General features: G+C 38.1%; 1 protein-coding gene across 2 annotated transcripts; it reads left to right on the top strand.

The window, feature by feature from the left end:
- Positions 1–26,377: 26,377 nt before the first annotated feature.
- CUL3 (cullin 3) lies at positions 26,378–136,521 on the top strand. Of its 2 annotated transcripts, none has more exons than XM_079783206.1 (16): positions 26,378–26,863; positions 48,161–48,358; positions 71,056–71,169; positions 101,217–101,377; positions 103,208–103,322; positions 104,514–104,742; positions 108,786–108,931; positions 109,642–109,818; positions 111,026–111,196; positions 111,717–111,824; positions 113,837–113,961; positions 115,049–115,145; positions 116,603–116,737; positions 119,046–119,232; positions 130,517–130,662; positions 132,954–136,514. In XM_079783206.1, exons 1-16 carry the CDS (start codon positions 26,798–26,800, stop codon positions 133,083–133,085), a joined length of 2,307 nt encoding a protein of 768 aa, XP_079639332.1. In that variant the 5' UTR covers positions 26,378–26,797; the 3' UTR covers positions 133,086–136,514. The 2 variants fall into 2 exon arrangements, with proteins under 2 accessions (XP_079639332.1, XP_079639333.1); XM_079783207.1 differs by lacking the exon at positions 26,378–26,863 and adding an exon at positions 49,557–49,683 and having other exon boundaries at positions 48,237–48,358; positions 132,954–136,521.
- Positions 136,522–144,179: the final 7,658 nt, after the last annotated feature.

Below are 144,179 nucleotides of genomic sequence, written 5' to 3'. Positions count from 1 at the left end.
CGCTGATAACTGTTAGAGGAGAAACAGGTAAGTGCTAGAGAAGCCTGTCCCTGGTCTGGATTGTCAAAGGCCTTGCAATTCTAAGATTTGGTGATTCCATTCCCTGAAAGAGAAAGGCAATATAGATTTACTGGACAGTGAATAAAAACTCACTTATCTTGCTCTAGTCACACAAATGCTTAATCCAATTTCCAGCCCATAGAACTTGATAAACATTAGTTTTTATTATGGTTGTTGTTTATAGTTGTAGTGGAACAGCTCTTGGCTGCCTGGCTTGATTTTTTAAATTAAATGTTTTCTAGTGATCTACTAACTTTATTTTTATAAGTGGAGATATCAGATAGTCTATCTTTTCTACTAGCTTGCCAAGTAAAGCCATGTTTCAGTTGCTTTATATATGATTGTTCCATTTCATGGTTTGACTTCTCTCTATAGACACTAACCTGTTACTAGACTCTGGAGCCTGGGAGCCAAAACGTATTTTCTAGAAAAACAGGACAGCTTTTTTCCACGATGTGTCCAGAGAGGTGACAGACACCTTTGAGAGTTTAAATGCCTTAGTCTACTGCTTAATATCCTTGACAATCTCAGTCTACTGCTTAACACCCTTGACAACCTGATATAATCTACTCACACATTAAAGCTATCGTAGATAATGTTTTCAGAGATGTGTCTTACCAAACTCCCTGAGAACTGGCACGGTGCACCTCACCCCACTAGGGCTGCTAAAGGGATGGGTGGGGGTGACTTGTTTTTATCATGTATTCCCATTCCAGTTCTAAGCGGAATGGATCATGTCAGGTGCATAGTTGAGCAAAAGTGGAACAATGAGATTTTTTCCCCTTGGAAATCTGGAATTAACACACTGAGTCAACATTGAAAGCTGTGTAAAAGCTCATCATAGGGTTTATTCTTGAGCTAGTACCATGTCAACCAAAAGCCATATTTGCATAAGATAACGTTCTAAAGCATCAGAGACCAAGAATAAGCAAAGAAAGTCGTTTTGTTTTAAACAGAAGAGAGCACGCTTGCAAAATTATGCAGAGAAGAATTATACAGCCACTGAAAGAAAAAGCAACTGTGGTCCTTGGCAGCTCCCCAGTTTGCAGCTCCATTCCCAGCTGTAACTCATGTATATGAGAGCTCTATATCCTAAAAATAAGCCTCCTTTTCAATTGGAATTAATTTGAGTGGGTTTCTGTCCCGTACAACCATTGAGTTTGTCTTTTTTTTTTTTTTTTAAATACCCCCTTTGAGATGACAACTCTTCCATGATACTTTTCTGACTCATCCCAGCTGGAACAATTCTTGCCTTGCAATGCTACCTTGTCAAGAACTGTCTATTCTCACTGCTTTCTAGTCACTGTACCCCTCCTAGAGGCTTAACCCCACCCCCTGAGCCCTAGGATAGATTGTGCTTTATCATTTGAGAAAATGGAGAAGCCTTAGTTTAATCACCTAGTGCTGCTTTGATAGGAGTTAAAACAGACTGTAGCTTGTTTCTGTGACCAAACTAGTGTTGATAATTTGGTAAATGAGGTCTTCCTAAATGGATTTTACCTTGCCCTGACCAGTTGTTTTCTGAAAGTCCAATTCTAAGACAGGGACTCTGCCAGACCTCCCTAACCTTAGGAACCTTTTGGTATTAGATCAGTGGTTCTCACTTGGGGATGATTTTGCCCCGGGGCACATTTGTCAAGGTCTGTTATCACAACCAAACAGGGGGAGTGGTGCTGCTAGCATTACTGGGTAGAGAACAGAGATGCTGCTCGAAAATGGGAATCATGCTGAAGTTGAGAAACCATGCTTTAAAGTACCAGGTGAGTGACATCAAACCAGTTAGTTAACAACTCTGTGCCTCAGAATTTCCCTCCACAAAAATACAGATATGTTTCATGTAGGGTCATCACAGTACTTAATGCAGTGCCTTGAGAGCCTTTAGTACTTTGTCATACTCATGTTCATACAATGAAAAAAATTTATTAAATAATTGTGCCATTATCTAACTACTAGAAGCCCGGTGCACGAAATTCGTGCACGGCGAGGGGTTGTCCCTCAGCCCAGCCTGTACCCTCTCCAATCTGGGACTCCTGGAGGGATGTCCGACTGCCCGTTTAGGCCCAATCCTGGTGGGATCAGGCCTAAACGGGCAGTCGGACATCCCTCTCACAATCCAGGACTGCTGGCTCCCAACTGCTTGCCTGCCTGCCTTCCTGATTGCCCCTAACCGCTTTTGCCTGCCAGCCTGATCACCCCCTAACCACTCCGCTGCCAGCCTGGTTGATGCTTAACTGCTCCCCTGCCAGCCTGTTTGCCCCCAACTTCCCTCCTCTGCCAGCCTGGTCACCCCTAACCGCCCTCTCCTGCAGGGTTGATCACCTCCAACTGCCCTCCCTTGCAAGCCTGGTCCCTCTCAACTGCCCTCCCTTGCAGGCCTGGTCCCTCACAACTGCCCTCCCTTGCAGGCCGGGTGCCTCCCAACTGCCCTCTCCTGCTGGCCATCTTGTGGTGGCCATCTTGTGTCCACATGGGGGCAGGATCTTTGACCACATGGGGGCAGCTATATTGTGTGTTGCAGTGATGATCAATCTGTATATTACTCTTTTATTAGATAGGATAGAGGCCTGGTGCACAGATGGGGGCCAGCTGGTTTGCCCTGAAGGGTGTCACAGATAAGGGTGGGGGTTCCCTTGGGGTGTGGGGCGGCCTGAGTGAGGGGCCTGTGGTGGTTTGCAGGCTGGCCACGCCCCCTGGCAACCCAAGGGGAGGCCCTGGTATCTGGAATTTATTTTCCTTCTACAATTGAAACTTTGTAGCCTGGGGCGGCAGCCATTTCTGGGGCGGCAGCCATTTCTGGGGCAGTTAATTCACCTTCTACAATTGAAACTTTGTAGCCTTAAGCGGGTGAGCCCGGCCAGGGTGTGCGGAAAGCTTTGCTTCCCCTGTTGCCGCCGGCAACCCTGGCCTGCTCTCTCAAGCTCCATTCTGCCGCCATTTGTTTGAATTTGTTTACCTTCTATAATTGAAACTTTGTAGCTTGAGTGGAGGCTTAGGCCTGCAACGGCTATGGAAAGCTTGGCTTCCTCTGTTACCTGGGAAACCTTGCTCTCTGTGGCTGTAGCCATCTTGGATTGGGGTTAATTTGCATACTCACCCTGATTGGCTGGTGGGCATGGCTTGGCTGGTGGGCGTGGCTTATGTAGCAGAGTGATGGTTAATTTGCATATTACCATTTTATTAGAGAGGATTTCTCCTTTATTATATGTGTACTTCAAAGCTGGAAAAATTCTTGGCAGTAATGAATTCCGTATTTGCTCATCAAATCTCTCATGATTCTAAAGGCTTTGGTCATATTCTTCTATTGATTTTTAAAAATAAGATGTTTCAATAAAAATTTTTATGGTGATAAAATACAAATAATGTGTAACATTTACCATATCAACCATATTTAAGTGTACAGTTTGGTGGTATTAAGTGCATTCATATTATTGTGCAGCTATCACCACCATCCATTTTCAAAACTCTTTTCATCTTGAAAAGTTAAAACTCTGTACCCATGAAATAATAACTCCCTATTTCCTATTTCCTCTCACCCCTGGCAATCACCATTTTACTACCTGTCTCTATAAATTTGTCTCCTCTAAGTACTCATGTAAGTGGAACCATGGAGTATTTGTCTTTTTGTGTCTGGCTTGTTACGGGATACCTAGTACTAGAGGCCTGGTGCACAAAATTCGTGCACGGGTAGGGTCCCTAGACCTGGCCAGTGATCAGGGCCGATCGAGGCCTTCTTTCTCTGGGCTGCCGGCTGCTGGCTGGGGCCTTCCTTCATTCCGTGCCACCTCCTGGTGGTCAGCGCACATCATAGCAAGTGGTCGAACTCCCAGTCAGTCGAACTCCTGAGAGGACAATTTGCATATTAGCCTTTTATTATATAGGATAATATCCTCAAGGTTCACCCCTGTTGTAGCATATATCAGAATGCCCTACATGGTGTGTTTTTTTAATCCTCATCTTTTCATATGCTTATTGGTCAATTTGCATATCTTCTTCAGATAAATGACTATCCAAGTCCTTTGCCTATTTTTGAATTGGGTTTTGGGGGTTTTGCTGTTGAGTTTTAGGAATTTTTATTGATTTTTAGAGAGAGAGAAAGGGAGGGGGAAAGAGTGAGGGGGAGAAACATTAGTGTGAGAGAGAAACATCAACTGGTTGCCTCCAACTGGGGATCAAACCCACAACTTAGGTATGTGTCCTGACTGGCAATCAAGCCTGCAACCTTTTGGTATATGGGACAATGCTCCAACCAACTGATCCACCAGGCCCGGGCAGAATGACCTACTTTTTAAAGGCTGAATGATAAACTGTGTATATTCCATTTTGTTTACCCATTCAGCTGTTAGTAAACACTTGGGTTGCTTCCACATTTTAGCTATTGTGATAATACTGCTGAGAACATGGTTGTACAAATATCTCTTCAAGCTCCTATATCAATTCTTTTGGGTATATACCCAGAAGTGGAATTGCAAGATAATGCAGAAATTCTATTTTTAATTTTTTAAGGAATTGCCATATTGTTGTCCATAGCGCTACACCAGTACACCAGTACAGCAATTTATATTCCCACCATCAGTGCCCAAGGTCCCAATCTCTCCATGTCCTCACCAACATGAGTGGTTCTTTTTTATAGTAGCAGTTGTAATGGGTGTGAGATGGTGTCTCACTTTAGTTTTGATTTGCATGTACCTGATGATTAGGGATGTTGAGCATCTTTTCATGTGCTTATTGGTCACTTGCATATCATCTTTGGAGAAATGACTATACAACCCATTTTTTAATTGGGTTGTGTGGTTTTTTTGTTGTTGTGTTTTAGGAGTGCTCTATATATTTTGTATATTATTACCTTATCAGGTATATGGTTTGCAATTATTTTCTCCCATTCTATTGATTGCCTTTTTACTGTTAAGAGTGTCTTTTGATGCACAAAAGTTTTTATTTTCATGATGTCTAATTTGCCTATTTTTTTATTGCCTGGTATCATATCCAAAAAATAATTGTCAAATCCAATGTTGTGAAGCTTTAGTCCTATGTTTTCTTCTAACAGTTTTTCATTTTCCATATTTTCCTCTTGATTTGTTCTTAGAAGTTTATTTTCCCATATAAAGTTTGCAGCCTAAACCTGTCCTGGATAATATACACACAGATGTATCACTCATCTGCAAAACCCAAAAGTAATTAGCTATCGTGCCTGTGCTTGTGTGTGTGTGCATGTGTGTGTGTGTGTGTGTGTGTACACCCAGGTGCTCACATGTATGTGTCAGATTATCACTTGATGAAAGAAATTGAAAATCTATATAATAGCAATAGATGAAAATATTGGATATTAAATAGGGTAGACTTATGGCTAAACAAATACATGCAAAATGTATAGCTGTTCAAACAAAAGCAGGGTTTTATTATTATAATTTTTTGCTTCTGTAACATCAAAACAAATATTTCCAATTGATAACAGGCTCTCCTTGAAGTGAAGATTCAAAGACCCATGCTGCTTCCTTCTTGCGCCATGTTTAACAGGCTGTTCACTTGCACTGCATCAAGCTGATGTAAAGGGACAGAGAGTGGACAAACCACACCGGCTTCTTAACCATCTTGGTTTAGAAGTGACACACGTAATGTCTACTTCAAGGCCTTTGGCAATACTTATTCACCTGGCCTTCCCCAGATGCAATGTAGCTGGGAAGAGAAGTCCCTGACAGCAAAGCTGCTTTCCAGTGACTGCTCCATCCCTGCACTGTTCAGTATGGTAGCTACTAGTCACCGAGCCATTGGAATGTGATTCATTCAAATTAGATTGTGCCATAAGAGGAAAATGTCCACCAGACTTCAATGATTTAACATGAAAATAACAATGTAAGTATATCATTAATAATCTTTATATTGATTGAAATGGCAATATTGTGGGTATATTGGGTTAAATAAAATATATTATTAAAGTTGATTTTGCCTGTTTCTTTATACCGTGGCTACTAAAAAAAAAATCAAATTATATATGTGGCTTGCATTCTTTTTTTATTTTTATGGCACTGCTATGAAAATCAGCCTTCTATGTACACAGATTATCTCACAGAGTCAAGATAAGGAATACATCTGGGCTACCCATGGAATCAGAAGAAGGAATCAGAAGCTCTCTGGAATCAAGATGTGTATTCTCACTTTTGCTTCCTCTTTCACTCTCTCTGGAGCTACATGATCACTGGTCTCTGTTTCTATACCTACTGGTTTTATTCTTCTTTCTCTCTCTGTCTCTGTATATATCTTTCTCCATCTTGTTCATCCCTGCTCCACTCAGCTGTGGTCAGAAAGGTAGGCTCAAAAGCCTTGCTGCCCACTCACTAGAAGCAGTGGGAACAGCTTCTTAAGAAGAGGACACAGGAAGGTCAAACAAATTGACTGACGTGTTAGCTCAGCATATAAAATGTGTAAATGTTATATGGGCTTGGCAGCTGTCAACATTCCCCAATTTTTACACTTAATAGACTATATTTGCTTTGAGGCCTTTTGTAAGAACTCTGTGTTGAATAGGTGACAAATTTAATCTGAGGGTATTACTATTTAACTCATGTCATCACTAAAGAAAACATGTAACTAATCTTTCTTGCTGAGGCTTGTACAAGTGCCCAGAAACAGTCAACTCCACTGGCATGACTTGAATTTCCAACAGTGCATCCTGGGCTCAATGCTTATTTATAAAACACCAGATTGAGGCCAAAGGACTGGGCTAATCAAATCATATGCAGAAATAATATGAGGTTGCAGAGCTAAAAAATGGGAGCTATACCCCCCAAATATAACTTTTCTCTAGGGCTGGAACTTTTAAATTTTAGTGTCATTCTCTGGAGTTTAAGAAATGTCTTAAACTTCTGTTAGTGTGTGTGTGTGTGTGTGTGTGTGTGTGTGTGTGTGTGTATACTACATATTATATATATATATATATATATATATATATATATATATATATATATATACCATCTATATATAAAAGGTTAATATGCAAAGTGTCCCTGAGGGAGCTCCACCAGGAGACTGGGAGGTCTATCTCTCGCTATGATGTGCGCTGACCACCAGGGGGTACAGAATGAAGGAAGGCCCTGGCCAGCAGCCAGCAGCTGGGGAAGGGAGGCCCTGGGGAAGGGAGGCCCCCGCCAGCAGCTGGAAGGCCCCAATCAGCCCTAATCACCAGCCAGGCCTAGGGACCCTACCTATGCATGAATTTTGTGCACCGGGCCTCTAGTATATTATAAATGGAATATATACATATACTCCACATAGTATATGTATATACTATATATACACTATACATTATATATATACTATATGTTATATGTAATATATATTTTGATGAATTCGCATAAAATCTATGTATATAAAAGCCAAGCAACTGGAACTACCAGAACGACTGGAACAACCAGACACTATGACGCACACTGTGGCCGGCCAACCATCCCGATGGGGGCAGGCCCGGCCGGCCAACCTCCTACAGCCCCTCCCCCGGCTGGCCAGCCTCAATCGGGGCAGGCTGGCTGGACCCCCTCCTGTGCACGAATTCATACACCAGGCCTCTAGTAAGAATATAAATATGTAAATATTTTGATAACTTTTATATTGATTATATATTTAAATTGCAATAATGTGGATAAGTTTGGGCATATATCATATGTATGTATATGTATATATACTAGTATATATATATATATATATATATATATATATATATATCCTAGAGAGATTACCAGATGCTTTTATATTTTCTTAGGAAGCATTTACTAGTATATGTCAGATATGATCCTAAATTCATCATCACCATTAACAAAATTTAATCAGGAGTAGATTTTTCAGATTATCTTTCACCTGACCAAAAATAAATAAATAAATAAAGGAAATGGAGCCCATAAGGAATATAATACAGGGCAATAACTTCTATTGAAAGATAAAATTTGGTTAGCTTCAATTATGTCCAGGGAAGATGAACTGCAGTGGGCTCTTCAGAGGAGCACTGCACAGCCAGGTGTGGTTGAGGACCCTGGGCATCAGAGGGGGAAGAGGAGATAAAAGATGGTGCAAGAAGAGGGGCATTAGTGTCACCCAATACACATTTGCCTGCTTTATCTTTCTGATGGAACTTGAGCTTTGATAATAATACTCTTTTTGCTAATCCAATTTCACAGCCCTGCTTTGAAGCTATGGACTTCAAAATTAGCAGAAGTCTCCCAAGTCTCTGAGGTTCTTTTGGACTCATCTCAGTAGTGGATGACCTTCCAGAAATGAGCTAACATTTCCTATGTCATTTTTAGGAAGCTGAGCAAGGCTGGTTGTAAGCTGAGCTGTTGAGGATGCATTCTTTACCTTCCTCGCTCCTGCAAAGTCTGCTCAGATCCAGTGGGCATGTAGGTCTGCCAGGTGTTGGCCTCCACTCTGTCAGCATGCTGAGCTAGGCCTACCATCTCCCACTGAAATGATGACCTACCTCAGGAGAAGCCTAGCCATTTCCTGAGGGTAATTCTTTTACCTTTTCACTGAGTAGAAACGGGGTGATCATGCTTCTGACAGCTGTAATCTCCTCTCAGCTTGGAATCTAGACAAATCCCAGTGGGGACATTTGCCAGGGAGTGGGATGAAGTAATGCAAACATCTTAAGTATCTTCCACAACTTGTGGGTGGCTTTGAGGTCTATGCATACATCTTGATGAATCAATGGCCTTGTTATTTCTATAACAAATAATACATTCTTAGCTCATGCTCTTTCTAGTACATGTTCCTGAAATTAAGCATACATCTTACACATGTTCACCACATTTCACTAGAACTAGATTTTTAGCTCTATGAAGACAGGAACCACTTCTTCCTTATTGTTTTGTTTTACTTTGTATCCTTGGAGCTAAAAAGTTATTGAATGAATGGACAAATGAGCAATTAATTTATTTACTCTCTCGGTGTTACATTGTCTATGTTGAATGTCCATCTTTGCTGTAGTCATTCTTTTATGGAAGAATAAGATGCATTTGGCTCAATGAGACCCAGATTCCATGTTTTCATTCTGAAATTCTACTTGAACATATTCTCCATTTTTTCTTAGAAAGCTTACAATAAATATTTCAAGTGGTGCAAAAACAAATCCTTAGCTTTCATTAGAAACTCTGGTTCTGCATTATAATCATAGATTTATAACGTTTAACTCAGATGTTTTTTAAAATAACATTAAAATATGTTCAATATTATTAATGAAAGTCAAATAGTTTGAAGTCAATGAGAAAGATGGTTATTAATAGATAAAAGATGTCCTGCTTTATTCGATAGGAGACAGCTATAGCAAGGAACCACTTACTAAAAATGATTTGCTAATACGCAATTGGGCAAGAACATCAGAAATCTTAGTTGTGGTGCACAAATAACCTTTCTCTCTAAAGCACCAACTCCTTTCCTACTTGCTATGTGAAAATAAATAATAATGGAGATCACATAGAAATAAAATAGTATCAGCACCAAAGTCTATGATGAGAAAAACCACTCTCACCTACATTACTTCATTTTATTCTAGAGCAATCTTCTCAAAAATAGAACCTACATTATAACCTGTTTTATTAATAAAAGAGTAACTTAAGACCCAGATGGTTAAAGTGTAGTTGAGGGAGAGTATCTCAGATAAAACCAGAGGGGTGGGGCTCACTAATTATGATGGACTGCTTACTTTAACTGTGAAATCTGGAAACAGAATTTCGTATAGTAAGTCTTAGGCTATAGACTTGCAATTGTAGCTAAAACTGTATTTTATGTCTGATTCCTACACATCCCTCAGATTTCAATTTAACTGTCTCTTCCTCTAGGAAGCCCTCTCTCTATTCACTAGGCCTGGTCAGGTCTCCCTAGTATATGCTCTCACAGCACCTGGTAGCTGTCAGACATGGCACTTGTCACAGTTGCCTCTTGCAAGCTTTTTGGGGAGTGGCATTATTTAATTACTATCTTGTCTGCTTGGTCAAAAAGCATGCTGATAGCATGGTATTCCTGGAGCTTAGCACACAGTAAGCATTCAAAAAATACCATAGCATTAATGAGCAGAACACACAAATGTTGAATTTTTTTAAATGGAATTTAAAATCTAAGAAGGTATTCAAAAAAAGGTAAATATAGCAATTATTTTCCTTTTTTACAGAGGATTTGGATTGATGTTTAGATTTCATAGAAACTTAGAAAAAATGTTTAAATTAAAATAAATGTAGCAGAGATGGACTTCAATTGGTTATTACCAAATCATATTATTTTTATAATTACATATAAGCACTAAAGACTATTTAAAATACTTTTTTAGCATCCATAAACCAGTAATACTATTTGGACTTACTTTTTGAAAACTTGGTTTATTTTATGCTTTCTTTATAAAAGCATGTTAAGTGCTGAATTTCATTAATTTTTTTCTTCCTAGTAGCATGAGTATCCTATTTTAAGATAAAAACATTTGATTCACTTTATTTATAGCAATATATTTTATTAAATTGAAGCTGAGAAAGAAAGAAAATGGTAAGGAAATATGAAGAAATAAAAATAATGTCATAGTACATATGGATTAAATTTATAGGAAACTTGATCCTACTTTTTACTTTAGAAAGTTTTATAGGGCAATAAGACATACAAAAAAGTATTTTTTTTTACATTGACTAATAGAAGGAAAGAAAGTTTAGAGATTTTTTTCAACTCTCCTTGATCCACAATAAAATTAAATACCACTTAATAGAATCTAAATGTAAGATATGTAAATGTGAAAAAAGTAGCTAAGTGTAAATTTGTCATATTAACACTGTCAAAGTTTTAATATGGAATATTTTGGTTACTTTTCTTTCATTAAAATATTTATTAAAAATTATAATTTTCTTATGTTTTTTCATATTCACATTTATACACATGTATGTTGCATTAAGATATCTTAAGATTTAAACAAATAAAAGATGAACTAAATAAACAATTACAAAAATGAAAAAAAGATTTGGGGAGAAAATTCTTGAGACAATTTCATTAATATGAAGACTCAGGAAATATGCAAAAGTGAACAAAATCTTTAAATAAGAGATTCAGAGCAAGCCAAGAGGACTGTCTGGGGAGAATAAAAAGGAATGAAGGACAGGGAAGGTACTACAGTAGGAAATAGGCAAATCCATAGACCTCTAAAAGTTTCCATAAATATGAGTCTCTTCCCTGGTAAGCTGTAATTTTCTACTAATGTTACTTAGCTTAATAGTAGAATTTTACCTTAGTCAAGGTTTAAGCAGGCTTACTGAAATTCTTGAGTGTTTGTTTTGGTGAATTCCATAGTTACTATGATGCTGATTCACAGGAGTCTGACATAAATGATACATAATGCTAGAAAATTAAGTTTAAAATACACTTTTATATTCTCATTCCCATAATAGAATAGAAAATTGAGTCTAATGCTGCTGTGTTACTGACACTTCAATAAGATTTAATTAGTTTCTCTGACAAAGCAGTAAATCTTTAAATTAAAGAGTTCAGAAGTGCTTAGCCCCATAAATCCTCTAAGGAAATTTATATAGGAATAATAAGGTTTAAACACATCTTTCTTGGTGCTTCCCATGAGACAGCCAATGTTGGCCCTTGATAAATGGCAAGCATGAATATACCATTTCAGGCATTTAGTAAAATAAAATTTCATAGTGTCAAGGAATTAGAAGTCAACCACTAGAATACCAAAAAAATTATAAAGACAAAATATCAACCAATCAGTAAATGTTATGTTCTTCTATAACAAAAGCCAACATTTACTAAGTGCTTAGGAAATGCGACAGTTTCTTTTAAGTGCTTCATGTAGATTGAATTTTTCTTTAATCCTTCTATCAACCCCATGTGGTTGATGCTATATTATTCCCATTTTACAGATGAGGGAACAAGGGGCATAAATAGGTTGATTGACTTCCTAAGTATATACAGCTAGAGGATGTCTATAGCAAAGGCTGTGGGTGTGCCAACTTTATTTCCTTGGTCCTTATCAATGTAGTGCACACCTCATTTCCAACTGCCAGGGCCCACTGCCAGCCAAGTTTGTGCTATATTCAGGACAGGCCAGAGCTAGAACCTTGACCACCTCCCAGGATCCCTCAATCAGGGATGAATGGAATTTGATGTGAAATACCCCAGGTACCTTATTCCTTAGATAGGATAACTCAGAGTTACATGTTCTATATGGGCTACTAAGAGTTCCTAAGCTAGGACTAAACTTTTATTACTCACAGTCATAACTTACTTGAAAATTCATCATTTATTGGTTGCCTTTCCTTCCCTTTCTCATTTCCTCAATTCTTATCAGTGATTTCTGGAATCACCTCCCAAATAAACTGTTTTCACTCATATCCTTATCACAGAGTCTGTGTCTAGGGGAACCTAAACTAAAAAGAGCCCTACACAGGATTAGAACCCAGACAGTTTCATTACAGAGTCTATATGTTTACTGGTAATTACTACAATGTACTGCCCATTCTCTCCAAAAGCTGACATGTATTTTGTAAAAATTGTCTCAAGACATGATAGAAGGAAGTATCTTTATATCCATTTTACACCCAACTTCTTCTCAAGAACTGTGAAAGAGGTCTGAGATTTTACTCTCCTTGCCAGCAAGCAAGTTAGTCTGCCACAGTTTGATGTAAGTGGATAGAAGATGAGATTTCTGGGTCAGAGACAAGAGACTATTACACACAGCAATAGAAGTAGCTAAATAATCATCATTTGCACCAGTTTTCCAATGCCCATTTCCTACAGGGCAACACTGATGAGCCCATACAGATAACTGCATACACAGTGGACTGTGTTATGGGAGAGCAACCCTGAGGTTAGGGAATCCAAAGCTTTTATACTGGACAGTAAGCATGCCTGATCTTTGTGCCAGAGAGAGACACTATCTCTGTATTTCATATATGTTATCTATACAAAAAATTTTAAATAGTCTGTAATAAAAGTAATCAGCGCCTCACTTGAAAGGTGTGTAGATATGCAAGAAACCCATGGAGAATTGTTTTTTGTGTTCTGAAATCAAGAAAGATGTTCATAGTCTCATTACACAATGGAAACATGGTTATGCCTTACATAAAATAGTAAAAACAAATGACAAAATTTTAAAGACTGTTTTATTGTATTGTTCTTAGTTTTTGTCTTTTTTGTTTTCGGAGCGTCAATACATTTTCCTTTGATGCCCACAGTAGTCCTGTCAGGGAAGTATATCATAGCTGATGGAAAAATAACTCAGAAAATAAGTGGGTGGAGCCAAAAGTTAAACCCAGGACTTCCAACTCCAAAGCTGCAAAACATTTGACTAAATAGCCTTAGAGTAGATGACAACTGCATAAAACTTAAAATTGAAAAGAGTTAGTGGATCTCTTCATTTCTTCAATGTTGCCGCATTCCCATGTTAGAATAAGACATGAGTTGGGGTAAAAGGAGAGATACAGTGGAAGAAAAGACACAAATATGTCCCTTTTAACTTTTTAATGCTCAACTTCCTTTTGTTCATGCTTTTTAAAAGTGGTTAGCACTGTGTAAATCAATCATTGTTAAAATAAATTTAAAAAGTCTCAGGAAAGTCATGGGTTTGTAATTGAGCTGTGAAAAAGAATTCCAGAATTATCAGAATTATAGCATTTTCACTCAAGTAAATGCAATAATATTTATTTCAGAATTTCATGCATTTTTCCCCACCAGGGAAATGTGCACATTTCCAGTGCATTCAAAAGCTCAACCTAATGTTACATGTTTGGACATACTGTTTATATCATCAGGGTACCATCATTTATGACATATATTACACCTGAAAAAAGCTAAATAGATCAAGTATAAATATCAAATTACTGCTAAAGTGCATTATATAAATTTGTTACATAAAGGAATCCTATACTGAATCCATTTTGTGAAAAAAAAAAAAAACCCACTGCACTTAGAGAGACATCATGATTAGTAGTAAAAGCCTTGGACAAATAGTAGGAATTCTGGGATTCTAGTACTACTGATCCTTCTGTCATTTGTAATAAGGGGTGGGGAAATTGAACAAGATAATCGTAAATATCTGTAATTCAGCGTTCCCTTTCTTAGAGCACAGTGATTAAGTACGCTGGTTGTAGGTTCAGACAGAGGTGGTTTGACTCTCAGCTGTGCCACTTAGTGCAGCCTCCCCCTCCCACAAGTTATGTAACCTTCTTATACATTTTCCTAGCCTATAAAATTAGGATAGTAATACACACTTCAACTAATACTTGTGAGTATTAAATTAGATGATGTTTATTAAGTACTTTGTACAGTCCCTGGCACATGCTCAGCATTCAATAAATTTTAATCAATATCATCGTTAATTCTACATTTTCATGTATCAAGTTCACTTACTGTAAGACTTGCTATAATACTTGCACATCCCAGACTCTCCTTTTAAAGGAAGTCTCACTATCAGTAATTTAATCCATGCATTCATGGTTTGTCTAACATTTTATTGAAAAATTTCAAACCTATTATTAAGTTGAAAGAACTATGCAGTGAATATCTATAGACTCACCACCTAGATCCTATAACTAACATTTCACTAGATTTGTGTTAGCACATATCTGTCTACTCGTTTCTATATCCATCCAACAAGCTTTCCTTATCAATGTTTGAAACTCAGTGGAAGACAGCAGTACTCTTTGCTCCTAAACATATCAGCCTGCATATATTAAATAGATCCCAGAATTTTTTTGTGGGCCTTTTTTTTCCCATTTGAACTAAAACTTAACATACAACACAATTATGATTTATTTTTATATTTGGGGGTGATTTAAATATTCCAAATTGACTCTTGTGTGGTGATTTGAATATTAAAAATCAAATCACCAATTATATTTGCTATAACCTCATAATGCATTGACGTGCCTTTAAAATCCTGGTGTCAAAGGGCAATCCTAGTTTATAGGTCAGCTAAAACATATCAAGTTTTTGATTGGTGGTTGTTTTTATTTGGGCACATGTAATTCAATCCTGGTGTCATACATACAAATCCATTTGTATATCCAAACCCACAAAATAATAAACTGTAATGAAAAGACGTCCCATCACACACAAAAATTGTAATTAGGCGTGGTGATAGATGAAGTGAGCAAAGCTGAATTGTGGAACAGGCATGTAGTAAATGTTAAATCCAGGGTAACCGTTCTTTCCTTTGCAAAACTGTACCCAAGTAAGAATAATCAGAAGCTGTACTTTAGATGTTTTCTTCCTTTTAAGAAGTAAGTGAATGTACAAAAAAGGTAATAAATTAAGAGTAGATCTGACCTTAAATACTAACTTCTATTCTGAAGGGAATTTTCCTTGTTACACCAGCTCTTTTAGTCTTCGGGGGTCTCCTTTCCTCCTGAACAGTCAAGACTGGAGCTAAATGTCTGTAATTCAAGAGCTTGAAAGTTTCCGTAATGATGGACAAACATTTTTGCATCAATCAATCATGAACATTTCTGAGCTAAGCATCCCAATACAAGTGTTCACATACCCACTCACTCCATTAATGAGGGTCTATAATGAACCCAAGGTCATACTTCATTCTGGGGAGACATCTTGGTTAATTTCCATTGTAACTTGGAGAGGAGCCAGGAAGTGAAGAAGCGAACCCCAGACGCCCTCCCTCACCCCCCTTCCCCCTCAGCAGCTAGGCCAGGAGAGGAGGAGCTCCCAGAGGGCCACATCAGCCTAGCCTGTGAATCTCAAGTTCATGGCTTCTTCCCCACATACTGGCTCAAGCAGGACATGTTTGAATCTCTTGGTCACATTATTTTCTATGTGATTTACATAGCTATGTTTATCTTGTTGGAAACCAGGCAACATGATAAAGAAGTTGCTCTTCTCTTTTGGAAGATCCTGCCCACCTAGGATTTGCTTGTTTCCTGGTACACTATGATGTAATAATGACCATCAAGGTGTTGGTGGCTTAATGTATTCTTCTTTTCACAGCATTTAACTTCAGAAAATATTTTAGACAGAGCCTGATGCTTTATCCAATAGTGGAACTGCTGGCTTGGGGTCTCAAGAGTGGAATACGAGGGGGTTCAGAAAGACAATGCAGGACCTCTCACACCATGGTCCATATCTAACTATCTTGACCACCTAAGCAAATAGCTAGTTTGGTCCCTCTGTGTTTTGGGGCATTTGGCTTGCTTTGTTTTGTTTTTAGAGTGGAGAGTTTGGAGAGTAAAAGGGGCCTCTTAATCACCTGTCAAACTGTTCTACGTGGGCAACCAACCACCTTGTTCTCATTTGCCTGTGGCTACTCATGTCTATAGATCAACATCAAAGCAGGGTGCAGAGAATAAGGTTTCTCCAGTGCCTCTGAAAGATGTGTGCAGGTGTCTGTGTAAATGTTCAAGCCCATGGTACCTTTTGGAAACAAGCTGTACCTTTCTGTGCGTCCCTGGATTTGATGTGCTTCTATTTGATCTCCTGTTCTGTGTTCTAGAGCTATCCTTTCAATGTAGTTGGTGCCTGAGATCATGCCCCGTTCATTAACCAAACACCCTATTATTACACGACACACACACACACACACACATGCACATGCACACACACATACAGATGCACATTTCCCTTCATTCTCCCTCAAACTCTTTAATCCCCATATAAAATCTCTTCAGAGACAAATGTGCTCTGTACTAGTAGGTGGTGGTAGTTGACTCCCAAGATCTATTCTACCCGGATTAGTACAAACAATGCCCACTCCCCCTTGCCACTGAGTGAGTCAATAGAGACATATAATCTAGTCTTGGCCAATGAGCCATGAGAGAGTCTCCTGGGGCTGTTTCAGGGGATAGATAGTTTCCTAGCTCATAACACAGATCCACAAGAAAGAAACAATCTGTATCTCTTATTCCTCTTGTCTAGACTTTATTGTGTCTGTAAGTGATGCCTAGAATGACTGTAGCCACCTTTCCACCAGCCAAGGCCATGGCCAAAAGAGTTGCCACAAAGCTGGGCCAGAGTCCTGATATTCCACACTGGAACCCATACTAACCCTGGACTTCTTGTTATGTGAGATAATATATTTGATTATTGATCATCCCAGTTTGAGTTGGGTTTGCTGTTACTTGCAGCAAAAAGTAATTCAGATGGTTCAGATGCATTATATTTACAAAAACCTTAATTGTTAAGTCATTCAATTTCACATATTTCTTTTTTTAAATATATTTTTATTGATTCAGAGAGGAAGGGAGAGGGAGAGATAGAAACATCAATGAGGAGAGAGAATCATTGATTGGCTGCCTCCTGCATGCCCCCTAGTAGGGATCGAGCCCATAACCAGGCATATACCCTTGACCAGAATTGAACCTGGGACCCTTCACTCTGCAGGCCTATGCTTTATCCACTGAGCCAAACCAGCTAGAGCTAATTTCACATATTTCTTGAGTTGCTCATATACTTGACTGCCTTGATACAACCATATGAAAATTGCTAATATCCTTTGAGTTCAAATTACATGCAAGTATTGATATAGAGGAGAGTCTGCTGCCTTGTTTTAAAAAGTGATGTTGCTTATATTCAATTAATTTGTAATTCTTCCCTATCCCTACCCATGGTCACTTGTTATCATGTATCACTGGTTAATGTTAGGTGGCCATGTAAATTCACCAAAAACTAATGGTGAATGAGTTGATCAAAGCAGACCCATATGGTTCATTTCTTTTGCTTCTAAAAGTCTGAACAAAATTATGGAGAGAATTGCCTTCCTATCAGTAGATATAAAAAATACTTCAGGTTATATAGCATCATACACTTAATCAAAATTTTAAGGATACATTTAATTTTCCATGCAATTAACACTGACAGTAAGACTCCTCATTTTTATGTTATTGTAATGATGTTAGGTCCAGCTTTACTGACCTCTTGTGCCAGACAAAAGTCACATGGCGATGGGAAAGGAATGCAGGAGCACAAATGAGGAATTGGATCGCATGTAATTTCCATAGCCCAAGTTTATAAATTGTGTGTTCTGGAAAGAAAAAATACAGTATAAAAAAATCAAGAGAAGTAACTGTTGGAATACAGTGCTTTGTGTGTTTATACTTTTAAATATTTTTATTGATTTCAGAGAGAAAGAGAGAGGAAGAGAAAGATAGAAACATCAATGATGAAAGAGAATCATTGATTGGCTGCCTCCTGCATGCCCCACACTGGGGAATCAGAGCTGCAACCCAGGCATATGCCTTGACCAGGAATCGAACCGTGACCTCATGGTTCATAGGTTCACGCTCAACCACTGAGCCATGCCGGCCAAGCTTTGTGTTTATTTTTAAAAGTCCATTGTTTAGCCTTAAAATAAGCATAATAGATTTAAGATGTTAATCCTAGAATTCTGGTGAAAGTGAATCTTAATCAACATAAGGAGAGGGTGTCCTAATGATTTAAACCTTGGGGAAGATTTTGACCTGGTTTGAAAGACCAAGCAGAGTTCCCATCATTGTTACTTTTTGTCAGTTGTTTTTAGCAGCCTTGTTGCTCCTGGGTCTCCTTGGGAGGACAGGTCATTTGGGATCTTCCCCTATTGATAAGAGACAGCTAGTGAACAGGTCCAGAGAAGCAAAAGTTGCAAGGAAGATAAATGCTGTTTGGTAGGTGATATGATTGAGAGGATGGAAGTATAGATATCAGATATAGATGACAGGGAGGCCACCATACAAAGGGTGATGGGACCGTGCATTGAGAAATAGATTGAGCAAATATAATGATGTGGGGCTGCATGAAAGTAAAAGATGGTATTAGAAATTAACCATAAAATAGTTGTTAATATTCCTAAAGTTTAAACTACTTGCCAGGTGTGCTACATAGCTTACCTACATTGTTTCATTTAATTCTCACACTGGCCTTGTGAGGTTGGCATTATTATTAACCTAATTTTATCCATGAGAATAAGTGAGGCTCACTTGACACATTACAGATCTTAGATAGGATCCAGGTTGTCTCATTCCAAAGTTAGCACTTTTAATTACATGCTATATTGTTTCATAGTTTAAAATATTAGTTTACTGGCAAAGCACAGCTAGTCTATGATGGTTTTAATGCAAAATAAAATGAAATAAAAGCCAAAGGGCCCTGCATAACTACCCAGAGGAATCCAGCCCCATAGCTTCACAGCTTTGAGGGCAGTTGGCATTTTTGATCAAGGAAACAGGTGCTCCATCCTTCAGGTATTGACAGCAGTTGTCATACATGCCTTGGGTATCAGCCTCCATTTACCTCCAAAGCACGGCACCTTCCTACAGTGCAAAGATTCTATAACAATATGAGGGGGCTTTTAAAAAATATTGTATATCTTGCCTTTATCAGTCAAAAGTCTTGTTTGCAAGCACGCTACATGGATATTCCTTGTTTGCCTTTCTAGATCTATTTTCCACCTTTCACTCTGTTCTGGGTCTTGGAAGGCTGACCTTGATGAGCTCCATCAATGGGCTCCTTTGCCTCCTGGTTTCCAGTTAGCTGGAAACTGTCCACCAACTGTCCCTGTGTCCATTGGGAGGCACCAACCAGAACAGAACTCAGGGTAGGAGGAGAGTGAGGCCAAGGTAAATTGGCCCCTGGCTGCCTCCATACTTAGCCAGTAGCTTGGGTCCTCGCCTAAAAACGCAGCTTGTCAGATAGCACTCTCCCATAGCTTCAGAAAGAATTCTCTATCCAGGTTCTGGTGGCCACTTCTCTTCGCCCGTCTAGTTTAGAAGTGCTGCAAGGCTCCCTGCTGTAGGTAGTCCTGAGATCCTTCCTTATTCCTGATCACACTCCCTAACTCTGCCCACTCTTCTGTAAATAGTCCCTGCACTAAAGTCGACTCCAATTCCCAGTTTGACTGAGCCATCTGTTTCCTGTCAGGACCCTGACTGACATATGGCGGAAACAAACTTTGACTATTTTAAGCAAAAATGGAATTTGGTGGGGAGGCATGTTTGGAGTCACAGAAATGAGGGGAGGTGGGAGGACCAGGATTGGAGAACAAGCAGGAATCAAAGGACCACTGGAAAGCTGAAGAGCAGGAATGACAGCTACAGTCATTCCGTGGGAAGAGCCTAGGCCACCCACAGCCATTGCCTGCATGCTCACCAACTGTCCCTGTGTCCTTCAGTCACCCATTCGAGAGTTTCTAGGAGAGGATCTAATTGTCTGGTTCTACATTACACATCCCCAGGCTGATCTGTAGAGTGGAGGGGAAGGATCAGGCTCTTTTGGCTATTGCGATAGGAAGTAGACACCACTGTCCACCAACACCAACCAATGGGAAAATTCTTTAAAATAAGAAATCAGGCTGTTAATAGGAGCAACCCCCTTCAAGGACAAATATTGCTATAATAATTAATGAAAGAATGTGAAGCTGCCTTCACAATCAAAGCAGCTAAAGCAACTTTTCTCAAAAGATGAAGGTTCATATAGAGAGAGGCACTTCTCAACAAGGATTTCAGTAACAGAGATGTATCACGTTTAAAGGTCTCAGAGATGAAAATTCTTTAAAAGGTTTTTTAACTGGGTTAGATAGAGAGTTGTTGGTTTCATCCTAAACAAGGTGTCCATGTTGTCCCTTTCTTAAATCAGCACATCTAATGGGTCTTCTGCACAATAACCAGCCACTCAAGATCTAGCAGATTTACAAACCAGTAACTACAAATAAACTTATCTCTAGGAAATAATTTATTATATTAATTTGGGGTTAGAAATTGCCCCCCCCCCCCAGGTAATTTTTTTGTTAGCCTCTTAAAGGTTATTTTGAATCTCTACCAGGAATCCTTTGCTTAATCAGATTTTTATTTTTGCTAGTTCAAGATATACTAATAATACAGTTTTACAGTGAACTGAAGACAAATAGCTTATTGAAGAAGTTTAAAGATAATGCTATTTTGTTACATTTGTTGACTCTTGTATTTATAATGTACACAATTGCTAAATCTATCATAAAATTTAGGCTATTTACTTTTATAGGACTTTGGAACCATGCTTTATCTCAACTCCAAAATTAACTTTCTTTTAAAGACAGAGCTGATGACTTATGTCAGCATACACTTTCCTCATCATGAATGAAAGCAATACATATTCATAATTGTTCCCTGGAGATTTCTTGATAGTTACTGTTATCAATAAAAGGAAATTCTTTTTCTTCAAAATAAAATTACATGGATGCAAAGCCTATAGTTTTCAATTGAGAAGTTATGTTCTGTTAAATTAGGTTAGTTGGTTATATATATATTTTATTTCTAAAATATCAATTTATTGGAAAAATGGGGAATAAACAGATCACTGTCCAGGCCAACAAAATAGTTTCCAGAGCTGACAGTGAGATGATTTTATTTAGCATGACAACATGATGAAAAATTGAGATGGGTTTTTATAACACACATTTAAAGATTTTTCTTTAATTCAAGATGTAACTTGTCTCATATGTTCTTATATCTTATATGCTTCTTGTCTTTATGATGTATGTAAGGAAAATAGTAAGTAGAAAAGGGGCATGGAGAAGACCTACTAGTTTTCATATATGGAACTGTCTGTGGTTATGTTTCACGGGATACTCCTCTAATACGTCATCTTACAAAGTGCATACAAATGCTACTGCTCTAAATATGTACAAACCTAATGGCTTACAATACTTTTTAGTTGCCTGGTGGAGACAAGTGAATGCAGAAAATCTAGCCCTTACTTTCACGGAAGTGATAATATTATAAATCTTTCCCTTCCAATTTGAAAAACATACATCTTTCCCTACCAGTCTTTGTCTATTCAAAACCTTTGAAGAGGTCTTTGTAAGTGAATTGGTAGGCTGTCAGTTGTTTTAATAACCAATATCAGCACAATCAAATCAGCAAGCAGGTTTGATACAGTCATTAAAGTGGCTTGGTATCCTGGATACCTAGAAACTCATGGCCAAGAAGAGGCTATCCCTTTCACTGGCTTCTCACAGTGCGTAATGTCAAGTTCTACACTGAGATGTACAACAGGGGCTGGCCCACTCAGGCTCCCAGCTTTGAATCTACAGTTCCATATGAATAAGTGGAAATAGGGCCACTGTTCTCCTGTGCCAGGACACTGTCTGCGCAAGTAGGAATACCAACCGGCAGGCATACAATATCTAGTGAGTTCTAATTCCAGCCCCGCTTTCTCTGCTAGATCAGGTGGCAGTTGGCAGAAAAACCAATATCCTGAAAGTTAATTTGCTAGTTGCAAGTCAGGGATATCATTGGGCATAGGAGAATAGTCTGCTGCGGCTTCAGAGTGTTTCACACACATTTTGAGGATGCTGGTTTCCTAGGAAGAAAAAAAAAATGTCTGATTTCTGGATTGCAGTGTATAGGCAGTTGTTGTCAAATCCAACTTGGGACTATGGTTTCCAAATTTCAAGGGGTGAAAAAGAACTTTATGTTCTGTGATGGAAGGCCTCATCTGTCTCATTCACCTTAGTGCTAATATATAGCAGCTATTAAATAAATACTTCTTGAATAAACGAAGAAATAAATGAACAAATAAATGAGCAGTAGATTTCTTAATGGCAATGGCAGATGAATTCATTTTAGTTTTTTGGGGTCTTTGTAGTTAAAAGACTACCGAAAGACATAGTTGATAGTGATTCTTTTAAATGCAGTCAAATTGTGCTTAAACAAAACCAACATATGAAAATCTGTGTGCACAAAACAAATAAATTAAAAGGTGATGATATGCATCACAATTACAAGGAAATATGCCTTAATGTAGAGGTTTACTAAATGTTGGCCCATGATGGTTTCTCAGATTCAAAGTGAAATGAGAAATATCAGCTTTGTACTATTCTTCATAAGGTAAATTTAAGAAACTGTACTTTATTCAAAAATTGACCTCCTCCAATTTATGTGGTTAAAATACTATATATATATATATATATATATACACATATATATATATATATACATATATATATATGTGTGTGTGTGTGTGTGTGAATATGTATGTATATATATATATAATAAAAGCCTAAGCGACCCTACGGTGGAACAACCAGAATGACTGGCTGCTATGATGCTCACTGACCACCAGGGGGCAGACGCTCAAACAGGAGCTGTTCCCTGGTGGTCAGTGCGTTCACACAGGGGGAATGCTGCTCAGCCAGAAGCTGGGCTCACGGCTGGCGAGTGCAGTGGCTGTGGCAGGAGCCTCTCCCGCCTCCGCGGCAGCGCTAAGGAGTAGCGAGCCAAGTGGTAAGGAGCAGAGAGCAGGCAGGCGGTAAGCAGCGAGGGTCCTGGACTGTGAGAGGGACGTCCGGCTGCTGGCTTAGGCCTGTTCCCTGCGGGGAGTGGGCCTAAGTCAGTAGGCGGACATCCCCTGAGGGGTCCCGGACTGTGAGAGGGCGCCGGCCGGGCTTAGGGACCTCCCCCAATTCCAGTGCACAAATTCTGTGCACTGGGCCTCTAGTATATATAATAAAAGCATAATATGCAAATCGACTGACCAACCGAACAGCAGAACGACCATCCGGACAACCTTCCAGATGACCATGCTATGACACGCACTGGCACCAGGCCAACCAAGGCAGGTGCAATGCAATTGGTTGGGAGGCCCCATGATTGCCCCAAAGAGGGAGACCCAGGCCACCCTCTGCCCGGCCATCAATTGCAGAGCCCTGGCTGGGTGGGCGGGGCCTCCCTCTGCAGGGCAATCGATCTGGAGGCCCCGTGATCAATCGCCCCACAGAAGGAGGCCCAGGCCAGCCAAGTGATCATACCCCATGCCTGTCGCCCACAGAGAGAGGGTACAGGTGATGGGGGTGGGGGCCCAGCGCCTCACAGATGGCAAGCAGTGGCAGCGGCAGGGGTGGGGACAGCTGCCAGCAGCTTGGGGAAGGAAAGCCCCAATAGGCCCTGATCACTGGCCAGGCCTAGGGACCTATCAGAGAGGTCCCGGATTGCGAGAGGGCTCAGGCTGGGCTGAGGGACATCCTGCCTCCCACTGCACAAATTTGGTGCACCAGGCCTCTAGTATACACACACACACACACACACACACACACAAACTATGGACCTATTTTATGCTAGTTATTACTTTTTAATGCCCTTACTTGCCAAAATAAAGTTGGAGAAACCTATATTGGTTCCCCAGGTTTTTAAAAATACTTTATTGTTTTGTGAAATCCAAGTGTTAAAGACTGGCACAGTTTAAAATAAAATTCATTTTATAAAAGCATACAAGTATTTTTTTTTAGAAACTTACATATTGAATAAAGGAAGACAGTATAATCTTGGCTTTAATTATCTATGATAATAATAGCCAACAGGTGAGCCCAGCCTGTGTCGCTCATTTGATTGAGCATCATCCCAGGCACCAGAAGGTTGTGGGTTCGATTCCTGGTCAGGGCACGTTGCCCGGGTTATGGGCTCAATCCCCAGTAAGGGGCATGCAGGACGTAGTCAATTGATGTATCTCTCTCTCCCCCTCTCCCTTCCTCTCTCTGAAATCAATAAAAACATATTTAAAAAAAATAGCCGACAGGTGTTGAGTGGCTATTCTGTGTTCAGCACTGCTCTCAGGCTTTTTGAAATGTATGAAATCATTTAAATTTCATAGTAGTCCAAGAAGAAAGCTTTATTATCCCCATTTTACAGATGAAGCACTCCAGGCACAATCAAGTCCTTGCCCCAAAAGACACATAATAAACCCATGGCTCCACAACATATATTCTTATATTAAAGAAACTGGGCCATTTGACAGTACAACCAATAAAAAACATCGGTTGATATAGTCTAATGATCATACAAATGGACGTTCAATCACCATACAGATTATAAACTCCTAACCAAGACTCATATCTTATATTTAAATCAGAGCCCCTCCCAATCTTACCTTATCAATCCAGTTCGTGATGACCTATTTTTAGCTTCAGTGTTTACACAGGCATTGCTTCAAGTAACATCCTCATTTCTTAAGCTCATGTTTGGATTAGCTAATAACGAAAAACAAAACAAGAAAATACATTTTCAAATGGGGCATTTCAACCAAGGGATGAAAGCATACGTTCAAATTTAGTCATCAAGATTAAGTTAATTTAGGGCAAATTCAACTTTATAGTAAACAAATAGAAAAGTACATTTCAGTTTACCCATTTAAAAAATATATATATATGTATATACACATACCCCAGCTTCGAAATGCTAATTTTAAGTATTAAAAGTCCAGCTTCCAAATATTGATACCCATTCCAATGGTAGGCTCTTACTTAAAATGAACAGAACTTTAGTGGGAACTCACATTCGTTTGCAGCATCAGAAATCCAAATATAACATCATTTGGGAGAAGAGGCAAATTAGATAGTAAAATTCAAGACTGCTGAATCAAACTAGACCTTTTGACTACAATTGCCAAAGAAGGGGGGGGGGGGGGGATCCAAATTTGCAGCAAATTGAATCAAAGACAATAATTTGTCTTTTCAAAACTTACAATATTCTTGGTAGTGGTAAAAATGATTGTTAGGTTAAATATAGGTTTCTGTCCTACCGTCTATTCAACACCATTTACCAAAATATTGCACTACATTAAAGGAGTTGTCATTTTATGGTAAGGTAAATAAATTTTAAGACTAAGAAGTCATGGTTCCCTCAGAGAATAGCAGGGATTCAGGAGGCCCTGGAGCTTCTGCAGTTTAAGGAAATTTTGTGGATTAATATCTCCACCCCTCAATCCTCGAGTTGGGGTGTGCACAGATAATTTGAATATTTTGTTAAGCATACTGGACCCTAACTTCTGACCCTTCAGGTGACTCCTGCACAAACTCTTCTTTCAACTTTCTCGCTTCTGCTCAAGAACCCATCCCTAGTCCACATGCCCTAGAAAAACATAGGAACCAGTTCTAGGATGTAGCTATCCACCTTGCACCCACGCTCCTCCCAGAGACTATCCTCCCGCCCTAACCCCGGCCACAGCCCCCGCCCTAAGCCAGCCCAGCAGAAGCCAGCCCAGCAGGACCCAGCCCACTACAGTCAACTGAGGCTCTCCAAACTTCCTCCGCCCACTAGGTCCACGTGACCTCCACCCTCCACCAATCAGCAACTGCCTCCGCCCAGAACCCGGTCTCCGACGCTCCCCTATCGAAAAGACAACTTACTCCTCTCGCACTCAGCCCCGCCCCTTTCCCACCTCCCCGCCCCGCTGGCCCCTCCCACTTCCCCAACCCCCGGCTCCCCTCCTCCCGTGGCCCCCCGCCCCCGGGCTTCGCCCCTCCTCGCCCGGGATCGCGCGCTAGCCCTCTTCTCGCGAGATCTGAGCGTCCCCCCGCGGCGGCCGTCCGCCTCCTTCTGTCCTCCCACCTCCCTCCCCCCAATCTCTCCACTCTCCGGCTCTCCTCCCTCCCTCCTCCCCCCTCCACCCTCTGGGCCGGATCTCGTCTCGCTGAGGCGGAGGAGGAGAAGGAGGAGGACGTTCGGCTTGCGCAGTGAGATGTTTGTCCGTCGCCGCCGCCGCCGCCATCGCGGAGGAGCGCGATAAAGGGAGCTGAGCCGGGCGTGAGGGGGACCCCGCGGAGCAGCCGCGTCAGCGCAGCCCCCCAGCTGAGCCCCAGCCGCCGGAGCCCGAGTCGCCGCCGCCCCCGCCGCGGCCGCCCAGGGGCCGGCCAGCTCCCCAGCCCAACCGGGGGCCGCGCCGCCGCCCCCAGCGTCGCCCCTCGTCTGCCCGCCCGCCTTAAATGTGACACCGGCGCCTCGGAGTGCGACCCACAGCCGCCGCCGGGGAGGGGACGAGCACCATGTCGAATCTGAGCAAAGGCACGGGCAGCCGGAAGGACACCAAGATGCGGATCCGGGCCTTTCCGGTGAGTCTCTACTGGGCACCCGGGACCCCTGGGCCGGGGGCCCGGCCGAGAGTCGCACGCGAGGCCCGGGCTGAACTCCCCCAACAGGCCGCAGGCCCGGCCTCCCCTCCCCCACGCCGCCGGCCGCGGGGCGCGAGCCTTCCCGGCAACGGGGCTGCGCGGGGCCCCGGCACTGGCACTGCCGCCCTCCCGGGCCGTTCCCCGCGCCCGGCGCCCGATCCGGCGACGCGCCCCCACCCGTAGCGGCGCCTCCAGCCGCCCCGCGGGCGTCGGCTGTGGCCGGGGGGCCCCTTTGCCGGTCCCAGCACCTCCCCACATTATTGGGGTGTAGGCCCAACAGCTAGCACTCCTCTCCCGGCTCGGTTCCCGGGACCCACAGACCCACGGGGATGGGGACTGTCGAAGTCCTCCTTGTATGGGGCCTGTGTATAACTTTTCACGTGGGGTTTCGCTGTGGTTTCACAAAACAACCCAGGCAAACCTTTAGGATGATGGGGGGGACTGTCCTCTTTCTCTCCCCCTCCCCAGGAAGCGTTATGCCATCAACCTATCCTCAACGCAATGACAGTGGTTCCACGTAATGCTCGACAGAAACATACTAGTAATATCAGATGTATTTATAGCATCTTTCATCCACAGGCTTTCAAAGCACTTGACAAACTCTCTTGTGCAGAAATCCCCCCCCCCCGCCCCCGCCAATAGGAGGGTCAGGAGAAGCAAGCGGGAACAAATTGGGCAGTTGGTTCTCTGTTTCTCAGACCTGGAAGCCCAAAAGAATGAATAATCACCACCCTGGGTTGCTTTACTCTATAGGTGTTAGTGACTGCAAATGTGTTCTGTTGAGAAACTTTTTAGTATGACTTTGAGTCGCACGCTTGCGGAGTCGAGTATATAGTGTTTAACTTATATGATACAGGTAGTCAGTGGCAAAGCCTTTAAACTACCGGTGTTAAGAGAAACTGGACATACTTGCTCGCGTCGCTACAGTAACACCTATATGTCAAGAAAGACTAGTAATTGAGCAGGAGCCTTAAAAATAGTGAAACTACAGAAAGATCTTGCTTTTCCTTTCATGGAATCATAGACACAATCCTGTGAGGAGGAAAGGGGAGGAGGTGTGTACTCACTTTTTAAAGCATGATTTTTGTCAAGTGTAGGTTGCAGTGAGGAAAGACTTTATTAATAATATAGTTGTCGGATTTAAGTAAGAAATTCACTCAAGGAACTTGACCTTTCTGAATTCTTAAAGTTTGAAACAATATGCCTGATGCAGACTATGAAATTGTAAACGGGAATGTCGATGTGTGGAGACTTCCTGCTTTATGTAAACAAGGTGGGATATACTCAGAATTAAATGTTTTGAAGGGATTTTGTAATTTTGAAGTTTTTTTCTAAGTAAATATGAGAAACTACAAAGTAAGAAATGCTGACAAAAGAGCACTAATTTAGTCCACTAGCATGTTTTCCCATGTAAGGGAATAGTGTTATGAATTTGCGAGTAATGTTAGTTTTCCTACTGAATCAGTTCTAATCTTTTTAGCAGAATTTAGAATTATTTAGTTTTTTAAATAAGTTTATGCAACAAGTTTTCTAGGAAAAGTTTGCTATTCTTGGAGTGTGAGTTCTTTTTCAGATTATTACTAAAATGTGGAATAGCTCACATTTGACATCTACTTATGCTAATGTTCTGGTTAGCTGGTTCTACCTTTATCTAGGTATTTTCAACTCAGTATCTTAGCTGGTTCCTACCTGTTCTCCCATTCCTTCGTTCATTCAACAAGTACTGAGTACCATGTGCCAGGCACTGTTTTAGGGAATTTTTAAGTAGCATATGGTTATGAGCTAATTTGGACCCTTTCTGTCTCGATTTTTTGCCCTCTAAGTTTTTCTAAAAGCCTTTAATAAAGTTTGTGACTAGTGTTTGATATTCAGTAGTTAATATCTGCTAATTTTTAGAAGTATAGACTTTATTATTTCATAATTAGTAACATCATCGTAGTTGCCAGTGAAAAGAACAATTATTGTTTTTTGATATATAAATTTTTAAGTCATAGTTCCTTGAGCCTTTAATAAGGATAGAGATATGCCTCAGTGGTATGGTATTTCACATTGGTAAATGAGTATTTATAGACCTTCAAAATTTTTCTTTTATTTCAGGTTAGTGATCTTTTGCTTAACTGTAGTCTGCATAAATTGGTAGTCAGAAGTAGAAAATACATAGTGTTCCATAAAGAAAAAATATTGTTTATGTGTGTACATATGTACATACAAATACTGTATTTTACCATTTGGATATATAGTTACTATAATTTAAGGGAAATTATAGTTTAACCAAAGGTCTGAAGTGCTCATTTCAGATTCCGTTTTATAAAATTGATGTGCAAAATGTATAAAAATGTTTGGGGATTGTTTTGTTTGTATTGCAGAATAGAGTGGTAAGTGAACTTATATTTTATAGTCATGTAAGCCTATTCCAGACACAATCCCATCAGTAGAATCAGGCATTTTTAGTGTTTTGAGTGCATGTTTTAAGTGTATTTTCATCATTCTTCACAAGAATAGAAGTTACACCATACCAGTTTTATGCACAATTTACATTTTAAGTAGACCTTTTCATAAGATTTCAAGAGAAATTGGTTCGTTTTAAGATGGAAAACAATAAATAAGTAACTTTCTGTCTTTATACATTGTTGATGGAGGAAAAGTTTATCCCAGTTTTTGAGCTTTGCTGCAGTGTACAAAGTACATATATCATTTAACATCTTTCTGGTTTTGGGGTACCCAAAGTAACAGCAAGGGCCACAAAACTATTTTAAGGAAGGAGGCTATAAGTTGCCAAACTCCTGAAAACAAAGTGGATTTGGACCAGAGAATGCTCCCCAAGGAGTTTCTACTCTTCTTCCCTTGATGTTGCCATGTGTCTCAACCCTGAGCTTTTGTTCCACTATGTAGGATTAGTTACTGTCAGATGAACCTTTTGTCCTTATCTCTGAAAAGCCATTCCTCACCATCTGTACTGTCCAGGGTTTTGTCCACATGAGCTTGGAAAGATTGATTGGATTGAAGGGGATACATTTGAATGGAAGTGCTAGCCTCTCTTCTGATTTGCCTTAATTGGCTTAGCCTTCAGAGTAAAGACACATTTTGAAAGTGATTGCCTTTAGAATATGATCTGGAAATGGGTTCAGTTACTCGTTTATAGAAGCATGCTAATCATGATAAAGAATCTCTGACTGTGATGTCCACTCCATAATTCTAGATGAGATTACCAGAGCTCTACCTGTGTGGCGGACAGGGAATGATGTGGAGGTTACCAGTAGATGGAACCCATAAAGTGGCTTACATTAGTAAGCGATTAAATTTTAAGATTATTTTTTACGTATATAAGGTCACAAGAACTTAACGACTAATGGGTACCATTAATGTTTTTGTTTTTCCAGCTACATATTTGCCAGATTTGGGGAAACAGCTTTGATCTTGATAATAGGTTTCTCTTCCTTAGGGAGAGTAATTGTTGCTTAAAACTACCAGGACATACATACAGGAAAGCTGAATAATACAGGGTAGGGAATTAATTGTAAGTTTGTTTTTCATTCTGTAGCATTTTCTTATAGAGAAATCCTGGAATAAGTTGTAGGATATTTATTGAAGTGTTGCTTATACTTAGACTCATTCTTCCTTTTTAGTAGTTTTAGGACAGCCCACTGTGTTGTAGCTGTTAGAAGTTGAAAAATAAAAGCATAAAATAGGTACTTATAACATGTTCATTTTGCATTATCTTCCTAGATGGCAGTTCAGAGGAACCTGGAAAATCATTAGTATCAATATTACATTTGAAACTATTTTTGATAGTAGAGAATATAATGTGAGAATTTGGTCTTTTAAATAACGCATAAGTCACAAAGTTGATTCATTCAAACAAAATAGAAAGCTTTATTTGTTTGCACATCATTTATTCATTAAATTAAAAAACAGAATTTCTCTAATTTAGGAAGATTATATAATTAGGACTAGAAAAAAGTAGTATGCCTTTCCTTTGTATTATAAATTGGGAGACCTTAGAGGTAATTTTTGCTGTTATTTTCATTCAAGGTCATCTTGATATTTACAATTTTGTTAGATTTTTATAAAGGTTTCTGGACAATTTATAGTTTTAAATATTGCAGTTTTTGAGAATAATTCTTGTTTATCCATTGTAAAGTCAACAGAAAAGTAAAGGTGTTACTAGTAAGAACAAGTCACTGGGATGAAATATGAGTTACAGTTAGTGTCTATCAGTATATTGTGAAAACTGTTCAATCATAATCTGTCAAAGTAAAGAATTCCTATTGGTAGCTTTTCTAATTATAAATGTGATGTATATTCATAATATATCACTTGGAAATAAACAGGACAATGACATTTTGATGTGTTTTCTTTTAATCTGGCATACACGTGTGAGCACACAGTAAACGTGAGGTACAATATAATTGTATATACTGCCTTTAAAAAATTATTATCTTACTGTACATATAGTTTCATGTAAAATATATTGAACACATAATTTTTGATGACTGTGTAATACTCTATAGTACCTTCATTTGCTTAATCATTTCTTTTGCCAAGTATTTTGATTAATTCTAGTGAACCCACATTTTCTCTATTATAAATAATGCAGCTGTGACAGCACATAAATATTTGAGCTCATTTATAATTATTGAAGTACTGGGCTAACCATAATTGATATCTATTACCAAATTGACAGAAAGGTAGTAATAATGGCTAATACTTTTTGAATGTTACCATGTGCCATGCACTGTTCTCTGTGCTTTGCATATATAAACTCACTTAAAATGCACAACTCTATAGAATACTACTATTCTCATTTGTTATATATATGAGGGCTTAAGAGGTTAAGTAATTTGCTTAAAGTCCCTATACTTGTAAGTGGCAGGACTGGGGATTCTAACCCAGCCGTTTTGGCTCTAAAGTGAGGCTCTTAAGAATTAATTATACCTCTCAAGGTTGTGTCATTTTAACTTCTGTGTATTAGTGTCTTAGTCAACATATACCTTTAATGCCATAGGTAAAAAAAAAAAAAATAGTACTTTAATTTGCATTTCGTCGACTACTTGTAAGAATAAAACTGGATAGTTTGTAGGGAATTTTCACTTAGTTTTACATTAGAGTAGTCAACATACTGTATGTATTAGGAATATCCCTAAAAAGTAAAGAGACTGAGCATATGAGTAAGGGCTCTGGGCTGCCAGGGTTTGAATGTCAGCTTCACTTCTTCCTAGCTGTGTTATTTTTAACAAGTTATTTAATCACTTCTAGCCTTCTGTAACATGCAAATACTAGTAGTACCTACCTTACAGGGTTGTTGTGAGGTAAAGAAAATAAAGCATTAGAACAGCACCTATTGCTATATCAACATGTAGCTATGATTATGCCACTATGTAAATACTAAAATTGATACTATGTTTGCAAGTTGTTATATGGGGATACTAGACACTTATTTTAGTGATGCTGTCATTTTTTGGTACAGTTTTTAGAACTTACATTTTGAAAAACCTACAGAGTCGATTTGTGAACGACACTAAGAAAATTAGTCTCAAAGGATATAGGTTTGGTACCACTGGGACACTTCAAAAGAATGCTACTGGCCCTTGAGGGATAGATTCAAAAGAGAAGTTCTAATAATGAATCTCACATAATTATTGGAGTTGGAGGAAGTATGTAACTTTATTAAAGGAGTAAACACTCATTTAGTATGTATATCCTAATATGTACATTAGCTTTTTATCTAAAAATACACTTTTTCTTATTTCCTTCCCATTTTTCTTCCCTTTCTCTTCCACCCTTTTTTGGTTTCACTTATGAACTAGGTTGTGGTCCCTGCCCAAAGCTTATACCAGACACCCTTTTGAACCACAGAGCACTTAGCATAGTGTTAGAAACACTGTAGGTGGTTATTGAATGATTGATTAAATGAGAAACTAGTCATTTAAGCCAAACTATAGTAATTGATTAATTTAGTAAGTCAATGGAAGTAGTACTCTGAAATGTTTGAACTCCGCAGCTATAAGTGAAGTCTTAAGATATAAGTAGGTCATTAATGATCCTATGGCACTTTCCTCAGACAGGTAGTCAGCCTAATCTCCTGAAATGATAATGACTTGAAAGTAAAAGTAGTATGATGCATTGGCAGTAACCTTGGATTAAGTGTCAGAAGACTCTCTGGTCCAGTTTTTTCTGTTTACTAGCTGTGCTTTACATTTTGCTCCCTCCACCTTGACTCCTTCCTCCCAATCTGTTCACCTGTACATTCTGATCCACTACTTCACTCCTCCATATCCTCAGCCCGTTCTTAGAATTCTTAGCCTTTTCATCTAAGATCTGGCTTTGCCCTGAGGATACGGGCTTACCTTCTTTAATTGAGGTGTCTTTTTTTTATATAATCTTTGAATCACTGGGTCCAGGTGCCATTTATTGCCACTTCCATCATCCTCTTTTGTGGCGCAGGCCCTTGTTAACTATTCTATTGAGTGCTTCTTATGACTATGTCCTGACTTCTTATCTGTGCTCACCCAGTCATTGGAAGACTTTAATACCTTCTTCACAGACATGTTCTAGTTTAAATCTTAACTTGATCCATTGCATGTGGGCATAGTCATTCATTTATAAAATACATTTATTGTGTGTTCCCACTAGGAGTCAGGCACTAGAAATAAAATAATAATCAAACAGACCTGGCCTCTTCTGTATTTGTGATCTGCACCCTGTCTTGTTGCTTGTCATTCTGCTACTTTAGAAATCTTAAACTCCAATGTTGCATACTATCCTAGCTCCTCCATTTATTAGATGTAGAACTTGAGCAAATCACCAAACCTCTGCCAGTTTCCTCTTTTGTTAAAAGGCAAAACAATAGTACCTACCTTGCAAGATTGTAAGAATAGAGTGAATTCATGTAAAACTCTTACAGTAGTGCCTGGCACATAGTAAGCATTATTAAAAAATGCATGCTATGATTATTATTCAATTATTCTATATGCTTATTTCCTTCTCACATTACTGTCCTCTTGGATCTCAGGAAGATTCCTTTCATTCTCCCAAGCTGTGGTGATTGATACCTGTTACTAGTTGCCCTTTCTGTTCTGCTACTCCTCAGAGCAAGGCCAGAAATATCATCAAAAAGCATCTTGGATCATTCCACCTATCTGCCTTTAATGCTTTTAGTTTTTAGGCTATTTTGCACTCCTGGGAGAAATTGCAAGACCCATTGGTTCAATTCCCGGTCAGGCCATATGCCCAGGTTGCGGGCTCAATCCCCAGTAGGGGATGTGCAGGGGGGTAGCCGAACAATGATTCTCTGTCATCATTGATCTTTCTCTCTCTCTCTCTCTCTCTCTCTCTCTCCCTCTCCCTTCTTCTCTGAAATCAATAGAAAGATATATTTTTTAAAATTCTCTTATCTCTCTTCTTCAAAAAATTTAACTACTGCTTTACTGAGAAAACTAATGTTAACTTGTGTTAAGTTTTTCAACTTTCTTCCCTTTCATTTATGTTCTTTAACCTGTATCTTGACTCATTCTCAACTCCTCTCAGGTCTCAAAGAATGAAGATGTTTCTTTTCTTTTCTTCCCAATCCTGGTGACTACCATACTACCTTCATAGCCATGAGCTTTCAAATAGTCTGTATGTCGTTTATTAGAACACAGTTTTCTTTGTCAGTGCAGCAGAATGGTATCCCAGCAGTGCCGATTTGTTTTCTCATTTTTAAGATGTGTTCTGTAGCAATCTTTCTCACAGATTAATTGTGAGGATTAAAAAAAATGATGTCAGAAAGTGCTGTCTAATGATGGCATCACTGAGACATTTAAAAGAATTTTTCTAATCGTAAAGTCAGAATTTTCAACTAAAAATAATGTGTTTCATGTGGGACAGTTATTTTAAAACTCTTATGTGGTCTCTAGGACCCAGGGAGAGTGAAGTAAGTATCTTCAAAAATCTCCCTCTCTGGTAATTTAGAGCATTTCCTATGTTGCCATAAGTATAAATTGTTTATTGCTTTAAAATAACCAGTCCTTAATCCAGACTTCTTTAAATTGAGGAGAGTCCTACTTGACTAAATTGACAAAGTTAATAGGAAATTGAGAACAGAGCTTCTAATCCCTAATCCAGAGCTTTTACTATTAGAAAGCATTACTTCTTTTTCTAAAGTTAGTTTTAAAGTTGAAAATGTAATTGAGTAAAATTTATTAATTTGACTTCCATTCATTTAGTACTTGGAATCATTGAGAAAGGAATGGACCCAAATTTGCTCTTTAAATAAAGTTGTACTGCTAAGCAAAAGAATAAAGACATCAAAGGGATATCTTTACCTATTTTAAGAAAATACAATAAATATTCTTTAGAGATACAGTACTTCTCTCTAAAAGCAAGCCATCCTTGCTAAGAGGAATACTTTACCATACCGATTGTAAGTCATTCTTATCTAAAGCGGCCCTTCACTGAACAACACCTAGCCTCTTCTATTTGCCCTGTCCTCTTGAAAGTAATCATGAAAAATTCTTTTTCCTTTCCAATTTATTAATAGTATGAGAAGTTTCTTTATAAGATTAGTAACTACAGTTTGTTGAATGTCTATCTTGTATTAGGCTCTGTTTTAAGTACTTGGAAATATAATTACCTTAAATCCTCACAACAATCTTTAGATGTTGTTACTCTTGTTTTAAATTTATCTGGGGCTCAGAGACACAGTGAAATACATTTACATCTATGAAAGGGCAGAGCTGGGATTCAGATCCCAGGCTTGTCTGACTCAAAAATTTATGTTCTTTGCACTATACCATACTACCTAATTATATTCTGTTAAGAATTTGCTAGATTCTGAAAAAAAAAATTTTCTTAATAGGCATGTATTAGAAAAATAATCCTAAAGTTTTCATTTAAATTACTATCCAGGGGCAGATTTGGGGTGTCCTGCAGCTTATACAATGCACTATTTGTTATGAAATCAAAATTAAGTTCTAGCCATTGGAAGTTTTGTGTGTTTTTATTTTGTTTGTTTGTTTGTTTTGTTTTGTTTTTGCAAGTCTAGGCCTCACTAGATTCAAGGTAAATGAGAGTAAATGTTATAAAAACTGAATCAATAAAAGTGTTTATTTAGTAAAATTTGAGTACATAAATTGCTTAAATGGGCCCTAGTGTGTATTGACTTTAGTCAAAGTCATAACCTATCAGAAAGACACATTAGTTGTCATATTTATTAGTTAACACTTTTCTTTTTGGCTGATGGCACACATTTCTTAACTTCCTTTTTTCAGTTAATAGGAATTTATCTTGGTAAGTGTATGTTTAGAAAAAAAGTGATTTCTTAACATTATTAATGTGTAAATATTTTAATATAATCTTTAATTTTTGTCTTTGAGAATATATTAAAGTTGAGTAAGCAGTAAAATGAATTTTGGAGCACACAGATCAGCTATTTTAAAATATTTCACTTTTCCTCATAGTATGTGCAAATGAGACAAAAGAGATATATTTTTGGATGAACCCTAATCACTAGTCAAATAAAGTGACATATTTGCTGTTATTTATATTCATATTTTAGTTTTTAAAAGCTATAAGGCACTTTAGAGAGAATCTGTTCTAATCTCATTTATTAGATGAGGAAATAGAGGACCAGAGAGAACGTTAACTTAAGAAAGAACCATGACTTAGAAGCCTGATTTCCAGTTGAGAGCTTTTATTTTCTAGACCAAACTAAAATAAGTATTTGGCTGTAGTGACTTATTGTTAACACTAGAGGCCTGGTGCACGAGATTCGTGCACTGGGGGTGGGGGGAGTCCTTCAGCCCGTCCTGCGCCCTCTCGCATTCTGGGACCCCTTGGGGAATGTCTGCCTGCCGGCTTGGGCCTGATCACCCCAGGGATCGGGCCTAAGCCGGCTGTCAGACATCCCTCTCACAGTCTGGGGCTCTTGCATTCCGGGACCCTTGGCTTTTTACTGGCCACCTGCAGCGGAGGCATTAGAGGCTCCTGCCACCGCCGCTGCACTTGCCAGCCATGAGCCCAGTTTCTGGCTGAGCAGCTCTCCCCCTGTGGGAATGCACTGACCACCAGGGGGCAACTCTTGCATTGAGTGTCTGCCCCCTGGTGGTCAGTGCAAGTCATAACGACCGGTTGTCCCACTGTTTGGTTGATTTGCATATTAGGGTTTTATTATATAGGATTAGCATATTCAATTATAAAATGATTTCTTAATATTGAGCACCCAGGTGATTTGAGTTGAGTAAAGGAAACTTACACTTAGGCCAGCACACTTGGATTTCTTCATTGTTCTAACTAGCTGTGTGATCTTGGATAAGCCTCTTAGCCACAGTTCCCGCAATTGTAAAATGAAGATATTTTAACTTGGGGTTTAGGCTCATTCCAATTCTAAAAATTTTAGCAAAGGCATTGTATATATACACTAGAGGCCCAGTGCACAAATTCATGCACAGTTGGGGTCCAGCTAGGCCTGTTGGGAGGAGGAGACGGCGGGAGGTTGGCAGGGCTGGCTGGGGGAGGTCCACGGGCAATTGGCCATGGGGAGGGGCGGTGGGCCAGCCGGCCCCGCCCCAAATGGGATGGGGGGTGCCGATCGGGGGCCAACCGTCTGGGGGAGCGGCCATGGGTGGTTGGCCAGCTGGCCCTGCCCCTGATTGGGGTTGGGGAGGCCGATCTGGGGAGGGGCCGGCCGGGGAGAGTGGCTGCAGGAGGTTGGCCGCTGGTCCCACCCCCTGATCAGCCTGTTCGCTGGCCACAGTGGGCGTCATAGTGACCAGTCGTTAGGGTCGTTATGGCGTTACGGTCTCTGGCTTTTTATATATATAGAAGATAAATCTATGAAGTGATGCTGGTATGGTCCATGGCCTAAAACACTTTCTGTGATGTTGCAAAATTCACCTACCTTTTCAGCCTTAGAATTTCCTTTAAAATAAGCATGGTGTGTTTCAGTGATGATGGTTAAATCTTAATATGAAGCAGTGGGAAAGTGAGCTATGTTCTACATCTTTCTGTGTGAACTGGTAGTTTTAGAGAAATTTTGAGCAGATTTGATAGCAGATTTTAGTGATAATAATTTTATATGATAGGCTTTTTGCTGTGATACCACATTTAGTTACAAGTTTAGGTTCATTCAATTAAAAGACAAAACTAACTGTGGCACTTTATACTATTTCACAGGTTTTTATCTCTCTCTATGGGTTGTATGTAGCTGATTCCAGTGTATACTAATTTGTTATTGCCTTACATTTTATAGAGCTTTTACACATTATCATAGTTTTAGAAAAACTGATTTACCCATTTAAAAAAAAAAAGCAACTTAGTGGCCCTTTCAGGGTCCCTCAGTTGGTTACAATGTCTTCCCAATTAGCCAAGGTTTCGGGTTCGATCTCCAGTTCAGGGCACATACAAGAAACAACCATTGAATTCCTAAATAAGGGTAGCAACAAATCAGTATTTCTCTTTCTATCTTCCTTCCTCTCTCTAAAATCAAACAATAAATTTAAAAAAACAACAACCACCACTTAGTGACTAAAGCTAAAGAGAAGCCAATATTGTCACTTCTGGTTAAAAATCAATAATTTTATATTATAGATAGAAATGTGGAACTCAGACATGCATTTAGATATAAAGTATTTTTCCCTGTAACATTACTACTGCTTCTTTCAAATTTTATCCCAAATATGAGTCCTGTTTTCCTATTATTTCTGTTTTCCAGATCAATGTTTAAAGAGCAATTTTATACACAGGATCCTTAGTAGTGTTTGGTATTTAATATATATGGGAAAATGCAGCAAATGTTTTTATCATTTTAAAGTGTTGATCTTACAGATGTAACTTTTATTGTCTTAATAGAGAGGATCTCTAAAATGTTTGAAGAGTCTTAATCAAGGTGAATATGGTTTATTCTCTGGGTAAATGTATTTCAGGGTGCCAAGTAACAACTCTAACACCAGTATAGGATAGTGACAAACTGCTTGCCTCCTTGAAAATACTTAGGAGTGCATCTTACTTATTGTGGTCATCATGAGACTTAAATGTTACACATACATTTCTTCATAAATGCAAAAGTCATTCACAGAGAGACATTTGAACTCTTAAATCAGGTCTGATTTAAATGGATTTTAATAGGTTAATCTGGAAACTTGATTTGTGTCTTTGGAAAAGAATGTACAAAATTTTCAAATTGATTTTTGAACAGCTTACTCTTGTGAGGTCTGAAATACAGATTGTAATTGAACTTTCTGTTGGTGATTTAGCTTTTTCATCACATTACTATTCTATAATTTAATGATATTGGAGGCCAACTGAGTGTAGATGAGACTTAGTTTATGATTTCACAGAATTGTCCCAGGCTACTGTGCTTTACCAATTGACAATATTTTTCTCTGTTTCCTTGATATCAGTTATTACTTTTGGCAGCCCAGTTCCACTCGCCTCAGGTCTCCACTAGAATCAAAGAGAAACCAGTCAATCAAACATCAGTAGTCTTAACTACAGTTTTAAGTCATTAAGACTATATGTGTCTCTCCTGCATAGTAAAGAAACATATTTATCGAGCAAGTGTTGTGTGCCAAATGCTTTCACAAACTTACTTAATTGCCACACAATACAGTGTCTTCTCCCATTTCCTCCTCCCCAAGAAGATGAGGAAAATGCAGTTTGGAAAGTTAAATAACTTGTCCAAAGTATGAATGTTTCCCACTGGGCTGTTTTTCCTCAAAGCTTGGGTCTTTGGCTATATTTTTGCTGTTTGAGTTTGCTTAAAGATTAACTGATGGATAAATAGGATTATTGCAGATGTCATAAATCATTATATAGATCTTTGTCATCAAATATTATTAATCATCATTAACAATAACTGGACTGCATTTAAATCATTTTTGACTGTTATTAGGCATTGTGCTGTGTGTTATAAAGGATACAATAAAATAAAGGAAGAGAGACTATATTACTCTGAGATGCTTAAAATCGGGGAGGGAGCTTCCTTTCATAATTGATGGCTTAGTTGTGTCTGACTAGAACACTGCCATTCCTCAGATATTTTTACCAAAGCATCTTTTTTGAGGCTGAAGCTTAAAATTAAGATCAAGCATTTTTCCTTGTTTATTTTTTTTCTAGCTGTGTCATTCTGAATTGCTTGGAATTTCAAATTCTCACCCTTTTCCCCCACCCACCCTGTTCTAAATTTCTTGTAGAAAATTATTCATAGGGGACTAAAGACTTCTTGTCCTTTGTATATAGTGAATGTGAAGAATATAGTTCTCTTCATTTTAGTTCTAATTGGCTCATACTATAGTTCTCTCCAACTCTTAGTAGTTACCTGACTGTCAAGATGTGTAAGTATATAATAGACTTACATCCTTTCAAATTCAGACCTTTACAAAGTTATGTTTTTGTATCATTTGAAGTAATGTAGATGAAAAGTCAGATGTTTGTGAAAGAAAATTAAGACTGTTAGCATTATTTTTGTTATTGGTACTTTCTAATGAGGGAATTTCAATCTTGGATTGGGGAAAGGTAAGGGGAAGAAGGTCACCTTTAAAAATTAAAGTCTTGATTTGATTTTTAAAAGTTTTACTAAACCTTAAGAATTTAAGAATACGTAATTATATCTTCCCTTTAAAAAAGAGCTTTTGCTTTTTTTCCTGCTAAATGAATTTATTTTGCTGGCTGATCACTTTGTACTTGAGCTTCTTGCGGGTAGATATCATATACACTTAACAATTAGCAAATATTTTTGTGTATATGTCTGTGGATGCATTTTATTTTATCATTTGTTTTGCTGAAGTATTGTTACCAAGTCCCTCTTGAGTATATTTGCAGTTATTGTAACCTAAGTAAATCAGTTTCATCAAATGGAATTAAAATCGTACTCACATAAATATGTAAGATAAGGATGTTAAAACTTTTTTTTTAATGTACATAAAACTAGAGCCTTTAAATTTTGAGACAGGTAATGTTGCTTGCTGTATCAGGATGGGTGAGGGAGAAATTAAAAGTTCATTATTAGCGTAATTATTTTGCTACTATTGTTGACATGTTCACTTGACTCCAAGACCAAAGCATGTGTATGTAGGAATTTGCACTTGAAGCTAGTTTTCTTTAGTGTATTGTTTATGGACTTGTTTAATTTTAGGAGAGATTGTAGCTTATGAATCTTCAACCTTAATGGCTTTTTCCATTCAGTAGTTTCCTCCCAGTTAACACTTATTAATAAAATTCATGATTAAGTAGCCATCTGAAGTATTTAGTAAGGTGAATGAAAAATCTGAAAATATTAATATCTGAAATTGGAGTTTGTTGCTGCACGTTATTTTACTTAATTTCTATTTGAAAAAGACATTAGGTTGTTTAAACATTACTTTCATTGCTGTAGATAAGCACATTAAAATATTCTTCCATGTTATTGTGCTTAGTAATTCAAATATTCATGTTTTAAAAATTGCATTGGTGTAACACAAGGTAAAATAAAACTCATTCACCAAACACTTGTTTATAGCCTTCTAAGTTGCATTGAAGAAAAACATACAATCCCTTAAGTATCTCATAGTCTAGTAAAAAAAAAAAAAAAGGTATACAACATACTATGAAGCATTATGATAATGTAATGATAGATATAACCCAAATATTATGAAACAGCTGAGAAGGAGTCATGAGTTTTGCTTGAAGTCAGAAGGATCCCTGGAGAATATGACACCTGAGTTGTATTCAGGGGCTATGTGAAGAATCAAATAAAGAAGAGGCAGAAGAAGACATGGGAAAGTGAATGGAGAGGAGTGACAGTGGTCCGGATTTGCTATTGGTTTAATTTTGTTAGGGAATAAATGTAAAATAGGTAGTGGTGAGTGAAAAATGAAGTTAAAGTAGGCATAGACTTTGGCTACATTTTCACTGGTTGAGGTTGCTTACACTATATCTCAAAGAGTTGTTATGTTCCCTTTTAAAATACACCCCCACGGGCCTGTCATTAATGAGAGCTGGATTTTGAATAGGGCATGATGCTCATATGCCTATTTTGATAGTGATTTTGAGGATATTAGCGTTCATGATGGTTAGAAAGCTCTTGCAGTGATCTAGATGAAAGTTTTAAGGCAATAATATTCAGGATGAAAGAATGGGGGCATATTTGTCCTAATGTTAGCAGCACTTGGTGAATGGATGCGAAGGTTTTGAGAGAGAGGAAAAAAGATAACGGTATGCTTCTATCTTGTTGTAACTAGGTGATTATATTGCCACTACTGAATCCGAGAATACAAGAGGAAGATTTGGGTGGGCGTGGTGAGTGAGTTTACCAGGGGTTTTGTCTGGAGCATTTGATTGGAGACATCCAGCAAATAGTTGATTTTTTTTAAAATATATTTTATTGATTTTTTTACAGAGAGGAAGAGAGAGGGATAGAGAGTTAGAAACATCGATGAGAGAGAAACATCGATCAGCTGCCTCTTGCACACCCCCTACTGGGGATGTGCCCGCAACCAAGGTACATGCCCTTGACCGGAATCTAACCTGGGACCCTTGAGTCCGCAGGCCGACTCTCTATCCACTGAGCCAAACCGGTTTCGGCAAGCAGATAGTTGAATAAAATAGAATAAAATAGGCTTCAGGGATAATATCTGGGCTCCAAAATAGATTTGGGAGCAATTAACATATAACTTCTTGGAGATATGGGCCAAACTTCTTGGGAAGTCTGAGTTAGGGATCCATTACCCAGAAAAGTGTACACACATTATATATTTGCAAATTTTTGTATACAGTTCTAGGAGTCTCCAGAATCCCTTGCCAATTTAGTCTTGTGCATTTTAGAACCCTAGATGTGTGGGTAGTAGTTGTAACCATGAATGAAAATCCTTAGGGACCCAGTGTAGAGCGAAAAGAGCCCAGGACAGAACTTTCTCGGATTAAATGATTTAATCCTTACCCAAGGATATGTTTTTATTGATTTTTTTATTGGGGAGGAGAGAGGGGGACAGAGATAGAGAAAAAGAGAGAAATGGAACAAGAAACACAGAGAAACATCGATTGGTTGCCTCCAGCACTCGCCCTAATTGAACCTGCAACCTTTCGGTGTATGGGATGACACTCCAACCATCTGAGCCACCTGGCCAGGGCAGCATAGTTGTACTCTTAAGGTACTTTTGTTTTAGCTCATGTCTGTTTATTTGCTAAGTTTAAAAAGCTATACATTTTTTTCTGACATTTGATGCCCATATATGAGAATTCAAGAGATTCTATCATTGGGTACTTGTTAGTCAACATAAGAATTATACTGTGTCCTGGGCTGGGCTAACTTCTGACATTCTTATTAGGACTGTTAATTTGCTCAAGGTCACATGGCTTGTGAATTTAAAACAGCCATGACACAAATCCAGGCCATTCAGACAGCAAAACCTATGTTCTCTACTAGTATACCATTCTGTGGTTACCAGGATAATCAGTGACTGACACTGTGACACTACTTTACCATGTTAGCACAGTGAAATGTGAGGTGAGCCAAATAGTATGAACTAGATTTGGGGATGTATGAGTTTTAATCCTAGCTCTGTGATTTGGATAAATTATTTAATCTCTTTTCCTTTGTTTGAAAATTTTTATACCTGAGCAATCACCAGAAGAAACGTCATTGTCCTGTTGTTCCATCTGTGCTCTATAAGGCATGAATACTAAGGGAAATACTACTACAGTCTTGGATTATAAAACAGCTTTTACTGTAAGAGTACTTGTACAATATTTGAAGCCTCTTGGTTTATATTTTTAAAATTCTTTAGTCTCTAATAGAATATTTAGTAATTCATGCTGGGTAGAGACATTTTTTGTACATTTTCTAGCTTTTATGGAATCTTATTTTCTAGAGCTTAAAAAGATCATTTGAAGTTTTGCTCAACTATTGGCAGTATAGTTATCTCTGGAGTTTATAGTTGATACACAGCTCTTTCTTTGAAATCATTCTAAATATTCCTTCTACTTCAAGTGTTTATTACTTAATATTAAGGGATGGTGTCTTAGTCTGCTTTATTGTAATGTCTGCATATGCTATCAGCAAACAAAACCACATCCCACATACTGTAGTCCTCTTTTATGGGATGAATTCTAATATCTCAAGTGGATGCCTGAAATTGCAGTAGTACCAACAATAATAAATTAGAACAGTTATAACAGTATAATGTAATAAAAGTTATGTGAATGTGGTCATTTGTTTGAGGGGTTTTCTTGCTAAAGTCTTCATACAGACTCAATGCTTTCTTGATGCTATCATTTGGGACACGTTTTTTGTTCATGTCTTCTATCCACAGGTGTAATGCCTGTTTGTCTTCGCTAAGCACTTATGCATTGTGGCTGTAACTACTGTGGTTTGAAGTATGATAGCTAAACTAGCACATATTTCTTTTTCCTTCCTCACAATGTCATGGATAGAAGAGTCATTTTTGCTGTCTATCTTCACAACCTCCCAGCATGTGAAATTTTTTTTTATTAAGTTGAGAACTTTAACCTTTTCACTTAAAGGAAGCACTTTTTGCTTCTCTTTTGCATACCCAATTGCCACCATCACTACTCTTGCTCTTTGGGGCCACTATTAAATAAAATAATAGTTACATGAACCACAGCACTGTGAAACAGTGATGGTTGATCTGATAACCAAGATAGCTGCCAAGTGGACAAAGGGATGATTCCTGTCCTGGGCTGCACACAACAGGATGGTGCCAGATTTCATCATGCTATTCAGATGGCTTGTAATTTTAAAATCATGAATTATTTATTTTTGGAGTTTATCATTTAGTATTTTCAGACCATGGTTGACCGTGGGTAACTGAAACCACAGAATGCAAAATTGTGGATAAGGGAGACTACTGTACACGGACTATTAAAGTTGTTATTATCACATGGGCTTGTATCTTTTATTTGTGAAAAGTTAAATAGCTACATCTTATTTATATTTTATATGGATGGCATCCTATGTATCAGGATATCTAATAAAAAAATAGTAGTTTAGGTGTAGGGGTAAATTCAATTAAAGCCATTTCAGAAAAGTCCAATAGACCTGGGATTTGAATATTTAAATAAAGGAAAGGCATTGTTCTCTTAAAGGGTTCCTTTTTAAGCTCTCCAAAAAAGTTTAGAATAATAAGACTCAGTTTGAATCATCTGCTTAAGAATCCTCTTCATTGATAGTTGAGCTGGTATTTTATTGGTAGAATGACTGAAAGACTTGTTTTGCCTACCTACTCCTTTCTCTTTGATATTCATACCCATTAGACGTGGCTTGGAGAGGATTTATTTTAAACCACTTTATTGAGGTAGATTGACATACAAAAAACTGTACATATTTAATGTATACAATTTGATGAGTTTGGAGGTATTTACCTGTGAAAACGATCACCAAAATCAATACAGTAAACATATAGATCATTTCCAAAAGTTGGTGTGGTGGTGTTTTTTTCCTGCCCACTTTGGAGGAAATTCTACTAGCTCAGTAATTTCTGTTCATTTCAGGTCAGAGTATGTGTGAAGCTGATAAGTAATTGTTGCAGGGTTTCCCAGATTGTGAATACAGAACTTGTAAAAGTTCATGTGGCACAAAAAGGGCTCCTTACCCAAAGATTAGCAGGAAATCATTCAGTCAACAAGTATACTAGTAAGAGCCTGTTAAATGCCAGGTATTATTTTAGTGGCTTAGGGATTCAGCAGTGAAAAAAATCCTAGTCTTCATGGAGCTGACATTGGCTGGGAGGAGGGAGGCCAAGAAAAATCCGGAAAGTTCCAAAAATTGGAACTTGAGGGTCACTAGTAGGAGGCTGCTACTATTTTAAAAAGAGTGGGCAGTTAAAGCTTCATTTTAAGGTGACACTTGAGCAGAGTTTTGAGGTTGATACATGAATGAGACATGAAAGTATTTAGAGTAAGAACATTTCAGAGAGAGTAGCAGATACAGATACCTTGAAGTGGACTGTTTGACGTATACAGGGAATAAATAGTAAGGAAGCTGGTATGGCTGGAGCAAAGCGAGCAAGAAGGGAGGACTAGCTCATGTCAGAGAGATTATCAGATTCGAATAAGGCTTTGTAGCATAGAGTTGGAACCTCAACTCCAAGCAAAATGAGATGAGTTACATGAGTTGATTTTATGTTTTCAGAAGGTCAGTCTGGTTGCCCTGTGATTATAGGCTAAGAGCAGAAACCGAGACCAGGTAGGAGGCTATTGCAATAAACTGAGAGATGATGGTTTGGACTAGGCTAGTAACAATGGAAGTGGTGAGGAGGGCTTAGATTCTGGATATATTTTGAAGGTAGAGACAATAGAATTTCCAGTTGGATTAAAAGTGAGGTAAGGGTGTAACGAGGATTACAAGCTTTTTGGCAATTGTAAGGGTGGATTGGACATTTGCTCATTTGGAGAAGACTGCATTTGGAGAAGTAGATTTAGGGGGAAAGATTAGGGTTTCTGTTTTAGACTTGCTAGTAGGCATTCAAGTAGAAACATTGAGTAGGAAGCTGAAAATATGACCTATATTAGGGGAGAGGGCCAAATAGGATATATAAATTTTGAGGTTAACTTAAAGCCATGAGAATAGATGAAATCAACTTCACCTTTTAAAAACAGTGTGGATGGACAAAAAAGCTTAGAACTTGATCCTTAGGGTTGGCAGTTGTGATGAAGAAGAACCGGTAAGCAGACTGACAAATACAAGCCAGTAGAGTAGAAAGATCGTATAGCTTGGAAGGCAAGTGAGAAATCTGTTTCAAGTAGGAATGATCAGCTCTTTGAATTGCTGCTAGATAGGTCAAGTAAGATAAGAACTGAGACTTTGACCATTAAATTTAGCAATGTGGAAGTCACTGATGACCTCTTTAAGAGTAATTTCAGTGAAATGGTAGAAAATGGGGATCCTTACTAGAGGGGCTTCAAGATATAATGGGGGAAATAGGACTTGGATACAGTCAACATAGAGTTCTCCTTCCCTGCCTTGTGATTTTGCTGTAAATGGAAAAGAGAGAAATTAAGTGGTGCTGGAGAAATATGTGGGGTTGTGAGGATTTGTTTGTTTGTTTTTAAGATGGAAAACTGATGATTTTGAATGCAGATGGAAATTATGTAGCAGAGAAGAGAAAAAAATTTGATAATGCTAGGAAGGAAGATTGCCAACGGGGGTCCTTGAATAGATGAGTTGTTACGGAACTAGAGCAGTACTTGTTAAACTTCATTCTGGTGTATGAATCACCTGGGGTTCTTGTTAAAATGCAAGTTATGGTTCTGTAGGTCTGGGTTGGAGTTCTGAAATTCTCCATTTATAACAAGTTCCTAGAATTTGCCTGTGTTTTTTGTCCCTGTGCTATAATTTGAGTATAAGAATTGGGCACTAATTTGCTAGTAGCACAAGAATTAACAAATTATATTGGTATGCAGTCAACTAGATTAGTGGATATGGTGAATTTGTAGTTTCTTTTCAGGTTCCTGTTTTCTCAGAACAGGAAGCAAGTCATTATCCGGAAAGATGGTAAAATCATCTAGGATATTTGGGTCAGTAGATTAGAGAAAAGTAGGATTGTGGGGTTAAACTAAGGACCCATTTGTGATTAGTGGTCATGAATTTAAACAGATGAATTGAATATGAGCATATGTTTTATTCTTCATTTACTTTCAACCACATGGGTGCAGTGTAGGCAGGCAGTTGAGTCTTCTAATGGCGTATTTTTGGAGGGAGGAAGAGAGGGACAAGTGACTTAAAACAAATGTTACATAAAAGGTAGTTACAAATGATGGACCATGGAATCTAATCTGGGAAAGGAGGAAAATTAGAGTATGCTAGGTTAAACAGAAAATGTGGGGCTTTATTTTTGTTTTTTGTTTATTTTGAATTGCAGGTCTTTCCTCAATCTTTAATTTTATCAAGGAGCTCTGTAAATCTACAGGAGAGGAAATCTCTGAGCTTGTGTTTTACTAAATAAACTTAGGGGAAAGGTGTTTCACACTTTCTGCTAAAGCAAGTATTAATAACAGAGATTGTGATTTTATTTAAATGGAGGGGTTCTGCTGCAGATAAGGGAGGGAGGTCTTAAAGGATTTTTAAAAAATGGTTTCTATCAACTAAAAACTTTGTAAATGTATTTTATTTCTATTAAAACAGATTGTTAACATCCTTATAAGTCATACAGCTTTATCATCATAGCAATATAATAAAATATTTACTGTATGGATAAATACAGACAAGTTTTCAACCATTGGTTTTTGTTTTTGTTTTTGTCTCTTTTTCTCTCTTGGATATTACAGATGACCATGGATGAAAAATATGTAAACAGCATTTGGGACCTTCTGAAAAATGCAATTCAAGAAATCCAGCGTAAGAATAACAGTGGTCTTAGTTTTGAGGAGCTCTATAGAAATGCATATACAATGGTTTTGCATAAACATGGAGAAAAGCTCTACACTGGACTAAGAGAAGTTGTTACCGAACATCTCATAAATAAGGTATCCAACTTTAAAGGACTGTTACTAATTATACTGAATCTAGAAAATCTTTATACCATATTTTACTATGACTAGAAGTATTGTTTTTAAAGGCTTTAGGAAGCCTATAGAAATAATCAATTAATGGTTATATTACAAAACCTTACTCAAAACTTATAATCAGCTAAATTGGAATTTTTTTATAATTGAGGGAAGATGAAATTTGTGTTCTATGAGCAATATTCTCAATATTCTATAATCATAGTTAAGGAAGCAAACTTTCAGTAATTTACAAATGCTTATTTATTAATATGTTAATTATAGAGCATCATTTTTTCCTTAAAATGCTTAATCAACCAATATTAGCTTTCTCCACTTTCTCTGCATAGTTGAAAATATTAAAACTACATTGTTATTTGTCTAAGACTTTTTACCATTTGAAACTGACTTTATTTATTTTAACTGAGGTTTACTTTAGAAATGTGAATTTAAAAAAAAATAGTGGTGGGCTGTTAACATTATCAAATGGTTCTTTGGTTCCAAAAAGATGTATTTGTTTTTTTAGAACATATGTTTTTATAAAGCAAACTCTTCCACTTCAAGAATGTCTGGCTTTAAGATTGTCAGATAAGATGTAAATGCCACAGATAAATAAAAACTCAAAAGTTTTTGTGTGGTATTAGGGTATTCATTTTTTAAATTTTATTTTTGAGAAAATGGAAAAGTTGTACCAATAGTACAATGATCTCATTGTAGATTCACCTGTTATTAATAATTTGCCACATTTTTGTCCAATCCGTTTATTGATACATGTTATTATTCAAATTACAGATATTATTGCTGAACAATTAAAGAATACGTGTTAGATTTATTTACTCTCAAATATTTGGGAATATTTATCCTAAGAATAAGGAAATTCTCTTATTTAACCAAAGAACAATGTTCCAAATCAGGCAGTTTAACATTAATGTAATACTATTACCTGATACAGTCCACATATAAATTTACCCTTGTCCTGTGTAGCAGTGATATCCTTTATTTCAGTTTTCTGATCCAGGATCCAATCCAGGATCACATACACAATTTCTCAGCCTTTCTTTGTCTTTCAACACTGACATTTTTGAACAGTATAGGTCAGGTTTTTTGTAGATTGTCCCTCAGTTTTTGGTTTGTCTGATTGTTTCCTCATGACTAGTTTCAGGTTATGCATTTTTGGCAGGAATAATACATAAGTGATGTTGTGTCCTCAGTGCATCACATCAGGAGGCACATGATGTCAGTTTATCCCATTATTGGTGATGTTAACTTTGATCACTTGGTGTCCGCCAGATTTCTCCACTGTAAAGGTACCTTTTTTCCCTTTGTAATTCATAAGTAATTTGTTCAGATATATTTGAGACTGTATAAATATCCTGTTCCCCAAGAAACTTTCATGTGATGGTTTAGCATCCATTGATGATTCTTGCCTGAATCATTATTACTCTAGTGGTTACAAAATAGTTACTTTTTATTTCTATTATTCCTTCTGCAAGTCCTTTCTCTTAAGTGGGATTACATGAGCAGTAGCTAGTATTTCATAAAGCAGGTGATATGTTCTTCAGGCAATTCAATGGTTATTTTCCTACTAGGAAAATACGGTGGATGCAAAGAGATACATGATACTAATGATTCATAGGTTTGTTTTTACTCTGATGTGAGAGATGATACACACATTAGATAACTGTGAGGCATTATATAATTAAGTGGTAATAAGTTACCCTGGGCTGTAAGATTTCCTGAGAAAGGATCAAATTGAAGTGAGCCATGATAAATTTGGGATATAAGTGAACAACGTGGAAGGCATTCTAGAGATTGCAGGTATCACGTGATTATACAGATATGTTCACTTAGGTGGTAACTAGAGTTTGATTGAGGTATATAATAATGTATGAGAATTAGTGGATTATGGTGTTGCAAAAAAGGTTTGGGAACAAATTGGAGAAAAACTTCAATGCCAAGTTAAGGGATTTGAACTTAACAGTGGAGGTTTATTGGATGTTTTTAAGTAGATGATAATGTGACATTTTAGGAAGATTAAAATGGAATTTATATAATACAGAATTGGGAGGTTGTTTGCTGGAAGCAGGAGAAAACCCAGGAAAACCTGAGTAAAGCATTAGGCTAGAAATGAATGGATGTCAGAAATTATAAAGTAAGACTGGGTGGTATTTGGTTATTGGGAGAATTATATGGTGCCACCAATAGAAATATTGTGAAATAATAGTGGAAAACTGATTTGGAATGAGTAGAGGAAATGACAAATTTTGTTTTAGATTATATTGGAAATTTTTATAGTTGGCAGGCACCTTAGAAATTATTTTACATGTGAGGATAATTGAGTGTGAGATCATAATAAAATGCTCAAGTAAAAATATCATATGCTTGGAGATACAGGTTTAGAGCTTGGGTAGGAGCTCAACACTGAAGATAAAGATTTGGCATTTGGTAGCATATCTTGAGGAATAAGTGTTGGAGATCACAGAGAATGAAAATCCCAGAGCCAAGGAATGAATTAAACTGTGGTTAAATAGGTATGAGAAAATAAGACTAATATAAGGAGCTTGATATCAAACAAAAAAAGAAAAATAGAGTGGAAGAGTTTTGCTTAAAGCTCTTGAAGGGAGAGAAGATTGGAGCAACTGAGTTCTTGGATGTGGAGAGAGTTGGGAACAATGGGGAAGTAAAGGTAGAAGAGAGGGGCATGTTCTCATTTGCCAGAGTTCTACAGAGAATGATGATAACACAATTGATTCTTAATTACTGTATGTGCCAGGTCCAGTTCTAATGCTTTTTACAAGTATTAACTTGGTTAATGGCCACAATCCAATGAGCTAGATAGTACTATTATACCTATTTTGGAAGTTAGGAAACTGAGGCACAGAGATGCATGTAGCTAGTATATGGCCAAGATGAAACATTCAGTCATTGTGGTTTCAGGTTGAGTCCTTGATTTCTCTGTAGATTGGCTCCTGAGGTATACATAGTGAATGGATCAAGATGTAATAAATACGCTAGCCTTGAGGCTGCATGAAGGATTTCAAGTAAATTGGCTCAATGTTTGTAAAGCTATAGTCTTAAATTCTAGGTCTTAGTTTATACTATTCAAATGATGGAATTGGCAGTAACATCTCTGAGATTCTTTAGTTCTAAAACTGTTATGAATCTAATAATTAAGCCATACATCTGAAAATTAGGTAATATAGGGAGGAATTGCCAAGTGAGGAAAAAGCTCAGTAGAAAATAGATCGAATGTGTGATCACCATCATTATTATTATTATCATTATTATTTTAAGCAGTGCTTTGCAGCTTGGGCACAGAAACAGAAAAATCATCTGTCGTTAATGTGCTATGGTTGAGAATTGGCTTATCCAAAAAGTGAGGAGAGAAGGCCAGAATGGGAGGTCAGTATTTAAATGATTAATTTTTGGACTCTCCAATGTGGTTAGGTAGAAATTGAAGTCATGTGAACACATAATTCCATGGTAACTGCGAGAGCTTTAGCATTTTTCAGTTGTTTAAAGTGATCCTATATTAAGGTTAACTGTCATTTCAAAATATAGGCAGTTCCCCAATATATTTCAGAGAACATGTATTCAAGTTGAATGTGCTAAAGAAATTAAAAATATATTTGCTAAATTCTTTATTTCTTTTACCCAGGTATTAATGATATAGCACCAGCATCTGAAAATGTTCTTTCATATTTTTTTTTTCACAAGCACTCATTTGACCAGCTTAAACTGTCAATTTCTGACTAAGAAATGTACCAGTTTCAGCATAGCTAAGTCTCTCTTTCAATTGAATTAACTTTTTGAAACTCTGTTAGTATCTGTGCTTAAATTTTTGTGTTTTCCATTTATCTTATTTGATTTAACTGTAAATACTACTGTATGGTGATACCAAAAGAAGTCTGTTAACTGACAGGCAGGGTCATCATATAGTAATCCAAAATGTTTGTCTCCTGATATAGGAAATCTTACACTTGTTCTACCAAATGGGACTTTTAGAAATGCTTCCGATTAAATGTGAGTAAGAGTAGTTTGCATGAAAATCAGTATTAGCAGTCTCATCATTGCACCTTCTGACTAGAAGATGAAGAAATGGTTTAGGGTTTGGTGGTGTCAGTGTAACTATCTTCAGTCTTACCAAATATATCCCTTTGTGTTTTGAAAGCATTATTACATGGTCTGTTCATCAGCTTTGTGTTCTCTATGCTTTTAGCAGTTTGCTAAACTGCCTAACTTGTGTATGTGTGTGTGTGTATATATATAGTGTTTTGGTTTTTTTTTTGTGTGTGTGTGTGTTTTTAAGCAAAAGGAACCTTTGCTTAAAGGTTCTACTGAAGTGAACCTTTTAGTGTCTTAGTGCTACGGGCTAGATAGCCAGAACCTATCTTTTCATGTTGAAAAATGCAACGGAAATACAATTTTTACATGGAATCAGGGCTGGTTTATTGTAGTTTATTGGTACCCTGATTTCAAGATGAGAATAATGAACATTTTGAGGAACATTTTTGTTAAAGCAGAATGGTACAAACTACCAGAGGGCATATGAAGGGAGAACATTTCTTTGAGATGAAATTATCTGATTGACTTTGGAAATGAGTTCACAAAATTGAAACAGGCATGGAAAAGCTAAATGCTAATTTCTCTTTCTTGGTAGTATTTTTTTTCTAACTCTAGCAGAATGTTCCCTTTGAGGAAACTGAGACTCAAAGGAATTCAGTGAATTTCTGAAGACCACAAAGCAAAACTGAGGGTGTGATGTGGCCTTTGTGTCTCGCCATAAGAAAAAGCTTGTCTTATTTTAGTAAATATGAAACCTTTTCAGAATTCACAGGGATTATTTTTCTTTAACTCTTTTCTAAAAAAAAAAAAATAGCTTTAAAAGCATGGTTATATTGGAGAAAAAATGTTCTGCTACTTTCCAGTTTTAAGAATTTTTAAATTATAGATCATTTTGTCAAATCAAATGTGTGCTTTGTAAGATTTATCACCAAATTCAACATTCGAAGGTATTTATTTGACAGGCTCTGACTTAGGTATAAGAAATACATTGGTAAATAGAATGCATCTGATCCCTGTACTCATGGAACAGATAAACAAGTGTTTAGTTACAAAATATAGTGGAGAAAACAGCATATACAGAGTGATAGAGAAAAACAATGAGGGCAACTACATAGGCCAAGAAAGGGCTCGTGGAGGAAGTGGTGATGTTTAAACTGGGACTTGAAGAATGAAAAAGGTGCTCATGAGACAAGTGGGTTGAAGAGCATTCCAGGCAAAAGGAATGCCTATGAAAAAATTTTTTTTTTCCTGTAAAGGACCAGATAGTCAATATTTTCAGCTTTCAAAGCCATCCGTTCTTTGTCAGGGCTCCTTGACTCTCCTGTTATAGCAAAATGACAGCAATAGACCATATACTAGTATAATGAATGGCAGGGCAGTATTCCAAGAAAACTTTCTTTTAAAAGGATAGCAGGCTATCATTTGCCCATTTCTGGACTAGAGAAAAATGGGGGAGGGGGAAAGCCAGTTGTGAACGGCAAATTAAGAATTAGTAGTGAGGCAGAATGGAATTGGAGAGAGAAACAAGCCAGATAGATCATGGTAGGCCTTGAAGCCCGGGAATAAGAGCTTCATACTTAATTATATGTACAATAGGAAGTCATGTAAGCATTGTAAGCAAGACAGTGACATGATCTGATGTAGGTTTTTAAAACTTTAACTCTGGTTGCTGTGAGAGCTCAAAGTTGGAAGGCTCAAGAGTTGAAGTGAGGGGAACAGAGTAATAGCTTCAGGTGACAGTGGGGATAAAGAAAAGTTTTCCATTTCAAGAAAAACTTCTGATGTAGAAATATTGTTGCCTGTGGATTGATTATCCCAGATGATTTATAGTTTTTGGGCTCTTGGACAGTTCAGTGATTTGGGGTAAAACCAAAAGATGCTCCATTTGGACAGATTACTTTTAAGATGCCAATGAAATTGGATATGCAAATCTAGTTCTCTGAGAAGTTTGGACTGGAAATGTAAATTTGGGAATTATGAGCATATAAGTGATATGTAAAGCCCTGGAAGTGGATGAAATCACACAGAAAGAAGAAATGAGGGATGCAGCTAGAACTCTGATGAATTTAAACATTTCAGATAGTTTGAGGATTGTGATAGAGACTGAAAAATGGCCAGAGTGTTTAGTGTTACTTAGATTCAGTGCTAACCTTAAATTATAAAATAATTTAATTTCAACATTCGTTGATTTGAGTTGTGGTTTTCTGTGTATGTGTATTTTATGTTAAAAGGTAGTTTTAAATTAAAAAATACTCAGTTCTGTTACTTGTGGGCAAGGTTAGGTAAGGATTGAATCATATATTTTAAAGTTTTCTACAAATTTATTGAGGTATAATTGACATCTAAAATTGTAAAATATTTGAAGTGTTTTGTTTTGGAGGGATTATCTCCTTTTAGAAGATTTCTATTTGAAGTTTAAACTTGACAGTCTCTAAGTTCATAGTACATTAAACTAGAACTTGCCATTTTTTCTTTTACTCACTGTTGAGCATTCCATGTTTAATAATAAATAATTTAGAAGCAGCTGCAGTAGAAAAGTACTGGGTAAGAAGTAGGAAGAGCTGGACTTAGGGCCAATTTCGCCACCAACAGTCTTGAACAAATTACTAGACTTTTCTGAAATTGGGGTTGGTTTTGTTAGCCTCAATGAGTCCTAAAATTATATAATGAGTGCCTCTTGACAATTTTGGGTTATTGAGACTTAAGAGGATCATAGTTTTTGCAGTTTACCATTGTTCATTCCTGTGCCATAATATGTGTAGAATAAAAAAATTTCTATTCTTAATTGTTTCTTACAGTCAGGGATAAAATTTGTTTTAACATGTCAAGAATGCTTAACAGGTTTCTTAGATTTGCTTATGCTTCATTTGACATTCTCTCAAATTATTACTCTATAGTAATAATTTAATAATATGGCAGCCTCACAAATGAGCTTATAAAAGTTAATTCTTATACTTTGAAGGTTTGTTTTCCTCTTAGAAAAGCAGCTGAACAAAAAAAAGATGTTGATTTTTTAACTCAACTAGAAATAGTTCCTTATTGATAAAAAGAACATTTATTTCAGTGGCTGTCAAGATCTTTCCATATATCCTATATTTCAAATAATATCTTATTTTGATTGAACGGGGAGGAAGGCAAAATAAGAAGAGCTTCATCCTGCTCACTTTTCATTCATTCAGAAAACTGCCTATTGAGGACCTACTCATGCCAGGCACTGTTCTTCTAAGTATTTGCAATGTATCAAAGATCCCTCCTCTTGCAGAACTTGTTTTGGACTTAGTACTTGAATCTGTGTCTTATAATCCTGCTCAATTCTAAGCTCTTTGTTAGGTAGGAAAATTGAAGCCTTGAGAGGGAATAGTTTCCTTTTTTTTTTCTTTTTATTGGAATATGTATTCCTAGAGTGTGAAGCACATTTCTAAATATTTCCCTAGTCTGGAATTGTAAATTCTCAGTGCTACACTCGAATTTGTCCAGTGATTGAAGCTCATTCATTGTGAATAGCCAACTTTACTACACCGTGACCTTAACCCTGTCCCTAACCCTCTAACCCTAACCCTAAACCTAGCCCTAACCTGAGCCTGAACCCTGCCTAGCCCAAACCTTATCCTTAGTTTCCATTTTTAAGTGACTTTCTTTTTGGATTTTGTTTTGTAAGTTGAAGTCTTTGTAGAATAACACCCTACTGTTTATTATTTGTACACAGGGTCTCATTTGCTGAAAATGATGTTTCTATGTAAACTATTGTTTTAATATATTGATTTGTCTCCCCAGTTTTAGAGGAAAATAAAAATAGCCAGAGTTTTAGATATTATGTTTATTTGTAGGTACATTAAGATGTTTATATGAGGGTACTAATCGCATATGGAAATTAAGTTGGTAATTTTATGGTAGTCTCTATTGTGTAGGCCAATTAATCAGACTCAGCTTCTATAATAAAGCTTTTTAGTGCTTTTCCTTCCTTTCTAGGTAAATGTGAATGAATGTAGAGAGATTTTTAATGGCATTTATGTTTAAAATGTTATAAATATAATGGTTGCAGTGATTTGTGAAGAATGTTGATTAAAGCACTAGAAAATAAGATTTTCATTAGCAGATTCAGAGGCCCACAAATATTCTCTTCTGTGTTTCAGCCACCAAAATATAATTAAGATATCATACTTGTCATCAGAAAGCTCCCAGTTTTAGTGAGGTAATCAGATTTGAAGGGGAATTGTTGTGCCTGAGGAATTCGGAGCAGGGTCGAAAGAAAAGGTCATGAGTTTTAAAGCATTATTAGACTCACCATGTGAATAAACAAAGGCCAAAGATAGCCTCAGTAGGAAAAATGGCATGAGTAGAAAAGATAGGTAGGTATGAGCCTTGGTCAGGTAGATCAGTGTAGACCAGAGATTTTCAACCTGTTTGCCGCAAGAATTTTTAAAACATGCGATACCTGACCTCTTTTCCCTTAGATTGTCAGATTAAAAAACGACAGCAGCCCACATAATAGCCATTCAGTATGAATGCCCTGTCTTGAATCATAAATATGTAGGTCGTATAAGAGTTGTACCCTATTGGTCACGTCGCATAATAAGGTCGTATCTGATTCATTAGTTATTGGTAGCAGAAATCCTTATATACAAGTATTCCCCTGAATTTTTTTTTAAGTCACTTTGGAGCACAAAGAGTAGGTAATTTTTTTTTTCATGGCAAATCAATCAAAATTATACCTTTTTTGGTCAGATTGGTTAAAAATATTCATTTTTTGGTGTGCCACAGAATTTTAGGAATTACTTTATGTGTGCCATGCAATGAAAAAAGTTAAAAATTACTAGTGTAGATGGAATATAAAGGATTTCAAGTGCATTTGTAGGAAATAAGAATGAGAGTTACTTGGACAAAGTTTTGAAAGACATTGTAGGGGGTTTGGCCTTTATTTTGTGGTGGTAGCAGCCAGAGACTGGAGAAGGTGGAGTTAAGGTTCAGTAGGAGTGTAGTTTTCAATGCTTTATTGTGACTTATTTTTCATTCTGCCATCTTCACTTCTCTTTTTTTCTCACTTAAAGTTGCCCAAAGAAACTGAGAACCCATCATATTGAATATTATAAGGTGATGACAGGAGTCAAACAGAAGAGGAAGGTGTACTGTGTGAGTTAGGTGTACAGAATCTTAATGAATCCGATATGGAAAAGTTATTTGAATATGTATAGGATAATCTCAAAAGAGAAAGAAATTATTGGGGAAAGGGTAGGAAATAGGGATTATTAGAGAGTTAGAAAGATAGCAATCTTGTGATATGAGGGTAACAGGAAATTGAGTAGTATCTATTTTGAAAGGATTAGTAGAGAAAAGATGCTTGAGGAGAGCCATGTTTAAAGTGTTATTTAGCAAGTTCACCTATGTTAAACTACAGTTCTTTCCGATTACATTGTTGAGTAGACTAAAAGACTGAGGGCAGGTACATCTATCTTGTTTTCTGTTGTATTCTCTAGTGACATTCTTTTAATATTTATTAAATAAGTGAATGAACAAGCTAGGACCTGTTTCATTCATCTTTGTGTCTCCTGCTCCTTAATATAGTTGGCACTCAATAATTGTCTGTTGAAGTGAATCTTTAAGAATGTTTCTAGCATTCAAATGGAAACCATCATGGTTTATATTTCTGAACTGTCCAGATGTGTTGTCTGGTGGCTACCTACCCAAATTAATTGAATCTAACCATTGTTTAAGCAGAATGTGTTTCACCATTAAAAAGCACAGTATAATTTTGGGGCTGTATACCTCTGGTTTTTTGAGACTGGAGTTTTTCAGTCTGCTGGGCACCAGGTCCTGTGATCTTGTAGAACTGTAGTTCTTTTTTCCATGGTACCCAAGAGGACAAAAAGACTAATTTCCATATTGCCATACTTTGTATGTGTTTTACTACTTATTCTGTCAGTGTCCCCATTATTTAACTAGAATACTAAATGTTATAATGGGTTTCAATGTATCTCTTATTGTCTTAACCATTGGAAATAGAGTACTGTACAAATGATAACTTATATTGCTATTCTGTGGTATACTACTTTTCTTTTTGTTTCCCTTTTAAACCAATAGGTAAAAAGCCTCCATATTTTTAATGGCATTACCTTGTACTCATAGAGAAATCCTGATTTTCTAAGTTTTGTTATTTTTTTAAGAGTTTAAATATTTGAACTAAGAATGTATTTTTTAAAACAATACCAAATTTAGATGATTATTTGATTGAACATGTAGTAGCAAATTTTCTTTATGAAAGTGTGTTGTCCTAATTCTCACTGTGTGCCCCTCCTTTGAAACTCCTGACTTCTCTATTGCTAGTCATTGTTTTCTGCTTTGTATTGAGGTCAGATGAATGCTACTATTAGGCTCCTCTTTTCTCCCTTCCCCCATAGAGATTATAAAAGTTGCTGAATGCATTTTGTATCCCCCATAGTGCCCCAAAGCATCCTGCTTTGCTTGTTGGAAGTAATCATTAAATATTTCAATTGTTAGTTTGGGGAAAGATTTTTTATTTATTGCTTTGAATTAAGAGCTTCACTTTGGATATTTAAAGAGTGGGGAATATTGTCACGAGGATTGACATTTTTTTTTTTTAAATTTGTGAAATGCTTAAACTAATATTACTAACTATGTATACATTAGTAAATTACTCAGAGAAGAATCTTCCTATAGCATCAAGAAAAAAAGTTTTCCCTGCAGTGGCTATTTTGTTTTGTTGATACTATGATTCCTCTGATCAAGATTGCCACCTTTATTCTAAAAGTTTAGTAATTGTTTAGAACAATCCTGTCAGTCTAGAAAAAAATCAAGAAGGCATCAGGAATCACTTGTCATTGTTGAATTCTTAGAAAGTTAACTCAGCAGAAGCTTGTTTTGAAATACAGAAATTTTAAGGTATATATATTATGAGATAGCAACATCTATCACCAAACTTATATTGAATATACAAATGGTAGGAGATTGACTACATTACAAGGATTCCTTCTAGTTATGAAGAAATATCTGTTGTATTGAAGAAAGGAAAGCAAGACTCAAGTGGCAATTGAGAGTTTAGAAAATACTATATAAAATATGTAAATATATGTGTTTTATGTCACTTGTTTCTCAAACTTTAAGGTACTTATGAACTTTCTGGTAATCTTGTTAAAATGTAGGTTCTGATTGTGCATTTCTAACAATCTCCCAGGTGATGATGATCTTGACCATGATACTGCTCTTAGGAACATGCTTTGAGTAACAAGATTCAAATACATATATAAATATACATATTCATGCACCAGTGGGGTCCTTCGGCCTGACTTGAGGGATTGGGCCAAAACTGGCTGTCTGACATCCTCCAAGGTGGCCCGGATTGCGAGAGGGCACAGGCCAGGCTGAGGGACCTCACCGGTGCACGATTGGGGCCAGGGAGAGACGCAGGAGGTTGACTAGCCAAGGAGGGATCGTGGGAGGGCTCCAGGGAGTGTCTGGCCTGTCTCACCCAGTCCTGATTAGCTGGACCCCAGCAGCAAACTAACCTACTGGTTGGAGCGTCTTCTCCCTGGTGGTCAGTGCATGTCATGGCAACTGGTCGACCAGTTGTCTGTCTGCCCCCTGATGGTCAGTGCACATCATAGCTAGTGGTTGAGCGGCATTAGCATATCATTAGTCTATGATTGGTTGAACGGCCGACTGGTTGACCAGACACTTAGCATATTAGGCTTTTATTATATAAGATTATGAATATGTAATACAAGAAATAATAGTAGAAATGCTTGTATGGCATTTACTGTAGGCTAGGCACAGTTCTAAGCATTTTGTGTATGTTAACTCATTTTATCCATACAACACCTCCTTGAAGTAGGTGTGGTGCTATTATTGCTATTTTATAAAAACTGATACACAAAGTAATTAAGTTCTCCAGGGCACACATCTGCTAAGTGTTGGATCTGTGATTTGAATCAGGCTGAGGGGCTTTTTAGCATCTGTATTTCTGTGCTGCCACTATTCACTGTATATGGCTAATCTTTGAGATCAGGAATTCTTGGGGTAAGACAAAAGAGCTGTAGAACTCTTCAAACCATTTCTGTTGGATTAGGACAATGTCTTTTATATTCCACTAGATGCCTGGTGCATGAAATTTGTGCATGGCACAGGGGGTGGGGTGGGGGGGCGGTTGTCCCTCAGCCCAGTCTGCACCCTCTCCAATCTGGGACCACTCGAGGGATGTCCAAATGGACAGTCTGATATTCATCTCACAATCCTGGACTGCTGGCTCCCAACTGCTCGCCTGCCTGATTGCCCCTAACTGCTTCTGCCTGCCAGCCCAATCACCCCCTAACTGCTCCCCTGCCAGCCCGATTGCCCCTGACTACCCTCCCCTGCCGGCCTGGTTGCCCCTAACTGTCTTCCCCTGCAGGCCTGGTCTCCCATAACTGCCCTCCCCTGCTGGCCCGGTCACTTCTAACTTCCCTCCCTTGCCGGCCTGGTCGCCCCTAACTGCCCTCTCCGGCTGGCCCGATTGCCCCTAACTGTCCTCCCCTGCAGGCCTGGTCCCCCCCCAACTGCCCTCCCCTGCTGGCCTGGTCACCCTCAACTGCCCTCCCCTGCAGGCCTGATCCCCCCAACTACCCTCCCCTGCTGGCCTGGTCGCCCTCAACTGCCCTTCCCTGCAGGCCTGGTCCCCCCCCCAACTGTCCTCCCCTGCAGGCCTGGTCCCCCCCCCCCCAACGGCCCTCCCCTGCTGGCTTGGTCGCCCTCAACTGCCCTCCCCTGCAGGCCTGATCCCCCCAACTACCAACCCCTGCAGGCCTGGTTCTCCCCCCCCCCCCCCAACTGCCCTCCCCTGCTACCTGGTCGCCCTCAACTGCCCTCCCCTGCAGGCCTGATCCCCCCAACTGCCCTCCCCTGCAGGCCTGGTTGCCCCCAACTGCCCTGCCCTGCAGTCCTGATCCCTCCCAACTGTCCTCCCCTGCAGGGCTGGTCCCCCCCAACTTCAACTTCCCTCCCCTGTAGGCCTGGGTCCCCCCCAACTGTCCTCCCATGCAAGCCTTGTCACCCCCAACTGCCCTCCTCTGCCAGCCCGGTCACCCCTAACTGCCCTCCCCTGCAGGCCTGATTGCCCCCAGCTCCCCTCCCTTTCAGGCCTGGTCCCTCCCAACTGCCCTCCCCTGCTGGCCTGGTCGCCCACAACTGCCCTCCCGTGGTGGCCATCTTGTGTCCACATGGGGGTGGCCATCTTGTGTGTTGGAGTGATGGTCAATTTGCATATTACCTCTTTATTATATAGGACTAGAGGCCCGGTGCATGAAATTCCCTAGGCCTGGTCGGTAATCAAAGTGTGAGCGTCTGGTGTGGAAGGGCAGGTCCCAGTTCCCTGCGCTCCCCACTCCATCTGAGTCATGGCACCCGAGTCCCCATGCTGAGATGCTGTGAGCGCTGCCTGCGGTGCCGCATGGAAGCCGAGTGGGCATAGCGCTCTCTCCTGGCTGACCTCACAGACCGGCTCCTGCGCGAACCCACGGGGAGCCCGACCAGCCCCTACGGTCCCGACGGCTGCAGCCCAGCTCGCCCGGAAGACGCACGGGTGTGGGGCGGGTGCCTGGCACCTGAGTGCAGGGGCTTCCCCGGCACGCAAGCCCTGGCATCCTCGGGGAGGGTAGCAGGGGGAGTGAGAGCGAGCTCGGCGGACACCCTGCATTCTCATCGCACCTCCGTTCCCATCACCCCTGCCCCCAGGTAGCCGGCAAAAGGTTGCCGTGTACGGTCGACACCTGCCATGTTCCGCGCCGCCCCCTGTTGGTCAGCGCACATCATAGCAAGCGGTTGAACTCCTGGTCAAGGGGACAATTTGCATATTAGGCTTTTATTATATAGGAGGATTACTTAGTTTCCATTGAGATTCACTTTTGTACTAAGCCACTTTTTATAGGTTTATATTACATTACTCTAGTAGGATGAAGTGAAAAATTTTTGAGATCTTTAAGAATAATTTTTAATGGCATTTCTTGGAAAAATAGGATTTATGTAACTGGTAAAGTTTATAAAGTGACAAGCCCTAGATCACATATGTAGGACTCTGTAAAAATTCAAGTGTTGTAAGTGGGAACTTAAGTCCTTGTTAAAATTACGGTAAATGTTGCATGTTTATGTACGTATTCACGTGAAACAAGCAATGTGTTTCAGAATTTAGAGCCAGAAAGGTACATAACAGACATTCAGTGGCTCCCAGTTATTTTAAAAGAGTAGAAAACAAACCTGACTTTTAAAATCAAACAAAACCAATAGGAATGATGTTTAATCAGAGGAAATTGAGCCTGCCCTGCATTGATACTACAGCATTTTAGTGGAGCTTGATGTGATGTTGATCTAATCAATAAGTAAGAGGAGCTACAGACCAGATAGATTAAGTAACTAGTTAGTAGTTGCCCTGGGCAGGTGCTTGCAAATACTAATTTGATTGTTTTAGCTCCTGGGTGAATGTTAAAATACTACAGATTTCTAGGAGGTCATACCTGTTAAAATTATAGTATCTCTATGATACTTTTTAATGCTCTTTGTATAAGTAGCATGTACTCCTGTTGCATGCCCATTTTATGTTTTTAATACATGATATCTATTTTATTTTATTTTTTTTTACATTGTATTTTAATTGCTTTCAGTGAGGGAGGGAGAGACAGAAACATTGATGAGAATCATCGATTGGCTGCCTCCGCCCATACTGGTGATCCAGCCCACAACCCAGTCACAACCCTGACTGGGAATCAACCAATCAACCATTACCTTCTGGTTCATAGGTCTATCCTTAACCACTGAGCCATGCTGGCTAGGTCATGATATCTATTTTAATGCAAAATAATGCTAGCCCTAGCCGGTTTGGCTCAGTGCATAGAGCATCAGTCTGTGGACCCAAGGGTCCCAGGTTCAATTCCAGTCAAGGGCATGTGCCTCTGTTGCAGGCTTCTCCCCAGCCCCAGCCCTGGTCAGGACATGTACAGGAGGCAACCAATCAATGTGTTTCTCACACATCTATGTTTATCTTTCCCTCTCTCTTCCACCCTCTCTAAAAATCAATGGAAAAATATCCTCGGGTGAGGATTAAAATAAAACAAAACACAACAACAACAAAATAATGCTACATACAAATTTCTGTACATCCGAGATTTAATTAATATTTGAATTAAATGTTGTCTTGAGTTTTGAGACTTAGAGAAGAAAGTTCTTAACTTTCAGTAATCTCTACCATCGTTAATTATATGGCTCAGTTCTAATTTTAGTGAATTTTAGAACTAAAATCTTTATAATTAGTTTTAGCTGATGAATTTTTTTGTGTTACCTAGACATTCTATGAGATTGGCTACCTAAGATTTTGCCTTAGGCATTGAAACTTAGAGGGTGAAAAAATTTAAAATAATGATTAAAAAATAATTTTGCATGTGTCTGTGTCAGGGGATGGGGATACTGTGCAGATTGTTAATGTTCTTCAGCTCTCCACAGCCAAGAGCTGCTGGCCCAGGGTCAGCCTCCTTATCAATCCATGAAGATACTTGGATGTGAAAACTCAAGGGCAAGTTCATGCCTGCTGGCCTTTCCTGTCATCCTCCTTTTCATCCTCCTCTTCCCTTGGCCAGTAATTTGATTTGAAAATGTGTTTTTTGCAACTTAGGCATTAATTTATCAGTGAACATGGTTTATTACAACATCAAAAAAATAAAGGTTTTCTTTTGACTTAGTAATTCCACTTTAATGTTTGCTAAGGATGTAAAAAAAAAAACAGGAAAAACTATATTCACAGTAATGAAGAATATAATATACCAATTTTGAATTATTGCATGGTCATGCATAAAAACAATTCAGAATTCTTTCATTGTCATTCAAGTTGCTTTTATGAGTAAAGATTGTTATATGTTTATGGTGTAGTAATAAAATAGGACCCAACTTGGGAATCATAATTGCAAGTTTAAAAAAATCAGTATACAATAAAATTAGCCTTTTATTTTCATGTATATTTCTATGAATTTTATCTCATGTGTAGAATCATGGAACACCTATCACAATCAATACAGAACATTCCCTCACACCAGAAAATTTCCTGTTTTCCCTTTATAGTCACACCTTTCTTCAACCCCTAGTACTTGGCAACCACTGATCTATTCCCTGCCATTATAATTTTGTTTTCTCATATAGTTTGTAACCTTTTGAGACTAACTTTTCATTCGGCATAACTATTTTGAGATAGATCCAAGCTGTTTTATGTATCAATAGTTTTTATTTTTTTCTGAGTAATATTGTATTGTATGAATGTTCCATAGTGTGCTTATCCACTTACCTACCTGTTGAAAAGCATTTATATTGTGAACAGAGTCTTGTGATTTTTGAATAGTGTTGCTTGGAATGTTCATGTACAGGTGTTTGGGTGAATATAAGTTTTCATTTCTCTAGGGTAAATACCTAGGAATGGGCTTGCTGGGTCATATGGTAAGCAATTTAACTTCATAAAATACTGCCAAATTGTTTTCCATTGGGGCTGTACCATGTTGTGTTCCCTTCTTTGGTAATGTATGAAAGTTCTAGTTACTGGGAATCTTCCTCAGCACTTGGTATTGTCATTGTATTTTGTTAGCCATCCTAATAGGTGTGTGGTGGCATTTCATTATGTTTTATTTTTTTAACTCTCACCCAAGGATATGTTTTTAAAATTGATTTTTAGAGAGATCGGAAGGGAGGGAGGGAGGGAGGGGGAGGGAAGAGAGAAAGAGAGAGAGAGAGAGAGAGACAGACAGACAGACAGACAGACAGACGGACATCTATGTGAGCGAAACAGCAATGCTCCAACCAACTGAGCCACCAGAACAGGGCTCATTATGGTTTTAATTTGCATTTCCTTAATGGTTAATGTTGTTGAATATCTTTTCATGTGCAAAATTGCTTTTATATATCTTTGGTCAATTATTTTGCCCACTTTTTAATTGTTTGGGTTTCTTGTAAGGTTGTTTTTAAAATATGTATTCTGAATACAAGTCATTTGATATTTTCTCCCAGCCTAGAGCTTATCTTTTTATTGTTTTAACTGTATCTGCAGAACAAGTTTTAATTTTGACGGAGCACAGTTATTTATTTTATAGATCATGCTTTTGGTGTTATGTAGGAAGTTGCTTTAAATTTCAGATAACATTTTTTTTCTTGTGTTTCTTTCTAATAGACCCTTTTCTTTGAATTATTATGGTGCTTTGGAAATGATATGCTATAACTAGAGGTTTTCTAAAGCAGAGGTTAATGTTGATTGAAGGCTTAAAAAAATCAGGACTCAGAATTGCATCAATATTATTATTCTAACTATACAAAAACATGGTAATGTTGAAGAAATTTGGCAAAGGGAAGGAACAGAAATGCTGGTGTGGTTCTTTTAAAGTCAGTGGTTTGCAAATCCTGACTGCTATGGTTAGCTTTTTTTTTTTTTTTAATTGACTTTATTTTGTAGAGCAGTTTTACAGACACAGCAAAATTGAGCAGAAGGTAGAGATTTTTCATGTACCTCCTACCTCCACACACGCATATAGTCCCTCCTACTTTCTGCATCTCACCCCAGAGTAGTACATTTGTTACAGTAGGTGAACCTACATTGATGTATCATTGTCACCCAGTTTATAGTTTACACTAGAGGCCTGTTGCACGAAATTTATGCACGGGGGGGGGGGGGGGGGGGAGTGAGGGGGGGGTGTCCTCAACCCGACCTGCACCCTCTCCAATCTGGGAGCCCTCAGGGAATGTCCTACTGATGGCTTAGGCCCACTCCCCATAGTTCTCTGCTCTCTGCGGGGCCTGCCTGCTTCACACCACAGCGATGGGCAAGCAGCCCTGCTGGGTGCTGTCTGCGGGCTGCGCTTGCCTGCTCGTGGGTCACCGCGGTGACGGCCAAGCAGGCCTTGCTGGGTGCTGCCTGCGGGCCCGCTTGCCTGCTCTCGGGTCACCGCGGTTACGGCCAAAGCAGGCCCTGCTGTCTGCTGTCAAGCTGCATGGCCGCCCTCGCCTCCGGGGCCGGCGATGGTCTCGGGAGCCTGCAGGCATGGCTTGGCGCAGCTGCCCTCACCTCCTGGGGCCAGCGATGGTCCCAGGAGCCTGCAGGCTTGGCACCCGTCCCCGGGACCCAGGCCGCTTGGCACCGCCCTGCCCCCAGCTGCTTGGTGCCTGCATATGCAAATTAACCCACCATCATTGTTGGGTTAATTTGCATATTCCTGATTGGCTGGTGAGCATCGTGGAGGTACAGTCAATTTGCATCTTTCTCTTTTATTAGTGTAGATTGGGGATTACTCTTGGTGTACATTGTCTGGATTTTAACAAATGAATAATTAAATGTATTCTCTGTTATAGTACCAAACAGAATAGCCTCACTGCCTTTTTATCTTTCCCTCCACCTTAACCCCTGGTAACAGGTGGTTTTACAGTCTCCTTAGTTTTACCTTTTCTAGCATGTCATATAGTAGTTGGAATCATATGGTATGTAGACTTTTTAGATTGTCTTCTTTCACTTGGTAATATGCACTTAATGTTCCTTCATGTCTTTTCATTGCTTGATAGCTCATTTCTTTTTAGTGCTAAATAATATTCTGTCTGGATGTATCTATTCATCTACTGAAGGATATCTTGTCCAAGTTTTGGCAGTTATGAATAAAGTTGCTATAAACGTCTGTGTGGGGGGTTTTGTGTGGATGTAAGTTGTCAACTCCTTTGGTATTTATACCAAGGAGCATAGTTGCTGGATCATTATAGTAAAAGTATGTCTAGTTTTATAAGAATCTGCCAAACTGCCCTCCATATTGGCTGGTGCCATTTTGAATTTCCCCCAGCATTGAATGAGAATGCCTGTTAATGTACATCCTCACCAGCATTTGGTGGTGTCAGTGTTTGGGATTTTGGCCATCCTAATTGATATGTAGTGATATCCCAATATTGTTTTTATTTGCATTTCCTTAATGATCAGATATCAAAAATCTTTTCATATGCTTATTTGCCATCTGTATTTTTTGGTGAAGTGTCAGGTCTTTTGCCAGTTTTTTAAATTGTGTCATTTGTTTTCTATTGTTGAGTTTTATGAATTCTTTGTATATAGTAAGTCTTCACTTAACATCGTCGATAGGTTCTGTGACTTTAAGTGAAATGACATAAAATGAAGCCAGTTGTACCAGAGGCTAAGAACACAAGGTTGAACAGTCCTTTATCAGATATGTTTTTTGCAAATATTTTCTCCCAGTCTGTGTTTTGTCTTCTCTATCTCTTTATCAAAATCTATTACTATTCAAATGATTCTAATTATTCACCAGGTTTGTGATCTGTTTTGAATTATTATGTGTGCATTGCTTTATCCTTTTCAAAGCTAAGTACCATGTACAGCCAGTTTTCAGTGGCTCATTTTATCCTGTCACAGCTGACCCTGTCATACTTTTATCACCTTCCATGGCTTTGTTACTTGTTCTTGCTTGTCTCACCCTTCAAATTTCAACTCTTCAACTGAGTAAACTTCTTAGAGGTCTTAAGTAATAGTACCGGTCTTACTTGTCAGCAGGCCCTTTTCAACCTAGGATCACCTCTTATAGCAGGGTTCCTTCCCATTTGCCTTTTCTGGTGCAGAAATGAATGGTTATGTTGAGTGTGAGACTAACAATGTTAACACACACACGCGCACACACACACACACACACACACACACACACACACAGCCCCCACTTTCTCTTCTTCAAAATATCTGTATTATTACATTAATAATTTGTAAAATGAGGCTTTTTCCATTTAGTGTATATTTTTCATTAATATGCCAGCTTTTTGTTTAAAAAGCCTGTTTTAATTTTCATAAAGGTTGTATTTTCATCTGATTCCTACCACTTTATGATATATATTTGAAAAAATATCCATTCACTTTTGATGTATCAGTAGAAAGATATTTTGGGGGGTAGTATTAAAGATAATTTTTTGGTTATAGAGTGATTTGAATAATAGACGATTACAGCAAGTTTATATAAGACATTTACTTTATGTCTTAGGTATGTGTGTATATGCATAGTCATTCAAAAATAAATTTAACAAAATTAGCTCTTAATAGCTTTTTTTTTTGCTAAGTTATATGCACTTAGTGATTTGTGAGGATAATTTTTGAAGTGTGATGCAAATAAAGTTTTATTTATGACACGTGCTAGTTGATCACATTCTTATTTTGTTGAAAGTCAGGTATAAGTATAAATATTATATAGATGCTTGTTGACATATTTTATTTTAAAGAGTATTAGTAATTTTGAAAAATATGGTTTATTTTATAACTATTTAATTGGTCACTTTTTCATTCATCTAAACACATTTTTAGATGAATGAAATATACCAAGCACATTTTTGCGTCCCCAAATCAGGATGACTTTAATGTAGGTAACACATAACTTGATTTTTATAACTAAGGGGTATACAGAGTTTACTTAAGTCCTTAAGAATAATTAATTGTTAAATATTCTTGGTGTTTGGAATATACCATTTTATTTTTGTTACATAGTGCAATTTCTCTAGTATTTTTATGATTTTAATTTAATTGACACTCAAAATTTAGTAGTTCAGTGAAAGAATATAAGTGTGGTGAAGAATTTGTATATAGCTACATTTTCAACTTGCTGTGTTGATGTGTTTTTTGTAGTGTTAGCTACCTTGGGAATTTGTATCTGACAATTGGTAGACTTAATAAGTTGAAACAAATGATTTATTTTATCCACTTTTCATAATAGTGTTTGTTAAACACAGTGCTTTCAACTAACTGACATGGATATTTATCACTTTAGATATAGTCAACATATTTATGGAATAATTTCTGGGTGATATATTTTGAAGTCCAGAAGCTTCAAAATACATCTTGTGAACAAAAGATTAAATATATAATAAAATTCTAAATTATGTGTATAAGCTAGTGGTTTTTATACTACATGTTTAGTAGAATAGACATATAGTCCCATCACTAATATCTATTGAAGACCTCTTTTCCTCTAATATATAAGAAAAAATAAATTAGATACAGGTTTTTTTTTTCCAATTTGAACTTATTCTCCCATGTGTTGGGATTAGAGTGTTATGTGTAATTTTCTTTCAATGTTTGGTACCTCCAATCACTTGTTTATACTAATTATAATACTCGATGACATTTTTATTTACTTTTGTTTAGAATTTAGGTTCATAGATATCTATATATTTTAATACATGTATTATATTTGTTTCTCAAAAAACACCATGACTTCAGATTCTCCCCAACCTGAAAAATTGTTTACTACTGTAGGTTGTTTATAGTAAAGGATGTTTGGAGATAAAGCTGTCTGTTAGGTTGGAGTATTGACAATTGAGCTAGACCATGGAGGATTATTTGGATTTGAATAACTGGAGAGTTTGGCAGTATAGTCCAACAAAAGAGTTACAGGAACCTAGAAAACAAGCAACTTCTTCATGAGAAAGCTAGAACCAGAATCTAGATTCTGTTTCCTAGTTAAATACTCTTTCCATTGAACTAACAGGAAGTAGTAGTGGTCAGTAACCTCTTACTGGAGAAGATAGCAGTATTATGCTTGTGGATTATGTGAAGGAAGTCTTGAAATCTGCGTAGTATAAGGATTGCATTAGGAAAGCATTTCAGACTCAGGGAACTTTATGTGCAAAGGCCAGATACCCTGAAAGAGCTTACCATGTTGGAAGTGGATCATGGTATTGGAGGGTGGAGATAAAATAAAATATCTTACATATGCCAGGCACTATTGTAGGTGTGGGAGATACACATGGAAAAGACAGAATCCCTGGTGCTATGGAGCTTACATTTTGGTGTGATAAACAAGAAACTACTAATATAGTATGTAGTGATGAGTGCTGTGAGGAAAAATAAACTGTAGGGTAAAGGTAGAGGTTGTTCGAAATAGAGTCGTCAGGGAAAAACAGGAGGTAGGACTTGAGTAGAAAAAAGTGAAGGAGTGAGCTGTGAATCAAGGCAAAAGAAATGGCAGAGCACATTTGCTGTATGCAGCTCCATTGTAACTAGAGTGTTGAATGAGTGCCAGACACTGTTCTAAGTATGTTACAAGTGTTAATTTAATCCTTTCAATAATCCTACAAAATGGACACTATTTCACATATAAGGAAATTGAAGCATAGAGATAAAATAATGTATCCAAAGTCATACAGCTAGTCAGGGAGCTGGGATTCAGCCCAGGTATTTTGACTGAGGAATCAGTGGTCTCACTATTTCTTCAAAAATGGGGGAGGGAAGGTAGAGTTGGAGCAATAGCCTCGGGGCCAGTTCTACAGATGGAGCCTTTTAGTTCCATATAAGTATTTAGGATTTTTTTATTTTTTTTTACTGTGATGTTAAAAAGTGCCCAGGAGATTGCTTTTTGATTCTGAAGATCAAGGGAAAAGGCCTGGACTATACAAAACACATTTATTAGTCATCTGTACATAACATAGCTTAAAATGTTTCTACTGGTCTATAACATTTTTTAATTTAAAATTGAAGAGTCCACTTTATTATTTTATTGAACAGATATAAGTGCATGTTACATATGAGTGCGTGCACATATGTGTGTGTATAAACAAACTGTAATGAACTCTTCTGTTAATAGGTGCGAGAGGATGTACTTAATTCATTGAATAACAACTTTCTTCAAACGCTAAATCAAGCTTGGAATGATCATCAAACAGCTATGGTGATGATTAGAGACATACTAATGTATATGGTAAGTAGAGTTTTTTTATTGTTTTTCCCTATAAGAAGTTAGGCATTTCAAAACAATGTTTTCTTTGTTACATGTAGTTGAGTAGTATATGTCAGTGTGGAAGGTGCTTTTAAAAAAAATAAACAATATTGCCCTAGCAAGGGTCATGTTAGTTTATATAGCGTTTTATATACTTTATGATTACAATGAAAGACTGGAAGGGAAAGATGTAATTTTTTCTGAATATCTAGCATTTTTGCTTTAAAATGGGAAATACCGAAAAGCTTTATTACCATCTCTTTTGACTAAAGGTGGTTGAATGACAACATGATAAATGAAAGGTGAATATTCTGTTACAAATTTATAATGTCTTCATATCTTTCCTGATAGGGGATGTCATTAATGGAAATACTTTTGTGATAATTATACTCTAATAGCTACTATCTATCTTTCTTAATAGTAAATGCTTTTTTGTATTTATATTCTTCAAATATATATTCTATTTTTCACCTATTACTGTTTTTTGTTTCTGTCAGTCAAGAAAAATATATTTTCAGCATGACAGTTTGGAAAACATTGATGAGCGAAGGTGTTTAATTACTTTCAAGGAGATTAAACTATCAGTTTTTTTAACTTTAGTATGATAATAGAATGAAACAAAATTCATCAAGCTGCTTAATTATTCTGTCAGTGCAAAATTACCTAGTCTAATAACGTCTTGTTGCGTTAGTGTTCATGTCTGGAAATTGGAAAGAATGATTTTCTTCTAAGCTTTTACTCTCTGCTTTTCAAATTTTTATTTTGTTTTTCTTTAGTTGTAATACAATGGTGAAAGCTTACCTAGTTTCTTTCACTTGATAGAATAAAGTAATGTTTGGAAATAATTTTCAGTGACAGCAAACAGCTATACAGTTTTTTGTTCTGCTGATGAATTCAGTCAGGACTGGTTTTGTAGGCCTAGTGGCAAGGCGGTCAGTGATAGGATACTTCATTTTTCAGGGGTTTGATAAAAGGTGTAACACATTGTTTAGTCTTTCTGAGCCTTATTTTCACTTTCTTCAGGATATAGATTCATGTTGTGTTGACATTTTGAGGCAATGATTTAGCATAAGAAAATATATCATGTCTGGGATATAAATGTGAAATAAGTTTATTGCTGTTCTCTTAAAGTTCTGGGTTTGTTGAGTCTTTAAATTCTAACACTAACACTAACATTAAGAAAACCACTTGTAATTTCATGGTCCATTGTTCTGATACAGAAGTATTTTTAAAACTAGAGGGCTGGTGCACGAAATTCGTGCACTGGTGTGGGGGGGGGTGTCCCTCAGCCCAGTCTGCACCCTCTCCAATCTGGGACTCCTCAGGGGATGTCCGACAACCTGTGGGATCGGGCCTAAACTGGCAGTTGGACATCACTCTCACAATCTGGGACTGCTGGCTCCCAACCGCTCGCCTGCCTGCCTGCCTGATTGCCCCTAACCGCTTCTGCCCACTAATCTGATCACCCCCTAAACACTCCCTGCCAACCTGATTGACACCTAACTGCTCCCCTGCCGGCCCAATTGCCCGCCCACCTGCAGGCCTGGTCCCCCCCAACTGCCCTCCCCTGCAGGCCTGGTCGCCCCCAATTGCCCTCCCCTGCAGGCCTGGTTGCCCCTAGCTGCCCTCCCCTGCTGGCCTGATCGCCCACAACTGCCCTCCCCTGCTGCCATCTTGTGGCAGCCATCTTGTGACCACATGGGGGTGGCCATCTTGTGCGAGTGCATGACGGTCAATTTGCATATTACCTCTTTATTATATAGGATAGGATTATACAACACTCAATCTTATATCAGGTTATTTTTAAAATTTGTTTTATTTCAGTTCATTTTTTTCTCATGAAATCTCAAACCTTGAATGCTAGCTGTTATGTGAACATTGATTGTCAAGTTCATTCCTCAGCTTCCTCATTTATAAAATGAAAATAATATGGTACCAACTTGGTAGGGATAGCCATGAGACTTAAAGGGGCCATTCATATAAAGCACTAGCAAGGCCCCTGACTATAATGTGCTCAGTAAAAATTAACTAGTATTAATATTTCTCATTCCTTCAACACATCTGGTGGTGCTATAACTGTGAATAAACTCAGCCACTAAAACCTTTCTTGGGCCTCTCCTGGAGGAAATCCCTCACAGGGTAGGTGAGTGCCACTTTGTACATAGTCACAAACCTCCAGTCAGCCATCCACGCTACCCAGCACTCTCTCTCTAGTGAGCTCATTCCACCACTTTGAAATAGTTTCAAATAGTTTCTCTTCAAACCTTCAGCTTTCCTACTGGTCACTTTGCTTTTAGTAAGTGCCTTGCCTTCTACCTCTCAGAGAAAAGAGAAAGCATAAGGTAGAAACTGTGTCTTGCCACTGAATCTACAATTTTACTTGTATTTTCTCCCCTTTTGTGTTTTTCTTTTTCCTTCCTGTTTTAATGGAGGGTAGTGTCTCTGACAAAGGCCAGTCTTCCACCTGTGTTAAGGATCACATCCCTTTCTACCTTGTGAAAAACCTGAAGTATTTTCAGGTTCTGCCTTTTTACTCAATCTTACTTATCAGCTTAAATATATTTGGGCCACTCACTTCCTCAAAACCTTCTGAGTTTTCTTTTGGACCTCTGCATTTCCATTCACAACTAAAATGTCTCTTAAGAACTGTTGACACTCGTTATTTCCCTTTTCTCATCTTTCATTCGCTTTCAATATGTTCCAGTTAAGCTTCTGTCTCAACTATTCAAATTTTCATTCTCTTTATTTTGCATTTTTATCTGAACTTTCTGTTCAGTCTTGCCCTTATCAAGATTACCATATCTGCAAATCTATGAAGGCAAAGATCACTGCTAGTTATCATGCTCCTGGATATTTTTCAGCAGTATTTGGTACATTTAGCCAGTCTTTTCTCCTAACATGTTGGGTTCTTAATTTCTGTGACAAAGCACTCACTCCCTTTGTGTGCTTCTACCTTTCTGACTTTTCCTTCTCCTGGTACACCTAACTTTATTTGGTGCCTCTGTGCAGATGATCTCAAATTAGGTCTCCAGCCTCAGTCTCTGAGATTCAGATTCATAGTCATTTGTCTAGGTGATGGCTCCCTTCATTGTCTGAGAGGTATTTCAAACATGACATTTCCAAGTGAGCTCCTAATCAGTGTTATTTCATTGTTTATGCCAGAAATCTGGGACTTATTGTCAGTTTCTACTCCCTCTCTCTCTCCATCATATATTTCTAGAATCTGCTGTTTATTTCTGTTTTTAGGTCTCCCCAAGACCAGAGCACCTTCATTTCTCTCCATTCAATAACTAATCTTACAACATTCATTGTGCTCCTCTGTATTCTCTTTTCAATATTGCTCCTAGAGTTACTATTTTCAAGCATGTGGTCATGTTGCTTCCCTGCTGAGATTCTTCTTTCTTATCTTAGAATCATCACACATTTCTTTTGTCTGGAAATGTTTCTATAATGTTTCCTCTCTTTATGTGATTTGCTCCTACTTATCCTTTAAAACTTAGCTTACATTTCTAGTAAGCTGTATGTACTGCCTCCTGGCCACAGTTGCTCTGATTGTACCCAGTACTATTCCTTGGCAACATTTATCACATTCATTAACAGCTGTTTATTGCCTTGTTTCCCAACTAGCCTGAATTTTATGAGCGGCCAATGTCTCTGTCACCACACTGTGTCTCGAGCACCTAGCAGGGCTCCTTGCACAAAGTGGACACTTACATATACCTCAAATGGATTAATATACATAGTTTTCTAAATAGATTGTGCCTTTCAAAATGCTTATTAAAAATGTTTTTTTAAATAAAAGTATGTTCTTTTAGATTCAGAAATTAAAGTGTTAATGAGATATCTTCATGCTTCACAAAGTAGAATTCTTTCTCTTTATTTTGCCTTTTTATCTGCAGTATTTTGAGCTTAATTAACCACGTGCTTTTATTTTTAAAATTTTTTTAACTTTATTTTTATTGTTGACAATATTACAGATATCCCCATTTTCTTTCCCTTTGCCTACCTCTACCCAGCCCCCGCGGCCCCTTCACTCTGGCCATCACCACACTGTTGTCTGTGTCTATGTCATGCATATATGTTCTTTGGCTAATTCTTTCACCTTCTTTCATTGAGTCCCCCCTTCTCCCTCCTCTCTGACAACTGTCAGTCTGTTCCATGTATTAATGCTTCTGTTTTTATTTTGTTCGTCAGTTTATTTTGTTCATCAGCATCCACATATAAGTGAGATCATGTGGTATTTGCCTTTCTCTGACAGGCTTATTTCACTTAGCATAATAATCTCCAGGTCTATTCATTCTGTGCAAAAAGTGTGATTTCCTTCTTTTCCTATAGCTGCATAGTATTCCATTGTGCAAATATACCACAATTGGGTTTTTTTTTATACACTCATCTACTGATGGGCACTTGGGCTGCTTCCAAATCTTGGCTATTATAAATAATGCTGCAGTGAACGGGGGTGGGGGTCATATAGTCTTTTGAATTATTTGGGATTCTTAGGATATATTCCCAGAGGTGGGAGTGCTGGATTAAAAAGCAGTTCCATTTTTTTTTGTTTTTTGAGGAAACTCCATCCATACTGTTTTCCACAGTGGCTGCACTAGTCTGCATTTCCACCAGCAAGGATTTACTTTTCTCCATATTCTTGCCAGCACTTGTTCGTTGATTTATTGATGATAGTTCTTAGCTCTTCTGGCAGGTATGAGGTGCTATCTCATTCTGGTTTTAATTTGCATTTCTCCGATGATTAGTGACATTGAGCATTTTTTCATGTCTACTGGCTATCTGTATGTCTTCTTTGGAAAGGTGTCTATGTGGGTCTTTGCCCATTTTTTTATTGGATTGTTTGTCTTTCTGGTGTTGAGTTATATAAGTTCTTTATGTATTTCCTAGGGCAAGGGAAACAAAGGGAAAAATAAACAAATGGAACTACATAAAACTAAAAAGCTTTGCACAGCAAAAGAAACCATCAACAAAATGAAAAGGAAACCCACTGTATGGGAGAACATATTTGCCAATGATAGATCAGATAAGGGGTTAATTTCCAAAATATATAAAGAACTTATAAATGAATGCTTTTTAAACTTAAAGTAAAATTTATATACCTTGAAATGTTGAGAAATAAAGTATGTAAAATTATTTTTGATAGGTGTACATACCCATGTAACCAGTGCTTCAGTCAAGGTAAATAAATGATTTTAGTTTTCCAAAAATAAAAAAAACGTAGTCGATGTCTACGTTTTTTTTTTTTTCAGGGGTGCGGTGGGGAGGGCTGTTACCCTCATTCCAGACTTTCTCAGGTCACATTACCTGCTAGATAGGGCATATACCTGAGGTGTAGTTGTTATACCTTCATGGAGACTAAACAGATTATTTCTTCCACTGAATACTGGCTCTAATTGTTGGAATGTTAGATTTAAGGTTCAGAGAGGAAGGAGAGAAGATGCTTCACTGTTACCCACCTACCACTTACTTAGCTAGCTGACTTTAACAAGGTATATCTGTCTGAAGTGTCATGCATGAGCCTCATTGCATAGATACGATGGGACACACTAACTCCTGAAAATGAAAATTATTCACAGGTTACATGGAAGCAGCCATTGGTGAAAATTTGTTCCACATAACTTTGCTGTTTGGCAGGTTCATTGTTTCAAAAAGAAAAGTATTTATGCCTCTAGATGGAACATGTGGCCTCTAGTTTCTACCAATCCAGCTCTTCCTAATAGCTGAGAATTAACATTATACCTATTTAGCCCCTGAAGGCAATAGAGTTTATAATCTCTGCTTTACTTAAATTAGTTATTTTTAATTCATCTTTTCTTAAAGAACAATTAAGGTGTTGAACTTTTAAGATTGGTTTAGCATTGCTTAGTATAAGCTTTCTTTTCAGTTTTAATTGTTTAAAAGATTAATGATTGGGGAAAATTTTTAATATTTTATGGGAAAAGTTTGTTACAATATAGGTTATTTAATTATTATAATCCATGAGTAGTTATTTTTTCCCATTAAACATTGTACAATATTAGGGTGAAATTAAATTATCTATGTTATTCTATAGACAACTTTGAGCAATTAGAATTAATGTCAAAGGAAAGAGGAAAATATTTTCTGTCATTATATATAGGATAATAGAAAATTAATAGATGAGTTTTCTGCCTAAAACTATGGTGAATTTCAAAGGTCTTTTTATGTTTTTACTCAAATTTGTCTATATTTCCAGTCATTTTTACAAACTGCAAAGATATGGTAGTATTGCTGATTAATCTTAAAGATAAGAGGCTATAAATTCAAAATCATGGGGGGAAGTTAACCCGGGAAAGGAGGATCAGTGCTTCTTTGAGGTATTTGGAAAGTCATTAAGGATGGGTAAAGAGGTGAGGTAGAAAGTAGCAACAACTTTGTGGAGAACACCTGAGAAAGTCTCTACTGATGCTTTTCCTAGTTAATAGAAAAGGGACCATTAGTTTAGAACAGTGATTTTCAATCAGTGTGCTGTAAGAAGTTTTAAAACTGCAATACCTGACTATTACTCAGGGGCACAGATCTCTTTTCCCTTAGATTATCAAATAACAAAATGACAACAGCTAACACAACAATAGCCATCAGGTGTGAATGAATCAAAATTATACCTGTTTTTTTTGTCAGATTGGCAAAATATATAATTGATATTTGGTTGTGCTGCAAAATTTTAGTAATAGTTTGCGTGTGCCATGAGATGACAAGGGTTGAAAACTGCTGGTTTAGGGTGACAGGCATGTAAGGTGTTGAGGAATGTGGAAAACTGAATAATGGTCCTTTCCCCCCATCCCCCCAATATGTCCATGACTGATCCCTGGAACCTAAAGATTGTTACTTTAAAAGGTAAAGGGGACTTTTGCAGGTGTGATTGGGTTAAGGATCTTGAGGTGAGGAGATTATCCTAGGTCAGTGGTCGGCAAACTGCGGCTCGTGAGCCATGTACGGCTCTTTGGCCCCTTGAGTGTGGCTTTTCCACAAAATACCACGTGCGGGCGCGCACGTACAGTGCGATTGAAACTTCGTGGCCCATGCGCAGAAGTCTGTTTTCGGCTCTCAAAAGAAATTTCAATCGTTGTACTGTTGATATTTGGCTCTGTTGACTAATGAGTTTGCCGACCTCTGTCCTAGGTTGTCCTGCTGGGCCCAAAGTGATCACATAGTGGGTGGCAGGAGGGTCAGAGACAAAGGAGAAGGCAGTGTGCTGACAGAGGCAGAGATGGGATTGATAAGCTCTGGAGATGGAGGAGGGCCGCAGCCAAGGAATACATGTGGCCACTAGAAGCTGAAAAAGGCAAGAAAGTGGATTCCCCCCTCAGAGCCTAAAAAAGGAACAGGCCCTGTAAACACCTTGACTATAGTCCAGTGAAACTGATTTTAGTCTAGAAATATCCTATCTAATAAAAGAGTAATATGCAGATTGACCATCACTCCAACACAAGATGGCTGCCCCCATGTGGTCAAAGATCCTGCCCCCATGTGGACACAAGATGGCCAGCAGGGGAGGGCAGTTGAGAGGGACCAGGCCTGCAAGGGAGAGCAGTTGGGCGGGACCAGGCCTGCAGGGGAGGGCAGTTAGGGGCAAACAGGCTGGCAGGGGATCATTAGGCATCAATCAGGCTGGCAGGGGAGTGGTTAGGGGGTGATCAGGCTGGCAGGCAGAAGTGGTTAGGGGCAATCAGGAAGGCAGGCAGGCGAGCAGTTGGGAGCCAGCAGTCCTGGATTGTGAGAGGGATGTCCGACTGCCTGGATCTGGCCTAAACGGGCAGTCGGACATCCCTCGAGGGGTCCCAGATTGGAGAGGGTGCAGACTGGGCTGAGGGACACACACCCCTGTGCACGAATTTTGTGCACTGGGCCTCTAGTCTATATATAAAAAGGCAAATATACTAAGTGTCCAACTCTCCGACTGGTCACTATGATGCACACTGACCACCAGAGAACAGACACTCAATGCAGGAGCTGCCGTGACACGCACAGAGAAACAGCACCGCAGACCTGGTTCCCACAAAGCAACACTCGGCTTCCCCCAAGTGGGACACAGGCCCCGCCACCACCCCAGAGCAACACCCCACCAAATAGCAGCCAACGCTACTGAGACCCCATGGCACAAAATGCGGCCCACAGCCTAGCCCAGAAACGGTGGCTGTGGGCGCTGGGTAATGACCTCATGTAGCAACGCCATGCTTCCTCTCCCTAGCGACGACTAGTCTCCTTGCAGTTTCTTTAGCCCAGGAACATGACTTGCTTTATAGCCAGGTGGAAATATTTCACACTGTAACCAAATGTCTGTGAAGTATTTTCCCATGCCTCATCTCATTTGATCCTCACAGAAGTCCTGGAGTAGGTAGATAGGAGACTCGGTGGAATCCTGTTTTCTTTTTATTAGCTGGAAAACGGAGATTTAGAAAGTTTTGAAACTTGACCCGACTGAAAAGAAGTAAGAAATGGTGGACCTTGAAAATGACTTCAGGTTTTCTCACTGCGCAGAATATAGTCAAACACTGCTGCAGTTAAATACCCTTTGTTCACCCTGCGTGACCTATAATAACAATCTGCTTCGTGTTGATATTTACTGCTGTGTTGCTGACAGTTACATGAAAGAGAAGTTGGGGTGCTTCACTGGGCTGGAAAAAGTTTATAGCTACATCAGAAAGCAGATCTAAAAAGATTAAAAAATTAAAAAATAATAATAAAAAAGAAAGCAGATCTATTTAAGCAAGTTTATTCTATATCTATAAAAGGCTAAGTTGACTTGCGCATGTGAGATACATATAAAGCTCTTGCTGGTGCCAATTGCACGTGTATGTTTCAATCTGTCATTATCGATTGTGAATTTGGTTGACACTTCTCTTATAGAGAAAGGGCGAATAGTGATATTAAAATATTTCTTCTAATTAATTTCCTTTCAGTGTGCATGAATTTGTACACTGGACCTCTAGTAAGAGAATATATAAGCTACTTAATTTGTAGTAAGTTGTCCAGCAGCAGTAGGAAACTAATATAAGGGAAAAGTTTGGATAACTCCTTTGCTGGGCCAGCTATCCTACATAATAAAAAGGTAATATGCAAATTGCATCACTCCACTACGCCCACGATTGGGCCAGCTGGAGGCGCGGGGGGCGGGACTCAGGGTGGCCGATTGGCTGGAGGTAGTCCCCGACCCCCCGCTCCTACCGCCGGCCTAAACAGCCGGTGCTGCGGAAGACGCTGGTGGCGGAACTCGGGGTGGCTGATTGCGTGGCTGCTGGCACCAGTTTTCCACCAGCTGGAGGCGCTCTGATCGGCGGGTGGCCAGAGGAAAACTGCTGCTGGCGGAAAACTGGTGCCGGCAGCCAGGTGAAGGAAAAGTCTATTGCACGAAACTTCGTGCAACGGGCTTCTAGTCTGTAAATAAATGGATCATTAGGTGAGTTGGTACACATTTTGTATAGTGGAGGCAATCAGCAGAGTTTGTACTTTTTCCAAGGGGTTCTTAGCAGTCACAGAGAAGAATGTTCAAAATAAGGAAGTCACTAATAGAATTTGCCTTATTGGGTGTAGGGGAGATTTCTAAGATCATTAGTAGCATTAATGACATGGTTGATCATGGACTGTTTTAATAAGTAGGCAAGTGAATCACAAGGTTCCAAGAAATAGAAGTATTAGGTATTAGGGATCAGTAGGTTCAAAGATCCAGTGAGAGCGAGGAGCAGTGTAACAAAGTAGGGAAAGATGGGAGGAAAAAGCTCTTCAGTGCCAGAAATGTTTGATGCTTTCTCAAGATAGGTTTAGGATTTGCCTATGTCAGTATGGGTGGGTGAGGCGGGCAGGAAATCCTGGTAAGATGGGAGATGAAAATTAAGCTATCTATCTGTAAGGAGTGTTCCAGATTAAACGTTATTATGAATGTTACAGTTACCAAAGGTAATAGATGGCAAGGAATAGAGTTGTGAAAAATAATGTTGTGAGAAACAAATACTATTTGCTGAAGTTAACAAGGATTTGTGTGTCCTTGGAAGTCATAAATGGGATGAGAACATAGAGATAGTGGAATTTGTGAGTCTGTTTTTTTCTATAGATTTTGGTGCTTTGGGGTTCAAAAAAACATTTATAGATTACACATTTAGAGCAGTTTGAAAGTAACTATATTCTAGAAGAACACAGGTTGCTTAAGAATCTTCTCAGCACTTTTCTCTGCTTTCAAAATGATATCTTAGAAGGAAGTGGATTCAATGGCTTTGGGGCTATTAAACTTCACACCTGTTCAGAATTTTTACTGACTGCTTTTGCAAGAGGGGTCTGTTCAAGACAGGCTTTCCCCATATGTGCTCTAGTTTGTGACTGATGATATAATACCTTGGCATCTTTTTATGGTTAGATCAAAAGCCAAGCACTAACCCTTTATGAAAAATAAAACCAGGGCATCGTCATAAATACTTTAAAGGTTAAGCATGTTGTACTTGAAAATTGGGAGTTTTTCATTGCCTTCCATCTCAGTTTCTGTTTCAAACAAATTAATGGAACCATGAACACCTTAAATACTATGACCTGTAGGCTGTTTATGAGTTTGTGCAATGATGGTATAGCAAGCAGTCCATGACATTGAGTTTAGGTAGGCACATATATATTCAGCATGAAGTAGGTCCTATGGTACAGTCAGAAATAGAGCACATATTTGTTGATGTGTAAAGGAAGTGAAATTTTTATACATAAAGCGGATGCTCCCAATACTATATATATAGGAAATTTGGAGTAGTGAGAAAAATACTTAATGAGATATTCAGCTTTAGTTCCTACTTTGTCACTAATTTGCCTAAGTCATTTAACCTCTTGAGGTAAGACTCTTGTTTCCTTATCTATAAGGAAAATAAATTACATTTACTGGGTAAGAGCTTTGGTTCTTATCTTTTGGGGGGTTAGACACCCCTTGGAGAATGGTCAAAATTCATGGGCCCTTTCCTAGAAGACATGTGTGTGCATACACTCATTACACAACATACCCTTTTATATATGCAGTTTCAAGGAATTAATGGGTTGGTTCCCTGAAGCCTATCTATGGGATGTGATTGGAAGATGTGTTGATTAGATCATTTTAAGTTTTAGAGCTCTTTCTGCTCTGAAGTTTTATACCATTTTAAAACTGAAATTGAATAGCTACACATGATGTCTAGGGCATGGTAATGAAGGAAAAAACGGAAGATGTGGGTTGATTAGTATTAAGTTAATGGCAGTGTCTTCAACAGCTCTTAAGGTGTGTTGATAGAGCCTTGGTTGCCTATGAGTCTACCCAGTACTCTTCCATGTAATAGCAGATAGCATTTTCACAGCTCTTAGTTGTGCCAGGCACTGTTTTAAGCACCTTGAGTATATTAATTTATATCAGTTTATGGTTTTACAATATTTTTTTTGTAGTTTGGGAAAGCAATAAAATTTCTATTTATTCGAAAAAGTAAAAATACAAATCAACAGATATCATTTACTACATGGCTATATCTCTGTCAAAATGTTTTAAATACCTGAACTTCCAGGTGAGTATCATATTCTCCATTTTGCAAATGAATAAACTGAAGTTAGATTAACCTGCCGAGAGCACAAAGTTACTAACATTACTGAAGTAGTAAAGTCTTTTTTTATTCCAAAGTTCATGGTCTTCACCTCATTGCAGAAGAATTATCTATAATAATAAAAGCGTAATATGCTAATTAGACCTGATAGCCGACCTTCTGGACATCCTTCTGGATGAAGCCGCCGTGACGGGGTTGAGGCAGAAGTTGTTAGGGGTGATCAGGCAGGCAGAGAGGTTAGGAGCGATCAGGCAGGCAGGCAGATGGGGTTAGGGGCCATCAGGCAGGCAGGCGACCAGTTAGGGGCGATCAGGCAGGCAGGCAAGTGGGTTAGGGATGATCAGGCAGGCAGGCAGGTGAGCAGTTAGGAGCCAGCAGTCTCGGATTGCAAGGGGGATGTCCTGGATTGTGAGAGGGTGCAGGCCTGGCTGAGGGATCTCCCCCCCGACCCCATGCACGAATTTCATGCACCAGGCCTCTAGTGCACATACATAATCTGTAATAATAAAAGGGTAATATGCTAATTAGACCTGACATCATTCTGGACATCCTTCCTAATGAAGCTGGGGCCGGAGGGAAGCCAGCCCAGCCCAGGTCCTGGGTGCCTGCGGGCGGCTGGAGGAGGGAAGCAGCCCGAGTCCTCGGTGCCAGAGGGAAGCTGGTAAGGCAGCCCAGGTGCCGGAGGGAAGACAGTGTGGGCAACTGGGAAGGAAGGCCTACTCTTGCACAAATTTTCATGCATCAGGCCTCTGGTAACTAATAAGAATACAAATATAAAGAAATCATACAAAAAAATAAATAATACAAGAATAAATTCACCCTAGCTGATTTGGCTAAGTGGATAGAGCATCGACCTGTGGAGTGAAGGGTCCTGGATTAGATTCCAGTCAAGGGCACGTATCTCGGTTGCAGGCCCCTCCCTGACTCGGGCCCTGGTCAGGACGTGTGAAGGAGGCAACCAATCAATGTGTTTCTCTCACATCGATATTTCTCTCTGTCTTTTCCTCTCTCTCCCACTCTCTCTAAAAAATCAATGGAAAAATATCCTTGGGTGAGGATAAAAAAATTATATATATTAAAGCCTAATATGCAAATTGTCCCCGTAGGAGTTTGACCGGGAGACCAGGAGTTCAATTGCTTGCTATGATTTGCGCTGACCACCAGGGCATGGCGCAGAACGAAGGAAGGCCCCAGCCGGCAGCCCAAAGGCCCCGATCGGCCCTGATCACTGGCCAGGCCTAGGGACCCTACCTGATGCATGAAATTCATGGAAGAGTAGGCCTTCCTTCCCCCGGCTGCCGGCACCGGCTTCCCTCTGGCACCTGGGACCCGGGCTTCCCTTGCAGCCCCAGCTTCATCCAGAAGGACATCTGGTCTAATTAGCATATTACGCTTTTATTATTATAGATTCGGTTTAAAAGAATTTATGATAATTTACTGAGTTGAGTTAATAACATTCATTCACCTTTGTGTTTATGAGGATAAATTCATTCATTCAGCAAGTATACATCAAGTGTGTATTATGTATCAAGCCCTTTTCTAAAAACCTGTGTTTTCCTTTTTCCAGGTTCTTCTATCATTGGGAAATTTTTATGATATGGAAAACTGGGCAGATAACACTGGTTTCCCAAGCCTAATTTAAGAACAGTGACTTATCTCTGATTTAAGCCAACAATTTTCAATCTCATAGTACACATTAACTAATTACTAAAATTCTGCAGCACACCAAAAAATATATACATTGCCAATCTGACAAAAAAAAATAGATATAATTTTGATTCATTCACACCGGATGGCTATTGTTGTGTTGACTGTTGTCATATTTTTACACTTGATCTTAGCTAAAAGGCCAAGAAGCAATGTGGTCATTTTCTTATTTGACAATCTGAGGGAAAAGAATTGCTCCTGACTAAAATAATTGCCCCTGCATATTTTTAAAATGCTTGGGACACACTGGTTGAAAATCACTTACGTAAGCTATCAAAGAACATTGGAAATCCTTTGTCTATGTTTCTTTCTCATTTTTAAATTTTGAATCTAATATTAAAATCCTCATTGAAAAATTGATTTTCTAAGATTTAGATTCCTAATTGTCATTAGAAGTTATTTAAAATCATTATTATCATAATACTTAGAAACTCACCAAAAAATCAGATACCCTAGCAGTTCATCTATCCACTTGATGGTACACTAGCCCTACACTAATTTGAAACTGTTCTTCTAATTTTTGAAAACATTTTTGTTGCTATATAATATAAAAAGTACATAAATCATTTTTGCCCATTTTTTTAAATGTGAGTTTTCTGGAGGGTTTTGGAAGTTCGTTATATAGTCTAGAATAGATAGACGTTCTTTGTCAGATACATGTATGTGAAATATTCCATTCTGGGCTTGCCTTTCTCTTAATGGAATTTTTGAAGAAAAGTTTTAAATTTCAGTTAGTTCCCGTTTTTGTCTGCAATTGTTAGATAGTGTTGCATACATATCAGTTTGGTCAAATTTATTAACCATGTTCAAATCTTTCACACTAATTTTTATTGTCTGCTTGTCCTATCAGCTATTAAGAAATGTTAATATCTTTAGATTTATAATATCATTTATTATAAATTTTGATTTGTCTAGTTCTCCTTTTAGTTTATATATTTGGAGGTTTTGTTACAAAATGAATATAAATTTAAGATCATTTTATCTTTCTGTTGAATTTTTATGAAATATTCTTTATCTCTGGTAATGCTTCTTGCCTTAAAGTCTACTTTGTATTGTATTATTTTATGAGCTTTCTTGATAAATGCCTGCATGGAGAATTTCTTAACATCTTTTCCTTTCCACCTTTCTGTGTCCTTATATTTCACTTGTAAGCACCACATAGTAACATGCCTTTTAAACCCATCTGATAATCTTTGTTTTTAAATTGAAGCATATAGTTTATTTACATTAATGTAATTATTGATATCTTTGGATTTAAATTTGTCATCCCACTATAAGTGCATCAAATATGTTTTATTGCCCCATTCTCCTTCCCCATTAGCTATTAATTACATAGTCTTTTAAAATTATTTTAGTAGTTATCTTAGTGATTACAGCATAGATCTTTGACTTATAGTTTTCTTTATATTAGTTTTATTTTGTTTTCAACTACTTCCTCATTGTATGTGTCTTAGAATACTTTTGACTTCCTGGGTCTTTTTCCCCTTGGTTTTCAGACATTTGACCCTGGGGTGTTTTATTTTGGTGGGGAACAAACCTGGTACTTTTACCAACACTATATGAAAAATGTGGAGACTATTTCTTAAAGGGAAATATAATTTTCTTTGAGCAAGCAGGTACAGTATGGGCAGATCACTATGAGTTTGTTGAAGCTGGCTTTTAGGCTATGTTAAGATTGGTCTATTTTTAGTTTGCCTCTATTTCCAAGGCATATATCTGCTCACTGGGAATTAGCCCTTCTGGGGGTCTCAGGTTGAAAGCCTGATGTGTTTACCAGTTTGCTCTCTATATAACTGTGCCTTAAATTCCAACTTTTGTCTCTTCACCACTGCAAGTAAGCCAGCTGTCTCTGTTCAGCTCTTCTGCCTTCCAGTGCTGCTATTTGGTGTTTTGGTGTCTCATCCATGCTTAGGTAATATGTCAATGAACACCTTAATGAAAATTATTTGCAGAATTTCTGGTTCTTATTTGGATTTCTCTCTTCTTCAGCCTTTGACCCCTCATGAGTTCTAGCTGCTTGATACCCAGCCCACCTGTGACTTTCTGCTTGTTGTCCTATTTCCAGTCCTCCAGATAAAACAAATGGCCCAAGGGAATGAGTAAAGGTGAATGTGGGGCTCCTCTCAGTATACCTGTCTTTTCTCCAGAATCTAGACTCCACAATTCCAGGTTGTCTTTGTTGTTTTTTGGTGCTTTTAAATTGTTAGTTTTTTTTAAATTGTTGTATAATAAACATAACAAAATTGTTAACTATAAGTGTAAAGTTTATAGATATTAAATGCATTCATACTGTCATGCAATTGTCACCTCTACCCACCTCGAGAACTTTGATCATGCAAAACTAATACTCTGTACCCATTAAATAACAACTCCCCATTCACCCTTCATTTCAGTGCCTGGTCACCACCATTCTACTTCCTGTCTCTATAAATCTGACCACTCTAGATGCCATATAAATGGAATTAGAGTACTTGTCCTTTTGTAACTCAAAGTTCATTTCTGTTATAGCATGTGTCAGAATTCCCTTCCTTTTTAAGGATGAATAATAATTCTATTGAATGTATATAATACACTTTGTTTATCCATTCATTTATAACTGGACACTTAGGTAGTTTTCACCCTTTGTTTATTATGAATAATGCTACTGTGAATACAGGTATGCAAATATTTCTTTAAGACTCTGCTCAGGCGCTTTGATTTATTCATATACTCCCCAATACTTGTTATTTTCTGTGGTGTTTTTGGTTTTGTTTTATTTTGTTTTTTGTTAACAGCCATCTTGATGTGTGTGAGGTGGTAGCTTTTTATTTTCATCCAGCTTTTATAGTTGTTCTTGGCAGAGGACCTGGTCTTACTACAGATGTTCTTTCAAGTTTAGAAGTGGAAATGTGTGGACTGGCATCTAGAGTAGATGTTACTTCACAGATGGGGAAGCTGACACAGATGCTTAAGGTCAAATCTAGTAAATGGCAGAGATAGGATTGACTGGCTCTTAAATCTATGCTCTTAACCACTGAATTATAACACTTCTGTAATACAGGTTTTCTTTCCTATACTTCTTATAATCTCACTAGGGGCCCAGTCCACGAATTCGTACACCTTGAAAGGAACTGTGGGCTGGGAGTCTGTGGTGGGCACAAGGGCGGGTCTCGGCCCATCCTCCATGCCCCCACCTGACCCCTCCTACCCCACCCCTCCTCCCTCTCCTCCCCCCCCCCCTTTCCCTTGTCTGCTGGCAGCCCCACTCTTACCACTGCTGCTCCCGTGCGCTGATGGTGGCCCCGGGTGCGAGCGGGGCCATCACCAGCAGCAGGTGCAAGAGGTAGCTGCTGGCCCCAATCACTCCTAAGGAGCAGGAGGAGGTGGAGAAGTCCTGAGGGGCAATCGGGGCCGGCACTGGGTGCCTGCAGCAGGTGCAAGAAGTGGCTCCAGCGCTGGCAGCAGGTGCGAGCAGCGGCTCCAGTGCCAGCAGCATGTGCGAGGGCTGGGCAGGACCGTGGCACGCATGAGCAAAGAATTTTCAGTAACCACCAGAGGTTCGCCACAATGATAGCGACTGGCGCCCCACCTTGGTCTGGTGCCCCCGCTCACCTGCTCCACCATTCCACCATAGCCAATGCCTGCCATGTTCCCCACGCGCCCCCTGGTGGTCAGCACACATCATAGTGACCAGTTATTCAGTTCGGTTTTTCAGTTGTTCCGCCATTCGGTCTATTTGCATATTAGGATTTTATATATATGCTAGAGGCCCGATGCACGAAATTCGTGCATGGGGGTGTGTGTCCCTCAGCCCAGCCTGCACCCTCTCCACTCTGGGACCCCTCTCACAATCCGGGACTGCTGGCTCCCAACTGCTCGCCTGCCTGCCTTCCTGATTGCCCCTAACCGCTTCTGCCTGCCAGCCTGATTGATGCCTAACTGCTCCCCTGCCAGCCTGATTGCTCCTAACTGCCCTCCCCTGCTGGCCTGGTCACCCCTAACTGCCCTCCCCTGCAGGCCTAGTCACCCCTAACTGCCCTCCCCTGACGGCCTGGTCACCCCTAACTGCCCTCCCCTGATGGCCTGGTCCCCCCCAACTTCCCTCCCCTGCAGGCCTGGTCCCCCCCCAACCAACTGCTCTCCCCTGCAGGCCTGGGTCCCTCCCAACTGCCCTTCCCTGCAGGCCTGGTCGCCCCCAACTTCCCTCCTCTGCTGGCCTGGTTACCCCTTACTGCCCTCCCCTGCAGGCTTGATCGCCCCCAACTGCCCTCCCTTGCAGGCCTGGTCCCTCCCAACTGCCCTTCCCTGCTGGCCATCTTGTAGTGGCCATCTTGTGTCCACATGGGGGCAGGATCTTTGACCACATGGGGGCAGCCATTTTGTGTTTTGAAGTGACAATTTGCATATTACTCTTTTATTAGATAGGATAAAGGCCTGGTGCATGGGTGGGGGCCAGCTGGTTTTCCCTGAAGGGTGTCCCGGATCAGGGTGGAGGTTCCCTTGGGGCATGGGGTGGCCTGGGCGAGGGGCCTGTGGTGGTTTGCAGGCCGGCCACGCCCCTCGGCGACCCAAGTGGAGGCCCTGGTATCTGGGATTTATTTATCTTCTGTAATTGAAACTTTGTAGCCTTGAGCGGAGGCCAAGGCAGGCCAGAAAGCTTGGCTTCCTTCATCGCCAGGGAAACACAAGCCTCCTGCTCGCTCTGTGGCTGTAGCCGTTTTTGTTGGGATTTATTTATCTTCTGTAATTGAAACTTTATAGCCTTGAGCAGAGGCCAGGGCCGGCCAGAGCGGGTGAGAAGCTTGGCTTCCTCCGTTGCCGGGGAACCCCAAGCTTCCTGCTCGCTCCATGGCCGCAGCCATCTTGGTTGGGTTAATTTGCATACTCGCTCCTGATTGGCTGGTGGGCGTAGCGGAGGTACTGTCAATTTGCATGTTTCTCTTTTATTAGTGTAGAAATTGATCTAAGACCTTGAGAGTGATTATTCTTATGGTTCTGTTTCCTGTTTTTGTGTTTTTTTCCTACCAGATTTATTAAATTGTGGAGTACGGAACAGTGCTTTTATGATTTGGTGCGATTTATACAGCTTTAGAGAAATATGACAAATTTTGATTTGTCAAACATTCTAGGATACAGTTCTTAAAATGAATGAAAAATATTTTTCGCCGAAACCGGTTTGGCTCAGTGGATAGAGCGTCGGCCTGCGGATTGGAAGGTCCCAGGTTCGATTCCAGTCAAGGGCATATACCTTGGTTGCGGGCACATCCCCAGTAGGGGGTGTGCAGGAGGCAGCTGGTCGATGTTTCTCTCTCATCGACGTTTCTAGCTCTCTATCCCTCTCCCTTCCTCCCTGTAAAAATCAATAAAATATATTTAAAAATAAAAAAAAAGAATGAAAAATATTTTTAAATAGGACTTCTTATAAGTACATTGTTTTTAAACTTTCACAGGCCTGAGACAGAGATTTGGGGTCCTTTTACAGTGATGGAAACTTGCAGCTTTTGTTGTAGAGCTGTTTTCCAGCAGGTTTTTGACACCATATTCTCTGCTTTTTCATTCACTTTACAAGTAAAGTTTAATGCGGAAATGTTGCTGTTTCTGTATAATTTACTGTTTCATATCTCACTGATGCCCTTTCAACAATGTAGTGAACCACTAGCATTGGGAAAATATTGGGACAGTTCTTTAAATTTTGAGCTAATTAGACTTGTTTCTACTGAAAATTATACTATCGGTTTTTGTGTGGTTGTTTTTTAAAATTTCTTTTTCCATACTCATTGTGTTAAGCCTTCTTAAGTCATGTTTAGAAAGGGAACGCTGTTTGAAAACTCTTAAATGTATTACTTGTTATAGAAGATTGCCTAGTGATTATGCTTGGGAAAGTAGGTTCAAAAATCTCCTAACAGACACACAGTAGCCACTTGCTAAAGAAAATTATTTGCTTACTTGTTCTTTTAAATAAATCTTATTTTTCAGGGTTTATCTCTAGTGTATGAACAGGATAAATGTTTAATATTTATAAAGATTTTGCACGCTGCTTACATTTCTCTTTTCCTATCTTCTTTTTTAAAAATAAATGAAAACTTAAGAGTTTGATTAACCTACTCTACAGTTTCCTTGATGAACCACCTTTTAGAGCTCTTTGCTACAATTTTAACATGCTCTTTGTCTAAATAAATAGCTACCAGTCACCACAGTGGGACCAGGCAGGGAAATGTAGATGAATGCATACTAATCTGTAACTGCCCTTCATTAATTAGTGGTGTTATTAAAGTACTGAGCTACTTGTATTTGAAGCAAAAATTTTATGAAGAGCTCCCTTAAACTTTCTAATTAAGACAATGGGCTGTTGTACTTATATTTGTAGTACTAACTTTCAGAATTAAATGTGACCCATAGGTTAGTTTTAGAATTTGCTTCCCAAATACCTATTTAATTTAGCAAGAAAACATTGTTCAATGAAACACAAGATATGAGCAATACTGTGAAAGAGCTTATAATTTGTTTCTTTTCATGGGTGCACCATTGTGCACTGTGCCTAATATCCATTTATCCTACTTTGCTTTTCTGTGACATAATGACTGTTGATTAAAAATATTTGCTAAAACATTTCTTGCAGGTAAACTAATTGGTAAGAGTTAAGTTACTTTTTGAACTTCATTAACAAATTTTTATTTGTATTTAATACCATTCCCTAAGTAATGAAGCTGTTTAGCCCACTTACAAAGTCATTTCTTGACTTTGCACAGATTTTTCATAAATTTATATTTTTACATAGCACATCTTGACGCTTCTAAGAATACTGTTGCATGCTGACTTTGATCCGTCTGATGTTAAATATTTAGGTGTCTTGAGGGATTAGATATCTTGGTGAAGCATTAGTTAAGGGGAAAAGGCAAATATTTCCCAAGATGGTAGTAGTAGTAATATCTGTGGCCTTGTACGGCCCAGCATCTTGTAGGCTGATGTCTTCTGTCTTCTGAGAAAAGAGCCCTAGTTCAGGAGTAGCTATTTGCCAAAGGAGTTTTACCTGGGTATCAGCTGGTTGAGAGGTTCCCTTTTTTTGTAGCAGAGGAAGAAAGACTGCAACTCTCCACCTCAACTCCTAGAGACCTGCCTATCCTAGTTCATTCTTTTAAAGTGATACTTTTTTAAAAATCTAGCTTTTATAGTTCTTCTTGGCAGGGAAGTTTATATTATAAAAGCTTTTCTATAAAAAAATGCTATTGAGAATAGAAATGTAAATAAGTGGAATAACTTTGTGAGGTGGATGTTGCATTACAGATAAGTACTTCTAAGTTCGTTTATCAAGCTAACTGCACAGATGAAATCAGATGCAAAAGCAGCCTGACTTTTTCCCAGCTCTGTGAAAACAGGAACAATGAAGTGGTCCTGTCATTGATTATTCCTTCTCATCACCACCACCCCCTGCACAGACTCTGCTCTGGTCCACCTAGATTCTGAAGGTTTTTGCCCACTTCAGGTTAGCGACTCCTGAGAGATAACCATAAATTTAGAAATTTAAAATGTAGCTTATCTCTTTGATGATGAAACTCACATATCTTTATTCAGTCTGGTGTTTGACCCAGACATTGGGCTTTCAAACATGTTTTTCAGAACACTTTATATTTAAAATGCCTGCATTCTGACTTAAAAAAGAAAAATAGAAGCAGCCACCAACTTTCTTTGCTGAGCTCTCTTCAGTAGATAAATGACAAATGTTGGATTCATACAGACTACATTTTGGCTAAAAAGCCTGAGATTAAAATATTATTTTTAGGTTATTGTTTAATATTTTTTGTCTTGGGATGATTTTATTTTATCTGTACTTTGAGATTGTATTGAAACAAAAAGAGGTTCCTATTAGAATCTATTATGAAAATGCTATTGTGTATCCACAGGCTGAATTCTGTGCATGCATATATGTTTAACATATGCACACATAAATGGTGGGTGTATCGTGTATAGCTTTTATTTTGCTTGATGGTAATCATACATATCAGACATTTAATATAAACTAGAGACCTGGTGCATGAAAATTCATGCACACGCGGGGGAGGGGTCCCTCAGCCCAGCCTGTGCCCTCTCACAGTCTGGGACCCTTGGGGGATGCCCACCTGCTGGCTTAGGCCTGCTCCCCAAGAACAGATAATCTAAAAGAAATAATCATATCCTTGGGTAAGGATTTTTAAAGGTAATGGTCGCATGAAAATTCACTGCCGGCCCTAACTGGTTTGGCTCAGTGGATAGAGTGTTGGCCTGCAGACTCAGGGGTCTCCGGTTCGATTCTGGTCAAGGGCATGTACATTGGTTGCGGGCACATCCCCAGTTGGGGTGTAGGAGCAGCTGATAGATGTTTCTCTCTTATCAATGTTTCTAACTCTCTATCTTTCTCCCTTCCTCTCTGTAAAAAATCAATAAAATATATTTTTTAAAAAGAAAAAGAAAAAAAATTCACTGCCGGCAGGGCTGAGGGGACTGGGCACCACCATCTTGTGAGGGCGTGGTGGTCAATTAGCATATTCCTTCTTTGTTATATAGGATGACTATTTAGTATTACTAATTTAAATAGTCACACTCAATTTTGTGGGGTTTCCCTTCTCCATTTTATTATCTCTCTGGTACCCATAATCAAATTTCAGGATTAGTATTATATGTCACTTATGTATAATCATTATATACACCTTTACAGACTCCGATTAAAAGGTGTAGCTTTTATCCTACATCATCTGTATCTCCCTTATCCACAATCACCTTCCATGGAGTTAAATGTTCTAAGCTTTGCTCAAACACTTTAACCATCATATAGTTGTTAATGGTAGAGCGTGAGATCATAAGAAGAATTCCTAACTTTACATCTAATCTACAATAATAAAAGAGAAAGGTGCAAATTGACCGTACCTCCACAACACCCACCAGCCAATCAGGAGGGAATATGCAAATTAGAAGGACAAATATGGCAGTGGCCCCACTGGCCAGCCGCTCCAGGTGTGGAGCAGCCAGGTGGGGCAGGATGCCTGCTATGAGAGGGAGGGCGGGGGGCGAAGGGATCTACAGGAGCGGCACTCCAGCCACAGTGAAGACGAAGATGGCAGACTCCAGCCGGAGTGTGCAGCGAAGTCAGCAGAATCTGGTGGAGTCTGCAGCAAAGACGAAGATGGCAGATTCCAGCCAGAGTCTGCAGTGAAGATGGCAGACTCCAGCCAGAGTCAGCAGCAAAGGCGGCAGACTCCAGCCGGAGCAAAGGTGGAAGGTGGCAGCCAGAGCAAAGGCCTGGGTCCCGGGTGCCAGAGGAAAACTGGTGCCGGAAGCCAGGGGAAGGAAGGCCTATTGCACGAATCTTCGTGCAACTGGCCTCTAGTATTTTCATATTTGGAAATTTATAATAATTGATATTTTAACTATAGGGAAAACAGGCACTTTTTATATGACTCAGTACTTCCACTCCTAGAAATCTATCCAAGAAAAATGAAAGCATATGTCCACAAAAAGGTTGTACCTAAATGTTCATAGCAACATTACTCATAGTAGACAAAAACTAGAAACAGCTCAAAATATCCTTCAGCTGATGTGAATGAATAAATTAAATGTGGCGTATTCATACAATGGAATACTATTCAGCACTAACAAGGAATGAAATGCTGAAACGTTACAACCTTAGCAACTTTATGCTTAGTGTAAAATCAGACACCAAAGATCACATATTATTTTAATTACATAAAATGTCTAGGAAAAGAAATTTATAGAAAGAGAAAGCAGGGGTACTGGAAGTGGGGATTGACTGCAAATGGCTTGAAAGGTTTTTGGGAGGAGGGGGTGATAGAAATAGTGTAGGACTGGATTGTGGCAATGGTTACATAGGTATAAAAATTAACTGTGAATTATTGAGCTGTAGTCTTAAAATGAGTGCATTTTATAGCATATGAAATACTAGAGGCCCAGCGCACGATTCAATCGTGCGGGTAGGGTCCCTAGGCCTAGCCTCCTGCGATCAGGGCCATCTTCTGCCTGTTCGCCAGTCCCCAGGCCCAATGCTGCCTCCGCCGCCGCCACTGAGCTGCCAGGCTGTTGGGATCACCAGCTCATCCCCAGCCGATGCCGCTGCTGCTGGGGCTTGAGGCGCTGACGAAGGAGAGCACGGCAGGGGATCCGGGTGCGGACAACTGGCTCCCCGCCTCCGATGGCAGCGGAGCTGGGCAGGGGATCCGGGTGCGGACAACCGGCTCCCCGCCTCCGATGGCAGCGGAGCTGGGCAGGGGATACGGGTGCGGACAACCGGCTCCCCGCCTCCGATGGCAGCGGAGCTGGGTGTCCAGGGTGTCCGAGGCAGCCCCCTTCAGCGGCCGCCAATCCAGCCGTTGAGAGGCAGGGGGGCGGGGGGCGGGAGTCCCGCGCCTCTCAATGGCCGGATATGCCACCCCGAGTCCCGCCCCCCAGCCTCTCACCGCCCAATCGTGGGCGTAGCGGAGTGATGGTTATTTGCATATTGCCTTTTTATTATGAAGGATACTGCAATAAAACACAAAGGAGGAATATTTAAAAAAAAACACTCTAGCTCTTAATTTACTCAGAAGATTACAGTATATGTGCCTTTTAATCTGACCTAATTTTTGACATTTCTCTTAGCCTAAATTAAGATTAATACTGAGTAATGTGTTAAACTTACTAATATCATATATATATATATATATATATATATATACACACACACACACACACACACACATATCCCCTATAATATTTGCTTCATGTCCTATATAGCATGTTGAAATTTATAGTACTTGCCAGGTTACTAGTATTTTCTATTTTAGTTTTGAAGTAGCCTGACTGGTACCAAGTTCTCTCACTGCTCTGTTATTCAGTCACTTCACAGTATATGTTCTCTATTTGCTCTTAACCAGTTGAGCTGTGTTCTTACTGAGAGTCAGTTGTGCTTGTTTTCAAACCTGTTTATGCCAGTTGTACTTCTTGTTATATTTGCAAAACAATAAAAAGGTGCAAAAACCAATAGAACTCGTTCTTTGGCAAACTAGATAGAATGTTTTGGAAAGACTTGACAAAGGCAAATCGCTAAATATTGGTTTGAATTAGGTGTGAGTAATTTAAAAGACTGGAGTGGAAATTGTAAAAATCTAGTAGAATTTTACATTCAGATTCCTTGCTCATACTCCATCTTAATGAAACTGGAAGGAGAAAAGTTAGACATGAGCATGTGTAAGAAACAGTGTTGGAATCTAATTATAGGACTTATTCAAAGAAAGTTTTGATATCTCAACGTACACTTCTGTACATTTTAAATTAAAATGTTTAAGATGCATGTATATATGTGTATTCGTATTTAATAGTTTTTCTATTTTACCACATCTCTTTAATTAACCAACCAATTACTGGTTTTGATCTGTGTATGGTACTTTTCTCTACCACAGAAAATGTATATTCAAAGGTGTAAAAATCAAGTTTATAAATAATTTATGCTGTAATTGGAGTGACTATTTTCATAATAAAAAGGATTATCATGGCTTTTTAATTACTAGATTTGTGCCAGGTTTTTGTTTTTGTTTTTCTTTTCCTTTTTTTAAAAATTAAATCTTTATTGTTGAAAGTATTACATTTATCCTTTTTCCCCCATTGACCCCTTCTAGCCCTACTCTGTCCCTCACCCCAGACCTTCAACACCCTATTGTCTGTGTCCATGGGTTATACATATATGCATACAAATGCTTTGGTTGATCTCTTCCCACCACCCCCACCTCCACCTTCCCTCTGATATTTCACAGTCTGTTGCATGCTTCTATGTCTGGATCTATTTTGTTCATTAGCTTATTTTGTTCATTAGATTCCACATATGAGTGAGATCATGTGATACTTGTTTTTCTCTGACTAGTTTATTTTGCTTAGCATAATACTCTCCAGGTCCCTCCAGGCACAGTTACTGTTCTTAAGAAAATCCACGTTTATTGATGTGAATATTGTACCAACCTTTCATTCCTGGGATAAATTCCACTTGGTCAATGGCATATGATCTTTTTAATATACTTCTGGATCAAATTTGCTAATCCTATCTAATAAAAGAGTAATATGCAAATTGACCATCACTCCAACACACAAGATGGCTGCTCCCATGTGGTCAAAGATGGCTGCCCCCATGTGGACACAAGATGGCCAGCAGGGGAGGGCATTTGGGAGGGACAAGACCTGCAAGGGAGGGCAGTTGGGGGCAATCAAGCCAGTAAGGGAGGGCAGTTAGGGTTGACCAGGCTGGCAGAGGAGGGAAGTTGGGGGTGACCGGGCCTGCAGGGAAGGGCAGTTGGGGGGTACCCAGGCCTGCAGGGGAGAGCAGTTGGTGGGGGACCAGGCCTGCAGGGGAGGGCAGTTAGGGGCAAACAGGCTGGCAGGGGAGCAATTAGGCATCAGGCTGGTAGGGAGTGGTTAGGGGGTGATCAGGCTGGCAGGCAGAAGCGGTTAGGGGCAATCAGGAAGGCAGGCAGGCGAGCAGTTGGGAGCCAGCAGTCCTGGATTGTGAGAGGGAGCCCAGATTGGAGAGGGTTGCAGGCTAGGCTGAGGGACACACACACACACACACACACACACACACACCCACCCACCCACCCATGCACGAATATAGTGCACCAGGCCTCTAGTATTTTGTTGAGGATTTTAGCATCTGTGTTCATCAGGGATATTGGCCTGTAGTTTTCTTTCTTTGTAGTGTCTCTATCTGGTTTTGAAATTAGGATAATGCTGGCTTCGTAAAAAGAGCTGCAAGTGTTCCTTCTTTTTGGATTTTTTGGAATAGTTTGAGGAGAATAGGTGTTAGTTCTTCTTTGAATGTTTGGTAAAACTCCCCTGTGAAGCTGTCGGGAACAGGGCTTTTGTTTGCTGGGAGACTTTTTATTATTATTATTATTACTGATTTAAGTTTTTTTTTAATATATTTATTGATTTTAGAGAGAGAGGGAGGGAGAGAGAGAAACATCAATAATGAGAGAGAATCATTGATTGGCTGCCTCCTGCACGCCCCCTACTGGGGATCGAGCCCGCAACCCAGGCATGTGCCCTTGGCCGGAATTGAACCTGGGACCCTTCAGTCCCCAGGCCAATGCTCTATCCATTGAGCTAGGGCTTTACTGATTAAATTTTATCAGTACTTACCAGCCTATTTATGTTTTCTCATTCTTCCTGATTGAGTTTTGGAAGATTGTATTTTCCTAGGAATTTGTCCATTTCATCCACATTGTCCAGCTTGTTGGCCTGTAGTTGTTCATAGTATTTTCTTAAAATCCTTTGTATGTCTGTGGTGTCAGTTATTTACCACTTTTGTTTCTGATTTTATTTATTTGGGTCCTTTCTCTTTGTTTCTTAAGAGTCTGGCTAATGGATCATCAATCTTGTTTATCTTTTCAAAGAACCAGCTCTTGGTTTCATTGATTTTCTTTTTTTGCATTGTTTTTTTAGCCTCTATATCATTTATTTCTTCTCTATTATTTCCTTTCTTCTACTTACTGTGGGCTTTTTTTGTTTTTCTCTAATTCTTTAAGTTATAGGGTTAAATAGTTTATTATTAATTTTTTTTTGTTTTATGAGGTAGGCCTATAGTGCTATGAGCTTCCCTCTTAGGACTGCTTTTGCTATGTCCCATATATTTTGGGTTGTTGTGTATTCATTTTCATTTGTTTCCAGGAAGGTTTTGATTTCTTTCTTGATCTCATTGGTAACCCATTCATTGTTTAATAACACGCTGCCATGTGTTTGAATGTTTTTACTGTAGTTAATTTCTAATTTCATTCCATTGAGATTTGAGAATATTCTTGATATGATTTCAATCTTTTTGCATGTCCTAACATGTGGTCTATCTTTGAGAATGACCCATGTGTACTTGAAAAGAATGTATATTTTGCAGCTTTGGGGTGAAATGTTCTATAAATGTCAATTAAATCCATCTAATCCAGTGTGTCCTTTAGAGTCATTGTTGCCTTCTTAATTTTTGTCTGGAAGATCTCTCCAGTGAAGTTAGTGAGGTGTTAAAGTCCCCTACTATGACTGTATTGCTGTCAATCTCTCCCTTAAAGTTCTTTAGAAGTTATACACACACACACACACACACACATACATACATACATACATACATACATACATATATATATATTTAGGTGCTCCTATGTTGGGTGCATATATGTTTCCCAGGGTTATATCCTTTTGTTGGATCAACCCCTTTAGTATTATGTAGTGACCTTTACTGTCTCTTGTGATGGCCTTCATTTTGAAGTCTATTTTGTCAGTTATGAGTATTGCTAACCCAGCTTATTTTTCATTTCCATTTGCATGGAAAAATTTTTCCATCCCTTCCCTCTCTTTCTTTGTGAGCCTTTTTGTTCTGAAGTGGGTCTCTTGTAGATAGCATGTAATTTGTTCATGTTTTTGTATCCATTCACCTACCCCAGTGGTTGGCAAACTCATTAGTCAACAGAGCCAAATATCTACAGTACAACGATTGAAATTTCTTTTGAGAGCCAAATTTTTTAAACTTAAACTTCTTCTGATGCCACTTCTTCAAAATAGACTTGCCCAGGCCGTGGTATTTTATGGAAGAGCCACACTCAAGGGGCCAAAGAGCCGCATGTGGCTTGCAAGCCACAGTTTGCCGACCACGGACCTACCCTCTGTCTTTTGATTGGAGCATTTACATTTAAGGTTATAATTGACAGGTACTTATTTATTGACATTTTTATTCTTTATGTCTGTTTCTCTATTTCTTCTCATTACAGCAGTTTCTTTAGCATTTCTTACAGTACTGGGTTGGTGGTGATAAACTCATTTAGCCTTTTTATGTCTGGGAAGCTCTTTATTTCACCATCTATTTTGAATGATAGCCTTGTTGGATATAGTAATCTTGGTTTCAGATCCTTGCTTTTCATTACCTTGAATACTTCATGCCATTCCCTCTGGCAGTTACTGATGAGAAATCAGCTGACAGCCTTATGGGAGCTCCTTTGTAACAAATTGCTTTTCTCTTGATGCCTTTAAGATGATCTCTTTGTCTTTAATTTTTGGCATTTTAATTATGATGTGGCTGGGTGTGTGCCTGTATGGCTTCTTCTTATTTGGGACTCTCTGGGCCTCCTGAACTTGTGTGACTTTTTCCTTCATTAGGTTAGATTTGTGCCAGTTTTTAAGGACAACTTGTTTTATATTGAAACGTGAGGCAAACTTGGATGACAGTAGGGAAGTTGGACTTGAAGGGCATGATTATAAAGAGTAGCTTCAGTGCATAGGAAACAGTGAGAGCCATAAAAAAGCAGGAAAGATGTGTGCAGAGGGAATTTTGGAATTTAAGATCTTGAGGATAGTAGTGTGAAGCCTGAGAACTTGTCGAAGTTATCAATGAAAATTTCAAACTCACTAAAGTTGATTTCAGGACTTAAAAAAAAAAAATGTGAGCACCACAGATGCTAATAAAAGAGCAGCTTTCCTTGTGTCCATTAGGTATGTACCATTATGTAAGATACATAAAAGAAGATTGGAGGAATGATATATGAAGAGAGTGGTACTCATGGAGAATTTATTAAAAATTGGTTGGAAGGTTAATCAATATCATTGTAGCTGCATTGCTAATATGTTAGAACTTTTGTTCTTGTTCAGCTTGCAGCTTTGATGTTGCTTGTAATGACAATGTTTCTTTTAAAAGAAATGATACAAATTATTCTTAACTGTTTGTTGTACAGCTTCTAGAATTTACTAAATCTAAGTACTGTAGTACTTTGACAAAATGTAAAAAAAACAACAACAACAAAAAAAAACACACAACACCACACATGTTAAAAAATCCGTATGAAGTTCTTAACTGTTTTTGGATTACAGATGCCTTTAAGAATCTGGTGAAAGCTCTGAGCTTTGTTTCCAAATTACTTATAAATGAACAAACATTAATTTTATAATTTTAGCAAGTTCACAGCCCCACCAAAGCCCAGAGAAATCGTGTTTAAGAACAGAAAAAAATTATATTACTAATCCTCTTGTGACTTAAAAACAATAGTTATTTCTGTGTACTTGGATGTAATACTGACTTTCAAATAATGCCCAAAATAGGACTTTCATAGCCAATAGTTCTGGGTTACTTGTGCTCTATAGCAGCAGTCGCCAACCGGTGGTCCGTGAGGTCCGAAATGTTGGTGACCACTGCTCTATAGTGAGATACCTGTAATCAATGTTGGTAAGAACTTGAACATAAGATGATTACTAGTAGGTAATTTGTTTAAAATGATAGTAACTGGAGGTGTTTTAATTATGTAATATTTAATGCTGCTCTGTTATAAGTCTTAGAGTCTTTTAATATTTACCAATAAGCAATCAACTTAAATCATTTGGATCTGTATTTCATTCAGCTCACAATTTTCATTCATAGAATATGATCTTTAAGTAGAGTATTTAATAAAGTAAGAACCATGTTTGAGCATGGTATGGCTTTGGGGAGAAAGAAAGATCTGACTACCTTTCTCCTCTGCTTTCTGTTTACTTGCCCCTCCTGGTGTGTGCTAGCTTTTTCTCCCTTTTTCTTAGGGTAAATGGACATTGTTTGTTTCAGTAACGATTATAAATTGAAAAATCTTTTATATAACTTAGGAGGTAGTAGAATATTCTGTGTTGCTTAAGATAGCTTGAAGTGTTTTTCACCTGCAAAACTGACTGCTTTTGGAATTTTATTTCCTTTACTGTTGTAGCTTACAGTGATTATATTGTCTGCAGGAGTTCTACTCATGTTTTATGATTTTATTTTCACTGCAGGACCGTGTATATGTACAACAAAATAATGTGGAGAATGTCTACAACTTGGGATTAATTATTTTTCGAGATCAAGTTGTACGATATGGCTGTATTAGGGATCATCTCCGACAAACATTATTGGATATGATCGCAAGAGAGCGGAAAGGAGAAGTTGTAGACCGGTAACTCATTAGGTTTTGGTTTTTAGCAGTTATACCCTGAGAACCAATTTATTGTCAAAATTTTATTAAAATGAAAGTTTGATTGTCTAGCACATTATGAAAATTCTCAAAAACTTACATCACAGTTAACAAAGTTACATAGATGTTAACTTAAAAACACACTTCTATTTTTAGAAGAGACCATTTAACCTTTAATTTGGTATACTTTTTTTAAAAGCAATTCAGCCATTAGTCTTCCCATTTGATTTTTCTTTTTTTTACAATTCACTGAAAATATTTTATTGGCGTTTTGGACAGAAACGGGAATTTATTTACCAGGAAGGGTGATCCCGTCATACTTTCACTGTAACCAGCAGATGGCCTCCTTCTTGCTGACTCTGATGAGCCCCATTGCAACCTGAACTGCATTTCTTGTCTGCGATGCTGAAACCTCGCCTACCGAGCACATAGAATTCCAGGCTGTAGATATCAATGCTTGGGTCATTTATGATCCCCAGATCGATGTGTTCCTGGATCCCCAAACCAAAGTTTCCAATATCTGAGGAGTTATTTTGTAATTCATACTCTCTCACCTTTAGACCTTTCTCCAAGAGTTCTTCTCTTCTGCCTTGTCCCCACAGAGTATGCAGTGGATGGCAAATTTTTTCCTTTGATTTTTCTTTTTTTTTAAAATATGTTTTATTGATTTTTTACAGAGAGGAAGGGAGAGGGATAGAGAGTTAGAAACATTGATGAGAGAGAAACATCAATCAGCTGCCTCCTGCACACCTCCTACTGGGGATGTGCCCGTAACCAAGGTACATACCCTTGACCAGAATCAAACCTGGGACCCTTGAGTCCGCAGGCTGACGCTCTATCCACTGAGCCAAACGGGTTAGGGCTGTATTTTTTATTCTTGCATTTTGTTCTTTTTCTGGCTGGATGATAACATTTTTTTTTCTTTTGTCTTTAAGGGTTTTTGGCTAGCCTTTCTTCTTAACGTATTTAAAGAAAAATGTTGCACATAGTCTAAGCCAGCTAAGAACTACTGTACCATTCTCATATTCCTTCTAATGATTACAGTGACACCAGCTCAAGTGGCTTGAAACATGCAAGACTGCTTTCTCTGCTTCTCTATTCAAAGCAACTAGTAGATGAAGACTTGTAAAGTTCTTTGTTTGTTTTTTAATCCTTACCCGAGGATATTTTTCCATTGATTTTTTTAGGGAGAGTGGAAGAGAGAGGGAAAGACAGAGAGAAACATCGATGTGAGAGAAACACATCAATTGGTTGCCTCCTGCATGAGCCCTAACCAGGGCCCGGGCCAGGGAGGAGCCTGCAACCCAGGTAAATGCCCTTGATCAGAATCGAACCCAGGACCCTTTGGTCCGCAGGCCAATGCTCTATCCACTGAGCAAAATCGGCTAGGGCTGTAAAGTTTTTTATTTCCACATTGGTGCCTGGTCGGAATTGCCTAAAAGTCATTTGGTACAAAAATTTACAAATCAAGCAGTGCAGCCTCCTTTCATCCTCCCTGCTTCCTGATATAATAGCTTTTTTATTCTCCCGGTGTTTTTAAATACACAGGACTATTTAGACAATGACATCTTAAACATATCTTTCAGATGTTTAAGTTATTGCATGAGAACAATGAGATAAATACCTGTGCAGTCAAGGTACTGCCTTCCAATGAAAATTACTTTAAAACCTCATGTTACAAAGAAGCTGCTTCTGGGAAATTGGTCACTGATTTAAAAAATATTCTGAAACTTTCTAGCTATTTCTGTTGTATTTTTTATATGAATCTTTGATGTAATTTGATTTTCAAGTGTTTGTAACTTCTTTTGACAGAGGCGCAATAAGAAATGCGTGCCAGATGTTAATGATTTTAGGTCTTGAAGGACGATCAGTCTATGAAGAAGATTTTGAGGCTCCTTTTTTGGAAATGTCTGCAGAATTTTTTCAGGTAATCAGTGAAGATATATAAATAAGTGCTCTTTTAAGATGTTCTTAAAGTTATTAAATGTGGTTACTAATTTGAACATTTTTTTACCTTTTTTTACTGAGGCTCTTACGTTGCAAATTATTTACCCACAAATTACTAGGCAGTGTATCACCAGTGAAGTTTCACTATACAGGCTTTTGATATTATAAGTAACTAGTAAAATAAATGTAGGAATGTGCATGATCCCATAGTGCATATATGTCTTCAAGACTGTTGATTGGAAAGCTATAGGTCAGTAAGTACAATTGATATACATTTGCAGCATTATGCAGTATACAACCCAAAACGAACTAAATTGCTGAAAGCAAAGCTAAACTATTACTCATTTATAATGAAATTATAATAACAATAACTGAGGAACATGACAGATAGAAGACAGTATTTATAAGGTAATGATGATAGCCAGGGATTATTAAGATGATCTCACCAAGATTTTTGTTTGGTGTGTTAATGTCTGTTCTTAGAAATTTGATTATTTTCAAGGACTAAGACTACTTTTTGTTACAATAGTAGCAAGTGTTATTAAATTTATCTATAGTTCATATCAACATGTCTTTTATTATGTAATTCTTAGATATATTCATTAATCCTACTTTCAAATAGGTTTATTAAATCATTTGGGTTGACATTTATAATTTAGTGGAACCTCTATAAGGTTGGTGTTAGCAGGCAAGATTATAGTTATTTAAAAGCTCCATTTCTCCAACTTGAGTATATATACTCTTTTGAGCCTGAGAGTTGGGGTGACAGGAGGACTTCAGTAATTAACTATGCCAGCAAAACTATATGATAAACGTGATGATTCCTTCTAGGCATAACTTTACATTAAAACAGATCAAAGAAGAATTTGCCACTCTCACTTTGAGTCAGATGCTTTATTCTGGCATGTGTTTACTTTTGCTGCTATTTGGAGTACATTGGCAGTATTTGAAAAACACTGCTCAAGGATAATGTATTAATTCAGTTTTATGTAAATAATGCTTTAAAGTATATAACGCAGACTGTATGATCATGTGTAATAAACTATATGAAGTTTTAATAGTGCTTATTATATATTAGTTTTGATTTTTGATAAACACTATAGAAATATAGTTAAAAGCAGAAACACATTTTGCTTCTGTGTTTTTAAAGAATCATGCTTCCTATTTGCAGATGGAAAGCCAGAAATTTTTAGCAGAAAACAGTGCTTCAGTTTATATAAAGAAAGTAGAAGCTAGAATTAATGAAGAAATAGAACGGGTGATGCACTGCCTTGATAAATCAACTGAAGAGCCAATTGTAAAGGTGGTGGAGAGGGAACTTATTTCCAAGCACATGAAAACTATAGTAGAAATGGAGAATTCTGGGCTAGTACATATGTTGAAAAATGGAAAGACAGAAGGTAAGTCTTAGCAGTTGGAAAATCCTTATAGTTCTACCAAGTTCTCAGTATTGTTTTTAAATTTTTCTCTAATTAAGATAATGAATGTTAGTTTTTAAGAAGTGGTTTATATCACTAATTTAGTTGTTACTTTGGTAGGATTTAATGGTAAAGCTTTGCATTTTTTACTGAGGATTATAGATGTTTCTAGTGAAGTGACTTTTTTCTATCTTTCATCTTAAGTCTCCTCACTTTGTGTTTTTCTTTACCCAGAAGATAAATGTAATACTGGTGAGGACAACAAGCTCCTCATCTATTCCTGTACTTTGGTGTTATATGCTAGAGGGTTTGGACTCTATTCACGAATATTGTCCTGTAGTTTTTATGATTCTTTTAAAATCTGAAGTTCCAATCTTAAAATTTTTGTAGGCTTTCCTCTGGGAGTTAGTTGTGATAAGGTTTCCAAAAATGCAAAAATAGTTGGTGTATTTAAATAAATTAGTTCATTGGTTTTGGGGATTCTGAAATTATAGACTAAAAAAGGAGAAGGGAGAATTGCATAAAAGTAAAAATAGAAATTTTGAGATAACTGTAGCATTTACTCACTTTGGCTATTTACATTTGTTTGTTTGTTTATTTATTTATTTATTTATTTATTTATTTATTTATTTATTAACAGTACTTTGTGACAACTGTAGCATTTCCTTGTGTGGGCTATTTACCTTTATTTTCCTGAACACAGTATTTTGTGACAAGTACCCAAGAAGAAATAAGGAAACAGTTATGTTGTCCTCTTAATTTCTGAAGTTTTGCTTTAAAACTCTTGACTTTATAAATAAATCCCTGACATGATATTGAAAAATAAACCTGGTACTTACTCTTCTATTCTCCTGCTTATTAATGAAGTTTTGGCAATGTTTTAGCCACTTACTTCTTATAGATGAAATACAAATTGCCTATTTGGGGTAATGACCTATAGATGAAATACATATTGCCTGTTTGGGGTAATGACGTAGGTAGGGAATGAAAAGAAGAATTTTTTATGTGAATAATTTTTTAAAAAGGAGGATATAAGAAAATGGAAAAGAAACATGATGAGAAGAGAGGTTGTCCCATGCTTCCTTTAATGGAATCCTTACTTTGTGTTTTGAAATGGTTATATTTGTAAACGTGTAATAAGTTTCTAAAAAGTTGTGTATAACTTTGTAGATTTTATTAAAGCCAAAAAAGTTTCGTTTTAAAAAACCCTCTGGTAAACATTTTTGTAAAAGCAACAGAACAAAAATCATTTCACAAAGTATGTTTGTCATGTTTTCTAAAATAAGCTACTCCTGCATGTCTCAGGTCTAAGTCGGGTTAGCAAACTTTCTTGTATAGGAGCAGGCAGTAAATATTTTAGGTGTGTGGGCCATGAAGTAAACTACTCATCTCTACTGCATACTGCGTATTGAGAAAGTAGGCATAGACAGTATTACAAAAGAATAAGCTTGACTATGTTTCTGTAAAACTTCATTTGATTTATTTTTCATACGCTGTACAAAAAAGACGATGAGCTGTATTTCTGTTTGGTCTATGGACTACAGTTTGATGACTCCTGATGTAAATGGTCCCTGGCAGACTTGGACTTTAGGAAAAGCATTGTCCCTATTTAAACAAAATTAGAATCAAAATTTTCTAATGTACTGTTTAGCCATTGAGTTAATTCTTTCTTACCTACCTTGAGAGGATGGGAGGGGGGAGATTAAATGGGCTGAAGATTAGAAGCTATGAAATGTTTGATGGAGAGATTGTTAGCCATGCCTGAATTATAGTATCTCTATAACCTGGATACTTCAGTTAAAAGCATTAATTATGCCTGACACGTGGCAAGTGCTTAAGTACACAAATGAAGAAACACCACAATAGCTACTTACCATATATAAGCAACTATCTGTGATTCTAAATTAAATTGTAAAAATCTGGTTTCAATTTTCCTGACCTCCCACTAGAAACCTAATTGTGCAATATCTTAATTTTGCTAGGCTCTGCTCATGATCATTTTGTCAAAAATAGGTCAGGGTCACAGCTTCACCATTATGAAGCCAAATGTCTCATAAATCAAAAAGTGAAAAACAGTTTTCCCATCATAATTGGAGGATGAAAAGAATTGACTGATTATCAGATGCAGATAGTGCTGTGAAGTTCAAATGGCATCTCATTTTGGTATTTAATTTTGAATGCCAAGTATTTTTCATTTTCTCTTTCACATCCTCCACTACACCATATATTTATATACAGTGAAAGACAATGAAATGTATTAATTTACATACAATTAACTATATAGCATATAATTAAGTAAAACTGTGACAGCATAGGAACAAAACAGATAAGTTGGGAACCGTTGTGTTAGAGGTATTTGATATGCCAAATTACTGTAGTATATATCCACACTGTTGAATTTGTAATACCTATTTTCAACATGAGAAATTTGGTTGTATGCTAAATGAGAAAAACTGTAAGCTTTGTTCTGCATAGATTACTTTAGATTTATATTATTGATGAAAACTTATTTTTAAATAAAATTTGTTTTTGTAAGTCACTAAAACAAATTTTAGAAGCCCCTTTTATAAAATTTGCTTCTAACTATTTTAAAAATACATACAACTTTAGTTTTAGGAACTTAATTTCTCTTGTAAATATAGACCAGCCTAGGTAAATTATTATGGCCTGTTTGCCAAATATAGCCCACCACCAATTTGGTGGGGGGAAAAATTTTTTAAAGAATATGTTTTGCCCTGGCAGGTTTTGCTCAGTGGATAGAGCGTTGGCCTACGGACTGAAGGGTACTAGGTTCGATTCCGACCAAGGGCACATGTCTGGGTTGTGGGCTCGATCCCCAGTAGGGGGTGTGCAGGAGGCAGCCAATCAATGATTCTCATCATTGATGTTTCTCTCTCTCTCTCCCTCTCCCGTCCTCTCTGAAATCAATAAAAATATTTTTTTAAAAAGAATATGTTTCATTACACAGAACATAATATACATTTTAGACTTAAAAACTAAGGTTTTATTGAAACATAGTTATGCCCATTTATTGCCTATGGATTCTTTCTTGGACAATGGCAAAATTGAATAGCAACAGAAACCATATGTGGCTCACAAATCTAAAATATTTACTGTTTGGCACTTGACAGAAAAAAAATTCTCAGTCTCTAATCTCTACTGCTTGTTTTAGCTCCATTTTCAAAAGTTCTTGATTATAAAACTTTTTTTGTATTGTTGTAAAGTTCTAATATAATAGTCTCCCTATAAGTTCTTATTTCAAAGAAACATTAGACATTTGGAAAAGCAGTATTTCAACTCTACATTTTAATCTGTGAACATGATACCAAAAATGGACAGAGTCAAAAGTGTTCTTTCTGAGATAAACCAATTTTTAAAATACAGATACTGGCTTTAAGACATCACCTGGGAAATATTAGAGATTGCTCTGAGGAAAATATTAAAGAATAGGAATTTATGCTATACATTTCATGTAAACTTTACCATGATATGAAATGAAATAAATTCTAGTATATTTGTTTTCATGGTTATTGTTTGAACTTTAAAAATAGACATGCTTAAAAATATTCATAAGACTTTAATAGGTTTTAAAAATTTTTATTGACTATAAATTACACCATAATGAAAGTTATCCTTATACAGTTTATAGTAATACTAGGTTCTAGATTAGAATTACTTAGGACAAGTTATACAGAAACTAAAAATTGTAGTTTTCATTTTTGTGGCTTTGTTAATCAGTTCGGGCATCTTCTCTTCCATGTAAACTAAAATTGCTGAGACATTTTATTGATGCTTTCAGAGTGTCTCATCTGAACCTGTATCATAAATTGCAATAATAACCATTAATTATTGGCCTGTTTATTCCTTTTTTCTATTTTGCTTGGGGGAGTGGGTAGTAGTTTTTCATGTCAGCAAATGATTGCAATGGAAAAATAAGTTTAAGTATTACAAACCAGCATGAACAGAGATTCACACTTTTTCTTAATCTTAAAAGTGGCCGATTTGTGTTTGCTTTCTGATTACAGACCTCGCTTGCATGTACAAGTTATTTAGTCGTGTGCCAAATGGTTTGAAAACAATGTGTGAGTGTATGAGTTCCTATTTGAGAGAGCAGGGTAAAGCCCTTGTTTCTGAGGAAGGCGAAGGAAAGAATCCCGTTGACTATATCCAGGTAGGTAAATACAGAAGATTATCTTTAAGTTTATGATAAACTACTATTGACAAGTACTAAAAAGGTCACTTATTATGACATGTAGTATGTATTTTTTACTTAATTTTCCCTTTTAGTAAATTAGAATGTATAATTATCCTTAAAGATTTTAGAGTTTTGCAAAGTATGTATATATTAGGAAGCCAGATTCAGCTACTTTTTATTTATTCTGTCTGGTAAAGACCTTATTTAAATAGTCTTAAGAATGAAAGTTATTCCTTTCTACTTTTTTATATGCCTAAGTGCTCATATACTTTAGTGTATTACAAAAACAACCATGTGTTACTTTTGTTTCAAAATGTTTTGCTTTCAAGCAATATTAAGAGCAGAAGATTTTGTTCCAGATTTTCCTGTTTTAATATAAATAAAGGGCTCTCAAGGTACATTTTTAAAGCTAGTTTTCTCGGGCTTGCCCACTTAATAAAGATAGGATGAGGAAAAACAAGTGAAGAGGTTCTTTGGTTCATCTTAAGTGCAGTAATAAATAAATGAATGACATTTTAATACAGGCTTAGATACGGGCTTGAAAATAATATAGAATCTCTAAGTTTAACTCTGAATGCACACATTTATATTACCAGCAAAGTTAAAATAAACATACATGTTTGCATGCATATTGTTTCTAGAGACATTATTATAATGAATCTTAACTTTCTTTTTTTATTTGGAAGGGCTTATTGGATCTGAAGAGTAGGTTTGATCGCTTCCTGCAGGAATCATTTAATAATGACCGACTCTTTAAACAAACTATTGCGGGTGACTTTGAGTATTTTCTCAACCTCAACTCCAGGTCCCCTGAATACCTCTCATTATTTATTGATGATAAGTTGAAAAAGGGAGTCAAAGGGGTAAGTATAGTATATTTGAAAATACATTTAAATTTTACTTATAGATATAAAATTGTATATGAGCTTGGGAAATCAAATACAAAATTAGGGAATTTTTAAATATAAAAATAAGCATGTGCTATGCTTAAATGTAAAGGATTGTTTACGGTATTCGAAATGGCCAGAGGTACTTTGACATTTCACTTAATCTATAAAAACAAACTACAGGGGTTATGTATCAGATAATACTTGGATGCCAGGAATTTGAAGGCATAGGCTAGAATAACAGAAAATAGTTTGAAAGCATATATTGAAGCTCAGTTTCAAGTTTTTATTGTATACATGGGATCTTGGAAGCTCACTATAGCATAGAAAATTAACTTAAGAGTATTGTTATTACACACAAATTGCTCTTTTTTACTTCACCTTGTAATTTTTGAGACAAAAGGGAAAAGCAATGAATGGCCACAGGTTTTACAGGCTCCTCTAGCAGAAACAAAGAAAAGTTCAAGACAGAATAAAAGACACATTTGTTTATTCTTCCATAAATTTTAATATAAGCTTAATACAACCTGCCACAGTATCACCTTTCCCTATTTAAAAGATAAGGGTGATGGGGTCTTATTACTCTTTAAATCAGCGGTCGCCAACCAGTGGTCCGCGGACCACTGGGGGTCCGAGAGGTCCGAAAGGTTGACGACCGCTGCTTTAAATTATAGCAAATTATTATCTTTCTGTTTGCACAGTTTAGATTTGACTGATCTTATATGACAATATCTGTCTTTTGGCTATGTAAGTTCCTGTCTACATATTATGCAAAGGCATTGTAAGATACTCTTTTTTTGCATTTACAACTTTATTTCATCTGTTCTTCATCATCGTTTAATCCAGCCAAGTATCATTTCAGTAGTAGCCCTCTAGGGCTAACCTTTCGGACCTCGCAGACCACCAGTGGTCTGCAGACCACTGGTTGGCAACCGCTTCTCTAGGAAATGGAACTCCACATCAATGCCTGATGGATGCTGCACTAGAATAGGATGTCAGAGTTGTGGTGTGCTCCCTTATGAAGTAGGAGGCACCTTCTCTTAAGGAGATCCCTCCTGACATAGCACAACCAAGTATTTATGTTTGTTGTCACAGTATTGTTTTTAAACTGTTGAACTATGGTGCTATTTTTGTACAACTAAAATTTTGAAATTATTAAGTACTCTTTTAATTGATTTTGCAGCTAACAGAACAAGAAGTAGAAACAATATTGGATAAGGCAATGGTCCTATTTAGGTTTATGCAAGAAAAAGATGTATTTGAGCGTTATTATAAACAACACTTGGCAAGGAGACTTCTTACAAATAAAAGTGTTTCTGATGACTCTGAAAAAAATATGATATCTAAGTTAAAGGTAAGGTGTGTATAAGATGAAATGGAGTGTACCTAACTAATGTTTGTCACATGATTGAACAGCAACATTTGATTGGAAAAGATTTAACTGATTTAAAATACTATTTTTATAAACTTATAAAGCTGTACTTACATTTATTCAAGTTCTCAAATATTTGGAGTTTGCTGGAATTTCTCTTAGCATGGCAGGGTACATTCATGGCAATCTGGGAAGGATTAGTACAAGGGAAACAATAAAGGCAATATTACTATATAGTTCTGTCACAAAAGTACAAAGGTGTGGTCCACAGACCACCTGTACACGTATCACATGAGGTGCTTGTGAACACGAGTTCTGAGCCCCTGCCTTCAGTGAGGTTATTAATAGATTTAGAATCTGCATTTTAAACACTAAAGTTTGGTACCTGTACTTTAGAGTAACCATTGGAAAAATTTAGAAATGATGACAGTAACATGGAATCGTTTATTTGTATGTTTTCTCATAGAAAAAAACATCATTTATTTGTTGTTTTCTTACACAGACTGAGTGTGGATGTCAATTCACATCAAAACTGGAAGGAATGTTTAGGGATATGAGCATCTCAAATACAACTATGGATGAATTCAGGCAACATCTACAGGCAACTGGGGTAAATTGTTCTATTTCTGCTTATATATATCTTATGTAAAATCTTTTGTAGTGGACATTTTCATCCATATATCAAATGGACTGTTGTCATTTTTTAAAATGTCCAATAGTATTTGTGAGTGCTTTAAAAAATTATTTTCCCTCATATAACCTCTTTTTCTAACTATTGATGTTAAATTATTTTTTTTTATTCTTCTAAAACAGTTTATCCTCCTCACTTGAAGGAATGTGCTGAAAATTTAATAAATAGAATGATTCTGCTGTTAAATTCTTATAGATTGTGAAAAGAATATTGGGCTTATGCAAGCTTTCTGAAGTATAGTTCTCTTCCTTTCACTTTACCCCAGGATTGAGCTGTCTTTGTTACCTCCTATTTAATTGATATTAAATGGATCTGACATCCTCGGGATTGGTGGGGATGGGCTGAGTATAAAAACATAGACACTAGTGTGTTCTAAGTGTGGTTCTGTATTGCGACTCTAGAAGGCGGTGAGCTGCAACTTATATGACTTTGGAGACCGGTGGGGTTTTGTGAGGATTTAATTAAGTTCGGAATTTTATTTTTTTAAAAGTTTTCTCTCTCAAGTGACTGTATTTTACTTTGTAGTTAAGATATGTCACAACCATTTTTTAAAATACTAGGTCTTTCCTTTAGTATTTAATGGTCCCACAGTCTCATAACAAACAAAATATGTGAAAATAGCTAATTTTGTAGAAAAGGGCAAGTACATATCAAGGCATTCTGACCCACTTAACTGTCCGTGCCAAGCATTGTAGGCACTGGGTGTACAGCAGAGAATGGAACAGACAAAATTCCCTGCCAGTGTGGAGCTTATATTCTAATCTGGGAGACAGATGATAAACAAGATGCGTAAACACATAGTATCTGAGCTGGCAATAGAACATACAAAGGAAATTGTTAATAGGGAAGGGTGGTCAGACAAGGCCTCTTTTAAAAAATTAGATTTTAAGAAAAGACTTGAAGGTAAAGTCTTTGTTGAGTATATGGGAGAAAAGGTTAAAAGGTTTAAAAAAAAAGAGAGAGAGACTGTTTTGGGTGTACTGAACCAAGATGTGAGCTCAACACCCCAGTCCACCCAACTTACAAAGTACCAGCAGTTCTCAGCCCTCCTCCGTTCATCATCCAAGAGTCTCTGCTGTGATCCTCTCCTGTGCATCATCTAGGATTTCTATCTAGTTTTAGTTTCTTTAAAATGGAGTGATCATTTAATAGGTATTTGTGAAGAAATCTGAGTGGAATATTTCAAGATATTTTTTATAAGCTGATCTCTTCCTTTTAAAAATCTGTCACTAAATCAGGTTAGATAAAAATACAATGATTTAGAATAAGCTGTGAATATCAATAATAAAGATGCTATTTTACCTTTAAGAATCTTTATATGCTTTATTTTTGTTAAATTAATTTGTTTAACAAGAAGAAAATACCTAATGTAACAGAGATAGTAGCCATCCATATTCAAATATTCATAGAGCATCTACTATGTAAAACAGGATTTAGTATCCTATGCAAAGTTTGTTAGAATGTGAACTACAGGCAAAAACATGTTGATCAATATACTTCAAATATGAATGCAATAGAATTATTTTATTTGTTTGTTAATATGATAAAAATACTAAAATTTGAGATGAGAGCTAGTATCCTAAATTTTTCTTTTAAATGACACAGATATGACCACTTAACATTTTATCTTAAAAAGCTGCAGGGCCAAAGTTTGCATTTCTCAATGACACCACTAACCCTTTGTTCACATGCTAACAACTGTCCTTTGGCCAATGTTTTAAAGTCAACATCTTAAGCAATATATATAAATCCTAGACAGGAGAGTTAAAATTTGAAAAACATAGGTGGGCCTTACCTTTAAGAAGATAATGTTTTATTTGCTCAATATCGGATATGAAACTAACTACTTTGATAACTGACACAGTGTCTATATGGAACAGATAACAAATCCTAGTTAATTGTTGGGGAACATCTTTTTCTCTTTTACACAGGTATCATTAGGTGGTGTTGATCTCACAGTCCGGGTGCTCACAACAGGATATTGGCCCACTCAGTCAGCCACACCAAAGTGCAACATCCCACCAGCACCAAGACATGCTTTTGAGATATTCAGGAGGTAAATGTAGATCAAACTTAGTATTTCTAAGAACAAATAACTGTCCAAAGTTGAAATAAATTTGAGCATTTGTAGTGTCCCTGATTGAGGATAAATATGCTGTACTCCATTTTTTACCTCATGTTCAAAAGGAGAATTATCCTTTATGCTTTTAATATGCATTGCATAAACTCTTTTCAAAGGAATCTTTTATTGATGTCCTTCAGCATTATTGCATGCTAACTTTTTAACTCTGCCTTACATAAGTTTTATCCTATCTATATACATATAAAAGGCTAATATGCTAAGTGCCCGTCTGGGTAATGACGTCACGTAGCAATGCCCGGCTTCCTCTCCCTAGCAAACTAGCCTCCTTGCAGTTTCTTCAGCCCAGGAACACGACTTGCTTTATAGCCAGGTGGAAACATTTTACACTGTAACCAAATGTCTGTGAAGTGTTTTCCCATACCTCATTTCATTTGATCCTCACAGAAGTCCTTGAGTAGGTAGGTAGGAGACTCAGTGGAATCCTGTTTTCATTAGCCGGAAAACGGAGATTTAGAAAGTTTAGAAATTTGACCCGACTGAAAAGAAGTAAGAAATGGTGAACCTTAAAAATGACTTCAGGTTTTTTCACTGTGCAGAATATAGTCAAACACTGCTGCAGTTAAATATTTTACCCTTTGTTCTCCCAGTGATCTGCAATAATAATCTGCTTCATGTTGATATTTACTGCTGTGTTGCTGACAGTTACCTGAAAGAGAAGTTGGGGTGCTTCACTGGGCTGGAAAAAGTTTAGCTACATCAGAAAGCCGGTCTAATTAAGCAAGTTTATTCTATATCTGTAAAGGCTAAGTTGACTCACGCATGCATGATACATACAAAGCTCTTGCTGACGCCAATCACACATATGTGTTTTGATCTCTCATTGTCAATCGTGAATTTGGTTGATACTTCTATTTATAGACAAAGGGCAAATAGCGATATTAAAATATTCTAATTAATTTCCTTTGAATATGCATGAATTCGTGCACTAGGCCACTAGTAGTTTATAATTTCAAATATGTAAGTTGTATGATTCTCTAAAACCTGGTTTGATTTGCTGAAGGTTTTACTTAGCGAAACACAGTGGTCGGCAGCTCACACTCCAGCATCATATGGGTTCTGCAGATCTCAATGCCACCTTTTATGGACCAGTCAAAAAGGTAAATATTAAGTAACTTAAAATTAGTCTATAGAACTGGTTTGTGATTTTTGTTGACTTGGGTCAATTATTTCTCCTATTTCCTTGTTTCAAATATTAAAAAGGTGGGAACTTTGCTTTATTTACCTCTGTTCACTCAGTTGCTAAATAATTTCATTTGACAATATGAAGATTATACCAGTAGCCTTCCTGGAGTGAATAATTACACATTTTTTATAAAATTAGATTTGAGATCATATTGCATAAAATAATAAGATGTAAGTTGATTTGAGGACATACAAAGCTATGACTCCCCTTTCCAAAATTTTTGGTCTCCTATAAGCCTTATTAATTTTCAGCAATCAAAACTGGAAACGTTAACATGAGATTTGTGAGATGTAGAAAATGTTACTAAACTGATTATTTTAAAGTGAGCACTATGCTAGTGAATGGCCTTCATTTTTAAACAGTAATCGCTTTTTTATATCTAACATTGTGAGGTTTAGAGTACTTTTACTGCTTGTGGTATAACTCTAGTCAGGGTCATTTTCCTTAAAAATAGAAAAGTAATAAAAGCTTCCAGCAAAACATAAAAGATAATACCTAAGTTGTCATCCAGGCAGCAAATGACTGTTTTATTCTATATTGTAATTAGAATTTTAGTAGTTTTATATGTTATTAAAATGGCTATGTGTATTCTAATTTTTATATTTAATGGAAATGGGAAATATTCCTTGTATTTTATTTAGTTGAATAATGTTAGAAACTTTTATATACAGGGTGAGAGAACAGGTTTATAGCTATTTGTATGGAAAAATAATACAATAATTAGTAAATAATAATACAAGAATAAACTCTGTTTTTCATACTCACAATTGTATACCTACTTTTGATCCACCCTGTATTTAAGTGTAAGTGGGAAGGTCAAGGATACCAAAAAACTCAGCTTTTAATTGTTTGTTTTGATTTTAAAGGAGAGGATTTTTTCCTAAACCATTATTTTATCTTTTGAAGTTTTATAAAACAGATCAGTAGGTTTTTAAAACAAAATTTATATGTTAATTATTGGAGACTTAAATTTCTACTTTTAAATCAGTTGTAAGAATGGCAAAGAATTCCCCCATATCCTAGCTATCATTTGATCTCTTGCTATGACCAGACCGCACAAAAAGAAACCTAACCCTACTACTTTTGGTGGTGGTATAATGGAGTGATAATAAGTCCATTATTATTCTATTGTGTACTGTTAAAATAATTTTTTAATTGTAAAATTAAATTGTTCACACACACAACGACAACCCTAAATGAAGATTTGGTATATGTATACATACGCACATACACGTTTTTAAATAACATTTTCTTTTTAATGTAGTTTTGTAAAGGAGGGGTTTGTCATTACAGGGGTTATTTCTCAAATAAACTGTTAAAGTTACCAGGATGTGATAATGTCTTCTTTATGTTTTTTAAAAAATGAAACAGGAAGATGGATCTGAAGTTGGTGTTGGAGGGGCACAAGTCACTGGCTCTAATACACGGAAGCACATACTGCAAGTCTCCACTTTCCAGATGACCATATTAATGCTCTTTAATAATAGAGAAAAATATACATTTGAGGTATGGGTTGGTTATATAAATTTTAACCAGTTGTTTTATTTCTAATTTTCACATGTTACTTGAATCTTTCTTATATGAATAACCTTTAGAGTTATTATTTGATGATGATTATTATCACTATTTTAGTAAACTTTGTGAAAATCATACATTTGTTGGGTCACATTTCATTTGGCTTTTTGAAATCAGCTGTATTGAAGTGTAAGTTTTATGTAATAAACATACCCCATGTATGTGCACAATTTGATGAGTTTTAACAGGTGTACATACCTGTGTAACTGCCATCACAATCTATAGAATACTATCCCCAAAATGTTTATATTCCTTTGCAGTCAATTCCCTCCCACTATTCCCATACCCAGGCGGCCAGTGATCTGCTTTCTATCACCATAGACTAGTCTTGCCTCTCTAGCATTTCCCATAAATGGAATCATACAATATGAATTGCTTTTGTGGCACTTCTTTTACATAGCACAGTGGGGTTTTTTGGAATAATCCATGTTGTTGCATGTGTAGTTTTAGTAGTTTATTCCTTTTTAAGAAACTGCCAAACTATGTCCCAAATTGTACGGTTTTACATTCCTGCCATTAGTGTAGGAGCGTTCCAGTTGCCCCACATACTCTCCCAAATGTAGTATTATCAGTCTTTTTAATATTCGCCATTTTAACATTTGATGTATAATTATATTTCATTGTGGATTTAATTTGCCTTTCCTTGATGTTGAGCATCTTTTGTGTGTTCATATGTCACTACATGTCTTGTTGGTGAGGTGTTCATATATTTATTGAGGTTTTTTAAAGCTTTCTATAAATTCTGTATACAAATCCTTTGTCAGATCTATGTCCTATGAATATTTTCTCAGACTTTCACTTGCCTTTTCAGTTTCCTAGTGGTATGATTTTTCTTTTTCCTTTTTTATTTTATATTGTTGCACTATTACAGATGTCCCCCTCTTGCCTCCCTTTGCCCCACTCTATCCAAAGCCTCCCCCCCCCCCCCAGGCCTTCACTGTGTCCATGGACTATGCAATAGGCAGTGAATCAAAGTGGTATAGCCTAGTGTGCAGACTTGTTGCACCATACATCCCTCTAGTTGTGTAGGGTAGGGACTAAATCGTATCCATGTACAATTCTCTTGCTTTCCCACTGACATAATATTATAATGAGTTTAAAAATTATTCAGTTGAGCCCTGGCCAGTCATCGAGAGGACACGGGTTCAATTCCAGTTCAGGGCACTTGTTCGGGATGCAGGCTCAATCCCTAGTAGCGGGTATGCAGGAGGCAGCTGATAGTTGTTTCATCGATATTTCGCCCTCTCTCCTCTCTTTCACTCTAAAAAAATAAAATATATTTTTAAAAATTATACAGTTGACCTTTAAACAAGGTAGAGCTTAGGAGTCCAACACCTGTCCACCCCCAGTTGAAAATCCAGCCCTAGTTTGACTCTATAAGTAGTTGGTCCTTCACATTCCCAGACTCAACAATTATAAAACTGTTGTTGAGAATGCAAAAATACTGTTTTCCTTCCCAGGTTGTTTGCATCCGTTGATGTGAAACCAACGGATGGGAAGAGTCGACTGTATTTGTTGACAAACATCCACAGTGTACCCATGCAGTTCAAACCATGTCATTCGTGGCAACTAGACAGTTTTTTCATGAACTGCTTTTAATGTATTTTATTTATCTCATAACTTGTAGCAACAATTATCACCTGCTATCACCTGCACTTCATAACGGTTTATTGCTTTTCATATTTAGTATTAATTACCAGGTACTTAATTTTTTTAATTTGGTCATACAGACAGTAGATATGGTCAACTTGGAATATAAATTTTGATTGTCTGATAGAAGGCCTTAGTTCAAGCTTACTTCGCTTCTCTCTACAAAAGAAGTTACTAAGCAAAGGAATCATGTTAATAAACTTGGAAGGAAGATTGTAGAGTATTTCTAAAAGTAGCAATTATATGTTGGTTAACACTTTATTTTTACCTAACTATTAAAGCAGGTTCCTAATATTCTCTGCTGGATGATATTTTTAGATTGGGCATTATATCCTAAAATAAAATAAAAAGTACCTGTATTTTCTGTATTTTGTAATTTGAATCACGTTTTTCTCTGTTTTTTTGTTGTTTTTTCCAAATTAGTGAGATTTTGGTGAAGTACCATAATGGGGGGATTTCTTGGTTGTAAAATATTACCTTAGTGATATTACCTCTCTCATCACTGCTTGATCAATTTTACTTACTAGTTAATCTGCCTTAACCTGTCAAAAAGTCTCTTTATAATTATGTCGATCTGATAAAATTTCAGGAAATTCAACAAGAAACGGATATCCCTGAAAGGGAACTTGTTAGAGCCCTGCAGTCCCTCGCCTGTGGTAAACCAACACAACGGGTTCTCACAAAAGAACCCAAGTCAAAGGAAATAGAAAATGGTCACATATTCACAGTTAATGATCAGTTCACATCCAAACTACACAGAGTCAAGATTCAAACAGGTATTATATTGTTCCTCTTAAAACAAATTGTATTGTTTTTTCTCTAAAAATTCTTATCAGTATGACTTTTAGCTTTTAAAAAAGTAAGTCTTTTCTGGTGCTGCATGACACATAGGCTTAATTAAAGCCACTTTTATCGATCTGTGTTCCTGTGACAATGCAGTTGAATCCAAGTACAGTAAACATTTTAAGAAGTAATTCATAGTGGTGAATTTGATACTTGCATAGATTTTTGATGCAGGAATTACAGTTGTTTTATTTATTTATTTTAATTTAAGTTCTTTAATGTATTACATAAGTCTCCTTTCCCCCCATTGACCTCTCCCCAGCCGCCCCCAACCCCCAGCACATGCCCTCACACCCCCATCTCTGTCCATTGGTTATGCTCATATGTATGCATACAAGTCCTTTGGTTGATCTCTTACCCCCTCACCCCCTGCCTTCCCTCATAGGTTGGACAGTCTATTCAATGCCTCTATGACTCTGGTTCTCTCCCTATTCATCAGTTTATGTTGTTCATTATATTCCACAAATGAGTGAGATCATGTGATATTTATCTTTCTCTGCCTGGCTTATTTCACTTAGCATAATGCTCTCCAGTTCTACCTATGCTTTTGCAAATGGTAAGAATTCCTTCCTTTTTTACAGCAGCGTAGTATTCCATTGTATAGATGTACCACAGTTTTCTAACCCACTCATTTGCTAATGAGCACTTAGGCTGTTTCCAAATCTTAGCTATTATAAATTGTGCTGCTATGAACATAGGGGTGCATATATCCTTTCTGATTGGTATTTCTGTTTTCTTGGGATATATTTCTAGAAGTGGGATTACTGGGTCAAAGGGAAGTTCCATTTTTATTTTTATTTTTTTGAGGTAATGCCATACTGTTTTCCATAGTGGCTGTACCAGTCTGCATTCCCACCAGCAGTGAAAGAGGGTTCCTTTTTCTCTGCATCCTCTCCAGCATTTGCCGTTTGTTGATTTGTTTATGATAGCCATTCTGACAGGTGTGAAATGAAACCTCTTTGTTGTTTTGATTTGCATCTCTTGGATGGTTAGTGACTTTGAGCATGTTTTCATATGTCTCTTGGTCTTCTATATGTCCTCTTTCAAAAGGTGTCTACTTAGGTCCTTTGCCCATTTTTGATTGGATTGTTTATCTTCCTTTTGTTAGGTTAGGTTGTAGGAGTTCCCTATAAATTTTGGAGATTAAACCCTTATCGGAGATAACATTGGCAAATATGTTCTCACATGCAGTGGGCTCTCTTGTTGTTTTGTTGATGGTTTCTTTTGCTGTGCAGAAGCCTTTTATTTTTATGTAGTCACATTTGTTTATTTTCTCCTTAGTTTTCATTGACCTAGGAGCTGTATTGGTAAAGATATTACTACGACAAATGTCTGCTATTTTGCTGCCGATGGCTTCTTCTAAGATTTTTATGGTTTCCTGTCTTATGTTTAAGTTCTGTATCCATTTTGAGTTTATTTTTGTATATGGTGTAAGTTGGTGGCATAGTTTCATTGTTTTGCATGTATCCGTCCAATTTTCCCAACACCATTTATTGAAGAGACCGTCTTGTCTCCATTGTATGCTCTTGCCTCCTTTGTCAAATATTAATTGAGCATAATGACTTGGATCGATCTCTGGGTTCTCTCTTCTGTTCCATTGATCTATATGTCTGCTCTTGTGCCAGTACCAGGCAGTTTTGAGAACAATAGCTTTATAATATAGCTTGGTATCTAGTATTGTGATACCTCCAACTTTGTTTTTCTTTCTCAAGATTGCTGCAGCTATTCAGGGTCTTTTTTTGTTCCAAATGAATTTTTGGAGAGTTTGTTCTAGATCTTTGAAGTATGCTGTTGGTATTTTAACAGGGATTGCATTGAATCTGTAGATTGCTTTGGGTAGGATGAACATTTTAATGATGTTGATTCTACCAATCCATGAACACGGAATATTCTTCCATTTGTTTATGTCTTCCTCTATCTCTTGTTTCAACGTTTTGTAATTTTCTGAGTACTGGTCTTTTACCTCCTTGATTAAATTTATTCCTATGTACCTTAATTTTTGTGTTGCAGTGGTAAATGGGATTTTTTTTTTTTTTTTTTAGTTTCTCTTTCTGTGAGTTCTGTGTATAAAAAAGCCATACATTGCTGGGTGTTAATTTTGTATCCTGCTACATTGCTGGAATTCATTTATTAAGTCTAGTAGTTTTATGATGGAGTCTTTAGGGTTTTCTAAGTACAGTATCATGTCATCTGCGAATAATGACAATTTTATTTCTTGTTTTCTAATTTGGATGCCCTTTATTTCTTCTTCTTGTCTGATCGCTATGGCTAGCATTTCCAGTACTATGTCAAACAAGGGTGGTGAAAGTGGGCATCTCTGTCTCGTTCCCGTTCTTAGGGGAAATGGTTTTAGCTTTTGCCTGTTGAGGATGATGTTTGCTGTCGGTTTGTCATATAAAGCTTTTATTATGTTCAGGTATGATCCCTCTATTCCCACTTTGCTGATAGTTTTTATCAGGAAAGGGTGTTGGATTTTGTCAAATGCCTTTTCTGCATCAGTTGATATGATTATATGACTTGTCTTTCAATTTGTTTATTTGATATATCACATTTATTGATTTTCGGATATTGTACCAGCCTTGCATCCCTGGGATAAATCCCACTTGGTCATGGTGTATGATCTTCCTAATGTAACGCTGGATCCGATGTTGTTGAGGATTTTAGCACACATTTTGGGTCACAGACCAAAGTCTCTCCAAATTCAAGATTATAATCATATCAAGCATCTTCTCAGACCACAATGGCATAATTTTAGAAATCAACTACAATAAAAACAATTAAAAAAAATTAAAACACTTGGAGGCTGGATAGCATGCTATTAAACAATGATTGGGTTACCAAAGAGATCAAAGAAAAAATTAGAAGCATCCTGGAAACAAATGACAATGATAACACAACAATCTAAAACTTATGGGACACAGTGAAAGCAGTCCTGAGAGCAAAGTTCATAGTATTAGAGGCCTACCTCAGAAAACAAGAAAAAATGGTAATAAATTATCTAAATCTGCAACCTAAAGAATTAGGAAGAGAACAACAAGAAAAGCCCAGAATGAGCAGAAGGAAGGAGATAATAAAGATCAGAGCAGAAATAAATGACATAGAGACCAAAAAAAACAATACCAAAGATCAATGAAACCAAGGGCTGGTTCTTTGAAAGGATGATAAACAAGATTGATGAACCTCTAGCCAGGCTCACCAAGAAGCAAAAAGAGAGGACCCAAATAAACAAAATCAGAAATGAGAGGCGAAATAACAACAGACGCTACAGAAATACAAAGGATTGTAAAAAAATACTAGAACAACTCTATTCCAACAAACTTAACAACCTAGAGGAAATGGACATATTCCTAGAAAAAAACAACCTTCCAAAACTCAGTCAAGAAGAATCAAAAAATCTCAACAGGCCGATAACTAAGGAGGAAATTGAAGCAGTCATCAAAAAACTTCCAGCAAACAAAAGCCTGGGACCAGATGGCTTCACAGGGGAGTTTTACCAAACATTCAGAGAACTAAAACCTGTCCTTCTCAGACTATTCCAAAAAATTCAAGAGGAAAGCACATTTCCTAGCTCTTTATATGAACCCAGCATTACCCTAATCCCAAAACCAGATACAGACACTATAAAGAAAAAATAATTATAGGCCAATATCCCTGAGGAATTACAGTTTTTTATGAAAATATTACTACTTCTAAAGTTATTCTTTTTAAGTGGGTAAATAATATTCAGTGGATGTCTGTTTTTAAAACTGACTTACAGATTTCTCAAAATTGAGTTACCTATCTAAAATTTGATCTTTAGATGAAGCTGTTTATATTTTGATGAATATTTTTAAGTTTGAAAACCTTAAAATTCATATTCTAACTTAAAAACATACAAGTGACTGTTGTGAGCACTTTTTAGTACACCTTAATTTTTAAGAACATTCTGTTTCTTGTATATTTAACATTATGTAAAATGTGTGTTTCAATGCATTTAAAGGAAAAAAAGGCCCTCTACCTTAGTTGACATTTAAACTCTAATGTAGTTTTCTACTTGGTCTTAAAACTAGTATCAGGAAGTGTTCCAGTAATAATTTATTTATTACAGCTAATATCTTGTGGTAAAACTATTTTTAAAATAAGAGAAAATTTTAAATAGTTCTTTTATTTTAAAAAATTGTGTTTACATTATCCTACCTAATAATAGACAAATATGCAAATTGACCATACCTCAGACACACCCACAAGCCACGCCCACCATCCAATCAGAGTGAGTATGCAAATTAACCCAACCAAGATGGCTACAGCCACAGAGAGCAAGGTTTCCTAGGTAACAGAGGAAGCCAAGCTTTCCGCCTGCCCTTGCCAGGCCTAAGCCTCCACTCAAGCTACAAAGTTTCAATTATAGAAGGTAAACAAATTCAACCAGAAATGGCGGCAGAATGGAGCTTGAGAGAGCAGGCCAGGGTTGCTCTCTCAAGCTCCATTTGCTTCCCGGCAACGGAAAGCAAAGCTTTCCACACACCCTGGCCGGGCCCACCCGCTTAAGGCTACAAAGTTTCAATTATAACCCCAACAGAAATGGCTGCCGGCCACAGAGGGAGCCCCAGGCTTGGCTCTGCTCCAGGCTACAAAGTTTCAATTGTAGAAGGAAAATAAATTCCAGATACCAGGGCCTCCGCTTGGGTTGCCAGGGGGTGTGGCCGGCCTGCAAACCACCACAGGCCCCTCGCTCAGGCCACCCCACGCCCCAAGGGAACCCCACCCTGATCAGGGACACCCTTCAGGGCAAACCAGCTGGCCCCCACCCCTGTACCAGGCCTCTATCCTATCTAATAAAAGAGTAATATGCAGATTGATCATCACTGCAACACACAATATAGCTGCCCCCATGTGGTCAAAGATCCTGCCCCCATGTGGACACAAGATGGCCAGCAGGAGAGGGCAGTTGGGAGGCACCTGGCCTGCTAGGGAGGGCAGTTGAGAAGGACCAGGCCTGCAAGGGAGGGCCGTTGAGAGGGACCAGGCCTCAAGGGAGGGCAGTTGGAGGTGATCAACCCTGCAGGTGAGGGCAGTTAGGAGTGACCAGGCCGGCAAAGGAGGGAAGTTGGGGGCAAAAAGGCTGGCAGCGGAGTTGTTAGGGGGTGATCAGGCTGGCAGGCAGAAGCGGTTAGGGGCAATCAGGAAGGCAGGCAGGCAAGCAGTTGGGAGCCAGCAGTCCTTGATTGTGAGAGGGATGTCCGAGATTGGAGAGGGTACAGGCTGGGCTGAGGGACAACCCCGCTCCCTGCATGAATTTCGTGCACCGGGCCTCCAGTATGTTAATAAAAGATAGTCTTTTTAAAATTATTTTAATGCTAAATATACAATGGATTGCCAAAATATGTTGATTCAAGAACTTTATATACACACTTTTGTTTTCCTTTTTGACCCTGATAGGATCCCTATGCTTGGCAAAGCAGTGTGGTGTGTTTTTGTCAGAGTCTTGACTACTTTGTCCCATAGTTGAAAACCATGTCATTGTATCTTCTTTACCAAAATTGATCCCATATCTTTGGGACACAGTTATAGATTAAAAATAAAACAACTCTGCCAGTGAGTCCTGTAATAAAATGTCTTTTTTCTCCAAAGTGCAAGACATGTGAATTTATAATTTTCAACAGATATGGGTTTCAGGTTTAAGGACTTGTATCCTAGATTTGGAGGAAAATGTATGGTGATACATAATAGATCTGAATTACTTAGCCTCACAATGCTTTACCCTAAATAAATATCTTTGCAATCACAGGTTTCATCATATCCACTAATTATGTTGTCAGATAGTATTGTTATTTTAAAAAGTCTTCTCTTCATGAATTTTTAATTTTTGGTGCTGTTTGTGTGTGTAGTGTTTTAGATTTGATTAAAATGGGAATGTAGTTATTTATATACTAGAGGCCCGGTGCACGAAATTTGTGCACGGTGGGGGGAGGGTGTCCCTCAGCCCAGCCTGCACCCTCTCCAAACTGGGACCCCTACCTGGATCGGGCCTAAACAGGCAGTCAGACATCCCTCTCACAATCCAGGACTGCTGGCTCCCAACTGCTTGCCTGCTTGCCTTCCTGATTGCCTCTAACCGCTTCTGCCTGCCAGCCTGATCACCCCCTAACCACTCCCCTGCCAGCCTGGTTGATGCCTAACTGCTCCCCTGCCAGCCTGATTGCCCCTAACTGCCCTCCCCTGTAGGCCTGGTCCCCCCCCAATTGCTCTCCCCTGCAGGCCTGGGTTTCCCCCCCCCCAACTGTCCTCCCTTGCAGGCCTGGTCCCTCCCAACTGCCCTTTCCTGCTGGCCACCTTGTGGTGGCCATCTTGTGTGTTGGAATTATGGTCAATTTGCATACTACTCTTTTATTAGATAGGATAGAAGTCTGGTGCATAGGTGGGGCCAGCTGGTTTGCCCAGAAGGGTGTCCCGGATCAGGGTCGGGGTTCCCTTGGGGCATGGCAGCCTGGGTGAGGGGCCTGTGGTGGTTTGCAGGCCGGCCACGCCCCCCGGCAACCCAAGCGGGAGGCCCTGGTATCTGGGATTTATTTATCTTCTATAATTGAAACTTCGTATCATTGAGTGGAGCCAAGCCTCCTGCTCACTCCGTGGCCGCAGCCATTTTTGTTGGGATTTATTTATCTTCTATAATTGAAACTTTGTAGCGGAAACCAAGGCAGGCCAGGGCTGCAGGAGCTTGGCTTCCTCCATCACCAGGGGCAACACAAACCTCCTGCTCTCTCCAGCTCCGTGGCTGCCGCCATTTTTGTTGGGATTTATTTACCTTCTATAATTGAAACTTTGTAGCCTTGAGTGTAGGCCTGGGCCGGCCAGGGCAGCAGGGAAGCTTGGCTTCCTCCATCGCCGGGGACAACTGCAGCCTCCTGCTCTCTCCAGCTCCGTGGCTGCCACCATTTTTGTTGGGATTTATTTATCTTCTATCATTGAAACTTTGTAGCCTTGAGTGTAGGCCTGGGCCAGCCAAGGCAGCAGGGAAGCTTGGCTTCCTCCATCGCTAGGGCAACTCAAGCCTCCTGCTCTCTCCAGCTCCGTGGCTGCCGCCATTTTTGTTGGGATTTATTTATCTTCTATAATTGAAACTTTGTAGCCTTGAGTGTAGGCTTGGGCCAGCCAAAGCTGCAGGGAAGCTTTGTGTCCTCCATTGCCGGGGAAACCCAAGCCTCCTGCTTGCTGCAGCTCCATGGCCGCAGCCATATTGGTTGGGTTAATTTGCATACTTGCTCCTGATTGGCTGCTGAGCATGGCTTGTGTGTAGCGGGTGTACAGTCAATTTGCATATTACTCTTTTATTAAATAGGACTAGAGGTCAGGTGCACAAATTCGTGCACTGGTGGGGTCCCTCTGCCTGGCCAGTAATCGGGGCGATTGGTGCCAGCCAGCCACAGGAGTGACCACAGGAGGTTGGCTGTGCACTGATCACCAGAGCGCAGCTCCTGCATTGAGCGTCTGCCCCCTGGTGGTCAGTGCATCATCATAGTAACCGGTCGTAATGGTCGCTTAGGTTTTTATATACGTATATAAATGATGAAAAATTTGACTAGATGATTTCTTAAAGTTCTTACTGGTATTTTGTGTAAGTTAAAATTTTCTCTCTGGTTATAAGTACTGTGACCATATAGGACTCGGGTGTCCTCAAACTACAGCCCGCGGGCCACATGCGGGTGTTTCTGCCGTTTTGTTTTTTTACTTCAAAATAAGTTATGTGCAGTGTGCATAGGAATTTGTTCATAGTTTTTTTTTAAACTATAGTCCAGCCCTCCAACGGTCTGAGGGACAGTGAACTGGCCCCTTGTTTAAAAAGTTTGAGGACCCCTGAAGGTTTTCTTAAGTTGTCAAAATACCCATTTGCCTTTTGGAGAAAGTACTTAGAATAAAAATCAAATACTCAGACACTGTAACCATACCTTTTTATGCTGCTTTTTACTGTAGTAAGTAATAGAAGTTCCAGCAAAGGAGTTAAAAGTATTACCTAATGCAACCTTTGAAAAGAACTAGGTTCTTTGTAATTTACAGCAGTTTCTGTAGTTAAGAGTCTTTCCATCACCACTGCTCACCTTCTTCCTCTGTTCCCCTTCCATACATCTGCATACATAGGTACCCACTTACACACGCAAACACCTCTGTTGTACTCTTAAGTACAGAGTACTCTGCTAGGCTCTAGGAGTGAGTGCCTGCCCTCATGTTTTCTAAAAAGTCATAATAGAGTGTGTTTCACCACAATCTTCACATTTATTTTGGAGTACACCTTTTAAGGTGACCAAATCCAGATGAACCAAATGGATTATTTAAAATATTATTTCTTTTTCCCTCTAACTTCTTATCTATACTAATAAAAGGGTAATATGCAAATTGGTCACGCCACCCTCACAGTAACAACCGAACAGCATTCTGCGTGGGGCGATAAAGCTGGCAGGGGGGTTAGCGAGGGACGACCCAAACGACTGACCAGCAGGCTGCTTGGGGTGACCAGGTCGGCAGGGGGTTAGCAAGGGACAATAACCAAACGACTGACCAGCAGGCTGCATGGGGCGACCAGGCTGGCAGGGTGGGCAGTGAGGGGCGACCAGGCCAGCAGAGGGGGGCAGTGAGGGGCAACCAGGCCAGCAGGGGGCGCAGTCAGGGGCGACCAGGTATTTTGTGTAAGTTAATAGAATATAATAAATAAATAACCACTGGTTGCAGTTGGGGGCAACCAGGCTGGCAGGGGCGGGGGCAGTTGGGGGCAAACAGGTATTTTGTGTAAGTTAATAGAATATAATAAATAACCACTGGTTGCATTTGGGGGCAACCAGGCTGGCGGGGGGGGGGGGGTGGCAGTTGGGGGCGACCAGGCCAGCGGAGGGGCAGTTAGGGGCGATCATGCTGGCAGGCAGAGGTGGTTAGGGGTGATCAGGCTGGCAGGGGCGGGGGGCAGTTAGGGGCAATCAGGAAGGCAGGCAGGTGAGCAGTTAGGAGCCAGCAGGATCGGGCTGAAACCGGCAGTCGGACATCCCCCGAGGGGTCCCAGATTGGAGAGGGTCCAGGCTGGGCTGGGGGGGGACACCCTCCCCCACCCCGTGCACGAATTTTGTGCACCAGGCCTCTAGTTTTAAATATTTCCAAATCTACAGAAAAGGTGAAAAGTACAATCATGGACATGGGTATGGCCATCACATATATTTACAAGTCATTAAAAATTTGCCACATTTGCTCAGGCGCCCTTCCCTTGTCCCTCCATATAGGTATGTATTTGCTAGTTTTTAAATGAATTTGCAAACATCATAACACTTCCCTCCAAATAGTTCAGCATACATATACGTCCTTAAAATAAGATAGTTCCCTTCATAATTGTAATCCTATATCACACCCAACAAAATTATATGTCTCAATTGAATTGAATTCTGTTGAAAGCAATCCCTATCTGTTTTAAGTAACATTGACATTGACTTTTTTGAGGAAAAGCATTATTCTTTCTTAGTACCGTATTTTCCGGCGTATAAGATGACTTTTTAACCCAGGAAAATCTTCTATACGCCGGAAAATACGGTAGATCATTTTAATCTAATTTTACTCTTTTTCATTAAGACTGATGATCTTTAACTTGGAAAGACACTGAAAGCAGAAGTCTCAGCCAAGGGATTCTGGTTAGAAACAGCTGGGAACTTATAAATGTATGTGATGGCCATACCAGAATGATCTGAATTGTGTGTCTACTGTCTCATGGGAGTGCCCCTGCCTAAGACAGCAGTATCCCTTATGGTTCTTTGTAATTTTCCAGTTTCTACCACCACACACTTCACATCTATCTCCTATTGAACACCAGTAACCCAAAATTTAGTTATCACTTTTCTTTCTCTGATACTTCAAAGAGAGTGAAGTTGTAGGAGAAAGGAACTTCTATATTTAATCCCTTAGCAATTGCCTTGAAGTCTGTAGAGAATAACAGAATGAGATTTCTCCTGAAGATTGGAATATAGTATGCCTAGTGACAATGAGATTGTGAAATAAAAAATTTAATAAGATACATGACAAATTGTTAGATAATTGGTGAGAAGTGTAAATGAATTAATTGTTATGGAGTTTCTTTAGTTGGCATTCTTGCCTCCTCTTTAAGCATTAGAGATTACAGCCATAGTTTGAGTTGGTAAACCATCAGGTATTCTCTTACCTGAAATACTTTTAGTGAGGATTAGCTTGGAGTTGAAGTGGTACTAATTGACCTGTGGGAGTCACAAACAATGAAAATGACTGATAAGTTAACTGCTAAAGATAACCACCTATCATTTTTCTTTCAGGAAAGGAATCATATTCTATAAAAAATAAAATTGTTTTCTTATCTCTATAAAAATAAATTCCTAATATTTAAAATAAATAATTTAGGATTATAGGATTTTTATATCACTACTTGTTATTTAAGTATTTATTAACCACTGAATTGGCACTTTTGGGATGTTTACTAGAAATTAGTATATGTGTATAGTCAGGTTGAAATTTCAGTCAAACCTTGATTCTCCAATTTCTTCCATCTCAAACAATTCAGTTCTGGACCAAGTTCTCAGAAAAAATGTCTTGGTTGTCAACCAACACTTCACTTTTCAACCTGACATCCCTTTTATGCTGATACCTCAGCATGACTAAAAGGGGCTCTCAGGCAACAAACAAAAGAAAAAATGCTTTTGTTGCTGGCAAAATCCACATTGATGATTACCACAATTTTAAAATGTAAATAGGCCATCAAGAGTGTTAATGTTGCTAAGGGTGTGAAAGTGCTAACAAAACAATCACAGGCAATTGAATAGGTAGAAAAACTGCTGTTGATTGGACAAAAAGCATTTAGCTGGTGATAGAAATTTCGAGGCAGTGATATATGAAAAATTCGTTTAAGGCTAGTGGGGCGTGGTTCAATAAATTTAAGAAAAGAAGTGTTTATTTATAAATTAAACAGTACCTTAGACATGTACTGTATAAAAGGTTAAAATGGAATCATTTGGGGGTTGGGAATGAATTCAATTTACATTATTTCTAATGGGAAAAAATGATTTGGTTTTCTAATCACTTCTTGAACAGCTTTCTTGGAATGAATTAAGTTCTAGAAACAAGGTTTTGCTGTAGTTTTTCTCGGGATATTACTAATTTATATTTTGTTTATAAGCCATATTTTTTCATTACATTTGAAATTACATGATAATCATATAAATGTCTTTATTTCTCTTTTAGTTGCTGCCAAACAAGGTGAATCTGACCCAGAAAGGAAAGAAACAAGGCAGAAAGTAGATGACGACAGGAAACATGAGATAGAAGCTGCTATAGTGCGGATAATGAAGTCTAGAAAGAAGATGCAGCACAATGTGTTAGTAGCAGAGGTGAGGACACTGACGCTGGATTAGTGTAGAAGAGCAAAACAACATGAACAGTCGAAATTTAGGAAAGTACTATATTCAACTGATTTAAAATAGAATTTTTAAGTTAGAAAACTATAATCAAATAATACTATTAAAAGCATGACACACTTGATATTTAAACACAGCCATACATCGAAATATGTGCACACTTCAAGAACTAACATTTGTTACGAAAATCATAGAATGTTGTCACATGAAAACAAAAAAAATTCACTGCTATTCAATACTTTTGTATAAAACAAACTACCTTTATTTCTAAAATTAATCAGTTACTGTTTATTGAGTGTTCACATGCTACAAATTTCAAAAATGGAAAAATCAAATCAAACACTTAAGGCACATTGGCACTTAGGTGACGGGTTAGTTTTCCCAGGCATTTTCGTTGGACTGCTAAGAGTGGGTATTTGATGGCAGTGCCTTGAGAAGTAAAATGAAGGTGCAACCAAAAGAGAGTGGCTTGGCCTTTGAGATGTTGGCTCGTGGGAAAGGGCAGAGAGCAGTGTTAAAGGTTGAGGGTTGAGGGTTTCTGGGTTTCGTTTTTCTAGATGGGAAGATATTGAGCATGTTTATATAAGGATAAAAATTTTAAAAAGGAATGCTTAAAAACAAAAGGAAAAAAATGAAACGGGATAATTGAGATACCAAAGTCAAAGGAAAGGGGAGAGGATTGTTCAGGGCACAGGTGGGTGGTAGTTGTGTTAAGAGGAATGTTACTGAATATTCCTCTTCCTCAGCATATAGGGTGCAGGGGTGTGTTAGTCAAGAATGGACTCAAGTATGGCTAAACGTATATGTGTAAGGTGGGAGTTTGAGGAATTTCAAACTGAAATGGTCTTTTTTCCCTACATAAAACAGGATGTGAGGTTATTGTACTTAAAAACTTGGTGAACTTGAATACTATAAATTTGTGTTATCAGTCTGTTTCAGAGATTGGCAGACTGTGTGTGTGTGTGTGTGTGTGTGTGTGTGTGTGTGTGTGTGTAATAATCAGTTTTAACATGAAAGTGGCCATAGATAACAAGTGAGTGTGTTCTAGTAAGAATTAACAAAATAGGCAGTTGGCTGTATTAGGCCTGCAGGCTGCAGTGTGCTGCCTCCTGGTCTACACAAGGTATTATAAACTACAATTGTACTCAGCAGGGAGCTAAGTAGTAGATTTTGAATGATGTAGTAAGTGTTGAAAGGATGTTTATAGACTAGAACCAAAGGAATCAGAGAGTTGAGGATACTATTGAGTGTTGAAATGATCTTATGTGCAGTCTAAACCCCCATCAGGGATGAAGTAAGTTCAAAAGAAGTTATTAAAGTAGGTTGTCTAATTGCTTAGACGAAAGGGTCAGAGGATTAGAGAATTCAGGTGGGTTGAGAACAAGTAGATTTTAGGTGGAGAGTGAGATGCTGAAGTTTCAGACTTTAAAGGATTATCAATTCACTGGCCTTGGGAAATGAGCTTATCCAGCAGGAGTAAAAAAAAAAAAAAAAGCTGACTTATGGATGAATGCTCTGCAAGAGCGGCCAGTGGATTCCTGGGGAAAGCATGGACTTGGGGCAGAGCGGTGTGGGTTCTCTTCTCTAACTACTGGCTCAGTTTACTACTTGTTGATCTCAGTTTTCCTCTGTGGCTTATTTTCTTCACTTGAAAAAATTAGACAACCTACTTTATGGGGCTAAGAGCATTAATTAGAATATATACAAAATGCCTGATACATAGTGCACAGTCAAGACTTTGGCTGCTGCTATAGTTACTGTTTTATTATAACTGGTGTCACAATACTTAGAATCCTGACTTCGGTTGGAGAAAATAATGGCAACAGCAGCACTTGGCATTATTCTAAAGCATCACGTCTGTTAACTCATTTAATATACATAGAAACTTCATGAGGTTATGTAGCTTTCCCAATGTCCCAGAGCTAGTAAGTCAGAGAGCTGAGATTTGCGTCCAGGCGGTTTGGGTCTAGAGTTTGTGCTCTTACACACATGCTACCCAAATTCTGTGAATTGGGAGGATATCCCAGAAGTAAAAATGGTTAAGTAGTAGGTGGTATACATCATACTGATATATTCCATTAATTGTAACCTACTGTAGTATTCACATTCTGATGTGAGGAGGTAATCAGATTACTAAAAGTTTGATCTGAGTCTTAAAGTGACACATCAGTTCTATTCAAAGATAAGAATTTTTGTGTTAATATGGAAATGTTATGTGTCTTAAATTTTCTGGTGAGAAATCGTTGTTTTACCTTCTGTTTTAGGTAACTCAGCAATTGAAGGCTCGATTCTTACCAAGTCCAGTTGTTATTAAGAAGCGTATTGAAGGACTTATTGAGAGAGAATACTTGGCACGAACACCTGAGGATCGCAAAGTATACACATATGTAGCATAAAATGCGTCCAGAAATTTGATTTATTCTTGGACTGTACTCTTCGCATGGACTGGGAAGTTCTTTTAAATCATTAAATATTAAGACGACCATCTCTTCTATTAAATTACAGTACATGTTCTAGACCATTCAGATCAAGCCTTTACTCCTTTGAGAGTTTTCAACATCAATTGATTGAGCTTCAGGCTTTACAACGTTTATCCCTGTAGAGATCATCTTTACAGTTCCTCGGGAAAATGTGAATGTGCCGCGTTTTGTTTTCAATACTGTATGAAAACAGGAAAAAATAAAACAAAATTTAGAAAATACAAGCTCATTAAAATAAAATTGTTGGATTTCATTTCCCCAGGTCTTTCAGTGTTGATGTAAATGTGTTTTTGTAGTGTTGCTTAGCACTTTGCGCATTGTATAAGTTGGGTAACAAAAATGGTAAAGGAAATGACACGATTCCCAATTATCTTGCTATGCTTAAGGCATTTCTTTAGCTAGTCTTGTTTAATTTAAAGGTTTTAATATACAACGACCCGAGCATACAATTTGAGCATGCTTTATTCTACTACCACTTGCACTTATAATCTTATAGCCTTATGACCAGGAACCTTTGTTTTGGGCTCAATACACACCCTGATTTGGTTTTTCCCTATTGTAATTTGAGATTTCCCAAATTAAGTCTTACAGTGATTAGGTTTTGTTCTGCATTATCTCTAGAGGAAGAAAATATTTTAGTATGTATAAATTGTACAATAATTTTTTGCTGTTGTACTCACTGCTGATAGTGGATTGTATAGGGCAGTGTTTTTATTTCATTTATTGTTGACAAAAATAAATGAATTTAGCATACACATACCCACTAATTCAAGTATGTTAGAGCACAACATTGGCAGCTGGTTATATTTAATTCAGCCCCTTTGAAAAGCACATATAGTCTACACTTTGTTTATAAAATATCGTAGGTTCCCCCCTCTTAAATATATATATTTTGGTGAAGCTGAGGTGCATGTTAATTTTCTGTTTCGAAATGCATTCTAAAGATGCAATAAATATGATTACCTTGATATTTTTAACAGGATCTTCAGTTCTTGCAGCTAACTGTGTTTTGGAAAGTGATTAAGCAATATTTTTCAAACCTGATGATTCTTGGATATTTAGCTATTGTCCTCCAAAGAGTCATCGTTTCATGTTTTTAAAGATGTGCTTTGTGCTGAAGATTTGTGTCGGTTATCCTGTGCTTCCAACTTCCACCAATGTTTTTTACCTGATTGATCTGCCAAGGATTATAGTTTGCTTTATTTTTAATAACATCAGAGTATTTTTATCTTTCGTTTAATTTTGTCTCATTTTGTTTTAATAAGACATTGTTTCAGATATGTAATTGGGGCAAACCACTATAGATTCTATTGGATAGAAAAATGAAATGTTATTAATAAGTTAAAATAACTGACCCTTCATTGACTACCAGTACTGTTGATACATTTATTAGAATGTATGTCTCAGAAGATGGTTTCTGTTTAAATTTATGGTCAAGTTACAACTGAATTCTAATATGGATTAAAAACTCCACATAAATCTTTTTCCCCATGCGTCTTGGGTTATAATTTTCCTTGTAGACTTGCAGATATGCTCTTACTGCATTTAATTTTGCCTTCATTTTTACTGTAGAATTATAAACCTTATGCTCTTAGTCTCTACATTTTCCACTTTACCATGATGCAATTAAGATACAGATGAAAACTATCATGAATATTATTCTCAGGATACTTTAACCATACTTGAGCAATAGTAGGTCAGGTGTAACAGAAAGCTGAAGGATTTCGCTTCTGATTCTTTACATAATTGGAATTTCTGTAACAGAAATCAACAGGAAGATACTAGTATTTAAGGTTTCAGAATATTATTGCTCTCAATTCCCAATTAAGTGATATGTAACACCTTGGGGATTATTAGAATAACTCATTGCCAGGTTAATAAATATGAAGCATGTAAAAACTTCATTTGAAATAGAAATGAGACATTAAAAGAAAAAGTTAAACACTAGTTTAAAGTATTAAAAGTTGTAAAGTTAAGTTTATGTCGTTATCTCAAGTGTGGACATACCAATCAAATCTAGAATTTAGAGACATGTCCGTTGGGAGGCACAGGTTTGATATTTACGCTTCTAAGTGTTTTATATTGCAACGCATTTCTGAATTGCAGTTGAGTTGAATGGTGGAGAATGCAACCATTTGTACTCCGTTGCATTTCAATCAGTTGCAGTTTAGTTGAATGATCGGAGGATGATGCTGCATTGAAAAGCAGAATTGGATCACCTAACATGCTTGTGTGTTTTAGGTCATGACTATTGTGTAAGCTCATAATAATACATTTTGATGTTGCTTTCTTTTCAGCAAGAACTCATTCATGTTCTTTTTCTCAGTTTTTTTAATGTCTTAATTTCAAAGACTAATGCATCCTAACCATTTATTTAATCCTGTTGATGTGAATAAATTTTGGTGACTTATACTTGAAGAATTTTAAGGAGGGTGGATATGTAGTTTTCCAACTGCAAAATGATGTAATCTTTGTTCACTTGTTTAATTGTACTTCTCTGATATCCTCAAATCCAGGACAGTGTTTACTTTGAATTGTTATATAGTTATATTATTTAAAGATTAAAAATTCTTTGCAGTTAGGGAACAGCCTCACAAATAAAATGTGGTTGTCATTGTAAGGATTCTTTATGTCAGTGAATTTTAAAAGGGCATGGGGAAGGATGCATTAGAATCACCTGTGCAGCATTATAAACAGACATGTTCCATTCCCAAACCCCCAAGATGCTGATATGCCTTCTCAGTATGAACTCTTCTCATGGTAAAGCACTGTTGATCTGTTCCCCCAATAACTTAATAAAACTGTCAAATTTCAATACTCAGATGAGAAAGTACAATCCAAATAATACCTAAAATTGTATGTAAGAATTCTTGCAATGTGGGGATAATTACAATTGCTAACTCTCAAAATTCTTTCTGCAGTTGCAATACTTAAATTCCTCAGCACAGTGTCTGGCATGTGGTGGGTGTAGGCGCTCAGTAAATCTCAGATGAATGTGCCTAATGATCACTAAATGTCTTGAAAGAAAGTCCTAAAAGTATCAAACTTGGTAAAATTTGTACTGCATTTTTGGGAGTATGACTAATATTTGATTGTATAAGGATTATATTTTTATAAATGGAAATTATTTCATGTTTGGTGTTCAACTAGCTAAAAAGTAGAAAATGTAAAGCAACCTCTGGCTTCTTCCAGATGATATTAAATGCTGATTTTAAAGCTGTTTGAGCCCCAACATCCTATGAAAGAAAATATTTCAGACTTAGTGACAGAAAAACTCAAGATCCCTCTCATAGTTACTGGGGTGCAGGAATTTGGGCCCAATTCTGTCTGATTTTGAAAATTGTGCTTTGAATGAGTGTTAATGTGTCTCCAGTTTTGGCAGACTCTGATCAGAACTATCAATTGAATTTAGATCTGAAAGTAAATTTTCTTGGTGAGTATTTTGGTGAAAGCTTGTTTTGATCAATTAGAAAATATTCCCTAGAGGATTTGATATTGTGGAACTTTTATAGATCCTGAACAAAAGGAAATTTTTGTGATATTACCTGTGCATATTGGTGTAAATAGTATATAGGAATTAATTTTGTTTATGAAACTGATGTTAGGTATCAATATCTGTAGAATGAATTTTAACACTTATTTCCTATACGATGCTGTATTAAAAGGTATCCACTAGACTATTTTTTTTTTTTAATGGAATAGAATTGTAGGTCAGAAGAGACAGAAAAGGAACCTGGCATCAGGTGGGGGAGGACAAAATCTGCGTTCTGTTCCAGTGCAGCTTATCAATAGGCAACCAGTATGTGTAAGTATAAAGTAGGGAGATTCTGCCCAAAACCTATGCAACATCTACATCTGAATGAAGGAGGAGGAAAGAAGGGAGTGCCCTTTCGATCTAAAGTTTGCCTGCAAAGCAATTTTGCAGTACTAAGGAAAGCATTCTTAACTATTTTTTGACCAAAATTAGTATTATCCAAATTTCCAATAAGGCATTCATATTCACCAAACTGACTTGAACTGATTAAAAGTAATGCAATCCATTCTCAAAGAAGCAGAGGGTACTCATGAAGGTACTACAAGAATGTGCTACAGACTAAACTATACCAAAAGAGTGGTAAGTTCTTTGGTGTTTTAAAACCAGAATTTCCTTGGGAGGCTTCAAAACAAACCTGATGCCTCTTGTAGATTTGATATTGTAGGTCTGAGGCGGTCTTTGTGCAGCTGAATTTGGGAACCATTGCTTTAGATTATAAGTTATAATAAAGCACATAAACTCCCAATTTTACTAATTAGGTGAGAACATCTTATGTGATGGAAGTTGTGAGATCTTTAACATCTTACATGCACTTAACTTTGCCTCAGCTGGTTAAGGCAACATTTGGTCAAGTCAAGAGATTTAATTAAAAAGTGGGACATTAACTTCATGCTACTCATGGTCACAGATCACAGTGATAATCACAACCAACCAATTGTCGGTGATCCTAGTTGGGGGAGAATCCATAATAGTGTCCTCAGAGTCAAAGGGCAGCCTGTGGTCTTAAGTTTTCATTAGGCACTTCCACTGGGAGAAATAGAATTTAGAAACCAACTGTTCACAGCTCAGCGACCTGTGTCTGGTCTGAATGAGTTTAGCTAACAACTATACCTGTGTCTGGTCTGAATGAGTTTAGCTAACAACTAAAAGTGATTCTAAGGAAAACAAGTGTCTGAACAGTGTGGGACTTTTTTTCCCTCATTAGAACCTTTGTGAAGCAATTTAGTGAGATGTGGGTGACAAAAGTTGGTCTGTGCTGCCAACTCTGTCAGGTAATAAACAAAGGTAATTGTAGTGTGGGCCATTAGTGTAACCCAATAGGAGTGAAGTGTTTCCCATGGAGTTCAGTCTTCTATGTCATGATCATCCACTTAATCTGACAAGAAGTGATTCGCTTAAGACCATGATACAACTCCCTAATACTCAAAACCTGACTTATTCAGTAATGGGCTTTCATAGAAACACCCATATTCTCTTCTACCAGTAATTAAGCAAAATACATGTTTTCAATTTTTTTCTCTTGAAAATGAAATTGAGAGTCATAAAAATAGCTCCTCCATATTGGTGCATAGATTAAGATCTAAGTGCACAAGGAAACCCTTAGCTCCTCAACAGGGGAACTAATTCTCAAGGTTGGTGAAGCAGGGGGGTCTTTGGCTTAAAGAGGTTCACTTTGGAGATTTCTCTGTAATTATTGCTCTTCTCACAATCCTGGCCACAGTGACTGCTGCTTCAACCCAAGTGTGGATACCCAGCCCATTAATGTTTACTTTTCTTTATAACTTTTGCTTCTCCACAGGCCCAACTATGAATCCAGTGGTAAGTCTGGGTGACAAAGGCCATAACTGCTTCTGAGAGAGACGTTTCCCTCTATAGCTTCTAGAAGATTTAGAGCTTGGATTTACCAAAGGAGCAGCGGGCAGCACGCTCTCATTGTACCAGCTCAGCATGATGCCTGTCAGCAAGTTCTCCAATCGAACTTCATTCCATCTTATTAATTGCAGCATTCATTTATGAGACAACGTAGGGCCCACCCTTCTGTATAGCTAATAGCCCTGAGCTGTTGATTAGCCTTATCACATCATGCTCATCAACTGAACTTACTGTCTAAATACTGATTTATACACTAAACCAGTTCGTACTGTTCTTCCCTCTCCTTTGAACTAGTGTAACTTCTTGAAATATGATGCTTAATTTGTTACGAACTTCCTGCAGTCCTTGCTTAAATGTTCCATTTTTTCCTACTTAATTTTTTGCAACCACTATGACCAAAAAGTGATTTATTAAAGGTTACATAAATCACAATGTTGAAATCACTTGTGTGTACATTTTGCACATATAATTATGTATGTGTGTGTATATATATATGTGTGTGTGTGTGTGTGTATGCAAATTTGCATAAGCATGATAAGTGACAGTTCTTAAAAGTGGATAGTTGATGGATAGATTGGCAATCTCTGCAATATATTACATATATAGTTTAAGTGGCACATCACATAGTAATAAAGTTTAAACCTGTTTTATTTCACTACATTCACTAAGAAATAGTGTTTTATTAAATATCAGTAAAATTCTGATGGCCAAAAATGTACACATACATGCAAGCTTACATAGATGGAGCTCTAGGAAATGTGTTGACTGAGACAAAGTTGTGTTTATAAGTTAATTTCCCATGGTTATGTGTGTTAGATATGTAAATAACTCCCTTCTTTGGTAAAAAAAAATACTAGAAATGCATAAACATAAAGATGTCTACATATGGTATATGAAAATTTACATTTATTTTAAACAGCCAAATATTTTTATGATTTATATATTTTTCATAATTTATGATGTCATTTTTCTACAGCTGTGTTACACATGTTGGTATCTTTTTGAAAAGAGGTGAGTCGATATGTCACCCGATATGTCTCTGAGAAGGCTAGATGGCCATCAAGGCAGTTGTTCAAATTCCTTCTGTGCCTCCCAGTCCAGCAGAGCGATGCCTCCCCTCAGTGAACTTGCCGCCTACAGCCTCCTTGCTTCTCTGCTAGAGATGGAAACAAAATAACCGCAGGGCACAACCGCTAGAAGGAAGGGAGGAATGAAGGGCCTAGCTTTGTGAGCGTTTATTCTTTGCCAGGCAATTTGGGCTTGAATTCAGAAGTGTAGGGGAAATCTAACCTCCAGAATAATGACAAGTACCTGTATAATATAAAGCTGCCTCTCTCAATTGACTTTAAAAAATTGAATTGATTGGGGTGACATTGGTTAATAATTATATAGGTTTCAGATGTACAATTCTATAATACATCATTTGTACACTGTATTGTGTGTTCACCACCCAAGGCATGTCTCTACCCCACCGTACCTCCATTTCCATCTGTCTGGTAATCACCACACTGTTGTATATGTCTGAGAGTTTTTTGTTTTTGTTTCTTAATCCCTTTTTACCCACCCTCCCAACCCCCTTCCCCCTCTGACAGCTGTCAGTCTGTTCTCTGTATGTGCTTGTTTCTATTTTGTTAGTTTATTTTGTTCATTAGATTCCACATATAAGTGAGATCATACGGTATTTGTTTTTCTCTGACTGGCTTATTTCACTTAGCATAATACTCGTTAGTCACAAAAAGTAAGCTTTCCTTTTTTTTTTTTTTTACTGTCGAGTAGTATTCCATTATGTAAGTGTACCACAGCTTTTTTATCCACTCATCTACTGTTAGGCACTTGGGCAGCTTCCACATCTTGGCTATTGTAAATAATGCTGCAATGAACATAGGGATGCATATATTCTTTCCAATTAGTGTTTTGGATTTCTTTGGATATATTCCTAGAGGTGGAATTAGTGGGTCATAAGGCAGTTCCTTTTTTAATTTTTTGCTTTCCACCATGGCTGCACCAATCTCCATTCCCATCAATATTGTAGGAATCTTTAAATAAGATTCCCAGGTGAGAGGCTCTGCTTTTAAAACAATTCTCAACTCTTACAACCCACCTCCTGAGTGGTGGGAAAGCTTAAATTTGGGTTCAATTTAAGACTTCAATTTGGTTTAAAACAATTACTTATACAATCTCTAGGCTCAGTTTATGGGGGGCTAATTGCAGTCTTGTGGTTCCTAACCCCCTTGTTCCTTTCTAACAATTCTGGAACTTGGGGTGGGACCAACAGGGGTAAAGGGAGCACCTGATTTCAAGTTGATCTTTGGATGTCACTTGAATCTGCTGAGAGGTGGCGGGTCCCAACCTGCTCTGGGCATCTTGCCAGTGCCTGCCTCTGGCCTCTGGAGGTGATGATTTCATAGTCGATTCTTTCCAGGCTTTGTCTGAGCCTAGCTGCCCCTCTTGCCTCATCCTCCTCCCTTCAATTTTCACTAAAGCTGAGACCCTCACCAACATCTGGGTGATTGAAGCTCCATCCCAGCTTTAGCTCCACAATCCACCCAGAGCCTTTGCCCACCCCTGCCTGTCAGCTCAGCATCCTCCACATTTGAACAAGGTGGATTGGGCCTCAGACTGACATCCACCCGCTGTGCACCTACACTGCCCTCCCTGATTACAGAGGGTCACCTGCACCTCAGGCTCCTTCCACAGTCCCAGTGGAAATGGAGGCCTCAGCAGCAGCAGCACAAGTTTCCCTCACCAAGCCAAGGCTCCCAGAGAAATGGACACACGGCGACTTCCTCCCACCCACCCTGTTAGTCTCCCCTGGCCTCTTCATCTTGTCCTTCCAACCATCCCCCAGGACCAGAATGGACAAACTCCTCCTACTCCCTTGGGTTAATAATCTTCCCCATTCTTGATGCCACCTTCTTGGCTAAACACTATGACAGACATTATTTTTTATGAACTTTGGGAGCGTTACTGCTCTTTTTGCCTTGCATTTGATATTATATTAAGTAGAAGTGAAGGAATTTAGACATTTCTTTGTTTTCAACTGACTTTCAAGCATATTTGCCTATTGTCTTCCTGCAAAATGCCATTTAAATGTCAGAAACTGAAAACTCTTTGTTCATCATTATATTTCTTTTTCTATAAATGAATTTTAATAATTCTCATTTTCCAACATCTCTTGATGACAGATGAACACCTTGGACTCATATATTTGGAAAGGCAAAAGAGAAAAGCAGATAAATTTTTCTAAAAGCATTATATCCATTACTCTACAGAAACTTTATGGTTATGTCTAGTTTTCACAAGGTAGTTATGAAGTTTACAGGTGGTAGAAAATAATTTTTAATATAGGAGTGGCATAATATGAAAAAAATTTTAGTAAAATTTTTAGTTTACTTTCACTATTGGTCAATAAAACAAGATAAAATATTAATAAGTAAAAAGATTTTTAAAATCCCATTTGGAAACTTAAAACTGCTCTTGTAAATATCTCCTGTCCCAAAGGAAATCAAAACTGAAATTACAAGCTCCTTAGAATTAAATGACAATGGGAGTATTAGATATCAATAACTATGGAATTTGGCCACAGTCATATGCTAAGGAAAATTCAGGATGCAATATTTTATTAATAAAAGACTCAGCATTGAATTCAAGCACATAGTAAAAATTACCACAAAACAAATCAAAAGAAAAAGATATAATTTAAAAAAATTAATTGGTAAGCAAGAGAACATAGAAATCATGGATCAAACCAAGAGTTTGACCTTGGGTAGGAAGAGTGATTAATCACAGATACATTTTTAGCAAAACTGGTTCTCAGGTTTACCTGAAAGAATAAATAGAAACCATTCATTAAAGGTATCAGATTGGACACACTTATTTAACCTCCACTTCCTCCTGAAATCCTACAAAAATGAGAGTAAGGGTGTGTTTTTTATAGTTTAGTTTTTGCATAAATCCTCAAGGCCCGAGAGGGCAGGAGAAGGTTAGGATCTGCAGAGCAGATGGGTACTGACCGCTGACAGCAGGTCCTAGAAGGCTGAGCCCCAGCCAGGCGGCGGAGAAGAGGCATCCTTCACAGAAGAGAAGCTGCTGATTTTCTCCAGTGGCACAATGATAACAGAAATATGGTGGGAAAATAGAGGGAATGATGGTGGGGACTGGAAATTGTGCTTGAACTTGGTAGATAAGAGAAGCCACTGATATTTCAAAGGGAGACATCAGACAGATGCTGGAAAATGAATTAGATAATTTTAAATCAGAAAAAAAGATTAAGTGCCCTTTGACAATTAAAATTAATTAAAATGTTCTTAGTAGAAATGTAACTTGGGTTTTTCCAAAGAATTTGGACAAAGTATTTGGTCTACAATGCTACTGCCCTTCTAATCTTACACAATTCAATCTTACTCTCTTTAATTGTGCTCTTCAGTCAAAAGTATAGCATTTTGAGATTAGTTTCTGAGGTTATATTTTTAAAACTTTAAGATGACTGCATAAAACACAGAAAAAAAATTTGTATCACATTTAATATTTTAACTCAATAATGTTTCAATATCTAGGACAATGTTGTTTTGTTTTGTTTTACCTTAAAACACAGAAATAATATATGAATGCACTTGAGGATTAATATTTTCCCTGCATTGGGCTTTGTCAACAAATGTGTCACTTTAATTTACAAATGTAGCCCATTATAGAATTATTGCTACATTTTGGAAAGTAAGAGTGAATCATGGAAAGAATATTTATTATTCACTTACAAAACAAGCTTTGGGTGTGACCTCAGGACAGACAGAGGCTTGCTTAACCTTTTTGTGTGTGACGTAGTGTGAAAGGTCAGGCCAAGTTGATTGGCCCAATCAAGCACCCACTCTAGGTTGTACCTGTGTGTGTTTTACCAACTTTAAAAACAAAACAAAACATTGGGTTTATATGCCTTGGCTGGAGCCTGCATTCTCCAGCTTTATTCTGATTGGCACCATGATCTATTGTCATATACATCATCCAGACACATTTATATAACCTGTCTGGCCTCTGAAGGCATTTGAGTCTGTGACTCATGGAATAAGATCTATTTCAACTCCAAAAATTGTAATAAATAGGCACATGCTGAATCCACCAGGGGTCAGCACACCAAGCATTACCACTCTGATAGCAATATAAGTTGAGCCAAGAAAAAAAAGTGAGAAAGCTTAGAAAAGAAAAATACCTTTTGCAACTTGTATATGCCCATAATTAATATTTCCCCCTTTCAGGCAAGTTGCCATACTTGCTTGCTTTGTACAGCTTTGATCCTTCCCTCCAAGGACCAGGAACTCAATAACTATTAACTGTGCTTTTTAGTCAAGATGACTCCATTAGCTAATCCCTCTCTCTCTCTCTATCTCTCTCTCTCTCTCTCTCTCTCTCTCTCTCTCTCTCTCTCTCTCTATATATATATATATATATATATATATATATATGTAATTTATTTATTTATTTATTTCAGAGAGGAAGGAAAAGGGAGAGAGAGAGAGAGAAACATCAATGATGAGATAGAATCATTGATCGGCTGGCTGCCTCCTGCACGCCCCCTACTGAGGATCGAGCCCGCAAACTGGGCATGTGCC

Source organism: Cnephaeus nilssonii (genome assembly GCF_951640355.1).
Source record: "Cnephaeus nilssonii genome assembly, chromosome: 10".
Classification (NCBI taxonomy): domain Eukaryota; kingdom Metazoa; phylum Chordata; class Mammalia; order Chiroptera; family Vespertilionidae; genus Cnephaeus; species Cnephaeus nilssonii.
This window is presented reverse-complemented; position numbering and strand designations above follow the sequence as displayed.

Excerpts from the sequence above, each read along its gene's own strand:
- CUL3 (XM_079783206.1), top strand. The coding sequence starts at position 26,798 with ATGTCGAATCTGAGCAAAGGCACGGGCAGCCGGAAGGACACCAAGATG. Across the intron at positions 109,819-111,025 it reads TGAAAAAGGGAGTCAAAGGG|CTAACAGAACAAGAAGTAGA; the intron begins GTAAGTATAGTA and ends TTGATTTTGCAG. Across the intron at positions 111,197-111,716 it reads ATATGATATCTAAGTTAAAG|ACTGAGTGTGGATGTCAATT; the intron begins GTAAGGTGTGTA and ends TTTCTTACACAG.